General features: G+C 42.1%; 7 protein-coding genes across 9 annotated transcripts in view; 4 read left to right on the top strand and 3 right to left on the bottom strand.

Annotated features, from left to right (window-relative positions):
• The window catches only part of kcnq5a (potassium voltage-gated channel, KQT-like subfamily, member 5a), a 148813-nt gene extending 107202 nt beyond the window's left edge, over window positions 1-41611 (bottom strand). For all 3 annotated transcript variants that reach the window (XM_050070795.1, XM_050070796.1, XM_050070797.1), the window contains exon 1: window positions 41044-41611. In XM_050070795.1, the coding sequence (XP_049926752.1) occupies window positions 41044-41423 (380 nt within the window). In that variant the 5' untranslated portion in view covers window positions 41424-41611. The remainder of the gene's footprint in view (window positions 1-41043) is intronic.
• Window positions 41612-44599: 2988 nt separating this feature from the next.
• cnrip1b (cannabinoid receptor interacting protein 1b) lies at window positions 44600-52832 on the top strand. The gene is made up of 3 exons (XM_050070820.1): window positions 44600-44938; window positions 47884-48028; window positions 49851-52832. Exons 1-3 carry the CDS (start codon window positions 44760-44762, stop codon window positions 50013-50015), a joined length of 489 nt encoding a protein of 162 aa, XP_049926777.1. The 5' UTR covers window positions 44600-44759; the 3' UTR covers window positions 50016-52832.
• A 2769-nt stretch (window positions 52833-55601) lies between these two features.
• Window positions 55602-97358, top strand: ppp3r1a (protein phosphatase 3, regulatory subunit B, alpha a). The gene is made up of 6 exons (XM_050070819.1): window positions 55602-55905; window positions 72413-72452; window positions 87838-88014; window positions 89716-89775; window positions 90375-90559; window positions 95076-97358. The coding sequence occupies exons 1-6, from the start codon at window positions 55903-55905 to the stop codon at window positions 95121-95123; spliced, it is 513 nt and encodes a 170-aa protein (XP_049926776.1). The 5' UTR covers window positions 55602-55902; the 3' UTR covers window positions 95124-97358.
• Window positions 97359-99196: 1838 nt separating this feature from the next.
• pno1 (partner of NOB1 homolog) lies at window positions 99197-102611 on the bottom strand. The gene is made up of 7 exons (XM_050070813.1): window positions 102306-102611; window positions 100862-101008; window positions 100650-100733; window positions 100164-100224; window positions 99916-100033; window positions 99604-99674; window positions 99197-99509 (listed from the first exon to the last, which is right to left on the bottom strand). The coding sequence occupies exons 1-7, from the start codon at window positions 102501-102503 to the stop codon at window positions 99442-99444; spliced, it is 747 nt and encodes a 248-aa protein (XP_049926770.1). The 5' UTR covers window positions 102504-102611; the 3' UTR covers window positions 99197-99441.
• A 200-nt stretch (window positions 102612-102811) lies between these two features.
• On the top strand, window positions 102812-109720 carry dnaaf10 (dynein axonemal assembly factor 10). Its single transcript, XM_050070811.1, has 8 exons — window positions 102812-103117; window positions 104750-104850; window positions 105153-105283; window positions 105391-105492; window positions 105608-105723; window positions 106338-106472; window positions 108635-108732; window positions 108883-109720. The coding sequence occupies exons 1-8, from the start codon at window positions 102932-102934 to the stop codon at window positions 109088-109090; spliced, it is 1077 nt and encodes a 358-aa protein (XP_049926768.1). The 5' UTR covers window positions 102812-102931; the 3' UTR covers window positions 109091-109720.
• A 129-nt stretch (window positions 109721-109849) lies between these two features.
• LOC126406337 (uncharacterized) lies at window positions 109850-122753 on the bottom strand. Its single transcript, XM_050070544.1, has 18 exons — window positions 122709-122753; window positions 122284-122414; window positions 121722-121888; window positions 120698-120783; window positions 120221-120301; window positions 119227-119341; window positions 116548-116723; window positions 115814-116035; window positions 115286-115488; window positions 114645-114767; window positions 114123-114260; window positions 113663-113912; window positions 113305-113506; window positions 112870-113119; window positions 112365-112492; window positions 111957-112126; window positions 110526-110748; window positions 109850-110047 (listed from the first exon to the last, which is right to left on the bottom strand). The coding sequence occupies exons 1-18, from the start codon at window positions 122751-122753 to the stop codon at window positions 109908-109910; spliced, it is 2850 nt and encodes a 949-aa protein (XP_049926501.1). The 3' UTR covers window positions 109850-109907.
• Window positions 122754-123334: 581 nt separating this feature from the next.
• Window positions 123335-126959, top strand: c1d (C1D nuclear receptor corepressor). Its single transcript, XM_050070814.1, has 6 exons — window positions 123335-123373; window positions 124215-124306; window positions 124573-124714; window positions 124907-124973; window positions 125993-126048; window positions 126143-126959. Exons 1-6 carry the CDS (start codon window positions 123350-123352, stop codon window positions 126347-126349), a joined length of 588 nt encoding a protein of 195 aa, XP_049926771.1. The 5' UTR covers window positions 123335-123349; the 3' UTR covers window positions 126350-126959.
• The last annotated feature ends 17220 nt before the right edge of the window (window positions 126960-144179 follow it).

Here is a 144179-nt window from a genome sequence, read left to right as displayed (position 1 = left end):
AATTTCACAGTGTACATGAACTTGCACTGGTTTGTGAATGCAATTGTGCATTATTATTTCCTTGTAGCTGTTTGTAACTTTAAGTAAAAAAAAAAGATGCTTAAACATTTAACTAAAATGTCCTTCAAACATCTTCTTCTCCAAACCTCCAAAGCGGCGGGACTCTAGGTAGGCTATCTATGGATTCCAAATCCAAAAATCAGTTTATCAGTCTGCACCTGGTTTATCGTCCACAGAACGAGGCTGCACGCCGATATTTTCAGAACAAAATAAAACAGGCTGCAGTGACAGTCTCTCTCCATGGGATATTTAAAAACAGCGGGTTTGTGCATTTAGTCCTTCTCAGGCAAGCTCAGGGGTTTAGTGTTGCTGGAGCCCACAGGAACGACGCTCCACGACGCTTTATTTTCTCTGAGTGAGGATTAGAATATATTCTGTCACATGACCCGGTCGAATTTAATATATATAATGGTCAAAGTTGTCACATTGAAATTTAAGGTGTGCTGATGGATTCACGTCGTCAACTCATGCATTGACTAACATTACAAGTGAATGTTCCACCTTAAAAGTCGCCGGCAGTCGGCCCAGTGAATTATTTTTCTCAGACTCCAGCTGCTGTGAGAGGCAGCAAAACATCCTTTCATTTTATAGTTACAGTTTACTAATAAAACTCTCCACAGTATGAACAGTGGTTACATGAGCCTCAAAACCAGACACAACTCAGCCCTGAGCAGAGTGACCGTCCTCTACTGACCAATCAGACTGCAGTGTTCACAGCTCCACCTTTTTAGTACCAGATCTGTGTGCTAGGTACCCCAACAGAGGGGGGACCAAACATGGGGACGGTACGGAACGGTTCCATTGGTTCCATCCACAACTTGTCACAGTGGAAACGGAAGAAAAGCGTACTGAACTGAACCGTCCCGTACTGCTCGGTGGAAACAGGGCTAAATAGTGTGTGGACAGCTTAATTTGCTTTTACCGCCAGCTCTGCAAAGTTAAAGATCCAAATAATCATAAATTCTCCACTACAGAATGGCCACCCTGTGGTAAAACATTAATGGATGCTCATTTAGACCGGTAATATTGATTGGCTAATTTAGACTTAATAGTCTGTGCTACCCTCATTATAAGGCTAGAATATGATTTTTATGGCTCCAGGCAGATTTTGTTTTTATCATTTTTGGTCTCTTTGGATAGTAAAGGTTGCCGACCGCTACACTAATTGATTAATCGACTAATCTTTACAGCTGTGTGAGACCTGTGTGCATCTCTTGACAGATAAATAAAACAAATATTATTTATATTTGACCTTATTGACAGCTTTTCACCTTTGTGGCTCATAATTTTCTGTTTTTACCTATTTGAATAAAAAAAAAAAAAGAACCCTTTGACGATGACATGAAAATCACATATACATCCCAAAGCCAACACTTCCACCTCCACTAACTGTTCGTCAGTAAACAAGGTCTTCTTGCAGCAAGCAGCCCACAACATGCTTCCACAAATGAAAAATGCATGGGGAGAAAATGCAAATAATACGTGCCAATAAATGCTCTAACTACAAAGTGTTTGTGCTGCTAATTGTCTTCTCTATGGTACTACATTTTTATAAAAAGAAGAGAACTAAGATATTTTTCTGGTGATATGAAATGTCTCCCAGAGAAAGATAAAGACCGCACAGAAGCAGTGTGAGCCTTAACCTGCATGAGTCAGATATCGAAAAGAGCAGAGATCAAGGTGTCAAGGTAACAAAGCCTTTTTTTCCAGCTGAGGGCTTAGAGGAGGAAATTCAGTGTTATGAACTGAGAAATGACCAGCACACCTCAGTGGTTCGCCCTGCCTTTGGGGGCACACACTGATGGACACACACAAACACACACCTCAGGTCTATCAAGCAAGATTTTTTTTCCTAACTTCACCATCAGACCGAGAAGGCTGCAGATTAAATGACAAACTAGGTCAGAGGGAAAAGCGTGTGTATTTTTAACTATGACCATGATATTTCCTCTTAAATAGTTTGATGCCCAAACCTAATCACACATTGTCGACTTCATCCAAATTAGACAAAAAGCTCAAGATTATTTTCTTTTCACTTTTACAGCAGAGACAAAAAGTGTCAGAAAACTGAATTAAAACAAAAATGTAAATCACTGTAGTACTACAGGGCTTCCATAGTGTTTTGACTGACGGCGGAGGTGGAGTGAATATGGAATATATAGCATGGATCAAACTCTGTAGAAATTAATTTACCCACACCTGCAGGCTAAATCCCCTCTCCAATATAACGAAGATTTATCAGGTGAGCTTTGGCGAGTGTTTGGAAAAATACCACCACATAAATAACACAGAGCTGTGTGCTGGAGCGCCGTATGTGGGTGGTATCTGCCTTTTCATTTTCATTCATTAGAGACCCGACAAACACATTTATTAAAAGTGAACAGAATATAGGAGCTTGTTCACAGAATTTATAATATCACAGCTCAGCCTGTCATCTACTTTTGGAATAATAACTGTAATTTAAACAGACAGCTCACCCTAAAATCAAAATACATATTTTTCCTGTTACCTGTAGTGACTGTTTTGGTGTGAGTTGCTGTGTAAAGGCAATATTGGACATAGAAGGGAAGAGGAAGATATACTTTATTAATCCCTGAGGGAAAATTAAATTTTTTTACTCTGTTGTCATATACACACAGGCCCGAAATACACACACCTGCACAAGCAGGACCTACACATGCATTACACTGAGAGATGTCAGACCAAGAGGGCTGTGTTGGACAGGCGCCCTGAGCAGTTGGGGGTTCAGTGCCTTCCTCAGGGGTAGCTCAGCAGTGCCCAAGAGGTGAACTGGAACCTCTGTACCCGATCTATATGTGGACTTGAACCAACTACCCTCCGGTTCCCAAGCCAAGTCCCCATGGATAGAGTTACAGGCGCCCCAAGAGATGTCTGCCTTCTCTGCAGTATAATGGATCTATTTTCTGCGCAAGCCACGAGAAAATGTGTCAAGCCGGGCAGGAAATCAAACAAAGGAACAACAACAGCATCCGGTCAATTTTCAGAATAAAACAAATTTCAAAATAAAACACCCCGTTTGACAAATGCGATGTATATATATGTGTGTGTGTTTATATACATATTAGTCGGTGGTATCTAAACAGAGCGCGAGAGAGATGAACACACACACACAGAGACAGAGAGGGCCGGGACACACACACGCAAACAGAGAGCGGGGGATGTGACAGAGACAACAGCTGGGAGCAGAAGCGCCTGCCGACCGGCGTGGAGAAATGCGCGTCTGATGTGAACGGACTTGCGCGAGAATTTCGCTGCACTGTGCTTCGCAGCACTTCGTTGGCAGTGTGGCCCTGGCCACAGAGGCGAGACACTGCTGTTCCCCAATTCTGCGATTCAACCTTTTATACAAAACAACACAGCAGCATAACGACGTGAAATTCCCGCCTTGAAATGGCAGTGTAAAAGGGGGCTTTAGTCTTCTCAGTGCTAACTTCCTTTATATAGGTACCAGTATCATTTTGGCTGTGTTAGAGGGTGTGAAAACCCCATTTGAAGCCAGTAAGCCGACATGTCTTTGTGTAAAAGGCTACATGTAAGAAGAAATTCATATTGGCACCAGGATGAAGTACTGTGACTTACCTGAAAAGGTGTGATTATAAGGATCGGGCACTAACTATAACCCTAAAGATAAAATATTCAGTTTGTCTTCAATCTAAAACTGAGTGGGATGAAATATAATAATTTTAATATTTCTCTGTCCGCTGTTAATAAGCCTGCCTCTGCCTGAACACTGCCACAGAATTGCCTTTGTCTCGCCGCCGTTTCCTCCCATCAATCAAGCTGTTCACGGCCTGTGGTTGCATTTGGCCAGGCAGCTCAGCCGGGGCACAGATCAGCAGATTTCCAGTGAGAAATCATCTGCTCTCTGAAGTGATTTCATATCTAATTGCTTTTATTGACTTGGCAGCACTGGACTGGTGGCCACCCATATTGGCTTACCGAGCAAAAGCATCAGGCATAAAAGTGAAAAGGGGGGTAAAAAATAGAGATGGATTTGCTGGTGTCATCAGCTCTTGCTGGCAGGTTGGACTGTTTGATTATAGGGTTTCCGGATGTTATACATTTTAAAATGCTGATTGACTGTTTAAACCGCTGGCACCTCGGACCGCCCACTACCCTGAAAATACTAACGTCAAACCAGCTACAATGGATGCTGGTTTTGGAAATGCTCTTAGATCTTTAAAAGGTTTATTTATTAAATGTAAAGTAGTTGTCACAGCATAACTCTGAAGTTTTAGAGGCACAACATTACTAAGGGACTATATTAAATTACTACTATAATTCATTGAATTAACCACCAAATCAAATGGCTTTAGTATATTACAGAAACACTGAAGAATCAAGTAGTGCAGACCTTAATAAATGCCAAACATTATGAATGGGAAGGCTAATTGCAACTAACTAAATGACCTTAAAGGAGCACACAGAGAAGAGCCTGTGTTTCCTTATCGTCTTGTTCATTGATCTATTTGTTTGCTCTGTTTCCAAACACAAACATCACCCAGCAATCCAAATCATAATCAATTGAATCCCCCCTCTTTAATTAGGGCGAGGGTCTGTGTTTTCAAAGGAATGGGTGTTGCCACAGTAACGGCCAAGGCAACGGACACAGGGATGTTTCACGTTGGGAGTGAAAGAGAACAAGAGAGATGGGGGGCGTTGTTCATGTTTGAGCAGAAAGATGTAAGTAATGAGTGCTCCAGACACCCGACTGGGTCGTTTACAATAAACCTGTTCAGTTGCACAGTATCTAAGGAGAGCAGGTATTAGTTAACCCTGCGTGGCCGAGGTAATTAGCCACAGGAGCACTCATGTTGGAGGACCCCTCACTATCATTAGGAGAGATACTGCATGAAAACACAAAGAGCAAAGGACAGCAAGCTTATTATAGTGTTTGTGATTGCTTTGCTCTGTTTTGCTAACAATGTTTTATTGTGAAATGCAAACCTCACTGTGTTTTGGACTGAAAATTCCCTAAACTCCCTGTGGACTAAAATGCAATTTGTCAAATGGGGTGATTGATCATACAAAGAGTTTTATCCATACTTCAGAACACTGGATTTATTTTATCATTTGCTATTGTCATGATATATTGCTGTAGCCATCCAGGCCCACCATCACAGGAAGTCAAAGGGTACAGATGACCCAAGGCCAAGTGGGGGCCCATGAAAAGGTCTATGGTTGACCCTTAAATGGGATCAAGCATAACAATTTACTTACTGACTTAAATCACAGACAATACAAGTTTTGTGTATTTATTTATTTGACTTTACTCTTCCCTGATCATTCATCAGAGGGCATTATTCCCAGGACACATATGTGACTACCTCTGCTTTTCAAAATAAGAAAATAAGGTCTGAACAGTTGTGGATAGCAGGGGCAATTGCTCTGAGACAACAAGGGAGGCTGAACTTCCCTAAAATTTCATAGAAGAAATGGTCAAATATGCACTATTGAATTTACATTAAAATAAGACTTTACATTGCATTAAACGTGCGCTAGGGTGCGTTTCACATCGTGACTATGATGTTCAAACGTCAGCTGTTTATCACCAGTTTTCAAACGCGACCTCCCTGTCATACATTCTCGTGTCAGCACGGTGGACGCGGAGCCTCCAAGCATTCCTATGAGACAGCGCTGAGCAGGTTTTTTTCATGCAGCAAAGCGAGATGGTCATTGGATAAATGCGACAAAATCGTCACTTCCACGGAGGCTCAGCTTCCCTGGGACCTGATGGAGCAGTAGGTGGGAGAGGACGCTCGGTGTATGCATGATGATTGGAGCAATTGTCTAAAACCCTTTGTGATTGACAGGGCTTCGCATTTCGAGCTCAGTCCCATGCTGACATTTGTGAGTGGAGTCTTCTAAAAGAGTGCCATCTGGAGTTCCTTATTTCCATAAGCGATATAGCTCATTTTCACCGTTTGCACAGTACAGTTCAGGTGTTTAAACCCATCTGAAAATCTTTGAGGTGTGTTTTGCTGTGGTTCTATGGCATGAGTGTGGTTGAAAAACGGCTTCAATTAAATGTTCCTTTTAAAAGTTACTGCCTAGCTACAATATGATGTATGATTTATGATGTAGACTTAAAGTGAGCTTCCCCTGTTAGGATAGTAATCAGACACTCAGACTCACACACAAAAACACAGGAATAAAGAGCCCAGATTAAAAAATACTGAAGTTCCCCTTTAAATGGCATTGCCAAACGGATGGTCTTGGAAATGTAATTGCTGCCTATCTTACAGCCGCATTTTTTTAGAATCAAGGAAGTTGGGCAAAGTTAGTCGTTCAAGGCACAGGACACCAGACAGTGGGGCTCAAGTCCTGCAAAAGTCATGGTTTTGGTTCAATATTAAAAAGTAAATGCTTTTGTCTCATGCTTTGAGTCAACATTGGCCCAAAACAATTTAGCCAAGACCACAAAATTTTTCTAACCAAGTTCTTTGAGTTTGTTTTATGTCATTCATATTTTATCTGCCAGGAGCACATATTATATATTCATTTTCCATAACCACTTATCCTGTTGGTGGGTCACGGGGGGGCTGGAGCCTATCCCAGCTGACAATGGGCGAGAGGCAGGGTTCACCCTGGACAGGTCACCAGACTATCACAGGGCTGACACATAGAGACAGACAACCATTCACACTCACATTCACACCTACGGACAATTTAGAGTCACCAATTAACCTGCATGTCTTTGGACTGTGGGAGGAAGCTGGAGCACCTGGAGGAAACCTACGCTTGACAGGGCCACCACATATTGTATAAAACTAATTAAATCTATACACTGACAGTGACAGGTTGCAAATGAGTTCAGTGTAAAACTTGGACAGTATTACGATCTGTACAAACTGTTTTTACTGATGCAAATTAGTTGTATATTAGTGTAATTGTAAGCACACACAGGGCTTGACATGGGCGTGTCAAGAAAAGTGGGATGCATTTACAACAAACCACCTAAAACCCCCAAACTCCCCCCTCTCAGACTTCACTCCATCAGTGCAGATGTTTTGATCTCCTCCACTCATCTACTTCCAATTAGAGGATGGGATTATGGGCCAGCTGTATTACTGAACGGGGTGTTTTTGTTTTGCTTTGTAGTATTAGGCTCACTGCTTTTCTTAATTATGAATAATAAAAGTGATTCATAATGGAAAAAGCATTACAACTTCACACGCACATAGAAACTGACTCAATCACACATACAGTGGCTGCCAGAGACGCCGAGTTAAAAGGACATTTCTTGGCCGGCAAGTGTTGTTTTTCTGCAATTATTTTGAGATCGATGGGATAAAAATGTTTTTCTTCTTTCTGTTAATGCTTCCCAACACTTTTGTCATTGTTCTGCTCCTCAGCCTCTGTGACACGAGGACACTGAGAAACCCATTATGAAAAAGACACACGAGCACACCACCTCCCACTGTGTCACAAACACACACACACACAGAGTTTGTCTAAGGCTGCACTGAGCCTTGTCATTGCATAGGGGAACATCTGTGTCACTGTTGTGGTAACAGTTATGGTGAGGCTTCCATCCTTTTCCATATTTTTCCAATGAGCTCTCATAAATAAAATGAGCACGAACTCTGAAACGCAGATTGCATGTTGTCAGCATGAATTATGTGAACATTGTGTTCCTCCACCACAAACCGGAATATGTGACAATCCCATGAACGGGACTTTCTATTTTCTTTTGTTCATCACATGTAGTAAAGGTTAGCTTTGTTTAGCTTTGATTGAGGTTAAGCAACTGAGATGACTTGGCTATGGTTAGGCTTAAACATGAGCTGAAGAACTTTATTCAGGGTGGAAATCTTTTCGGTAAAGGTTGGAAAACTGGAGCGGGGACAACCAGATCTTTCCCCATCCTGACCACAGCGCCCTACTTTACATTTTGTTATCTCTATGTCAGAGAACTAAACGCGACCGTGACCGAGATGTGCTCTTCAAACTTATTTAGAAAGTACTTAAATGTTGCATGAATGCTCATGGATCAACGGTTTAGAAGTGGATTATGCTGCAGGACTGGTTTGCAACATTCGTATAGATGTTTCAAAGCATTGTGAGGTTTTTTTTTTCTCTGTGTCTCTGGGTAGACTTTTGAATCCATTATACCCTCTGTGAAGCTGACTAAGGCCTTCATCCTCTGCAAACACTGCAAACTTCTGAAAGCCACCCTTTAAGCATGCAGAGACTATTTGGAGGCAGATTCCTCCTTTAAATTTCTGGCATCCATGACAACTTTTGAAGATTTTGCAAATCTGTTTGAGTAATCTGTCATCTCTCCAAATGTACAAGCATGTATGTGCTAGACTTACTGCTCTCTGGTCTCACAGAAATAGAGTGACCGCAACCTCTCAAATAAGTATTTCACCACTGGAAAGATGGTCTTTTCATAAAACTGGACTGTGTATGGTGTAGAAAAGCGCAAATACTTTTTAAATTGGTACCACATGACAGAGGAAAAGGACAGCGGCATTCGCTTTTGCTCAAGAGGTAGAAAACCTTCAACTAGCAGAACGTCCTGAGCCGCACCGGACCAATAAACGCTCCTGCTGGTAGGTGACTTAATGTGAACATGTATTTTTGACATAATGGCAGCTGACTGGTGACAAATGATCTCGTATAACAGTTAAACGGTAAACTAGGACATGTTTCTGAAAATATCTGAGGTGAGAAGTAATGCGGTGATCACCATTTCATCTCAGTTTTTTCAGCCTCCATTTTTGCTATGCAGGAAACAGTATGGTGCCCACTTCCTGTTCACAAACTCACTATTACAGCTAAACCAGGCACTAAATATGTTTCTAAAGAACATTTTAAGCGAGAAATAGGCAATACAGTAAGGGAGTCTTGGTTTATTTGGTCAGCACAGACTTGTTTTACCGTTTGATCGGAGATTGGTCGGAGTTTGAGAGACAGAAATAGGGGCTAATTTGTCTCATGATCCACTTTTATATTCTGCGGCATAAGTGTTGAGGAAAAGCAAAAATGCAGATGCACAGCTTGTAGTTCAAGCAACGGTCTGCAAGCCAGCGAAACTTCACCGGATGATGCAAAACATGTCATCCAGAGGAGTTTCATTGGGAGGGGAGCAGGGAGAAAGGCATTGGTTTGATAGAGGGAAGTTTACCACGGTTAATTTATACATACTACCCATATGGTTGTGATTAAGAAAAAAAACAAAAAACGGCAAAGTATCCCTTTAACACCGCATTATATGGTGGTGGCACATACAGTGTTGAAATCACTGAAACAGTGCCAATGGAAAGTCAATAGGACACTTTGTTGTGGTGGACACACAAAGTCCCTATTTCAACAACGTCACACAGTGCTCGGTGGTTAATGTTACGAGTCCATACGTAGTTTAAAGAGCAAAAAAGTCCACGCAGGGACAAGGACGGGGTGCTGGATGGGTCAAACAAACACTGGACTTTCACCCAGAAGGCAGCTTTTAATGTCCTGTGTGAAACTTAGGATGCTTTCACACCTGCCCTGTTTGGTTTGGTTCAATCGAACTCATGTTCGATTACCCCCTGAGTGCGGGTCATTTGGGCAGGTGTGAACACAGCGCACCAAAACAACCAGAGAGACCTTCTTGAAGAGGTGGTCTCGGTCCGGTTACAAATGAATGAATGAATTCGTTTGTGGTGAGAACGTGTTCCGACCTGGATGTGAACCAACTGCAGTCACATGACACATTGTTTGGGTTAAACATGAGCATGTTACAGTCCTGGAGGATTATTAATGTGCACCTCCTCCTGTACTGCCTTAATATGCACATTCAGCACATCCAATGCATCAAAACATTGTTTTCTAGTTGGAGCCGCGCCTCGTTTTCAAACTGTATGGTTTGACTAAAATGAACAATGACAGCAATATAGTCCACGATGAGCAGCGCTAAAATCAACCTGCGTAGTTGTCCCTCCATTGTGACATTAGAAAGTGTCACACTTATCTTGCAAGTGTACTCTTCTTCAACGTTTGCTTTACTTCCTGGATTTTTCCCACATGGAAATTCTGACCAATCAAGAGCAGCTTTCTCACACAAGGCATTTGATCTGGTCCTCTTGTAAATGCTGCTGTGAGAACACAAACCAACTCTAGGCAATTATACAACTTTGTGACAAAATTAGTCCCTGATTCAGACCTAAGGAAGACAACTCTAGGTCTGAAAGCACCCTAAAAGTCAATGTTGACTTCTTTTGACTGAATGGAACAACGTCCTTTATATAGTTCCATGTACTTATGTCACTTTACAAGATGTTTGCGTCCCGTACACAACAAACGTAGTTCATTTAAACAAAAACACAATCTTTGTCTAGACGTGACCGAGTAGTTTTGGGGCCTAAACCCAACCATGCTGCCTCCATGTGATTTCATCACAACACATACCACTACCACTACATAATGCGGTCTTCAGAGGTCATGGTCATTTCACAAATTTCTGTGAGATCACATTGACTTACTGACAAAAACAATCCACCTCAAAGGGGCATGACATCATTATTTTTCATGTTTACTACTTTTACCCACATCATGTAACTTTACATTGACGCAACTGGGACTTTCACAGTGATGTGTTGACCATATTTGGCCTTCTGTATGTAAATGACCCTGTGCAGGAATGAGCAGACTGATGTATAACGAGATTCATCACTGGTCACTGCATAAATGTGTGCGTGCATTGTTTGATAAATTCCAATTTTCTTACAGACAGTTCCTACACACACATTGTTCTACAAATGCTTTGATAAACGAGGGCCCAGAAGTGATGACTTGGACTGTCCGTATCTCCCCTGCTTGGAGTGCGGCCAGGTCTGGAGCAGGTCTTGTGTCTGTCCTAATATCTCTAATGTGGCTGAGTCTGCTCTCAATGCACCATTTACCTCAGAAACCCCAGCCGTAATTTATCCGCCGGGCCCTCCGAAACATGTCGTCCTCCCCTCCTCCACTCCTCCTTTCTTTACTTAACAAGGTCAGGAGACAGAGGGGGGAGAAGATGTTTGTCACTTGGCTGTCGTGGTGGAGAAGCTGCAGCCTCTGTCACGGTTCGCATGTATTTGTATTTGTGTGTATGCGTGGGTTTCTCAGTCTGCAAGTATGGAAAATCTATTGTGGTTGGGAGCTAAAGATGAGCTCATCCGGGGCCAGGAATCTTTGTGTGTCTTCTAGTGTGTGTGTGTGTGTGTGTGTGAGTAGTTCAGTGTGTGTGCAATGATGTGTGAAGCGTGATCACCTGTTGGTATTCGGCTTTGCATGTATGTGCTCTTGTATTATATGTATTCAGCTGAGTTTCAAGGTGAGTGACCTGTGTGGGTCTCCAAGCTAATGTTTTATTGCTCTAACATCCCTGAAGGTCAATGGCAGCCTTACTGCATTAGATATGAGGATCCTCTGGCTGTTAAGAGTGGCTGGATAAACTGTCTATACAAAATTGCACCATGAGAGATGCTCTCATTTTCCAAAGAGGGCCTGACAATGGAGGGTTTTACATCCGCAATGAAAGGCCAGGAACACTAAGTCTTCTTCAAAAATCAGAGCTGAGCCCAAATGACATAAATTATCTGAGTATATTAGCCCAGTTTCCACAGCTCTGTCCCTCTGCTGCTGCTTGCTGTTATTTGGTTATGCAGCATTGGTAGTCAAGGGATCTATTGGTTTTGGTTAAATGTTCCTAACTGTTTAGTTTAGTTTTATTCAACGCAAGGCTTCGAAATTATCTTTTTTCAGAGGGCATATTTTGTCTCCTGGCTCTGATCTTTTGGGACATTTGGGCCTTTTTGGGAAACCTTTTTTGAAATCGCTATTGTGTATTGGAAAGTAAACACTCGATTTTCTACCACCAAATGTGTTTTAACTTCTTTCCCACAGTCGGAAACTGGCAGCAGGCCTCACACAAGAGGATGGAGCCATTTTCCTTTCACTGTCGCCGACCAGTCCATCCTTTACTCCTCTACTGTATCACATATTGTTAAGGCAGCAGTTGGTGTGCGCAGAGCTTTTTCCTCCCCCGCTGTCTGTGTGGTGTTTCATACTGTTTCAGGCTCCATATTTTCATCTGTGCAAAAAAGTTTCTCACTCAAAACCTAGCTCACAGCCCCTTTTCCATAAGACAAAAAACCCACAAACACCCGCTATCATCTGGCTTTTGTATTCAATGGGAAAGATTACAGTTGACCCTTTGCTAAACCCCGCCCCAGCTGTCAGTGTTAGCATGGGCATCATACTGTCACTAACTGTACTCACTGAAGAAATATATAGATAGCTAGCTATCTCTACACTGTTGAGGGTTTGATTGTTGTTTTGAAACCTCTCCAGTTAACGAATATTATTTCTACACATGTCCCAGGCACAACATTTAGCTGCAAAACCACAAAACCAGCCTCAGGAAATCTGAAACGACTGCATTAGAGTCAATGGAGCACAGCTGTGTTGTACCAAAGATACTGGATTACTACAAGATGGCCCACCTACAATATACTCCCATTGTATGAAATGGTATCTCCTAAGTAGGCGTTGTCCCCTGTACCCCAATCAAAGACGATGGAGAACCGCCAATCAAAGACAAGTATCCCCAACCTCGCTTCTATCAACATGTGTGTACCCTTACTGGCCGTAAGCTAAATAAATAAACGGTCCGTGAAAAAAATACTTTTTCCAGCGGATGTCTTAGTTACAACATGATTGAGCTAACTTGAGTAGTTTCATGTTGTATCCAACAACGAGAGGCTTTTAACAGATGGTGTCCTGATGTTAGCTTTGCTGCTGTTAGCTGTCCCTGTCAGCTGCAGCCACTGATGCTCTCTAGACATCGTGATTTCCCCAAAACTGAATAAATACCACGCATAGCAACACAAAACTGCTTTGCTAGCTCAATCATGTTGTAACTAAGATATCCGCTGGAAAAAATATTTTTTTAATCCAGTATCTTTGGTGAAACATTGAATTTCTCCTCAGGGGGATTAATAAAGCAAATAAACTTAAACTTAACTTAAACTGAAACTGCACTGATTTCAGCACCTGAGAGGAGATATCTGTTGCCTGATCTCGCGAGAGTGTGTTGTTGAGACAGAGACAGGTCTTGAACAAAGTAAATTTTCTCCTGATTTGTCCGTCTGAAATTTGCCATTTTGGTGTCGGAATGTTCTAAAGATATGTGGCTTGTGATAAATGGGTCCAATATCTGCTTCCGTGACTATGGGGCGAAAGAATCGGCCATAATCTGTAATCACGTTCATTTCTCCCACTGAAGTCAATGGACTCAGGATCTGCTGTCAGTCTCCTAAAGGGGCGTGGTGGTCGCGAAGCCCACGTGACACTGATACAGGACTGACTCGCAGTGGACCATCTTGGTTTATCCACCGTCTTTGGTTGTACCCTTGTTGGAGCTAGCCAATGCTACGCTATGATTAGCCAGTCTGCATTTGAGGGCAGGACTTAGCGAAGGATCAATTGACATTCAATCCTGGGACAAAAGACTCTGCAGTAGTCAGGGGTATTTATCCGCCCCAGTTCCGATCGGCTCCAGTCAGCAGTGATGGAAATGCAAAACAAGAGGCTAATTGAGATACATTGAAATTCTGCCACAAAATAGCATCCGTCTCCACCAGGTGACATCCAAGCAGGGCTTGAACATTGTTTTAAAGTAGTCAGCAGCAAGTTGAGAGACAGACTAAATAAGTAGGGGATATAAAAAAGACATAACCACCATTTTCAGTGGCCTTCATGCACTTCCTACTGTTTACTAACATTTTTTCAAAGCCTGACCATGACATCGAACATAACACAAACACAAAAACAGAAAGACATACTCATCTATCACCTATTTTTACATCATCATTCACATGCTAATATTGGTGGAGAGACAGTATGAATTTACTTTTAAATAGTCTGTAGCAGTGGTTCCGGTCGCGGTCCAAAAGTGCAGGTGACTCATAAACATGTCAAATTTGTAAACAAAAATACACATTATGTTTACATACAGTGAATTTCCACCACAGAGCTTTTATTTTGAAGTGCTGTAGAGTGAGTGACGAAGGGATAGCTACTTGACAGAGACAGCAAACTAGCTCGACAACATGGCCAAACGCAAGAATGATGGTGAATATATTAAACTGTGTGGACCTAGAACTGATGACTAAGGAGAAATCTGGACCCCATGGCTGGACTAGTTGGGAACTACTGGTCTATAACCCCTTTCCCATTGGACAAAAATCCCATTAAAATCTGGCTTTTGTCTTCAGTGGGAAAGGATACAATCGGCATTAATTCCCGTCACAAACGTCTCTGCAGTAGATGGGTATTAAAGGGCTCCAGGTCTGATCGGCAGTGATGGAAACATGACACCCAGGTGGACGCCAAATTTTTGCCTCTTTTCTGGCGTGACTGTCTTAAACTTCTGCCATTCCTGTCATCTCAGCCACAAATTCCATCTGTCTTCATGCATGCAGCACTTGAACATCGAGTAAGAAAGAGAGACTGAATAAGTAACAGGAAGTGATCACCGTAACATTTTCCCTGGACACCATTCTGCTTCCTACCTTTTAGTAACACTGTTTCCAGCGTGTGACACCAAATGTGACACACCATTAAAAAAACAGAAAGGCATACTGATCTGCTGGCAATGGAAAGGGAGTTTATCTTCTATTTTTAGTGGTGCTCCCGTGTTTAAATAACATATATGTGCTAATTTTGGTAGAAAGATGGTGTGTCAGAGCTCTGTTGGGTTCAGATTCAAACACAAATGCAACACTCGCTCAACAGCTGATACGCATTAGCAGCTCTTATGGTGAGTAACAGGAAACACCTGCACAGACAAATGCAGGATAATTGCTCGACGCCTTTGTAATGATGGCATTTGCTTCCTAACCTGCGCAGACTGAGAACACAAAGGTCTGCATTTCCTGCCAAAAAAGGGGAAGTGTCTAATGGATCATTAAAACCGGCAAATGCATTTATGAATCCATTAGTTTCCAACCCCCGTGTCTGTTCATATCTGACAAACCACCAGTATCACACACAGCACATTCTGCTGTCGGAAACTGTTTCTGCTGTAATGTCTTTTTAATTTCCACTTGCATCGAGCAGGGCTGGTGGTGTTGTGCACCGCGGTGGTGATTTATAGGAAGTGGAGTCATGTTCTGAACAATGCAGAATAGTCTGTTGTGAGACAGAGCAAAGGAAGCAGAGGAAGAGATTTACATATATTTCAGCTGTGACATGAAGCCCATCATCTTTAGCCTTTGGTCTCCTTATAAACAGCCTCATGCAAAATTGGATGGAGTTGACATTTAGCAAGTGTACAACACAGGCTCACAAATATCCCCCATCTCTGCTCTCATATACTCCCCCTCTCTCGCACTGTGTCTCTTTCCAACTGGACGTGTGCCTCAATGAGTTTATGTGCACTTTTTGCTTTGAATGTGTTCAATATTTTTTGTTGATGCAAGAAAACAGGCATTTTGATTATTTTCCTGTTGTTTGTCTCCTTCTCCATCAATGAATTGATCTGGTGGCACCTGCAGCTCCCGGTGGTATCAGCAAGTGCCGTTTAACGCCACAGCAAACACTCCTCGAGCAGCTTTTTCTGTCAGAAGTACAACAGAAGAGCAGCTGGTCTGTCTGTTTACAGCACAGCCAAACAAATCCACGTTGTTTTAATAAAGAAGTCAGTCAATAGCCGGCCTTTTTTCCATCGTGCCATGAGCAACTGTGCTCTGATTTTATGCTGAACAAAGCGTGAATATTTTTCCACACAACAGCAGAGCACGCAGCTCAGTGTTGATACCCCTTCTTATTCTGCTACGCCATGCAATATTTAAAACCGATCCGCGTGTGATGAAAACGCCCCAGATCACGCTGTGTTGTCTTGTCAATGCATTTTTGATGACAATCTCAGTCAGCGCAAACCCTGCTGACATATATTGCTTTTCCTGTGCTTGCTTTACAACAAAAGCCACGCTGTGTTTTACCAGTTGAATATTTTTCATGTAAAGTAGCAGCAGTGGGAAATGTTGGGTTTACATTAACAGCAACTTTAAACAGCTCTGACATGATGTAGGAGAAATAGTAGTAACAATAGTAGTGTAACACTCTGTAACATTTTACAACCAGCTGGATGAAGTGTTGCGTGAGCGTACATCGTTTTGCCCTATGGATATTATGTTGAATTCTGCTGACAGTGATATCTCCAGCTGCACTAATACAACCCCTATAGTGACTAGTGAGCAGCTAACAAGAGTGGGGACGCAATGCCTATTCGTGGGGCGCTTTGTCCCTTTTGCCCTGGACAGAAGTGATCAGCTGGAGATGCATGATAGACACAGGTGTGAACAGCGATGTGTCTCTGCTGTGTTCAGATCATTGAAACACATGTTAATATCAGGCTTGAGATAAAATTAATCCTTTGTGCATGTGCAGACATTTTTAATGCAGAGCAGGAATTACTGCAAATTTAGCCAATCCTTTTGAATTCTGCTCGAGCTTGCAGCTTTGTTCAATCACCACAACTGTACTGCAAATTTGACTATTGGAAAGAGGTAAATCTTATTTCACTGTAAAGCTGTGCGCAGCGTATTGATTCACTCCTCCCTTTCTCTCGCTCTCACACAGAGTCACACACAACAACAGGGCTAACTGTTAGCATCACAAAGCTAACATTACCCAACAGCAGTAACAGCTGATTGGCAGTGATTGGCTGTTGCTGTCCCCAAACCCCTTACCATTACGAATAGATTTTAATTATGTGAGAAATCAGGAATGCTCAAAATAATACGCTCAGAGTGCGAGACAGCATCACGACTAATTTTGAAATTCTTAGGCTACTTGTCCTCGCAATTTCACGCTATAAAACACCTATAAACATCGCAACATTCATTGAGAATTTTTTAGAAAAGCTGCCATGACATCAGACACTTCAGGCCGCAAACGATCCCAAGAACAGCCCACGAAATCCTGGAGGGAATGACAGGTGGGCAACCTCGATCACTTAGACTAAAACCGAAATACCCTCTTATCTCTCACACTCTCTCTGTCACACATATTGTCACACGCATTCACACACACACACTACTCACATCAGGGCTAGAACTGGATGTATTTTAGTTTAATCGAATAATAAAAGTCTCTCTTTCTGTTTCACATAGACACACACACATGCACACACAGTGAGAAGGTGTGATGTTATCCAAACAGCCAGCTGTCTTGTTGTGTCAGGCTGGTTGCTCTGCTGGCTGCAGGCCTGAGAGAAGGCTTACTTAGAGAAAACAGACATTCACTCTACATTAGACTGACTCCCGTCAATGGACTGGGCCCAACGCCTGCACACACACACACACACACACACACACACACACACACTTTCTCCCGCACTCTCTACAGGGCAGAGAACGTTTCACACACACAAGCCTTCACAGGGACATTCTCTCCCCTCTTGCCTCATTCCCTCTCACACCCCTGCACACACACACACACACACAGACTTTGCATGCAGCGTAACATGAGTCGCTCAGTTCTTGTCCAAGCTCTGGTTGCTAGGGGCAACGAGTACTTTGGGGGCAAACTTATGTTATTGCGGAGTCATGCGGTAGCAATGTCACACACAAACACACATTTTAGAGTACATATACATACACAAACAAATTCCGAAGCACGCAGAGCCGAACAGTTTTTATAAATTGTTGAATATTTGCAGAGGAAATCATAAACAGGAGCGACATCTGATCAGTCATGTTGTTACAGAAACATTGTCTACTTGGCAGTTACACACACACACACACACGAACCTGAAGCCTGCTCATCTTCCTCTTTGACAAATTAATCTCATCTTTCAGCTTCACTACGTCATCGTCTCTGTCACAATCGCTCCACAGAAACTCCCACGAGACTCCATCTGCTGAAGTCAGAAAACTGGTCTGTCTGTGACCTCAATCAACCTCTACTGGTGCCCAGCAGGAACTGCATTAACTATCAAAGAAGCTCTGATTTCCTCTCACTAAAGTCTCCTATCTCCTTTGTGCAACATCAAATATCATGATAAAAGAAATTACAATAAAAGGAATACAATAAGAAAATAAGGTGTAATCATAAACTCAAAGCCTAAAAGTGAGTCGGGGAAAGTAAACTATAAAGACCTTTAATGTGCCTCTGTATATGAGAGGAGCTTAATAAATAAACTTGCTTTTACCTTCACTTAATAATCTGACTGACTGAGTGAAACAGATATTTGAAACGTTGGACAGCTGAGCAGAGACATCAGTATAAAAATGTACATGTGGACCATGCAACAGTGCAGGCTTGCAGGAGCGTTTGTACTACTAAGTGTCAACACAAATCTATATCAACCACAAATGAGCGCTCTACAGGAAGAGGGAGACACATTATGGCAGGATAACTGTGTGTCTAGTGGTCATATTATACTTTTGGCAGAGTAGACTCAAAAGTAAACACTGTGGCAGCTCACTTGATGCACCCTTTTTGGGGCCATTTAGTGTCCCCTTGAAGCAATACTTCATCCCCCAAATGGCCAATGGCAATCAGATGATTTGAGAGGCAGGCCTTCTGTGGTGGTCACGACAACAAGTTTACAGTTGGTAAACAATGGAGGAGAAACTGGTGGTAGCGGTTGCTGGATACCCAGAGCTATATGGCCCGACGATAGACAGCAGGTTGTCAAACTGCCCCAGAGTCATCCTAAAACATGCCTGGAGACAGCCATCATGGAGGAGAAGCTCTTCCCGTGATCCACCCTCTTTTTTAGGGTCTCATGTACCCACACAGATCTCTGTTACCCTGTGCCCAACAAACTATTTACTGACAGCCTCTCACCCGCAACCAGAGCTACAGCAAGTACCCTCTGCCTCAACATTTTAGGAACTAGATACTAATTAATGTTAGATATAATAATAAAATAATCGGTAAATTGATTACACGGGAAGGTTATGACGCTCATGAAGCTTTTGGTGGGAATGCACAGTAAGGGATGCCTCTGCGTGTCAGTGTCTGAAGCTGAAGGCCACTGATCGAGCGTTGCTATTTGACGATTTGGGAGTGACTGGGTTGGCCTCGGGTAAATGAAAAATACAAAAACTGAGAAAAGTCTTGATAAATTACAGTCATGGGTCCATGTTTAACAACAGCAAAACTATATGAAAAACGCATCTATGCTCTGTTAATAGCCAGACTCCATTGACAAAAACAGAAATTTTACCTCACTGAACACAGCAGCTGCTGCTCTACCGCTCCCTTGATTAATTTTGTTTGTTTTATGTTATTCTGTGACTTTGGCGTTTTAAAGAGTTTGTTTGGATTCAGCTAAGTCACACAGTAACACAAACAAAGTGCCAATCAAGACAGCATAGACCAGCAACTCCCATGTTCAGCAAGGTAAAATTACTGTTTTTGTCAACGGAGTCTGGCTTTGAAGAGACCATAGATAGGGTTCACTTTTAGTTCAGTTCCCTGTCAGAAAGATCTGTCTGTCAGGGAAGTACTGAGCATACGACTGGATAAATGAGACTTGGATTATACTGCACGAGTTGTGTTGTTGTTAAATTTGGACCCCTATGACTTCAACTCATCAAGACTTTTCTCAGTTTTTGGAATCTTCTTCACCATGGGACATGTGAGAAAACTAATTTCCCTTCATAATAATAACCATAAGACAGGGTACTGTGATGGTCTTTGGGGCGTGAAGTATTCCTTTAAGGATGTAACACGTCATTTTCTAAAGTTTAATCAAAATTCAACAGTCCAAGAAACAAATGAGAGACCTCTTGATCTCGCAGCAGGGGATGGCAAAGATTCCCCACTCGGTAAACAAAAAGGAACAGATGATGGACAGCGCTCCTGCTCCTCAGGAAAACACTATCCAAGAAGGCTCCTGAGAGCTTTCAATAAAAGATGAAACAAACATAGCACTCCTCAGTCAGTTTCATTAAACTCTCACACATATGCCCACGATTCTTCACTCGGAGCACTTCAAAGGGAGGCAACAATCTGACGCCTCCACAACACAACAGCCATATTTAAAGGGCAATAAAGGAGCACTGATTCACAACAGATTCGGCAACATAGAGCAAAGACGAGGAGGAGATTTTAATCTTTAAATCAAACTGAAGTCAAAATGTTCTGAGAACACTGACAGTTTTTGCTGCTTTAAAAGCATCTCCTCTACACATCAAGTGTCCAATACAGCGCCAAAATAAACATTCAGTACAGACGGATTCATGTACGAGACGACGACTGGTAAGAGCTGACAGATTGTTCAAGTCTGACTTGTGCCTTCAGAGGGAAGCTCTTGCTGTTTCTACCTCTATCAGAGGAATTGTAATGAGTTCACACTGTAAGCAAAGCCAGCTCACACGCCTACCCACGTTAGCGCCATATTAATGTGACACAGACATGAAAGGAAATGGAAAAATGAAGAATACAGTGTACGAACATCATCTTGTAATAATTTCACTTCTGTCCTGTTGCATGCTTCCTTTCCTCTCAACCCCGTCTCTCCATCATTCATCTCTTCTCTGCTGTGTCAGGCAGGTGATGTGAAAGCTGAGCCGGGTACTTTATAGTCCAGGAAAGATAGGCCAGGAGCACATTAACTTGGTCCGATTTGCATAAAAGCCGCAGTATGTACGTCTTTGATGCCTGAGGCGTCGTCAAGGATGGCTGTACTTTTCTGAGATGTAGGGTCATAAATATTAAAGTACCTCGTAGTTCCCCGCTGTGTAACACAAAGTGATGAAAACATCGCATCACATTTTTCACAGCCTTTTGTGATCAGTTTATCGGATGCGGAGAAAAAAGGGCACTAGTCGGTCTGAACAATGAGATCATTAATTATCATTTCAATTAATTATTCATAGCCATTTTACCTCAATGAATAGAAGAGGCTGTGGCAGCAGAGTGATAGTTCAGTAGCTGCATTTTTCTTGTCAGCACTTATACACAAAATCGGTCTTAACAAGCGGACAAGACCATCCTACTCTAGAGGTTTCTCCAAATGTGGCCTTCGTCAGCACAAATTTTGGGGGAGAAAGCTGGCGTCCTTTCCTGCCTTCAATATTCAGCAGTCTCTGTACATTAGGGAAATATTTTGAGATTATGGTGTGTTTACCTGCAGCTGGTCATCAGTCAGTTATTTCATATGAACTACACCAATTATAAAGCGACTGCTGGGTATGAATAATGAAAGTCTAGTCGTAAACTCCTGCGTATTTTTGACACAGTTACGAAAAGGTTTTCCATTTGTCCATGATATGTTCAAGCTAGAGCAAAAATTCATATCTGTATTTACAGGCTGAATGGTGACACGTTATATATCCTGGTATTTTCTATAAAGTCCCCTGTTATTTTTGCTACATGTGTTTTTCCACAGCAGGGCAGGTAAAAGAAGTTTACCTGTTGGAGGTGAGCTGTTTGCAGAGGTGCAGTAAGAGCCTGTTGTCTGCAGCTCTTCATCAACATCTCACTGTGGCTGTTTCTGCTTTTACTCCTCCTCCATTAGACGTGTCTTAATTGAAGAAAAGCCGCTAACAGATACAGTAAAACATATTTCATTTCCTATAGATTCTTCACAATAAAAGTCCCTTGTTATTTTGTTAAGTAAAAGCTTTTATTGTGAAGCAGCAAAATAAGGAAATGTTGAGTTTTTGAGCAGCAACTTGACACAACTTCTAATACGGCTGATAGCGAACATGAAACAGTAAAATAAAGCAGATATGTAAAGTAAAAACAGGACGCAGGAGAGAAACTAAACTCCAAACCACAGAGATTCAGTTAGAAGCTACAGACGTACTGAGAGCTGAACACACAGAGACTTTATGAAACACCTTTCTCTCTGGTCTCCTGCAGACAGAGGTGAGGAGAGTCACGCAACACATGGCTTGTTCCAGAAGCGGGGTCACAGGGGGTTCACTGCGGTCAGCGAGACATCACCATTACCCGCTTGAGGGCAGACGGCCCAGCTTTTGGACCTACTCCGGAGAAGGTCCATCCCTACCACAGCTTGGTGTGGCAGGGCGCGTCTTAACTGATAATGGAAATGCAAATCGGCGTAGCCTAAAGTGAGAGTGGAAAATTAAGCACCTATGGGACGTTATGTATCGTGCATCCAACACCACCAAGTGCCGCCACAGACTGTCCAGGAGCTCAGCGATGCCCTGATCCAGATCTGGAAGGAGATCCCCCAGGACACCATCCGCTGACTCATCAGGAGCATGCCCAGACATTGTCAGGAGCGCAAGCACGCAGGGGCCAAATGCACTACTGAGTCATATTATGAGTTACCGAGATAGAATTCATGCAAATTGGATCAGCCTGTGATTTTGAATCCAGACCTCAGTGGGTTGTGGTTTTGGTTTCCACTGATTGTTGTTACATCATTTTGTTCTCAAGAAATTATACATTGTACCTCAGTAAAGGTTTTCTACTTGAATAATTTATTAATCAAGATCTGGTGTCCCACAGGGTCCATACATGAGCTCTCACATGCTCATGCACGGGTCTCCAGTATGGAGCTTGTTTGGATCCATGAAACGCATCAAAATTAAAGTCAGAAATTATCGCATGTTTCAAATCGCAGCTTACATGTTGCAAATATGGTGAAACAAGCCGCTGTGTTGTATCTCGCAGTACATGAGTGTGGACTGGATGAAGCAGAGACTGGACATTTTAATGTGTCACCCTGGCTCTGATAGCTGCAGTGTGCGTTCACTTGGCAGCACACCACCATCTGCAACTGGTCAGTAATGTCACATAATCTGTTGTTTTATGTCTGCATGTTTCTGGTTTATGTCCTCAGTTTACCTCGTGTTTTTCTTCACCGCCATTCACTTCTGTGTTCATTCAGTGCTTCTGGGACGTGCTTCATGAGTCTGAGTGGATGTAGGTCTTCAGTTAAAGCTCGAATACAACGGTCAACAAAGTGGGAGTCACATAATGTAACTCACTTCCTTGTGCTCATGCAACTACAATTATTTTCATTATCTATTACTTGTTAAATGAATCAACCATTTAGTTTAGAAAATATCAATATGTCATGAAAAATAGCTATTTAAAGTTCCCAAAGCCAATGGCAGTGTCTTTAAAATGCTAGTTTTGTTCGACCGACCAAAACCCAAAGATAGCAGTGACAGTTTGATAAATGTCCTGAAGAAAAAATCATTTATCACATTGTTTGTAGTTAATTTTCTTTCAATTACAGGTGTCAGTGTGTGTTGTCCCTCACAGCATCGAGTGTGTGTGTGAGTGTATTAGGGAGAGTAAATTTAAAGCAATTAACCCTGATGGCAGACTGCCAGGTATCTTCCAGCAGTGCAGTGTGTCACTACTTGGAAAGCACATACACTTCTCTCTGTAATCTCATTTCACTCTCCCTCTCTCCTCCTTTCTCATCCAACCTCTCTCTCAGTGCTGCCATCACCTGCAACTCTCAGCATTTCTCTGATTCCAATTATTCGACCGATATGACAGATGACGTTCCCCGATCCTTCCATGCCAAACAAATAAAGCAAACACCTGTTCATACAGTATTGTGTCGCACCTGTCAGTGTGGGTGAGCTGCTGCTGTTCTGCCCGAATCAGTGCTTCACCTGGGGAAAATGTGTCTGACTAACCAAGATAAATTATTCATAATATGTGCCGGTCTGAGCTGGCCTGTGTGTTTTTGCTATGATATGTACGTGTGTGTGCATGTGTGTGTGTGTGTGTTCATAAAGACTGCCTGCCTGACACACACATACACACACACGCGCAAAAACCTACTGAAATATTCACACTCTCACACCAGGTGGTTGAGCTACAGCGCTATGTACAGCTCATAATTCTTGCTATATCTGTATCTGATTTCTCAGGGGCTTTAAGAGTGACTCAAAGGAATGCATGGAGAGCTCTGTGTGTGCGTGTGTGTGTGTGTGTGTGTGTGTGTGTACACGGTGGGGAAAGTGAACAGCAGGAAATGTGCGGGGTAAAAGAACAGCAAAGTGTGTACACAGCAGTTGTGTTAAGTAACCAACTTCATTTACTCAACTACTTTCATTAAGCACAATTCCGCAGTATTTTTAATTAACTTAAAGGGATAGTTCAGATTTTTTTTTAAGTGGGGCTGTATGACATACTTATCCATTGTCTATTACAGTAGATGGCAGTCAGCACACTCCAAGTTTGGAGAAGCACATGGGAGTACTGCCACGGAAGCTAAGCAATCCATGCTGCGGATGGGGGTTAGCAGCAAAACGCAAAAAGGCCTGGCTAAAATAATCAATCTCAGCCTGAGTGGATGCTATATTGATATTTTTTTCAACACTTTACCTTGCTGTCAGACAGCTACTTTCTTTTGGCACCACATTTTCTCAACAGTAGAACTTCCACATAGCTACACATCAGCAAAACTGCGCCATGCACTGTATTTTGCTGTAGGGCGGAGTCCTGCACGGGTCAGGTACCTGCCAACACATTCTCTATTCGACCTCGTCACATATTGACATTTGGTCATGGACTTTCCATGTCCACATACAACGTGCAAGGTACCCTGGGTGCGTTGGTTGTTGACGTTCTGGGACGCCGTGTCAATTTCTGCCTGTTACATGCATTGTCTTCTTTCAAAATACACTTCTGTTTTCACAGGAAATTTACCGTTTACATACAGTCTCTTTCAAAATAAACGATTTACGTCAGTACAACAACATAAATGGACTTTTTTTTTCCTCCAACAACAAAAGCACTCGGTTAGCTTTAGGCAACACAAACACATGGTTTGAACAGGGTTTGCCATTATAATCTTACGGGGCGAGAACGCTTCCCTTTCGGATGAAAGTCTGTGTTTGTTGGATCCATTCACTGCCCCTCCCGCCTGCCTTAGCTTCTGTTCTTGTCCGGCTACGTTTCCCCCTCAGCATGATACACGGCTCAGCGCCATTAAACTAGAACGGCAACCAGCCGACGTTAAAGGACGCCTTTTTTTCATCTGTGTCTGACGCCGCAAGTCATTGCCCAAGTGCTGGATTTTGACAACTTCGGAGTGAGACCTGGTTGTACCTACGGGTAACACGCAAAAAGTTATGGGTAAGAAAAATAAATAAATGAATTAACGGATACAAATTAACGACGTGGGCGGGCAGCAAGTGAGAACAAAAATTTTTGTGTTTTTTTTCAGAATAAAACAAATGCGCAGTATATGTGTAATATTTTGACATCTAAATCTGTATTATCAAGCAGAAATTCCTTTTATTTCCAAAGTCAATGACACAAGTCAAACCTTTGACCCCGTCATCACATTCGTCACAGACGTGGAGGACACCAGAGATTAAACTATGCAGCCGGAGCATGAGGTGGCAGCCTGCATCGAGTTCAAGATACCCAAGGAGAATCCTTTTGAGGCTTTATGGTGATGGATGGAGCATGCTAAAATGTTTCCTAACCTGGCAGTGATTGAATGTTGTCGCCATCCCCGCATCGAACGCAGCCAGTGAAAGAGACTTCTCTGCTGGATTTATAATTTAAGAACGGATAACCGTAGCCGAACTGTAGCCTGTGTGAGTTTAATCATGGGTGCAGATTGGGGGACTTTTATTAACAGGTGTGGGTGGCATTGAACATAATGACAGGTAACAGGTTGCTTCTAGTACTGAGCTTTGCAGGTATGGGCAGGTGCAGGTTTAAAAAAATCCAAAACTACCCCCTTAAGTATTTCCATTTTATTAAACTCAATATCTATATATCACAACATTTAAGAGGGAAATACTGTACTTTCTACATATTACATTAAGTAAACTGTGAGAGTTAGACGGGAAGGTCGATACCACTAAGAGACATACGGCACTAAATTAAGGAGGCAATTAGCTTAGCTTATCATAAAGACAGGAAGCAGGGGGAAACAGTTAGCCTGGCTTTCAATTCTAATTCACATGAAATCATATGTCCCTTCAATATGAGCACTCAAAACAGTGTAACAATTATAAATGTGTTTGGGGGGTGTGACTGCAGGGGAAAGGGGTCACAGTCAGGGTCTTTGTTTAGGATCCTTGTGGCCTGAGGGTAGAAGCTCCTTCTGAGCCTCTCAGTGTTTGCCTGGTATAACCGGTGCATTCTTCCTGAGCTCAGCAGGAAGAAAATGCTGTCATCTGGGTGGTCGGGATTTTTAATGATTCTCCTGGCCTTATTTTTGCAGCGCCTGGTGTAAACAGCCTTTCAGCAGGGTAAAGCAGCACCTACAGTGTGCTACATATATATTTTGAGGCTTGGGAGGAAGCCTCAGGCGTCGTTATAATGACACTGTGGGCAGCTTTTGTGCATACTGTGTTATATCTTGACACAGGGGGTCAATGGTTAGGTTAAAGTTACACAACTACCAGGTTAGGGTCAGGAAAAGGTCATGGTTGATGTCAGTCAGCTGTTCATGACGTGAGTCGACTGACATGACAATGTTGATTTAAGTTTCACACATGACACAGCCAGTCTCCTGGGTTAAAGTCCTGTGCTTGTTGGACCCATCTGCTTAAAATCCTCCCACCCGCCCCAAATGGACCTTCTCACAATTTATACCACATCCATTGCTCTAAATGTCTAATAATGAAGCAGATGGGTTTACAGCAGAGTTGGTTGAAAGCCTGGTGCACCTCATACTGATGCTAAAGTCCATATTGACGCCAAGGGCAACTGCTCAAGCAGCATTTTTTTGGCGCCCTGATAAAAGACCAGACTGCTTTCTTTAAAAGTTAAAACATCCACCGACCAACACCTCTAAAGCTCACAAATGAACTGTTCCTCTCACACTGTGGATCTTAAATCAGAGGTTTAAAAAGGGTTACCATTACTGGGTAGACGTGGTTACAGAGATCAGATCAATGATGAGTTTAGAGCTGGATTGCGCCAACAAAGCAGGACAGATATTTATCAAATACTACTAGCAGGTTATAAAAAAGCAACTACCAGGAAATGGTTGAGTAAAGAATCTCCAACAACCTCTGAACGGACAGAAATGGTTAAAAGGAAATTTATGTTATGGAACAAGTGACCTTTACCCTGAGACATGCCACTAGAAAAATGGAAATCTTATTTGACTTCGAAGTGGTCTTTTGTTTCAGAGTCAAGGACCATAAGGACCTTTGTGATCTTAAAGGATGATCACAGACTTAAAGGGCAAATTATCTGTGGTACCACAGTGTAACCTTGCCTCTTCTTATTTTCTGTTTTGCTGGATGTCGGGCATTTCATCTTCACCTATGATGTCCCGCCTGTTGTTGTTGGTTTTGTCTGCTTTTTTCTTTTCGTAAAAACTACAAAGAATTAACAATAAAAGAAAAGGATTACCACAGCGATGCGGCCAAGCATTCATAGCCTTTCATGGTTCACCACTTTGTAACTCTTCAATGTAGCTCTTCCCCATTACTGAGATATATCTGTATGATTTTCTCACGTGACGTAAATATGCACAGGCCGTGAAACCAAATGTCCCTCTAGGAATATCTATTATTGTGAAACAGAGTTTCCCAAGCGTTCCCAAGCTACTCCCCCCAACCATGTTTAAAGACGAAAGGAAGAAAAGCTGATCGGCGTGATCAACGACTTCCCAACTTTCTATGACATAATTTTAAAAAGCAACCAAGAAGAAAATAACACATGAACTACAACAAAGAGAATGCAATGTGTGTGAACCAGGCACACTGAGTACACTGTGCTGATGATACTACAGATGCATCCTGAGTGAAGCTGTGTATATGTGTGTGTAAAGTAAGTGCAAATGTGTGTCTTAATATGTGTGGGTGTCCATACGGGATAGTACGTGCTTTTGAGTTACACTCTCCATCACAGAGCTGACAGGGTAACGTCTGAGGTGTATGCGGCGGAGCAGGGGAAGCTGGTGTGTCGCGGATCCGACAGCGGTGCGCTCTGTGTGGGCAGCAGGACAGACGAGCTCAGCCTGTCTCCATCCATCAGCGCTGGAATCTGCTCAACAAACTGGCACCTCCGCTGATGTACGAGAGGGCTGCCGGATGACTAACGAGCAGACACACACACTGATGCTGACACACACTCGCATGGAGCAACAGATACACTGTGTAACCCTGTATATAGTCATACACTGGGAGGAAAGCCTGTGCAACAGTCATTGTGCGTGTGTTGTGTTATAACTGAACTGAACACACACACACACACGCTCAAACACTTGCATTCTTTCTTTCTCTCTCATACACACACTCATCGATGCAAGAATGCACCGTAAAAGAAACACAATCCTTTTTGCTTTCTCTCTCAAACCCTTCGACACACACGGACCTACAACCTACACACTTCCTGTGTGACCTGCTCAGATGTCACAGCATATTTGTCACCGCGGTCCTTTCCGATCTCGCACCTTCTCACCACGGAGCTCTGACTGACGTAGGCGAGCGGCTCTCTGATGAAACCACCAAGCTCATCTGATCGTTCATCAAATCTCTGCACTCTGAGTCAGGCTGATTGGGTCATTTCGTCTTACACAATTGAAAGTGTGCTTAGTGCAGGAATGTCGAGGAGAATATGTCGTGGGTGTAATGATACAGGGCCTCGTGGGGATCTTTGTGTTCTAAGCATTCCCAGTGAGAGCAAACGAAGGTTGAAACTGCAGATGAATACAGTGATTTGTTTTGTTTTTGTGTGTTGGGAGTGATGCACTGATTCATGCATTAATCATCAGTTCGAATGATAAACGAGACACCCTCCTCCCAAAATGTTCTCTTAGCTCCATGCTGATGTGTTGAGCTTCAAACATAACTGGGAGAAATCTGGGGATCGGAGAATGATTTGGGTGCTACTGAGATACCAGGAGGTACCATTAACTATTCAACTTTTAACCATGTTGTTGGAAAATTGTCCTTTGAAAGTTTTTATGTTTGGCAGCTGAATCTAAAATACTGAATATTGGATTGTCCTTGAATGCAACCTTCTCTCAAAACAGTCCCTGCTTTCAGCCTCACCACATAACACTACTAAAGGTCCGCTCAGATTGATTACCTGTCACATAAAAATGTAAGTTTCTGAAAGTTGATTTAAAGTGGCTGCCTGAAAAGTATAAAATCAGCATGAAAGCTTATTTTATGCTTTGCAAAATTGTTGGCTTAGCGCACAGTACAGAACACATGATTTGTAAAGCAACCATTAAGGGTGCTTTCAGACCTAGAGTTCACTTTCTTTGGTCTGAATCCGGGAATAATTTTGTTGCTCAGTTGTTTAGTTGCCTAGAGTTGCTTCATGTTCTCACAACAGATGAAATGCCTTGTGCGACAAAAGTGCTCTTGATTGGTCAGAATTTCCATGTGGGAAAAATCCAGGAAGTAAACAAACATTGAAGAAGGGTACACTTGCAAGATAAATGTGACACTTTCTAATGTCACAATGGAGGGACAACTACGCAGGTTGATTTTAGCGCTGCTCATCGTGGACTATATTGCTGTCATTGTTCATTTTAGTCAATCCATACAGTTTGAAAACGAGGCGCGGCTCCAACGAGAAAACAATGTTTTGATGCATTGGATGTGCTGAATATGCATATTAAGGCAGTACAGGAGGAGGTGCACATTAATAATCCTCCAGGACTGGAACATGTTCATGTTTAACCCAAACAATGTGTCATGTGACTGCAGTTGGTTCAGATCGAGGTCGGAACACGTTCTCACCACAAACAAACCGCACCAGAGTGTGTTTGTAACCAGAGCGAGACCACCTCTTCAAGAAGGTCTCTTGGTCTATACCGTCAAGAAGGTATAGACCAATAACTGAATATAAAGATGGACAATGCATCTCCACTTCCTCCCACTGTATAAAGATGAAGCCAAATATCCTGGATACGGCTGCTGCCATCTTTTGCAGAGGACATCATTTGTTACCAGAGTCTGTATAGTAGCTATTTATGTAATACCAAGTTTCTGCCACCCAACCAATCCTGAGCAGTGCCACTGATTGTGAGCACTCGATTGGCAGGCACAGCTGTCAATCACGATGTCAAACTTCCTTTTTATAGCATCAAATACCGAATGAGAACCAAGCTCTTCATGAAAATGAACACTTGAACATACAGCAGTGTGATAAGACCTACCTAAAATGACTTGACATGTTAAATTCAAAGTACATGTCCCAACCTAACATGGATGGGGCGGGCTTAATCAGGTGCCAGTCGAGGTATTGCGGCTTCAATTTTGGGGAGCTGTCATGTTTTCCATCTTTATTATCTAGTCTATGGTATAGACATGATTGATACTTAGCAGTGGCAGCTACATGTAACAGTCTTTGTAGCCTGCATGTTGAATTTGTACAGCCTTCAATCTGGGATGAGTCTAGTTCCAGCTGTATTTGTACATTTTCATATGTTTCGAGTGCAAAATCTTAAGAAGACTTGCTTGAGACTTGAAGGTTATGACTTGCACATGTGTGACTTACTCCCACTTCTGCCACGCTGTATTGTAGAAGCAGAAATGTAAAAAAGGATGCCAGTAGAAAATAAGAATTTCGCCAACAGCTGCTTCGGGGTCTGACTCCGAAATATGTGCTTTGATTTTCATTCTGAGGAAGAGAAAAATGTTTAATATGCAAACACCCTGGTGTTGACGTGATCTTGCATTTCTCACACATCTGTCGTTGCCTGTTTGCATATCTTGCATACGGAACAAAATACTTCTGTCTGGATATGACGACTACAAGTGCCTTTTTCCTCGTTTCAGAACAGTGTAGACAAGCAGATGTTGCCTTTCATCCAGAGCACATGGAATAAACAGACTTTCAGATTCTGCCTCTGTGTGTTGCTGCACAGAGAAATTTTAATCCAACCGTTCTCATCTTCCTCTCCCCTTCCACTGCAGCCGTCTGTTCTGCCCTGGATGACATTGTGCCAACTTGTGACCTGAACATCCACGCTGTGTCTGTGCTGTGTTACACTCCAGTGAAGACATAAAATAAAACACGCATTACCTTTAATAGGGTACCCGCTTTGTACCTTTTCATGCAAACACCGGAACACATCATGACAGTATTTATACACATATACACACACACACACATCCCTCTTTCTATTCATCCTATCTAATAGGTCCTTAGCATTTTCCAGCATTTTCCATTGGGTGCTGGCCAACATCCTCCTCCCTACCTGGAAGTAACTCCGAACCTAAACACAGAGACTCTTTTATGTGCTCAGGTGTCTCAAATGTCACCATGTTCTCAGGAAACAAAGTACAGTCTCTTCAGGACGCCTTTGATGTTCCTCAGGTCTGAGTGCGGGGGTCAGTGCACCTGCAGTTTGAATAATCTCTCAGTCTAACAGCCTTTTCTAGTGTTTCATGTTTGTATAAAGCACAAGTACTGTGCTGGGTGCAAAAAATGCATAACAAATACAAGTTCTCAGGAGCTGAAAACTTGTTTTAACTCTTTTTAACTGGACTACTGTGCATTTCCATTTATCTAACATGATGTGAAAGGGCTTTAAAAACCCAATCAATGTAGTCAAAGCAGAAACATTGCTGACCAATTAACCTATGGCTGGTTTGAATGGGTAGAGCAGCAGTACCAAGAGGAAAATAAACAAATAATCAAAAAAAATCAAGGCCATAAGATGACCACTGATTCACAAAACAAACCATGTGGATACTGAACAGTCAAAGCAGAGTGAGGTCTGTCAGTTCCAAGAACTGTAACAACATGTGGTTTGATCTTCCTGGCCGTAAGACGTCCAACAAACCAAACACATCAATGAAAACCTGTTGTGGAACAAAAAAAATGAATTTTCTGTAACTGTCACAAAGCCAGATAAAGAATCAACTCTGTCAATGCTGCCTTTAAAAGACTCAACATCCTCCACACTCACACATCTCTTCTTCTGTATTTAACATGTGTAGAAGTAGAGATCAAAAGGTCGTAGTTTAACAAGTGGCCAGACTACTGTTTTGAGGTATTAAGCTTTTGACCATCAGCAGCTAGCTTGACGTTAACCCTGATGACTGCACAAAGCACTCCACTAGTCCTGTCCTTACAGTGAAGGTTAACACCCTCAAACTCTGACCTGAACCACAGATGTTTAAAGAGAACTGGGTACAGTGTTGGAGGCATTCTTACGAATGTTGCTCAGTGCACATGAAGCCAAAAAAGCTAAATTGCCATGGTATGAAATGACCCAAATCTCCCACATTATGTCGGTGAAGATTCTCAGTCATCCAGGTCATGGTAATCGTAAGTGCTATATCTTAGGTAACTGGTCTTCAAGAAACTCAAGCAATTCCAGTTGCCTATGATAGAGCACTTATGACTTCCACATTATGGTGCCCATAGGTGCCCGTAGGGTGGCTGGGCTCAGCCTTAGAGATAGGGTTAGAGGCACAGACATCCAGAGGCAGCTCGGAGTAGGGCCGCTGCTCCTTCACACTGAAAGGGGTCAGTTGAGGTGGTTCAGGCACCAAGGATGCCTCCTGGGTGCCTCCTGTTAGAGGTGTTCCAACCATGTCCCACTGGTAGGAGGCCCCGGGGCAGACCCAGAACATGCTTACATACGGGATTCCATATCTTGATTGTCTAGGCTGGGAACACCTTGGGGTCCCCCAAGACTAGCTGGAAAGGATCGCTGGGGAGAGGGACATCTGGGGTGCTTTGCTTGGCCTGCTGCCCCTGCAACCCAGCCCTGGATAAGCGGATGAAAATGGACAGATGGTTGGATGGATGGTGCCCATAGAGCAAGCACACACCAGCAGAGCAGCAACTTCTGGTTTAGCCCTCTGCTAACTTGAATAGGGATAAAAATGATTAAATCATGTGGCTCTTCTAGACTTTAAAAAATTTATCGGACCAATAGGATCAAATCCCAACAGTAAAACACGTCATTTCGCGGGGGTTTTGACACTCCTTGGCATTATGTCCTTGGCAATAGGGCCCAGTAACATTATGTGAAAGACCCGCAAGCTGTAATTCAAAAATTGGCTTCAAAGATTGGCACTGTTCCTGAGGGCTTGACCTAAACCAGATCATTCCTGAGCAGTGGCTAACGATAACAAGCTAGCTAAGAAGACATCACTTAAATAAGCAAACTTCAGAGTTACTAGAAGGCACATTTTGTTGGAAACAAGTCACCTTCCACTCCGTGTTTCAAGCTAACACGTCCTGGACCAGTCTGTCCACTGAACCCAAAAACACCCTGATATCCAGTGTGGACAACTTAAAAACTTTCTTGCCAGATACAGTGACTTTTAAGAACCATTTAGGGACTCTTTCTGGCGACAAATGTAGCAGCTTTTTGGGCAGACCTTAAATCCTCTCCCTTGAAGAGAGTCGCCAGTATTTCTCAGTGAATGTACTCTCATGTGATTTTGTCTCTCCAGACTGACTGTGGACAGTGAGTGGAGGACAGCAGCATGCTCCGTCGACCAATCATCAGCCAGGCTGACACATGAACAAGCTGAGAATGTGTGTACCTAACAACCACATTCTGATCCCCGCTGTTTGTCCAGGGAACCACTCCTTCAGTTTTGTTCCAAAGGATTCAACTTGACTATTTAGGTAGATTTGCTTTCTCAAAATACACAGTTTGCAAGAGTTTGTTTATTCCAGTGTCTGAATTGTGCCTCTATTCAATTCCACAGTTTGTGTTTATGGTGAAGAAAAGACTTCAGCATTTGCAGGACACAAACTGCAACCTCCAGTACTGAAGTCAGACACTTTGTACATTCAATCATTCATCCCAACCCTCTGCCCTGAGAGCTTTGTGGTGCTGCCAGGCTACTTCCACCACTGCAGCCAAGAGCGAACAGTTATTATTTATTTGCACAACCACAAGAGGCCACTTGTCAGGGAAACATGGTTGTTTAATAAGGACAGTCTCTCCTGTAATACCCAATCCTCGTCAGTGTGAATGCTACGTGGCTGTCAGTGTCTTTAAGGGGCCAACTGAAGCTGACAGTAATGCATCACAGACGCTGAACAAATCTGTGCGGTTAAAGGATAAAACTGGACTGAGGCTGATCATTAGAACAAAGTGTGTATCTGCCTCGTTGCAAATCGTCAGGCTGGGTTGATGTGCTACCTGTCGATGGACCAGAACGACCCTGGGATCAATGAGACACACCGAAACCCTGTGACTGAATCAATCTCAATCAGTCTCACACACACATTTCTGTTACTCATTCCGAGACACAAAAGCAGACATGTGGATACATAAACTCATGCTGAAAGCAAAATGTGTGTTGAATACAAACTCACTTTCACCAAACAGAAACATCACACACATCAAGGCTGGGACAAGTGTCATCTATCATCTTCATATTTGCACAAAACACACACAAAAGTTGAGCTTGAGATTAAAAATCAGGTGAATCATTACTCTCATCCACACAAACACAGACAGGAATCATCTTCTGAGTATCGCACATAATGCGGACCGTGGCTGGAACCCATTTCAGCAAATGTGATTAGGCCAACACACGCCATCTCATTAAGAGATTGAATCTTAATGCCAGCAGAGTTTCAGTGTGGGAGCACTATTTGGCAAGAGGCGAGCCCAGATGCTTATCAGTGTCTCGATTCATACTGCAGCCCATCAGCAGCACATCAGATTCCTATACAGGGTGAGGCACGTACATCGATTTCAAATATGCACGCACAGTAACACATATGCACTTTAAATGTTTTGACACATTTGTACAGCATGGATCCACACACACACCCACACACACACACACACACACACACACAGCAGCATCTGTTTTATGACCGCTTACTAATTAAATGATCAAAGGAAACTTTTGTTTTATAAATCATGTTCTTTCTTTTGTTTGTGATTGTTGATCTCCTACCACGTGTGAATGTTTTTGTAGCATGTGTGTGTGTGTATGTGTGTGTGGCCATATCTACATTTGTACACTGTATTTGTTAATACATTTACATACATCTACATTTGTCAGTGCGTCTACTGCACTAACAGGTGTCTTATAGATTTGTTTTTGTGTCTTTGTGCATGTTTGAGATTTACCTCAGCCTTCTGCGTGCATGTACTGTGTACCTATATGTGCAAGTGTGTAAGCAACTGTACAGGCATGTGTGTATATGTGTGTTAACCACTTCCTGCCACCTTGCATTAGCACACACTGAAGTGAGTGAAGGGGAGTGACCACTAAAGAAATCCATTCACTTACATGTCACATGACACATTGAAATAACTGTATATTAAAATGACGTTAGCTGTAGCACGTACAGCTAATACAGCTGCCAACCATAACGTTACATTATAGAGCCTGGGTCTTTAAAAAGGGGGTCCGTCATGCCTCAGAGTTACTGCAGCGGAGCCGCAATATTACCTCTTACCCCTGCTAGCATCCCTACTTTGGTTAACTATCAAATACGGGATTGATTTTAAGCATCTTGTATTCGTTTTTAAAGCCATAAATGGGCTGGCACCCCAGTACAATGCTGAACTTCTCTGCCCCACTCCAACTCTCGACCTTAGATCTTCAGAAAATTGTCTTTTAACTGTCTGTTCTATCTGTTACCCATGAGTCCTTGTGCAATTATGTGAGCTAGCTAACGCTAAATCACTGTGCGGTGGCTTTTTTTTCGACATATTGTTTAATTAGTACTGGTATGTCAAGTGTGCAGACATTCTTATGAGCCATAGTGAATCATTTTGCAACTTTTCAACCCGGTCTCACTCTGAAGTCATCGAAATCCGGTGCTTGGGGAGTGAATTGCGGCGTCAGACACTGACGATAACAGCCCTGCTTTAACGTTAGCATGATACGCTGCCACTCACCGTTCTACTTTATTGGCGCTTGGAGACGTCAGGGGGAAACGCAGCAGGAGGAGAACTAAAGTTAAGGTGGTAAAAGTCCAAGTAGGGTGGGAGAGGTGGTGGGTGGATCCAACAAACACTAACTTTCACCCAGTAGAGCGGTGTTCGCGTCCCCTAAGATTATAAAGCCAAACCCTGTTCTTTTTTCCTAAACCTAACCACGTGCGTTAGTTGTTGGAGAAAAAAAACACGTCAATTCGCGTTGTTGTACTGATGTAGTACATTTATTTTGAAAGAGACTGTATGTAAACGCTCAATTTCCTGTGAAAACTGTAGTATTTTTTGAAAGAAGACAATGCATGTAACAGGCAAAAGTTGACACGGCGTCCCAGAACGTCAGCATCCAACGCACGCAGAGTACCTTTCACATCGTATCTGGACATGGAAGGTCCATGACCAAACTTGTGAGAATGTCTTGCACTTTTTCGAGCCAAACACTCTGATACTGTCCACCTCAGAAACCACCAGCCAGAATGCAGAGGGTGAGGCTAACGTCACGTCACGGCTGAAATGAAACTCAGGTTTATACAACATCTCTCTTTAAGCAAAGGGGTCCTTGGCCTGAAAAACCTTGAAGACCCCTGTTACAGAGTTTATTCACTGTGGAGACATTAGAGTGGGATGCAGCTTCTCTGCTTTCATCTGGATGGATCAAAAAATATCCACATTAAAAGTTCTGGCATAAGATATGTGACTCACTTTATCCCAATTAAATCTAAACTTCAAAGTTCTACTTCAGCTTGACATGGAAATAATAAATTAATTCAGCTAAATCGATGGAGATCAGACTTTAGTAACATATATGAGCTGCCAAAAGGTCTCAAAGGTTCCAACAACAAACAGCAACAAATTAAAGACTTCAGACAAACTCTACAAATGACCAAAAATCTAAACGCTCACACCAGAAATGACCGTGGCAATTAAAGGATCAACAGAAACTCAACTGCTAAATGAACGCATCAAAAACCAAATATGAACCACTCATTTACACATTAACACTGAACTAATGTTTCCCTTTGACGCTAAATGTTTCTTAGCACTGTTGTTCCCACTGAGGATCAACACTCCAGATCTTTGCAGCAGTCAAATGATTGCAGTTCATCATTTCGTTACGGTTCAAACAGTTATCAAAACCATCCATAAAAAGCTGTTGCTCCCAGCACATGACCTCACACGAGCAGATCTGACACTTGTGTCCAGTGCAAAATGGCACAAGAGCGAAGATAATGAATGACTGATGAAAGAGAGCGTAACAAGCCGAGCAGACCTATAGGTTTTTCGACTTTTTAGATTCGATGGAGACGCCAGAGCGGCTCTGCTTCCGCTGGATGTGGACAAAAGAAATTGTTTGCTTGCACATAAGCTATTCATTTTATTGGCTGAATGTATAGGAGAGAGTGGTTCTGTTGCAGGCAGTTTGTTTTGGAGTCTTTCTGCTGTAAATGATCAAAAACCACTCGATAAACTTTGCTCTCAAAACAAAGTGCTCCCATTGTTTTGAATTGAAGTCAATTATCCTTCTACGAGCTAAAAATAAACATGATCACAAATGCAGAGTACTTAGACACCATTACAGCAGCCCACTTATAGTTCTTTAGCCAAATGGTGTTTGTGGTCTTTTTATGCAGATTGTTTTTGGCGTAACGACATATGAGATGTCATGGCCTTAACACATAAGCAACTCACGCAAAAATGTGAAGTGTCAGAGCAATTGAAAAATCACTTGAAAGTATGCAAATGTAAGTGAAATATACTCCTCTGTAATCACTTGTGTAATCTGCACTTATATAAACGTACCTCCATTATCTGTAAATCACCGGGTCGCAGATCTCAGGCTCACCCCTTTCAATGCACAGGAGCAGCGGCTCTACCCCGAGCTCCCTCCGGATGTCTGAGCTCCTTACCCTATCTCTAAGGGCCGTTTCATAGTCGACGCACGCAACGCAAGAAAGCGAAGCCACTTCCTTTCATAGTCAACACATTGAATGCAAGCGACGCAGGTGACACTAGAAATGCAATACATTGCTCGTGCAATAGGGGATAGCAGAGTCACCGGTACATTCTGGCTAGCTCGTACTGCTGTAGCTAGCTAGTACTGTTATCTTATTAGAGTGCAGGGCGCTAGAACTGTCATATAAATGGGGGTGTGCCCGTACGAGTTCGCAAAGTTTTTCCTTCTCGTCCGCCATATTTCATACCTGCTTCTTCTGTGAATAACATAAAGTGGTTAATTTCAAGTACGTCGCTTGCATTATCACCCCCGCTGGCAACACATGGTATTACACACGTCGCTGCGTTGCGTATCAAAAAAAATGGACAACACATTTTGAGACGCAAGCACGCATCATGGCAGCCAATGCATCTCGATGCGTCCCAATGCGTTCGCGTGTGCATGCCTTTGCGTCGACTATGAAATGGCCCTAAGGCTGAGCCCAGCCACCCCACGGAGGAAACTCATTTGGGCCGCTGGTGTCCACAATCTCATTCTTTTGGTCACTACCCAGAGCTCATGACCATAGGTGACAGTTCGGACGGAAATGGACCAGTAAATTGAAAGCTTCGCCTTCTGGCTCTGCTCCCTCTTCACCACGACAGTCTAGCGCTCTATTCCATTCTAGTCCATTCTACCCTCACACGTGAACAAGACCCCGAGATACTTGAACTCCCTCACTTCGAGTTGGTTTTTGTGTAATTAAGTGATGTCTGCAGTCACGTCTTGCTGCCTCTTGGAGCCATCAACGTATATAAAAAGCCGATATGGTTAAAATGAGTGATTGTTCTGATATGGTGAAGTCCAGCCTAAACAAGAAACCCAGGTTAGTTAGCTAATAGAATAATTCAAAAGACAAAAAAGTAATAATGACAATAAATAAACCTCTCCAGGATCCTCATCTGGGATATCGAAATGATTACCATGAAAATAGGAAACAACCCAACTAGTATAAAGTCAAGATAATTCAACAACATAAATGCTAAGCTAAGACAGCTTATTAAGTACTCTGTGAATGCACAGGGTGCCACAGGACGCTGTTTGCATCATGGTATAAATTATGTACATGAAACTGCAGTGTACAGTAGAAACACGCATATCAATGATTTCTTTCAGAATCCTTCACATTTCTTTTTCTGCAACAAACCAAATAAAAACTGACTCATGCTTTCTGTCAATTTGCCCTCAAAGTGAGATGATCTTCCTAATCTCACTGAGGTTTCTTTATCTCACTTAAACAGTTTATTTAAGGCTGTGGTTGTGAGCAGATGTAACGACTTAACCCCTGCGACCTCAGCTGTCCCGCCTGAGCAAATAAAACGTCAACATCCGGCTCCGCGGCCCCTCCTCTGACAGCTTCACTTCCTCCTTCTCAGAGCAGCTCCTCTTCCAGCGGGGCTGTTGGGAGGGGAAGGGATGTGGTGTTTCATCACTCCAACCATGCTGTGGTTGGTGGACGTGCTGGTGTTTCATCACTCCAACCATGCTGTGGTTGGTGGACGTGCTCGTGTATGTGTGTGACAGAGATACAGACGGATATGTGCATACGTAGATGATGTATATATATATATAATGCAATTTGCAGACAGTGTGTATTCTGTTGGAACAACCAGCTGTGTCAATGCAGAGCCTGGTTTTCGATGAAACACCAACTCTCTGCTCATATAAATTAATGTACTCATTAAAACAAAAGACACTAAACACTCCAAATCTGATAGCTTTTTTTCAACTGCCTCCACCGCTGAGCAGACACAGAAAAGAGCGCCACTTACGAAAACCCAAACTTAATCAAGTGACAGCGACGCCTACAGGTGATCTCTTGGACGTGTAGACAGCAAAAAGTGCAGGACAGAAATCTTGCCGATCACCAGCATGAACCAACAACCAAGCCACTATCTCTTCAGATGTGACCACAACCAAGATAACAACTGTTGTGGATTAATCCAGTTTACAGTAAGCGTGTGTGTCATGTTCACAAGCACCCTCGGGACACAAACAGTATCAGGCACAAGAACAACAAATCCTATTCATTCAGACAAACACAACGCAGCAAAGCTCAGACCAAATGTTAGCAATAATCTGCAAATTGGTTAATTGAAACTGCATGAAGAAAAGAGGAAACTGGATATTGGAGTATTTTGTTTTTTCCAAACGAGAATTAAAATCAGAAATTTTGGCCATGTGAAGCGATTTCACACCAGAGGAACCGGGCCATGGTCAGCTGAAGGCTGTTTTAGATTTAAGAACTGAAACATGTCAGTTTTCACAAGTGTCCCTTCAGGACTTTTCCCAGACCTGCGCTCTCTGTCCAAATCTGTGATGAAAGACTCAAAATCACTGCACGGGAGCAGCAGTTAATACTACATTCACCCTTTTCAGTTGACAGCGTGCTGACCTTCTCTGAGAGCTCCAAAGCTGCTGGAGCTTCCAGTGTTACGTAAAGATTAGGGTGAGATTGGGCCTAATATACTGTAGTGCTCTGACCACTGACTGGGTGCAGTTTTTCAATTATTTTAGCAACGTCCCATGAGTGTACTTTGTAAATGTCAAAGTACCCTCACACAGCAGCACACACACCTGTAGTCCAAGTCATTAAACTGTTTCAGGGTGTGTTTCTGCACACTGACTGAAGCAACAGGTGACCACATAACATACAGTGATGCAGCACCACATCCACCAACATTTGAATGAAATCAGGTCAATAAATGTCACAGCCGGGACATTTTTAACCAACAACGTGCATGTTTGTGTTCATGTGTGTGCACAGGGGTGGATGGAGATGGATGTGCATGGAGGAGAGAATGGAAAACAGTGTAAATGGGTGAATGTTTGCACAGAAATATAATTTTTTTTTTTTTTGGAAATTACATCTGCATGCAACTTGAAACAGTTCAAAACCACGATGTGTGTGTGCACCATGACCCCAGCTGGTCAATATAATCAGGTGAACAACATGCAAACAACTAAAATCTGATATACTGTCACAAAGCAGTAGCAAGTTTTCACTTTATTGCTGCTTTAAGAAAATATTCATTGTTTTAGTGCTTGATTTTATTTAAATTCAGCCTTCAAATGTGGGGAAACTGTTATTCAATTAAAAATAAAGACCAGGGATATATTTAAGTGGCTTGTTCTGTGTAGATTACTAATATATAAATGACTAAAAAGTACTCACACAAAAGCGTGGTAGACGAAAGCCCATTCCCTCGGTCTCTCCAACACGTTGTAGAGGTAATTCTGGAGCCGCCGATACCGCGCGTTCCTGCGGCCGCTCTGCGCGCTGTAGGTCAGCGGCTTCCCCAGCAGGCTGAGCCGGGCACCCTGCTTCCTCTCCGACCCCACCGCACCTGCCGTGGCGGGAGACAGGAGACCGTCCCCGACCCGCACCGCGTTATTCATCGTCCTCCGCCCAGACTCCACATCTTTCAGCGCGTAGTCCTGCACCCGGCGTCCTGTCGAGGTCTTAAGCCAGAGCCCGGTGCCGCTGCTCTCGTCGCCGGTGTGACTTCGTGGCATGGCATCACCAGCGCAGTGCGCTGGGAGACCGGCAGACATTCACATGTAGCCAAGTGCTCCTGCGCTGGGTGTTTCACTACTTTGACTTTCACTGTTACACTCAGTAAAACAAAGCAGAGGGTGAAGAGTTAAATGACTAATCTGCTCTCATGTTGTCATCCTGTGGCCGCGTGTGAGCACATTCACAGTCCGGTTTGGACACTTTGGCCATCTGCGCAAAGCTGGAGAAGAGTGGGGTTATGAAGGAGTGGATCCATCGAGACATTTGGCGGGGGGAGGGCTCTCCCACCCTCCCACACTCTCTTTCTTCCCCAACTCACTCTCACTCGCCGTCTTGCTTCCTTCTGTCAAAGTGTGTGGAGCCTGCCGGTGCTGCCCCGAACCAGAGGTCTCTTTTACGCACCAGAGACAGGCGCAGCACGGCCAGCACCACCAGAACCACTGGGTTAGCAGGTGATCTGGACAGCGAGAGCTGCGGATGTATCTGTGGTTTTCAATTTGAATTATACATGTTAATTAAAGAAACGTCAAAAGACAGGGAGCACCGATGACGCATGTTTTACGCAAGCGCGGAAATTGCCCGGGAATCGCCCAAAACAACCCGCGTGATCATTTTAATTCGTTTATCATAAAATATCAAGTCCACTTCATCTGCAATTCAAACAATGCTGCTTTGAAACACTTCTACACAGAAATAAAGTCATTTCTTTTGCATGGAGGGAGCTGACATGAAGTTACTGGTATAATTAAAGATATTATGAGACGGTTTTTACGCGGTAAAACTGCATCACATAATTGGCTTCAGACAGAACACCACCTCGACATTAGTTCATATTGAGAGAACCAAACTTTACAATGAATCTGTTGCGGCTTCAGCAGCAAAAGAGACGGTGAGGGTTGGTTTGGTGCCAAAGAGCCAGAACCGCGCACGCTTTCTGATTAGACTGTGAGCAGCTGCGTCACTGTCCCCTGATGACCGACCATGTGACCCGAGAAGAGCAATGACTACTTTTTCTTTACTTTTGTTTCTTGTCTGTGTCTTTCCAACCTGTTACTATTAAATAACAAAAATATTCTGCTGTCCAAGTTACATATAAACGCACCCATGTCCATTCACGCACAGGGGTTTTGGCACAATTTAAATTTAAAAGTGTGGTGGAAGGTTATGCCTTGAGACAAACCCACTGCCATTCTCTATGTCCGTGCTCAACTTTTTACACATAAGTTATTTCGGATTTGAACTTTATCCAGCCAAAGCTCTTGATGACGCCAGCAATATGACGCCATCACGTGCTGTTCCCCCTATTTTTAAATGTGAGCACGTAACGTTTCTTTAACATTTTTTTAAACCAAGACGAGTGATGAGTTTTTCCTGTTGCGATCAAAGCCTGACCTCTAGTGGTCAAACTTTGGTATTACAGGAGCAGCCCACATGAGAAGACAAAGCTAAAATCAAGATAATAAATGGGAAATAACATCAGTAAGATATCGATAAAATAGACAGACAGCTCAGATAAAGTCAGGATATGCTCTCTGATAGAGGCATGTTTTTAGGAGAGACTTATACAGACAGCCTTATATCCTCAGGCAGGCTGTTCCAGAGCCTCAGGGCCCTGGGGGCTAAAGCCCTGTCCTCTCTGGCCTTCACTCTGGACTCTGCGATAAGCAGAAGACCTCTGCCCGAGGATCTCAAACTATGCAGAGGTTCATAAGGGACTAACAGGTCTGAAATCAATGTGGGTCGGAATGGATGTTGTCTCATTATCATCCTGTATTCCCTCAAAAGACCTCATCATTGTATCAGGTCCATATTATTATACGACTTTATAGGACTTGTCTAAAGTTTTCAGACAACATCCATTTCCATCCATATTGATTGTTTCTTTCCTATATAACTAGAGCTTCAGCTTTATACTGAGGATAACAAGAAGTTTTATCAAAAAATGAAGACGCCCTTTTGTCATGTACCAGTTTCTGACTTTTTATTTACCTATTGTTGCATTAGTAGTACAAATAATAACAGCCTAAAATAGTTCATAGCATAGGCCCATTTGGTATTAACAAGTAAATGGTCGCTTTCTGAAGCTGATATTCTTGTCACCTTCAAAACCGTAATCCAGGGTACTGCTCGAGACTGGTGGGAGATTGTCCAATCAAAAGTAAACACCTGGAGTGAACTTGAAAGGTCCCCAGACTATCACAGGGCTGACACATAGAGACAGACAACCATTCACACTCACATTCACACCTACGGACAATTTAGAGTCACCAGTTAACCTGCATGTCTTTGGACTGTGGGAGGAAGCTGGAGTACCTGGAGGAAACCCACTCTGACACAGGGAGAGCATGCAAACTCCACACTCCTGGGTTCGAACCAGGAACCCTCTTGCTGTGAGGCATTAATGCTAACCACTGCATCACTGTGCCACCATAACCTACCATTTTATTTGAAGCCTAATTTTCATGCAAGTAATATTCATACTGGTTCAAATAAACAATTTGATCATATTTTCTCATCTTTGCTGAGCAACAGTTTGGTGTTAATGGGATTAAAGGCCTGTTCCAAATATAGACCTGTTGAGTTCAGTGAGGTAAGCAAATAATAGCCTGAGCTATTATTTGTTTACCTCATCTTGTTTTTTTACATGGATAAGTGTATTGTGCTCTCACTGCCACTGGATGGCACAAAAAAGTGTCCACGAACGAGGACAACAGGTCTGAGTTAAGCAGAATGAAGTTTAAGGTCAAGTAAACCCAAAATGTGATGTCCTAACTTGTCATGGTTCCTTGTAAAACCACAAAGCCTTTTGAAGAACTATTTCTTCTAAGTAAAAAAGTAGCTCATCTGGTGGACCCTGAACTAAACACTGTGTGTATATATTATATGCACATTTTCCCATGTAATAATTAACCACATTTTTCACCCTGCTGTCTGTTTGTTGTGGGCTAATTATGGGCTGATTTGGGTTCATTATCTGTTTTGTTTATCTCACTCCCAGCCTCAGTCCTTCCAGGATCAATTAAAGTAATCCTCAGAGTTTTAATTGGCAGAACTTCAGCACACTGAACAGATTGAAATTCAACCACAGAGCCGACAGAACACTTTGTAATTACACTAATTGGGGAGTAAAGAGGAAGACAGTGAGGAGGGAGGGTGGGTGTGGGAGAGAGGGATTTTCAGAGAGAGGAGGAGAGAGCATTGGTTGGGATTAAGCCCGGGTTGCAGGTTAGACGGGATTACGGAGCGCAGCGCGGCGCACTTCACTCCGCTGTGCGCTCTGCTATGGATTTCTCCGCACGGCATTTGTGAACCACATTTAAGACCTGTCACTAACATCCCTCGATCCTGGTGATAGACCAGATATCTATGGAAACATGGCCGACGTCCCTCAGCTCGTCAAAATTGGGATTTCACTGAAGATGCTTCCCAACAACACCGCGGTGCACTTCAAGTCCGACGGCGCCAGGTTCGGACAGACCCGGACCATCAAGCTGCTGACCGGGTCTAAGTACAAAATCGAGGTGGTCGTTAAACCAGGAGCGGTCGAGGCCACGTAGGTAGCCCTTCTATTTATTTGTTTGTTTGTTTAAGGCGTGGGTTGTGCTTTGGTAATATTGATCCTGGAAAACAAATACAGCGACCTGACTGTTATATTCGTACAATTTCCGACTGAAAAATACCACAAAGATAATTTAATTCTCTGATGAGCGCTACAAACACGTTTAACGTCACTAGGGCGGTTATTTATGTAAACATATATTTCACATATGGGAGGAAAGGGACACACACGGAGCCTCCCAAATAATGGAGATTGTGTTTTCTGAATGAAGCAGCGCTCATAACCATTCACGGTCCCTCAGATTTCCCCTAGAGAATTATGATGACGTTATTATATGGGATATTTTTGATTGGTTAATGCCAATGTTTGCTTCATCTGCACAAGTTATTTTTGTAAAACACGTTTCCTTCACAGAATGAAATACACTGGGATTTTGACTGCTTCACTGGACTGTAGGGCTTCCCAGTATTTGGCTTTTAATGACAAATAGAGTATAGGCCTATAAATATAAAGCGTCGGCTAATTAAAGATCCAAGGAAGAGGCTCACACCTCGCATGCAATGATAGTGACCTTAACAAAAGGCAAGTGCAGATTTTAATGCCGCATTCAGGGACAGTAGGATTATAAAGATGATACCGCACATGAAGTGGAAGAAAAGTGAAGCTTCTCGTCATTTCCAAGCTGCAACCAAAACACAAAATCACTTTAAAATGTTTCTTATACGCCTTGGTATATAAGTATCGCACTAAAATATACATCTGATAAAAAAAATCCTGCATTTTAGCACTCAACAAGTCCCCTTTTCCAAGTGAAGTACTCCAAAGTACGATTTTACGAGGTGCAAGTGAATGCAACATAAACCCCAATTGGCTGCACATCAAATCCAGCACAGATTAGGACTCCAGGGTTTGGGGTTTTGTGTTAGTGCCCTCCTGTGATTTGCCTGCAGTAAATGATTATGTAATGACTGTTGTTGTTCGTCCATGTCCAAATAAGGATTAGTGTTGAACATGTAAATATCAGAGAGGGAAACGCCTCAGCAGCACTCTGGTGTAAAAATAGGTCACACAGGCGATGATGCATTGGAGATGTTGCACTGAATTTGGGGCATGCTCATGAGACACAGCTGTGGACTGATTCCACTACTTGTCAACAAGAAATCCTGTCTGCATATAAATACAAATACATTCAAATTAATATATAAAAAATGGATCGGAGGGATTGAAGCTCACAGTGGCAGTTTATCTATTTTAGCACTTTATTAGAGATACAACTTTTGAATTTATAATCTTTGACTTTGTGCTTTAAAATGGCATGTGTGATCTGAAATATATCCAGTCAATCAAATATTCTTGGATACTTCTCGTCTATGTGTCACTTTATGATGAGTCTGTCCCAGTCTGGCGTGAGAAAGGTAGGCTATTGTCTCATTTAAGGATATGTACATTACTTTCATTCGTTCAGCTGAGAGCTAAACTTGATATTCCAAGGACACATTATTTTAGATATTTGCAGGTTCAAGATTGGGCTCGTAAACATACAGGTTCATTTCCATCAATCCCTGAACAGCAGCCTCTAGATATTCAATTTCCAACAGCTCCATCTCTCAAAAGCACATTATCTGTTATGTATTTTAAACTTTCATCTTTACAGACAAAATCTCTTGATGCACTGAAAGAGGCGTGGCAGGTGGATCTGAACTTACCATTTACAGATGCTGAGTGGTTAGATATACTCGAGAATACACACCTCATCAATATCCTCCTGAGACCCTGTGTCCTCATGTGAGGACGTCACATTTTGGGTTTACTTGACCTTATACTTCATTCTACCTAACCCAGACCTGTTGTCCTCGTGCGTGGACACGTTTTTGTGCCATCTAGTGGTAGTAAGAACACAATGCACTAATCCATGTAAAAACAAGATGGCAGCCATCTCTGCCAAGTCAGTCTGCAGCCAGTCACAACACAAAAGTGGACAAAAGCTGATCACGTGTTATGGTTGACACTTGTTTATTTATGATTAATAATGTGTGTAGACTGATAGCAACAATAACAAGCTAAGACGCTGTTAATTAGGATGTACTCGTTTGAAGACATCAGGACTTTATTATCATTGACAGTGTTTGGTTTTTAATACTTATTGGGTTCTACTGATCTCAAATATCTGGGAGAAATTAAAAATGTGAACCAAACATAAGTTCGGGGTCTCAGGAGGTTATGTGCCAGGCATGGCCTGATTCAATTTGAGGTGGTACACAGACTTCATCTATCTAAAATCAAAATCTCAAAGATGATGATTCTTGTAATAGATGTAAAAGCTCCCCCGCAACACTAGCTCATACATTCTGGTGTTGCCCGGGTCTCTCAGTTTGCTTGTTTTTTTTAAGCTCTTTCTAAAACGCTTGGAAGAATCCAAAACCTCTTACAGCAATTTTTGATTTGATTGATTTTCATTTGGGTCATGCACACTTACATGTGCCCGACCCTCATGGGTTTACAAGACACCATTACAATGACGTTACAGTAACAATCAAAAGTACATGTTAAACTCAAATTTTTCATGATCATCCAGCCAAAAGAAATCAACACAGATAGAGGTCATCTTACTGAAAAGTACATTCCTTATGTCTTCATATACAGGACAGTAAACCAGGAAGTGAACCTCATTCTCTGCGTCACCTAAATCACACAACAAACAAATTCTATCCTCCTCTGGGGTGGCATTAAACCATCCAGTCTCTAAGGCTAATGATAACGTTCCTGAGCACAACTGTGCACACAGGCCTTTATCATTTGTTTAGATTATACTTCACATAAGGTTCCACACTGTCTGACTATCACAGAGTAACCTGTTCTGGAAAATAAATGACAAGTTGTTCAAATAAAATAAAGAAATGCGTACTGATTGATGTCTTGTGTTGCGTACCTGTCTGCAGGTCGATGAGTGTGGGCGGGGTGACCTTCCCCCTGGAGCAGCAGTCCAAAGACCCGCAGTCAGTGGTCTACAGTGGGCAGTACGACACAGAAGGGGTGGCACACACCAAGAGTGGAGAGAGGCAACCAGTTCAAATCAGCATACAGGTATGGACAGGAGAGTAACTTTAATCTGGAGGCAGAGGCAAGAAGTTAGGCAGTTATGTTATTCTAAGCGTGGCACTTGTGTCAGGTGGAACAAGGAATGTTGAGGCACTTATTCTCGAATGCGTCGTTCATACTTAATGTCACCTTGGACAAAAGGAATAAGTATAAAGACCCAAAGTATTATCTGTGAAGCCAATTCCAAACATAGCTTATTCCTCTGTGCCGTGAGGGTATGCCAGAAAGTTTAGAGAAATGAGCGAACCATAGAGTGTATAAATATAATGGACGCAGCCATTATGACATCACCCATTGGTTTGTGGATTGTGGACTACTGTTTTGAAGCCTCAAGTTTGACATGTTGGCCGTCGCCATCTTGGATTTTTTGAAGCCACATATGACCATATGTGGACAAGAGAGTAGAGCGATTGAGGAGCAAGAGGTGGATGACTCACGACTGTAGCGACGCCTTGACAGAAAGCCTGTCACTCAAAGTGGTCACGCCCTTAACTGCGCATAACTTTAAGCCTCAACAAAATTTAAGCCATACAGTTGTCATGAATGAGGAAATTAATTTTACAGACCAAAACCATTTGTGTACCAGGAAGTAAACATGTTTATTTCTGCTGTAAAGCTGAGCATTTTAACATGGGAGTCTTTGGGGATTGACTCACTTCTGGAGCCATCCCCAAGTGGCCATTAGAGGAACTGCAGTTTTTGACACTAATGCATCAGTGTTGCAGTGATAGTTGATGAGGTGGGTGTACGACTAGGTAGATGGGTAGGTTACAGAGGAGGAAGTGGGTATACTCTCCTTTATATTCCGATGGCTTTTTGGCTGATAAGCGTATACCTTTGGTCTTCTCATGGGATTTGTTGACAAAACTAAAAATAAGATCATCTGCAGCTTCATCCTTTAATCACAGAGTGATCACTTTAGTTTACAACTGCTTCACGTCTTCCACGACTGTCTCAGCGTGTTCCTGTTACCCTAAAGGTGCTAAATGCCTTACTAGATGTCTTTATGTTGCTCAGCTTATGGTTTAGCTGAAATCAATGCCAGCTACCAACACCTTCAATCATAATTACAGTTTTTCTTCAGTGATAGCCACAGGTGTTTCCATGGTTACAGTTTAGGTAGAGTAATCATGGATGTATTCATGAATGGATCTTGCAGGTGTTGAAGCTGACATAATTAAGGCTGCAGCTAAGGATTATTTCCTTTATCAATGCATCTACTGCGTGTTTTCTCATTTAACTGTTTGGTGTATAAAATGTCAGCATATTTAAAAGTCACATTTTGCTAGAGCACATGGTGATGTCATCAAGTGTCTTGTTTTGTGGGACCAATGCTTCAAAACCCAAAGGATTTAATTTACTACCATAGAGCAGAATTTTGCCTCCTTTTTGGCTCAAAAATCGAGTTAAAGGATCAATCACTTACCAAAATTCTCAACTCTAATCTTCACGTATATGAATTTATTTTAATAGATTTTGTCATTAACCTTGTAACAAGGCGGATAGTTGACAGCAGAACTACAGGTTCAAACATTCTTACAAATAACATTTTATTTGGTTTGACATGTTTGTGTGTGTCCTGCCCATATGTCCAGTTCACACCCTGGGGCCTCTGGGATGATATGGGGTGTGTGTGTGTGTGTGTGTGTGTGTGTGTATCCATCTGTCAGATGAGTACGCCTCCTCTTCATTTCACCTTCACATGATTTTACACATAGTGTGAGTGTCTATGTGGGCTTCTTGTGAGTGTGTGTGTGTTCCCATCTGTCCACTCACACACTCATCTGTTCATGTTTTCTTCCTTCAGTTCACAGAGGCGGGAATGTTTGAAACGGTGTGGCAGGTGAAGTACTACAACTACAACAAGAGGGACCACTGCCAGTGGGGAAACAGCTTCAACAGCATCGAGTACGAGTGCAAACCCAACGACACGCGCACGCTCATGTGGGTCAACAAAGAGATGTTTGTGTGAAGGAGATATTCAGTGTTTACTCTGCAAAAACACGAGGTGTGACGTTTCTGAGCATCAGCATGTCATGATAAATTAATTTTCTTTAATCCACAGCAGATACACACTCAATATTTGACTTTATTTTAATTTAAATTGATTTTTTGTGTGTGTGTGTGTGTGTTTGAAAAGAAAATGCAACCTTTCCCTCTTTTGTACTGTAAAAAAGCACATCAGATTAACAGCCAAATCAGATCCTACAGCAGAACATATAATATAAAATGCATGTTGTCAGTCTTCTCGCAAGGTGCATTTTATCAAGGTTAAAATGAAACATGTTGCACTTCTCAACAACCTGCAGTTTGAATTATGCATTGAACAATTAAATGGCGTTTTGAGATAAATATTTTAATGTACCGTTCGGTTGTGGCGTGTGGTAATGTGTATGTGCAGTAGGCTACTGTGTGCGTGTGAGTGTGTCTGTGTTTAGTTACAGTATGTGTGTGTGTGTTTTACAAACGGTGCTTGTACAGATATGTTTATACATGTGAAGAGTTTCATTCCAAAATGACTTAACAGCATGTCCAGAAATTCATGTTAACATTTACCAAAATGTTGATGAGAACATTTCCCCTCTTGACCACGTCCTGTGTCCCTGCATTAGGGACATTTTGATGTCACTGGCCCTCAAGCTGAATTTTTCCCATCTGTACTCAGATGGGAGCTTGCCATGACATCTGCAGCCTCTAATTTTAAAAATGTGGGGTGTGTTTTCAAAGTATGCAACAGAGGAAGGTGACATGGCAGATGACATATCTTAATACAGGTTTGAGAGGATTTTTTCTAGCTTTAAGAAATACATGACATCTCTGAACCAATGAGAAAAGCATAGGGGAGCACTTTTCAGTTTAGAGGGATCAAACAGTGAAAGCTGTGACCGTGTGGGCTGTATTTAGTGCGATAGTGCAGGATTCCTTCAAACTTAAACCAGAAATTGCACAGACTTGGTTGGGGTTCAATTGGATTTCAAATATCTCACGAAAAGCTCTAAAAATACTTCTGCAGAAGGTGGAGAGGTTTGGACATAACCACAACATATGCATTAAGCCTGCTGGCTGGCCTCTACATCGAGGGCATAACGGCGCAACATTCAAATACATCTTTTCCGGTCTAGCATTAATAAGATGAGAAAATTATCAGCTACTTTAATAAGCAGTAACCTGGAGAACAGGCATGTCCAAAGTGTGGCCCGGTCGCCAACTGGGGCCTGCGGACAGATTTTAAACAGCCTGTGATGTGTCTTTCAAAACATACCATATATGGCCTGCTACATAATATAGTTCACTCTGCATTTTTTGCGTTTACCTCACCATGGCAGGACTATCATACACAGTCGGAACAGCAGCTGATCTGCTAGGTAACATCAATGGCCACAGCAAAAAAGTGTGAAGTCGACAGCAAGGGTAGTGTAGCGCTACTTTCAGGAGCGGTGGGAAGTTGAAGATTTTTTCACTGAAAGATGAAACAGTTACATTTGTCTCGTGACATTTCTGCAGTGATGCAGGCGCTGTGCCAGCCCATCGTGGTGAGGAGAGAGCTGAGCCGGAAGATTTACTGGTCTGTCTACGTCCCAACCCTCACCTATGGTCAGAGCTGTGGGTAGTGACCAAAAGAATGAGATTGCGGACACAAACCAAATCCTCAAATCCAAAATGAGTTTCCTCCTTGGGGTGGCTGGGCTCAGCCTTAGAGATAAGGTAAGGAGCTTGGACATCCGGAGGGAGCTCGGAGTAGAGCTGCTGCTCCTTCACATCTAAAGGGGTCAGTTGAGGTGGTTCAGGCACCAAGGATGCCTCCTGGGTGCCTCCTGTTAGAGGTGTTCCAGGCACGTCCCACTGGTAGGAGGCCCCGGGGCAGACCCAGAACACGCTGGAGGGATTACATATCTCACCTGGCCTGGGAACGCCTTGGGATCCCCAAGGAGGAGCTGGAAAGTGTTGCTGGGGAGAATACACATTCTGGCTGCCACAACTAAACTAAATTTCAGCCTGTGTTGCTGATACTTTCAGAGACCTTGAAGTCGGTCTGTCTGAATCACTGGAGAGATACTACTTTCTCTGAAAGAGTTACAGGATCATGCAGTTGCCCACACAGAACCGACCCCGGTCTCTTGATGCAATCGTTCACAGGCTCTTGAAAGCACACAGGTCAGCTCCCCTGCGAGTCTCCAGAGTTACTGTTAACCAAAAAAGAATATCTTCTCAAAAGCATGCTTCAGCCCGTATCCTTTTACGATGACACCGCAGCGCGCCTCCTCTGCATCAACACCTCTGAACCACAAAATCATTGGTGTTTTGGAATGAAACTCTCCGTCTAGCTGTGTGTGTGTTGTGGTGCCAGTGTGTGTTCAGTGTAATGCAGTACTGGATGTAGGAGTTTTGTATTTGGGTGAAGTCGTACCCCTATTTACAGCGTGTTTGTCTTCTCTACCTCTTCCGAATGACTTAGCCATGAATATGAATTGTGTTTATTAAAGAGAAACAATGTATTTGGGATATTCAGAACACAAATTATCAATGAAATCTTTTTTCTATTTCTGGTGGTAAGTTATATTTTGAAAAAATAGTATTTTTGTACAGTGAACCATTTGAAATGTTTTCATATTATTGTGTGTATATTGGTAGAAATGTTTCCTTTGAAATATTGAATTGACCTATGCAACAAAAATCAGAGCAACAGAACAATGATGAAATTGTGCAATGCAGTTGTGAGATTTACATATCATTCTGACCTTTTTGTGAAAATGTTGTTTGATTATAACTATTAATAGTAAACTCTGAAACCTTCTGTGTGACAAATGTTTTCATTTTACGCACCTAATCAGAACCCTACTGTGACATATTAACTACATGAGGCTCATTTATAAACACAAGTGTTGACAACTCGTTCAATTAGTGCTGTAAATATCTATGGTAAACTACATGAGTGAATCATATAAAGGAAGCTTTCAGAGCTCCGACAATCACAACAGAGGGCAAACAATAGTTCTTAGTAATGGTACAAACTATAAACTACAACACAAATGACAATAACTATCATAAACCATCATGTTCTGAAAAGACACACCCTAGACCTCAACAGTAAACTACAAACAAATCAGTCCAGCGTAATGGGAAACAAGGGTGTCGCTCCAATATTAAATGTAAAATAATAATAATAATAACTTTATTTGTATAGCACTTTTCAATATAAATAACAAAGTGCTTCACAGCATAAAATATCAGCACACACTCAATATCAACACAAAATACACACAAATTAAACATTACATCAACTTAAACATTACTTCATAAAAGCCTTCCTGTAAAAGTGTGTCTTGAGGAGCGATGTAAAACGAGGAATAGACTCTGAAAACCTAATTTCCTCAGGCAAATCGTTCCAGAGTCTAGGGGTCCTGATTGCAAAGGCTTTGTCGCCTTTTGTTTTCAGCCTAGACCTTGGAACAGCTAGCAGGGCCTTATCAGCGGATCTCAGACTGCAAGCTGGTTTGTGTGAGGATAAAAGGTCTGAAATATAGGCAGGGGCCCAAGTCTGGGCTTCAAAACAAATAAAAGAATTTTAAAATCAGTCCTAAAATGAACAGGCAGCCAGTGCAGGGATGCTAAAACAGGGGTGATGTGGTCACAATTTTTTAGACCTACTTAAAAGCCGAGCTGCAGCATTTTGAACTAACTGTAGATGGTGAAGTGATTTCTGGCTGAGACACATATATAAGCTATTACAATAGTTGAGGCATGAAGAAATAAAAGTATGGATGAGTTTCTCCAAATCTGTGGCTGAGATAAAAGACCTGACTCTGGCTATGTTTCTCAAATGATAAAAACATGTCTGGACCACTTTTTTTTTTTTACATGAAGTTCAAAGTTCAAGTCCTGGTCAAAAATGACGCCGAGGTTTCTGGCTGAGGGTTTTACAAGAGGTGTTAAATCGCTAAGGCTTTCCAAAATTAGTTTTCTTGTTGTGGATGGACCTTGACTGATTGAGTTGGAGAAAATTGTCTGACATCCAGTATTTTATTTCTGTGATACAGTTGTGGAGGGCTACTATATTAGACTAATCACCGGGCTTGATTGGGATGTACAGCTGTGTGTTGTCTGCATAACAATGAAAATGGACGTTGTATTTACAGATGATGTCACCTAGAGGGAGCATGTAAATGGAAAAGATAATAGGGCCCAGGATCGACCCCTGGGGGACACCATAGGAGACATTAGTGGGGGAAGAAACAGAGCCAGCTATAGATAAAAGTGTCATTTAGAGGCATATTGACTCATCCATGGTATTATCGCTCACCATTAAGCCAGACTTAAAACTTTAAAAACAATATAGTGCTATATGGCACCTCTAATGGCTCTATACAAGCACTATTTGATAAAGGCATTGTACAGCATCTTTGGAAGATGGGTGCCACATAGCACCAAAAAAGGTTCACCTATGATTACGAGACAAAAAAAAGCATTTGGGTACTGTTTATGAAACCCAGTTGTAAGGGGAACTACACCCATTTCCATTATTCATACTTTTTATTCCTGTGGTCTAAGACAGTCCAATAATTTTAAAATAGATGAACAACTCTGTTCCAAATCCCAAAACTAGCATGCCCAAACTCAAACTTGTGATGTCATAGGGTATTAAGTGCAGAACTTCTCCACGGACAATGGATTTTCTGTTATAAATGACACTGAGAGCAGCCAGGGGAATGTTATTGGTACAGTAGTACATGGGTACATTTGCTGTGTCATAATTAAGAACACTACAATAGAATAAAGCTAATTTTGGAATATAAAAGAAAACAAACATTTTGTGGGCCCATAAAATGAGGCACCTATTTGTTGTCTATGAAGCAGCTCCAGACTTTCTACTTCTGGGCACCCCAACTGACTTCTCTGGTTTGTGGCTTTGAGAGAGCATAGCTCATGTTCACAAATATTAATTGAACTTTCCTCAGCCATGGAAATAACATAATGGAGTTTTTAACTTGGGTGCTACTCCCTTTTAACCTGATCCTTTCCATGCTTTAAACATGCAGCATTACAGCGCATTCCTTACTTCATGACACACTGACTGCTACTGCTGCAGTGATAAAAGATAACTCTTTCTTATACCACATATACTGCATTCACTTAACACTATAATTGCAACTACAAGTGCTTACAACTGGCCTACTCACTGCTACTAGTGGTAATACACAGTTTATGACTGTGCTATTAGCAGTGTCTGCACCAGTTGTTCAGCTTTACTGGTCCTCTGAAGCCACTTAAAGTCTCACTGTGGTTATCACAAGGCTTTGTATGGGTTTAGTGGTAGTGCCATAGGGATCACATAAAATGAAATCCATCTGCCACCTGTGTAAAGTAAGGTTGAGGGTACATAAGGCCTGAGTGGCGACTGTCTGCAGTACAGCCATACCACCAGCAGGGGGAGCCTGAGCACAAACCTAATCAGGAGGTCAAAATATAAACTAACTAAATAAATAAATAAATAAAGGCTGTGGTTCCCGGATGTACAGTACTGCTGCACCTCCCCCCTTCACCTCCTCTCTCCTCCCCTCCGCCACCGCCTGCTTGTCAAACCGAGCCTCCTCCTCCGCTTACTGTCCCCTCCCAGCGGGTCTCCCTCCCTTCGCCACTGCAGTGAAAGCCTCGGAACGGGAGAGACGGCCAGACGGAGAAGAGGAGCCTGAAGCTGGGTATAAAGCCAGGACGATACCTCACAGAGAACCACAACTACCATATTGTTTTTCTGTCCCGCTCCTCGCCACAGCTCGGCGGCTCTACCGACTCCCCCCCCCTCCCCCGGTTGGACCTCTTTTCCGCTCACATCGCCTGGATTTCATCATCCGACCTGCAAGATGGTAAGCGAGCCACGGCTCCTCGTTTCAGCCTGGTAAACACACCAGTTGGCAGATTAGTGTGGCGCTTTGACAGGTTGTTTTTCACAAGTTAGCAGTCGACAGCGCGGAGAGGAGGAGGAAACGCGTTTCTCACCCACTTCTGGCTCCCTGTCGCGCCTCTGTGTGCAACACCCCGGGGCTCACAGCAGCCTACAGCCTGTGGCCCAGATATTTCTTATCCCCTCTCCGTGTAGCCTGCACTCTTATTAGCAAACCAGGCCTGTGCAAATTAGTTTTGGTGACAGAAATACACGCTTATCAGGCCTCTGAGTGTGGCACGTTTTGCACAGCAGGCAGGAAAATGCAACTCTGCATGAGCAAAATGTATCTGAATGTTTCCAGGTAGCATGGCGCTGTGTTGATACTTGCAACAGTGTCTCATCTGAGCACTGAAGCTTTAATACACACTCAGAGGCTACATTTGTATCTTTGCAGCAGTGCTACAGGAGGCTGCCATGGCAGGCCACACTGCTGTCCTCATTAACTGCTCAGTCGCCTATACATGTACATCCAATACACTATATGAGGGCTGGTTGCCTAATAACCGTGAGGCGTTCACGTACTGACCAGTAGGAGCGGATCTGACTGTGCAGCAGCGTCCAGGCCTGGATCCACTCTCCAAGCTGACTTGTTGTCAGTGCTTGCAGGGACGTGTCCAGGAATTGTGGGTCCTGAGCACAGAATTTAAAGCCACCTCTCCTCCCCCTCCGCTGTCCTCATATACCCATAATTCCTTCGCATCCAGTCCAGGTTAAACACCTCCACACATCAATTTACTAATCAGTTATAAATGTCTTAAGACAGAGGAGGCAACCTGCGACTCCAGAGCTGTATGTGGCTCTTTAGCCCCTCTCTAGTGGCTCCCTGTTAAAATTTTAATTTTCATTACGCTCCAGCCCTCCTGCGACCCCTTACAGGATAAGTGGTTATGGAAAAAGATAATAGGCGGTACACTGGTGGAATGGTTAGCATTGAAGGTTCCTGGTTTGAACCCAGGGTGGGGGAGCCCTTCTGTTTGCATGTTCTCCCCGTGTCAGCGTGGGTTTTCTCCAGGTACTCCAGCTTCCTCCCACAGTCCAAAGACATGCAGGTTAACTGGTGACTCTAAATTGCCCGTAGGTGTGAATGTTAGTATGAATGGTTGTCTGTCTCTATGTGTCAGCCCTGTGATAGTCTGGTGACCTGTCCAGCCCCCACGTGACCCCTAACAGGAGAAGCAGTTACAGAAAATGATGAAGTAATTGTTGTAGGCCTAAAATGATTGTTGCATTCTTCAGCTATAAAAATGTGTAGCCTATAGGCCGATTTAAAAAAACATGTTTTAACATTTTGTCAATTAAAATGTGCATCATACATCTGTGGCCTGGCGCCTTTTACTCTAACAACATCACTAGCAATGGTGACAGTAGCCTAAAGTCTCCCTAGCGAGGCTAACTGGATTCAAAATCCAAGAAGGGAAAAGTCAAATAGAGAATGTAACAGTGCGTGGACAAAAGTGTTTGCGTTCATTGGCAATGCTGCAAAGTTAAAGTACCAAAGAATCAAAAAGAGCCCAACTTCAGAGTAGCCACAAATAATGGACGCTCAGTTACACCTGTTAGTGATGCTGATAGGCTAAATTCAACTAAACTTGAATATGTTTTGCGGCTCATGACTAATTTTTTTGTGGCCAAAAATGGGTCTTTTGACAGTAAAGATTGCCGACCCCTGTCCTAACAGCACGGACGTGGTAGCCATTTGTTCACTGGCAATCCCATGTTTGTCAAGGGAGGGTTGTCTTACTATTCTGTTGTGTCTGGGGTCTCATTCATAAACACTGCATACACACACAACAAGGCCTGAAAAAGGTGTACGCCCCCTCCCACGGAAAAGTTGTGATCTATAAATATAAAACAGATTTGATGGGAGAAACTTTGACCCATCTTTACGAACGTTTTGGAGTTGGGAAATTGGCAATGCATGCAACAGATTTGGGTTGCTTTAAGGGGTGGGGGAAAAATTATACAGCATAGTATGGTGGTAATTTGTCTGGCAGTATTGTAACAATACACAGATGCCAAGTATTGTTTTGTTAAGTTACATTAATCATTAATATTATAAATACAAATCAGACTTTTGGTAGCCGACTAGACTAATAAAATCAGTGCAATAGATACACATTGCTGCAATAATTATGATTAAAGTGAGAAAAACGTCATCTTATTAGATAAAACAGATGTTGGCAACACCAGGTTTTATAATTAGCAGTTGAAAAAAAGGTAATAAATGACAATATGTTATTACAACAGTCTGCGTATCACAAAACACATAATAATATTGTATCATGTGGCCTCTGGTGATCCTCAGCCCCAGTTGCTCAGACCTGTTGTTTACCAGTAGATTCAAATGTCTTTAAATATCGAAACGAGCCAGTGTGGTGTCACAGGGTCTGCAAAATAGAGCTTGACCAATAAATCAGTCTGCCACATATTAGGTTGATGTTTTTGTAGATGTATCGGTGTCAAGAAACAAGACAGGCATGTCAGAGATATTTGTTTGAGGTAATTTAAAATCAGTGTCATCACCAGTAGATAGTTTGTCCACCAGAGGACAGAGACAAGTTTATTTTGTGTCTGTCAAATGCAATACATTCAATATTGTAGAAGTCAATTATATTTCCAGAAAAAAAATCTCTTAAAAAAGCTGTTGTTTACATTCATAATGATTCAGCTTGGGCCTTGATTTAATACCAGTGAATGCAGCGATGTGTACTTTAAATTTGCATCGTTAAGATTGACACCAGCTAACAGTGTGTGATCTCACCTGGGGCCTGTTCTCAGAACCAGGTTTAGTGAGATGTCTGCATACATTTTCAGAGCAAAACCTCAAATCTGGAGCACTGACTGATGTTAAAAGAGCAGTCCTGCAAACCTGATAACAGTAAACTGGCATCTTGGTTGGATAACTGCTGTGTAGCCGTCAGGAGCTCATGCATTGTGATTCAAGGTTACCGTCCCTCAGGTATTATTCTGCAAATCATGGTGCAAATACAAAGCAGGATATAAACCACGCACATGGACTGAGACCTCAGAGCATGTTTGGTCCGTGACACAGCATTAAAATGCCCTTAAATTCCTATAACACATACATTAACTAGAGACAGGTGAGCTGAAAATGCGAAGGACACCTTGTTAGATTTGCCCTGCAGCAGTCTCAACTCTCTGCCAGAGGGTAGAAACTCAGGGCGTGCATGTCGCTCAGATAGTGTGCCAACTTGTGTCCTGTCAAAATGCATTCTTCTCAGCTGCGGGGGGAGGCTGGGGGCAGGGACGCACAGTTGCTTAAGCATGTAGTGGAATGATCTGATGCTAAGGGGACCATATGCTGCCTAGCAATCAAGCGCCACCCACATAAGGATCGAGCTGGAGCTAATGTAAAAGAGATAAAAGCCACAGCGAACCACCAGCAGGAGTGATGATCAACACTACGTGATCCACACTTCCAACCAGCCCACTCAATCTGGATTTATTCTCCTCACTGGCCGTTGCAGCGCTGCGGTGCTTGGCCTGCACCGGAGCCAGCAAGCAGTCACAAACTTTTGTCAGTAAACATCTATTTGTCTGGTGCGCCAGCGTCAGGGCACAGAGGATAGAAAAGTTTAAAGTAACACTTAAATGGCATGCTGCGGGTGGCCTGCCTCTGTAATCGCTGGCTGGAACAGGATGTTTAGAGGATATAATGCATGAGAGACTGCTCAGTAGTGCTCAAAAGTTGAAAAGGTCAGAATGGATATATACACTGATACTGACACTGATGTAGGAGGAGGTGAAGAGGTTTCAAAAGCTGCTTTGAGTTTTTTGTTTTGTGCACCGACTAAGATTTGGTATCAGGATATATATATATATATATATATATATATATGTATATATATATATATATATATATATATATATATATATATATATATCACCTGTTGTCCAGAAGCGGAATTAATAGCAGATTAATGTTTTTTGGGCTCATTTAAATCACTGAAATAAATGTCCGTCTGCCTCATCAGCATTCAAGGCATCAAATATGCTGCAAAGAAATAACCTCTGAAAAGCATTTTGCACACTATTACTGGAATCACTGGAACAATATCAGGCATGCTTACACAGCCTGAAGCAATTCACCTGCAGTAATAGTAGTATAGAGTGTTAATTTATATTTCTATATAGAGATATGATGGAAAAAATAACAGTTGACAATCGTTTTATATTGTTGTTATTAGAGCTGCCCTGACGAAGAATTTTCCTAGTCAACCAATAGTCGTCATTTAGGGCCATTAGTCGACTAGTCGCCTGCATGTTTACGATATTAATTTAATTATTAAATGATATATTTTGGTGGTTTGAGTTGAAGGTGTGAGAAAGAATAGTATCAGTAACATTGTTAACACTGTGCTACATTACAGAGAAATACAAAACCGTACTAATGAACCTTCATTAATATAGGCCTATATTTTATCTACAAGTGCACGTCACACACTGAGCGAGCCGCCTGTTAATGACGCTGTGGGCTAACGTTTGGTTGACTGTGCAGATATCTGTCCATAGAGATTAGCCAAAATGGCCGGTGTATGGAAGAGGAAGACTTGGCCCAGATTGACGCTAGCTACATCAGATCAGCTCAAAATATTGGCCCTCGACGTCAGAGGCTCGTCAGCCGATAGCCAGTGGGTTCCAAGATTGCCATGACTATAATAGATGAACATTGAACTTATACTTAAAGAACTGAAGATACCAAGTGCATGGCCGGTCTTTCTCCTGCCTGCTAGCTGGTGTAGGATATAACACAGTGAACCAAAAGGAAATTAAAGTTTAGACAAAGCGAATCTGAGCACGTAGTAATTTAAATGAATGTTATTAAGGCTGCTCTTTTAACACAGTCTCCTACAGCTGTAACCTTTCGCATGGATCCATATACTGCAGCAACAGTGTTGTTGTGTTGGTTTCTGTAGAAATTTAAGTGCTGGAACAAGAAGTCAGTCAATCATTTAGTTGTTAGAAATTAGAGTTTTAAATTAACCAGTCATTTTGAGTCATTCATCCAGTAAAAATGTGAAATATAAGTTAGACTTTGTTGCCTTTATTCGTAAGTTGAGTCATTGTTAACTGAATATCTTTGGGGGTTTGACCATTTTTGACAAATAAGCATCCTCAAGACATCATTTTCAGTGCTTGGAGTGTCCAGTGGGCTTTTGTTGTATTTCTCGCCATTTAATACGAACACAAATAAAGAACGAACGTTGGTTGCAGATTCATACCATCCACTAATTGTTGCCTGACCTGTGCTTTCCCTCAGCGTCGTCATCATTGTGCTCTCTCTGCCGGGACCTCCTTGTGTCACTGCATTGGTCGTTATGTCCCTGCACCAGTTACACCAAGATCAAGTCAATCTTGTATTAAGCCGAGAACTGAGTTTCCTTATGTTCTCAGCACTTGGTGATTCCAGTATAGCTTCATCAACACTAGGTTAATGCATAAGAAGATTTAGGCGTTGTTAGTTTACACAGCATTATGAGGCCTCCACAACCCTTTATAGGTTAGCACAAGTCGGGGATAGAAATGGCTGAGAGGATTAGCTCTGCCAGAGTTCCTTCAGGCAGCTGAGATTTTGGTAATTATTTTCATATTTGCACTTGACTCCTAAATCTGGCACAGATCCTCGACACACATGCATTCACACAGAAGTGCACACACATCAACATAGAAGCAGGGATACATGCAAACACACCTACCCAGGCAATATTACAAAATAATAATGACCGAGACCGATGACTGTCAACTTGTAGCAGCTCATTTTGATTCTTGCACATATCCTCCATGGCTCCTCGTCTGTGTAACAGAGTAGTTTACTGCGTCAGCTGGTTATTGGCTTGGGTTTTGCGTGCTGCACAAAGTTGGGCTGAAAAATGGAGGGGTGAACTTTATTTAAAGACCAATCCTGAACGCCCAGCTCAGCTCTGCTCTCTGCCGTGACTCTGGAGGGTTGAGCATGTTTATCATAAAGCTCAGCCGTATGGCAAGCTCGATGCTTGCAGACACATTTGTGTGGAGGAGGGAGTCTGGTGATCCCTGAACTAATCAAGCAAGCAAGTAAGGGAACGGAGGGAGAAACGGCACACACACACACACAACACAGGAATAATGCGTCAATAACATGCATTGTGTGGAAAAGTAGCTGAAACATGCCAAGCGAGACACACAGATGTTGTTTTAATTGATTCCCCATGTGCACACACACACACACACACACACATAGCAGAGTTCTTTGCTTTTTGGATGGCCTTTGAGTTTATGGTGAACAGTCATTTTTGCCCCTCTCAAGTTCCCTCAATGGCCAAGTGAACGCCTGCGGCAGCTTTTTGAACATTATTTTCTTTCCACTCAAAGTATCAATACAGGGGGCAGCATTACAACACAGACATACTGGAAACAAACAGTGCTACAGCACATCTAAATACACACATACACATTGAAGTCTGATGCAGATTTTCAGGGCCGATGCTGATGTTTGTCCTCATCATGAAATCAAGGTTGGGAGTATGGAGCAGTCCAGTGTGTCCGTCCATCCATCCATTGTGCACAGTAGCTCAGGCTCCACAGATGGGATTCAGGGACTGATGCGTGCCTCTGCTCTGTTCTTGCATTTCCTACATTATGCTAATTGGCCCGGTGCAGACACTGCAGCGCTTATTAATTTGTAGGATTTATGCAAGTCATCGCTCCTTTCCAGCATGTTCTAGGTTGCAGTGGCTGCACTCAGAGGGCAACACAGTGTTTAAATGCCGACGTGATGTGCAGTGTCTGGAGTACTGCATCGATACTTTGGAGTGAGGCCAGACAATATATGGATATTATATCGTTCTAGTGATGTGAGGCGAGATCATGTTGTCTTTGCCTGGTTTTAAAGGCTGCTTTCTGAACTCACCAGACTGTTATAGCTTTGCCCTCTTAGTCATTACATCCACATTACTGATGATTACTTATCTCACTATTGAAATATTTTGGATAGCACCATGAGTCATTCCTAAAACACTGTGGCGATATTGATGTCAAGGTATTTAAATATCGTGATATCTGATCTTCTCCTCATCGTCCAGCCCTGCTTCTGAGTAACACGTTATATCAGATTTCTTTTGGGCTTAGCCACAGTGGGAAATTTTAAACCTCAAATTTTTCATGTCATCATCATAGTAATATTTACCTGTAACATGAGCGTGAAGGACGTAAATGCGCAGTCATCAAAGCAGGCTTTTCATCAAAAGGCTGCTTGTCCGATCGACACATTTGGCCAGGGAAGTGAGTAGCTCTGGCTGCTGCCTCATGCTGCTGCTGTGCCCTTGACTAAAGCACTAAACCCCCAAACTGCAGATAAGGCAGCCTGCAGGTGTGAATGTGTGCAAGTGTGTGAGCGAGTAGACGGAAAGGAGCATTCGTGCTCAGCAAATCTGCCTTGGAAAAATAAGAAATCTCTCTTTTACAGACAATTTTTGATTGTGTTTAAGAAGTTAAGGTGGACAGACTGTATAATGAGTTGGATGTGACTTTCAGACATTTACAGAAATGTAATAAGAACAGGAAATATAAAGAGGTGAGGATTTTACCTTTCTACTCCAGCACAGTGAGCTAGTTATGATGAAAGTGTCACTTACGACACACCAGATAAGAATTTGCCGTCATCTGATTTTGCTGTAGTGTGCGAGCAGAGTACATTCTTATGTCCTGCCAAAGATGCCTCAGAAAAGCCCTTCACGTCTTCAGCCCCATGCACTGTACTCCCCAGTCTTTCATGTTATGACTGGGTCTATAATTAGCCGTGTTTTTGGGTCGGCCGTAGTGTTGCTGCTGAACCAGCGACGATGCCAGACTCTTCATTATGCAAAATGTGTTTTGTGTGCTAAGGCCTAATTGATTCTGAATGAAGCATGCATTATTGATGAGCCAACACGAGTCTCCTTCTCTTTCTCTTCCTGCTCTCCATCCCCCCTCTGTGTATGCAAGATGCTGTTTCACTTTGTTCACCTCCTTTCCTGCGTTTTTATGATCATCCTATCTCACATCCTCCATTAGCATCCATGTAAAGGGGGAGCTCAGCGAGAACAAGGCGAAGTGGTTTGTCAAAGAAGACATGACAGGAGTTACTCCTGACACAACGTTAACCACACCAGCGACCTAAGGCAGGCCTTAGCTAGTAAACCTGTAATCCTCAACGCCAAATCTGCTTTGCTGTAAGTCTCTTTACCTCCAGAGGCCCTGCAGCTAGCACTTAAACCACATCATGGACGTAGCTGACAGTGCACACACACCCAACTCTCATTTACCCACCCTTTATTAAGGTGTTTTTCTTTTTATTATTCACCTTTGTGAACTTAGATAAACTTAGAATAAGATTATTGGGTATCAGTGTGTTACTACTGAAAGCAAACATTTTAAATGATTGTTTGAACAGTGACTCAGAAGGGCAAGTTAAGTAATCCATTCACAAGGATACACAGAGATTCTTTCACTTCTTCTTTTATTGTATTCTATTTTGATTTATCTTTTGGATATTGGATGCTGTCACTTGTGTCTGAAATCCATTTTTAAGCAGGAAATATTGAAGGCAGTGTTGCCTCTGAGGCTTCCCCAACATTCACAGTTTACATAAATTTGAATCTGTTAATCACTCGTTGTGCATTTGGCTTAAAGGGACAGATCATCCCAATATCAAAAGTAGTGTGAGTTGCGGAAAGCAAAGTATTGTCTGTAGAGATGTCTGCTAGCTAACACTACAGCTCAGCTGAGGAGGACGCCATTAATGTTTACATCTCATGAGCCTCTTGTCCATGAGTAGATGCACGCTTCCTTCTGCATAGTGATATGGTTGGGGGGTGTAGTTTGATAGAAGGAAAACAGTTCCTGCATGACACTGCTCACAACAAGGTCTGTGGATTATCTTGAGTAACCGGGCCATGATGTCAGGAAAGAGACATTGCTGTTGAGTTTTTCAGATGTATTTTTTGGCGCTTTGAGCACCACAAGCTGAGTGCCATCTTGTTTCATATTCAAGAGAGGACAGACATCTCTACAGACGATATCTCCAACACCAAAACAATCTAGATTGCTAAATAGCACTACAGGTAAGAGGCAAAATATGTATTTGTGATTCGGGGGTGACCTATCCCTTTAAAAAAAAACAGCATTTTCCTGGATTGTGTCACACTGGTTGTATTATTTCTGTGAAGCCTGGTCTTTGGAGAAAATCCATTTTCATGACAGTTTGTTCTTCGTCTTTCATACTTGTTGGTTACTGCGACTGGTTTATTTTAGTCTTACTTGACTCACCACATGATTAGCTTATGTTGAGTTTTGCCAATAGTGACAAATGGATTCGTCCTTCAGACCACCCACTGACTTGTCAACTACAGAAAAAAAGCCAATGTCCACTCTTACAGGAGCTTACAAAGCTCTGAAGACACCGACTGTTTGGCCACTTGAATCTGTTTCATCTGGTCTGACAGCTTCATAACTATTTTCTGCTTTTTGTTACACATGTTGATTTCACACACACACCTTAAGGTGCAACCTAGACATATCATCAGTGATGCAACCCGGGGTCATCGGGTGTTTTGGGTCTTTCAGCATCATACACCCTCGCCCAGGCAACCCAGCTAGAGTTGATCAGAATCCCCGGCTTGTGTGGTTCACGGATCACCCCGTGATTGTCTTGATGGCTCTCTTGCTGTGCAGTCCTCAGATCCCCAGCAACTTGAGGGCCCTGTAGAGCAACTGGCAGCCAACTGGGGTAGCATCAGGTCTTCCACCCCCTGCTTGGGCATATGCCTGCGAGCTCCTCATACTTGGCCTTCTTCCTCTCAAACGCCTCTCCCGTCCAGTCTTCTCAGGGCACAGTCAATTCCAGCAGGACCACCTGCCTTGATGATATGATTCTGACACGAGAACCATGTCAGGCCTGAGTGTGGTCACAAGCAAGAGCTGCATACATGTTTTGTATCAGTTGCCATACAGTGGCACTGAAACCTCAATAACAAGCAGTGTTTGATGAACTCTGGTGTACAGTACTTGTTGTTTACCCCTTGTTTTGTTGTGAAAACACTTCCATATGAATTATCTGAGATCTTTTTGGATAACTGCACCAAATCCGTGGCCTCGGGTCTACCTCAAGGTGATTTCTGAAGCACTTAAGTTGTAGTTTGTTTAGGCACGTGGCACTAGAAGTGAAATCAGATAGATTTTCTTCCAGTTTGTCTGTTCATCAAGGCAACTGCAGGACTCTTATTGTTCTTTTCTCCATTTCTAGATGTGACATATTTTATGATAGCTGAAGTTGTGGTGCAGTCTGGACTTATGTCATCGCCTACTATTTCTGCACGATCTCTGAAAAGTCACTGTGGCCCTGTATTGGTAATGCAGTAAAAGGCAACAATAAATCATTTTTCTTAAGTGCTGACCAAGAGCACCAAAATAAAGGTGTGAACAACAACCTAAGTCTCACATAGCATGGCGAGGGCGCACTGAGAGTCTGCCCTTGAAGCTGAGGACGCTGGTTCAAGGCCTTTAATCCAAGACCCTGGTGTAGCGTCCTTTAGCAAATCACTGTGCTCTGTAGCGTGGTGAGCTCCGTGTAGTGGAACAAACAAAAGGACTTTTCCCTTCAGGGATCAATAAAGTATCACATTGGCACTATTACCCTTTGAGCCACACAGGCAATGGGACACCCAACCCCAGTAATGCTTTAGTCATGCGCCACGCACTGAGCTGCACCGGAATCCGAGCCGTTAAACTGGCAGTGCCCAGCCACAGTCGACTTGTCGTTCCACAGAGGGAAACCATGTATATGTCAACATGTGATCACCGCACCAGCGGCTGACTCTGCTCTCCTGATAGGGTGTCAAATGCTAAGTCGCTCTCCTGGCTAATCCTGTGTCACCTCTTTCTCCTCGCTGCTCTTAAAATACCACAACCTCTCTGAGGTAAGTCTGCTGTTGTGAGGCAGCACAGTCATAAGCCAGCAGATGACATAACTGGCACCAGCTTTTTTCCAACCAGTTCAGTGTGTATAGTGTATCTGTGTGTCACTGCAAGGAACAGACAAGAGGAGCACTTCTTATGTGTCATAATTCCTTTGGTGCGATTACATGAGCAGTTTTCTTTGGTCTTAACCTCAGAGTTGTTTTTGTTGCACTCACACTGGCAAACCAGTCAGAAGCCAATTAACTTTTTGCATAATTTACTTTCTCTGGTTTTCGTGTTGTGTACAGATTTGCAAAGGAAGATTGCAATATGACAGTCCTTTCGGGCTGCTTGCTGTCAAATCCATTTTTTCCAGGAAATCTGACATTTTAGGGTTCTCTGTAGGGCTGGGCGATATGGCCCTAAAATAATATCACGATATTTTAGGGTATTTTTGCGATAACAATATTTTTGACAACATGACAAATTAGAAAAAAAATGAATAATTATTAATATAAGAAAATAGAATTGCAACAAAATAAGTGATATAGTTTTATAGTGTGCCTTCAAATATTCGGTAAACAAAACAAAAATCTCTAATTTCTTTATTTTGTGAACAACAACAGTAACTCAGATTTAGATTCTGTTACAATATTAATAGTTCAACTAAATAAAATCTACCACACATTACACATTTAAACAGCTCCCAAATACCAAAATGTCCCCTGGGATCTATATATATATATAAATCAACAGGTGATTTCCTTCTTTTAGTAAAATCCTAAATGATTGAGTTGTTTTTTTCCACCTGGACCTTTATGCTCTGCCATTTCTCCTCTAACCATCACGCTGTAACCTGTGACAGGCTGTTATGATACCACAACTATCACACATTCACATAAACATAGGTTTACATTCAGGGTATGAAATTAACAAAATATTTTGGGGGCAATTTTGGCCCCCACGGTCTAAAAAATGGGGGCATTTTCAAAATGTTTGGGGGCCATCAAAAAATTGTAATTATGTTCTAACAATAAGCACATGAAAAGCAAAACCAACTAAGATAGTGTCTTCACTCTTCAGTAGAAACCACTATAAATGAAATAAATAATGGGTTACATAAAGTTATGGTTGCAAAATATCACTCAGATTTCCTATAATTCAACCAGTTTAAATGTGATGATTTAACCATTAATCTACTGATAGCAGTACTAATGTTTCACCACATTACAGTTACTTTTACTGTTAAAAAGGCCAAATTACTATAAATTCCTTAGATGCAATCCTGGAAGTAAGTTAATTTAAAATTTAACATTCATTCTACCTTAATTTTTCATTAATTTGTCATTGTGTAGACACAGATCACCCAAGAAATGGTTAATTTATACTTATGGTACAGCAAAGCCCCCTCCCCTTCTCTGTCAGATTACTCTCACGTAATCAGTGCAATCTCGTTGATTATGTCTGGAAAATGAGTTGTAGACGTGACGGTAAATTAATTTAATGAAAATAAAATTATACTTTAATGTCAGATTGTAATACTGTTAAAAATATAAATACATATAGTTGTTTCGAAAACCTGGGGGCAATTTTGGCCCCCGGAACATGGCTTTTGGGGGCATTCTTGGATAAATTGCGGGCCAAATGGCCCGTGGCCCTTGCTAATTTCTGACACTGTTTACATTACAAAATCACCTGACAACACTGACTCCCATGTGCGCACAGCAAGAGAGGAGAGGGAGAGACGCTGTGCTGCTGCCAGAGGAGCCGCTGACTGAGTTCCCTCTGAGCTGTAACTCACTATAAGAGTCTGAGAAGTCCAGGGCTGTTCATAAAACATTCAGGACGCCACAGTTTATTCCACACTACTGAAGCTGCTCCTCTTTTTAGAACCACCATGGTGTCGGTAATAATTTTGCTTTCAGCCATGCTTGTTGTTGCCGTGGGTAACAGTATGACGTCAATATGTCAACAAGTTGAAATATCGTGGGTATCACGATATGAATTTTTCATATGATAGTATACCGGTATTATTGTGAACGAGATGATATGGCACACATCTAGTTAGCTGTAGTTTGCTAAGGTTGCATTATGAACATTTTCAATGTGGATATTTTGTGCAGTGGAAGTCTAAATGCTTTAGACTAAGCTTTAAGCATTCCCTGGATGAATGCAACTTTTGTGGTTGTGGATGGGCTATGCCATATCCTGGTATCCTGGACACTACACGTAGTCCATCTCTGGACTTGGCTTCTGGATGCTTAAACTGGGCTGCATGTCCATTCTCAGTTTGGTGTTCCTCGATGGGGCTGCAGGACAGTTCCGGTCGATGGCTTTCTGGCCCAGAGCATCTCTCTCTCTCCCTCTCTCTCTCTCTGAGCTGTAGGACCCACATCCCGTCCTTTCCACCTCTCTGCAACAGGGACTCCTCACTGATCGTTCAGCCTCACTCTGCCAGCAATCAGACTCAGGCTCAGTGGACACTGCAGTGTTGGATGGGATGGGATGCGGATGTGACTGCTGAATATGAGCCAACGCCACACATATACACACACACACACCACCATGCAGCATCTCTTTTTTTATGGTTCATTTAAAGAGCCTTTGCGTTATGCTGGGGGATTTGATGCTGTGCATTGCATGATGCACAATTTGAAATAGGCTGCACATGAAAATGGGAAACTGCCTCAAGGGGTTTGAGTGAAACATTACTTTGAAATAGTCACAGAAACTGATCTGAGTGGCTTGAATTTATCAGAGTGCGTGCAATCTACTGTTACCTCCTCGTCTACACAAAGATTTCACCCCAACCTCAGTAAACATCAGGACTTATCATCCCTCAACTAAAACAACTTAAAACACAAGTTAGAATCATACCAATTGATGAGTCTGTAGGGTTGCAAATGTATGAGATTTTCACAGTACGATAGCCATCTCAGAAAATATTGCAGTTTCATGGCATCATGGTATTACAGAATTTAAAATTTGTTTGTGGAAGTGTATGTAAAAAGTCTGCCCTTTGAATATAACAAAAAAAGGGGAGATTATCTGTCCAGGTCCATTTTTTCTAATATTGCAGATAAGCAAATGTACACGGAATGACAACCGTCAACTTTTATATCACTGCATACCATGAAATCTGTATATCATTGCAACCCTACCTACAGGCTTAGCACATGGGAGAAGTTTCAGTTGGTTGCAAGCTGCAGTGTCACTGCCAGATGCCACTAAATCCTACGCACTGGACCTTTAAAGCAGCGGTTCCCAACTGGTGGGTCGCAGGTCCATTTTGAATGGACCGCAAGTGACTACCGAACATGAAACAAGCTTTACTTTGAAGTACAGTGAATTTCCAGCACATTGCTTATATTTTGAAGTGCCGTTTGCTGCTGTAGCGAGGTGGGTGAGTTGTTGCCTCCGCTGCAGTAGCTGAAGGACACGTTTGCACGCAGACTATCTGAGCAATTGACATCCACGGTTTCTTGACAATGAAAGTGTTTACTTTGAAAAGCAGGGAAGCATCACACTGAAAGATTTTTGCGTTTGATAAAAGCCCTCACACACGGTCTCAGAGTGTCTGAAATGCATGACTCAGCTTAAGTGGTTTTGTTTTTATAATGCAGACACAACACTGCTGCATCTGTGCACGTTCCCGTCACACCAGCATACCGGAAGAGCTTGATTTCATGCAGGAATGCACGGTACCATAATTCAACATCACCACACATAGTACACTATATCAGCTGAAGTTACAATCCATCACTTTGACTGAACAGTATAGACTCCAAGGTCCAGAGTCTAAGCCTTTACATTTGCAGTCGATTAACAGGATGTACTGTAACCTCCCTCTTTGTATCAGGAGGTTTTATAACACCAGCAGCCTGTCTCTACAAACAACATCACATCTCTAAATGTTCAACTGCAGGACACAGCTGAATGCTCTCTATTGTCTGCATTATTCCTGTTGTTGAAAAAAACCTGTTGTATGAAAATGAAACCAGTGCTGACCACAGATCACCAGGCTCTACTATCTGTTTGCTTTCCTAGTAGGTGCTATTGTTTGTTCAGCGAACAAGGAAACAACTGTTCTGTAGAAAATAGTCTAAAAATACTTGTTGGTACTGTAGCAATTTTTGATTCTTATCAAGGTATTGAAAAGGTTTGTCGTGCTATATTGATACTGTAAGAGGCAACTCAGGGGTTCTGAGCTTTAACTAGTAAAAGACTTGGTATGTGAATTGCATAGAATATAATTTACATGGTGGACTGAGGTCTCATTTGGGACCTCAGAATTGCATCTCTGCTTTTGCAGATGATGTGGTTCTGTTTGCTTCATCACACCGTGACCTCCAGCATGCACTGGAGTGGTTTGCAGCTGAGTGGGAAGAGGGCGGGATGAGAGTCAGCACCTCCAAATCAGATGCCATGGTTCTCTGCTGGAAACCATTCATTGTTCCCTCTAGGTTGGGAGAGTTACTGCTCCAAGCGAGGGAGTTCAAGTATCTCAGAGTCTTGTTCACGAGTGAGGATAGAATGGAGCTCGAGATGGATCGGCGGTTTGGCACAGCATCAGCAGTGATGGGGGCACTGTGCCGGACTGCATGATGAAGAGGGAGCTGAGTCAGAAGGCAAAGCTTTCGATTTACTGGTCCATCTGCGTCCCAACCCTCATCTATGGTCATGAGCTCTGGGTACTGACCGAAAGAATGAGATCGTGGATACAAGCAGCAGAAATGAATTTCCTCTGTAGGATGGCTGGGCTCAGCCTTAGAGATAGGGTAAGGTGCTTGGAAATTCGGAGGGAGCTCGGAGTAGAGCCGCTGCTCCTTCGCATCGAAGTGGAGGTGATTCGGGCAGCTGATCAGGATGCCTCCTGGGCGCCTCCCGTTAGAGGTGTGCTGGGCATGTCCCACTGGTAGGAGGTCCCGGGGCAGACCCAGAACACGCTGGAGGGATTACATATCTCATCTGGTCTGGGAACACCTTGGGGTCCTCCAGGAGGAGCTGGAAAGCGCTGCTGGGGAGAGGGACGTCTGGAATACTTTCTCAGCCTGCTGCCCCTGCGACCTGGCTTCGGATATGATGTTGAAAATGGATGGATGGATGGATGATTCACATGGTGCTATGAAAGCACTTTCATGAGAATGTTAGTCGTGTTGTTTGTGGGTTATTCACACTGACAAAACCAACATGTTGCTGATTGTATTTGGCAAGAAAAGTTTCATGAATACAGAAAATTCAACATGAAAAACAGCTGAGATATTAATTTGATGACATGCACTCAAGCGCAAAAAGGAGCCATTTTATATCATGTCAGGGTCATATCCTTTCGGCAAATATCAATCACTGCCATCTTAAAAAAACTCAACAGATGGAATGGATCTCTGCTGAACCTCTGAATACATTGCACATAATTTGAGGTTGTTCCTGTACTTTTTGCCATGTCTTTAGTTAGAACATTAACTGACACCTCTGTTTCTTTCTTTCTTCAGGGAAATGAAGCCAGTTACCCCCTGGAGATGTGCTCGCATTGTAAGTATTTTGAATCTGCTTGCTCTAGTTCTACAGGGCTCTATTTTGTTCACAGAAGAACTTCTAAATCTCCTCCTAGAAATTTGACAGCTTCTTTGAGTACATGGCATTTTGCTGTGTGAAGTGGTGCCTCTACCAAAAACCATTCTGATTGTTTTGTTTGTACTCTTACGGGTTATTTTATGAGGTCTTTTGTTTGTGTTTGTGAAATTGTATCTTTGAATCAAACTGTTCATGTTCATGGTCATGGTCATGTTTACATGACGTATGCCTGGTAGAGATCTGTGAGCCCCTCAGGAGGGGGAGGAGGAGGTTAACTGAGGATATGACTCACATTTCTTTTTTGTCCGCCTCCCTCACCTTCCCTACCTGATGACACATCAGCACATCTCAGCCTCCCGTTGTTGTTAAGCCCTCAGGGATGCAGATTTCTCACTGCTCGCTTTGGTGTGAACGGCACGTTTCACACCCTCAGGTTGTTAAGAACCAGGCTAAAATGGGTCCGCTGCTGCTCGGGTTTAATGAGCACTGAGACAGCGATGGGTCCCTCTGTAGTGTAGGTGTACTTCAGGGACCATGTCGCTGTTTGGACTGACCTCATCATGTTAGAATCAGAGCCACATGTGAATTATTATTTCAACACCAGGACAGGAGGTTAGTTGTTGATATTTTTGGTGTCACAGTTAAAAATGTGTTGTGAGAGGGAGTGAAATATTCTCCAAAACGTGAGGCTAATTATGAGCTGTAATCTGGATCAAACAGTGCAGCAGGTAAAATGAGACGAGTGTGGGAGGGACAGAAGTTCTGCAACGATTTAAAATGACACCAGAGTCTTAACAGCTACAGTTGTTTTTTGTTTTTCTGCAATTTAGAGCATTTTATAGAAAAAACAGCATCGCTCTAAAAACACGTACTTACATTGTAGCTCAGAGTGACTGTGAACAACAGAGGACTTAATTGTCACATACTCACCGTCTTTTAAGCATAATGTGTCAGTGTTTTGCAAAGTAACCCAACGAAGACACAAAAGCAAACTCAAACATATTCAAAATGCCACTCCTTGTTAGAGTGGGCAGAGCTGTGGGCACATTGTGGCTTTTCCATACTTAGCTTGTACTACTGTAACATCACGGGAGACAGGACCTTGGCCTGCCAGGCCTTCCAGGCATTCCTCCCCCAGGATTATGCCACCATGGTGAAGGGAGCTGGATTTGGACGATGCATGACCCTGAACTGAACCCATCGACTGCCTCTGCTTTCGGTCTGATATTTACAGCGTATCTGTGTCTCTCCCTTTTCGCCACTGTCTATACTGCTTTGTTTCTTGTTTTAAAGACGCTATATAGGCACAAAATTTGGGGTTCTTATCCATATGTTACATATAGTGGATGTCATTCAGCACACCCCCAGTTCGGAGAAGCAGGCTGGAGTCTGACACAAGCTGAGCAGTCTACTGCTGTGGAGAGGTCAGCAACAAAATGTATTCTAGCCCCCCAAAAATCAATATCAGAGTGTACGCTACATTTAGATTATTTTCACTGCTTTACCTTAATGTCAGACACCAGTTTCCAATGGGAAAATGAAGCCGTTATGTTGCTTTCTTCAAAGCCAGACTCCATTGAGAAAAACAGCGATTTAACATTGCTGGAAACAGCAGCCTCTGGTCTACCACTGCCTCAATCACTTTGTTTGTTTGTGTTATTGTGTGACTTTGGCTTTTAAAAGGGTTAGTTGGGATTCACCAAAGTCACACAGTAACACAAACTGATTGAGGCAGTGGTAGACCAGCAGCTCCTGTGTTGAGTGAGCTAAAATTGCTGTTTTTCTCAATGGAGTCTGGCGGCTTTGACGAGAGTGTAGATGGAGAGCTGAAGCTGTTAAAGCCATTCCTGTCCCTGAAAATACTCTCTCTACGTTTTATTGCTGCCCCCAACTAAAAGAGAATTGTCAATAATATCTTACTAATCTGTCACTAAATCAGTGGTCAGATTTATGAGAAATGAATAGATACATATCGAATGCATGTATATTAGCATTTAGACACTTAACTGCAAGGATTACTTTCCTTTAGGATTACTCCTAGATCACACAGGGCAATTTCAGTTTTGAAAATGTTTCTAATTGCAATCAAACATTCTCTTTTTGCCCTCGTCGGTCTCTTAGTTCCTCTTTCTTTGATTTTCTTCCCCTCCGTCTCTCTCTCTGTCTGTCTTTGGCTTCACCCTCTGTCTGTCTCACCCTCCGCCGACCGAGCAGCTGTTCAGCTCATCAAGTGCTTGGACAGGCCGGCACTGGCTGCGAAGAAATTAGCTCTGGCCTGCGTGTCAGATAGATTAACCCTGCTGCAACCTTACTGCCCTCAATGAGACGTGAACGAACAAAGGTCTGACACCCACTCACCTGTACCTGCCATCAGGACAGCTCCTAGCTCTGTTAGTCGATGTCCGTGAGATCAACAGGAGGAGTTTGTCTCTAAGGATGGCCTTGATAAGATGGATTGTGAAAGGGCCATTATTCAATGCTGTAGGCCTGTGTCGTTGTCACTGCAGCGTCTCACTGCTGCTGGCTTAGCCGAGCTTAGATCAGGCAAAATTTAATGGCCTACTTGTGGGAGCGTGCATAATTAGACACACAAACCACAAAGACACACACCTCCTCACACACACACAGTTGTATGCACTACACATATTGCTGAAGTGAGTGCAGGCACCCACTCTCCTCACCCCACACACACACACACACACACACACACACAGATACACAACCCCCACAACGCATCATGCTCTCACAGAGAAAGGCAGCAGCGAGCCTGAAACCATTGCAGGCCTGTCTGCAGCCGCCCAAAATAAACGGCGGGCAGCTTGCTGGAGTTCCTTGTTGCTAGGGGTTTCCCTGAGAGCGGGAGCCACAGCCTCTGTTGGTGGTGGTGGCGGTGGTGGTGGGGTGAGTTGGGGGTTTTCTGATGACGGCACGGCTATAAATATACACCATCAGCGCGCTGCCCTGTTTTGTCCTCAGTTCGGTCCATGCCGGCGAGCTGTACATTATCAGAACGGCCAGAGCAATCAGACTAATGCATCGAGTGCTGGAGCTCTCTCGGTCATACACACACTCGGCTGTATGGCCTCCTGTTACCAGCAGCCTAAATGAGAACAGACTGAGGGAGTGAGAGACAGGGAGGGAGCGGGTGTTTGTACCAGAAATTAACATATTCTTCTAGACTCACAGTTTAACCAGAGATCAAGATCAACTTTAACTGGCTGCTCTGTTTGAACTGTGGTGCTGCATTTTGGTAACCTATGTGCCAGTTTGTGTAGAGTTCAGAGATAATGCTGTTTTCAGACATCTCCCCAGCTGCTGATCAAGGGAAATGTAGCACTGCGCTTCTAAAACACTTGGGGACATATGAGAGAAAGATTTTAACCAACATGGTCCAAATGGAAGCAACAGAGGCTGAGATATCCTTAAAGGGTTTGGGTGCTATTTTTCCATTTAAATTGTTTTGGTGAGTTGCCAAGTGTTGGAGATATCGGTCCGAGGGATGTCTAGCTTTTCTCAAATACAATGGAACTAGATGGCACTTGGCTTGTGGTGCTCAAAGCGCCAAATAAAATCCATTTTAAAAACTCAACAGCAATGTCTCTTAACAGAATTCATGATCCAGTTACTCAAGATAATCCGAAGACCTCGTTGTGAGCAGTTTCATGCAGGATCTGTTTTTTTCCTACCAAACTACACCCACAAACCGTATCACCACTAGCTCACCTAGCACCACCAGGCTAGCTAATGCTACAGCTCAGCTGAGGATGACACCATTCATGTTGACATCTCAAGCTGTCAGGAGCACAAACCTTTTGTCCATAAGCAGAGGCATGCTTCATTTGGTGCAGTTGTGGTACATTCATTCATTTTTTGTAACCCCTTACTCTGTTGGGGGTCGCAGGGGGCTGGAGCCTATCCCAGCTGACACTGGGTGAGAGGCAGGGTACACCCTGGACAGGTCACCAGACTATCACAGGGCTGACACAGAGACAGACAACCATTCACACTCACATTCACACCTACGGCCAATTTAGAGTCACCAGTTAACCTGCATGTCTTTGCACTGTGGGAGGAAGCTGGAGCACCTGGAGGAAACCCACGCTGACACGGGGAGAACATGCAAACTCCACACAGAGGGGCTCCCCCACCCTGGGTTCAAACCAGGAACCCTCTTGCTGTGAGACGACAATGCTAACCGCTGTGGAAAGAAAATAGTTCCTACATGAAACTGCTCACAACAAGGTTGGATCCTACATTTCCCACAATGCAACTTCACTGCATCTCTTCATTAGATCCCATGTGATTATACTTCCTACTTCAGACTCCCTGCTCCCACTTTGTAACTGTGAAGTAATTTTCTTGACTCAATGCCCAAGCTGAAATTACTTTTTTGGCATCGTCAGGGTTATTGTGTTTGACCTCTCCAGAGCCACAAGCAGCTCTTCTCATGACTACTAATTAATGTGCTCCTCTTTTATAACTACAACCCGTGGCTTTTTCATTATCTTATATCTGTGACACACTGTTGTCTTCTGATACGTTCCCCAGACGACGCTCCACCATCCTTGGCTGAGCACAACCCCATTATGCTTATTTGCATGGTGTCATGTGTCACACTCGTGTAATTACAGAGCTGTGCATGTCACCCTCTCATGTTTACCCGCCCTCACACTGTATCCTGTGTGTTTGGGGAGCAGCGTATATGCAGCTGTAATTATCAGGAGCATGCCAGCTGAATTTTGCTCTGTTTATCACTATCTCTCTCCCGCTCGTCTCAGTCCAGGCTCACCGTGTTAATGCAGTCACATGTCTCCATTACTGTGCAGGGTGAACCGTTTGAGGGCTGAGCGTGCTTAAGAGGACAAATTCATTAATGACATTTTGGGAACATTGTGTTTTATAATTAAACACAAATGGGGAGGAAAAGCCAGTTGCACTTAGCAGATTTTCTGTTCACACAGCTGTGCTGCTGTTTAGTGGTTAGCTTGAGCTAGCAGTTGACCGTGGTGCCGGTAATGTTGCAGGGTTAAGCGGGACGTTTAGTGTGCCGGCAGAGATGCTGCCCAAAGATGAGGTTGTGGACCGCTTGAACCAATTACAAAAACACGGGTATTGAAGATGCTGTTGAACTTGCTGATTCCTGTCTATATTTTAATGATCCATACTGTACACCTGACTTTGGCATTATAGGTTACATATTGTATTTGTTTTGGATTTGCATCTTACTGGAATAGTATTGCTTTTGTTGGGGCTGTACTGTCATGAATCAGTTTAGGGACGACCCAAATGCAGAGTCAAAGGCAGGTTGAAGTATTAACAAAAAGCGAGCTTTAATACAGCCAATAAAAAACTGAAAGTCCAAATGAAAGCACAACCGAAACTAAACTGGGCAAAATACAAAAAACTTAATAAACAATGTAACTCAGGGAATGACACCAAGAACACGGAGATAAACGCAGGGATGAACGCAGGACAAACTGACAAAGCACAAAGGGGAACACACAGGTATATATACACTGAAAACCAATCACAAGAACGGGACACAGCTGGAGGAGGAGGACACGGGCAAAAGGAGGGAAATGGAGATTGGCTAACAACAAGGGTGTGGAGGGGAACACTAGGGTGGAGCAGACAAGACTAATACAGAACAGGTGTGAAAGGAAGACTCTGGGAACAGGGAGGGACTAACGAGACAGGTGTGACAGAAAACAGGCGGGAAAACACACAAAGACAGGAAGTAAAACCAGGTATGACACATGAGGAGAGAATCTACAGAGTAAAACAGGAAGCAGATTGAACATGACTGAATAACATGAAACAGAAAACTTAGTTAGTCTTTCCTTTTTTAACCAAATTATCTTTCTTTAATAAACAAATGTAATTAATGGTGCTTCTAGTCCGCCCTGTTAATACATGTGCATGCCTCCTTTTGTGCACAGCAGGCGAGAGAGCAGTGGAAAATGCTGTTTTTGAAAGGCGAATAAAGACTGAAGCAGAATATTTCTCTAGATAAAAACATGTTGAGAATTTTGAAAATGATCACATCTATCTTTTTTTTTTTTTTTTTTTTCAATAAACTTTGACTTCTTGACTTTACTCTGAAGTTATTGGAAATGATTGGATCACATGAGTCAGAAACAATCCTACGCATGCAGCCACCACTGGAATCTAATTCTACAAATGGAGTAAACACTACTAATATTAGTGTAGCCTAATTTTTATCTGCAGCTGTGAGGAAACACCGACCTTAGTGAATGAACAGACATGCAAAAAAAAAACAAAAAACCTCTGATTTAGAAACTATTCAGTGCAGCCCTAGTTATCTTTATCTATCTATTTGCACTCTTCCCACTTTGTGTTGCAGCTGCTGCACCGCAAATTCCCTTTATAATAGAATAAATAGTTTTACCCTATAGTATTTGCTTTGCTGTGCAGTTGATGTAACAATGAAACAACCTGTCTCGATGACATTGTTGCAAACATATATAAAACTTCCATTTCCACACAGCTTACGACTGAAGTTCAGGATTTAACACTCACATATGACTCTAAGCACAGCGCAGACACTACAGGTGAACATGCAAGACAAGCTACGGACCAGCAGGAGGCTGTTTGGCCGAACACCGCACTGTTTATTTATGTTAATTGATGCTTATGTATGTGACAGACATAGTGTGAGCCTCCTGTGTGCACCCAAAACCTGATGACATCTACATATGCATGTGTTTTCATGGCGTACACCTCATGAGCAGTTGTTAGAATGTTCCTCCTCCTTTCATCTGTGTGTGTGTGTGTGTGTGTGTGTGTGTGGGCTACTTTGGGGGCTAACGGGTTCTTGTTGCCTAGTAACACAGTTGAGGGTACATACAGCGCTTATGAAAGTGTGCGTGCGTGTGTGTTGTATGTGTGGTCTGTGGTGGAGTATATGAGATTATCATAATCATCTCACAGTTACATTGGGTCTCCCTCAGAGCCGCTCATTAGCATAGCAGTGTGAGGAGCCTCTGTGACTGAGCAGCAGCCCTCTAAGACAACCGCTTATTTCACAGGAGAACATTTTGGGATGTTATTTCCTTGGTTGTTCCATTAAATGCATCATTTAGTGTGATATTTCGCTGTTTTGTACCAAATGAATGTATGTAAATCAAAACTCCATCCTTTTCTCCTCCTTTAATGTTTGATAGTTTTATTTTCTGAATCATCTTGCACGCACGGGCGTCCTGTATATATTAAGATCTATCGTGCAAAATGTGATCATAGGTTTCAGGGATCTGCAGCCAGCTCCGCCATCATGCAAAACCTGCAGCTCTACTGTACCGTCATCCATAATCTAACCAGCCACACGGGACAGAGGTGCACATTTGAGTGTCAGTTTGCAGCATCGCCCACATCATCGCATCTGTCTCTGCTGCCAGCAGGCTTAAACACGCAGGCTATAGCCCAATGCTGGGGTTAAAAACAAGACTGTCTCCTCCTCCTCTGCAAGTGGAGGTCATGGAGGAGGCTAGCAATCAGCAGGAGCAGGGTTCATTTTGAAGGTTTATGCCACCTATTTTATTTCACATGAAATCCCTCGACAACATCCTGTTTTTATGTAGCAACAAGGAAGATGGCATTTTAAATATTTCATTAGATCTCAATCACTTTGTCTGCAGCAGTAATTCTCCCTGCTGTCTGTAATCGTATGTACAGGTGTTGTTGGGATAAAATAAAAAATAAGAACATCTCATACCTCTCCTCCCTGGCTCTCATATTTGTGCCCACAGCTGTGACACTTTGTTCCAGTTTTTTTTTTACTCTGTCCTTCCTCCTGTAAGCAAACCAAGGCTCGCTAGTAGCTTATTTGTTGGACAGTTTTTCGATACCTGTCATTGCACCACGTTTTGAGATTTTTGGCTGCGGTGAGGGAGGATGGCAGTCGGTGCTTGGAAAGCTGGTGATCTAGGAAATTTATTTTACTGCACTCACTGGAAAGAGTTTGCATAAAAGCGTGAGATAATGAAAGTTAAATCAGAGAGCCTCATTAGTTTATTGGTTTTCTGTGGCGCCATAAACGTCCAGCTGTGATACGATGCAGACGGGTCTCTCTACCTCTCACCTGTAACAGATTTCACAACGTGTCATATGTCGGATAACTCGGTTAAACTAACTGCTGTAGTTAAAGTCCTGCATCATCATCTTAATCATGAGTTTTATTTGAATCAGCCGGGAGCCGCGTCTGTCTGTGATGCTGGCAGACGCAGGACTTGTTGGGTCGAGACCGGGAAGGGGACTCAGACTGTGAGAAAGCTGTTGTCCTTGCTTGCATGAATAATAAATGTACCTACTCACTTGGCAGCTCCAGACAGCAGGAAAGGATCTGGACACAGTGTTCAGATGTTCTCCGCTCAGCGACAGCACCAAAACTTTGTTATGTGTTGTAAATGTCAGAGCGATTTTTCATCTGTGCTCCAGTTTATCCCACTGACCTGCCTTTGTAGCAACAAAAGGAGCTTAAACTGTGACAAGGAGCCGTTTTGAAAGGTTAGCATTAACATCTGCTGTTGGAGGACAGTTGGTTTACAGAAGTATGAGTGCACACACATTTTTAGGACTGCATGTCATGGTTTTTATTTTTTCATTATTGATTAACCTTACAATTATTTGATAAATCACGCAGTGCAAAAAATACTGGAAAATACCCATCACAATTTCCCAGAGCCCCTTGGGACGTCTTTAAGTGTCTTGCTTTGTCTGACCAATAGTCAATAGTAAATAGATAATTTACATTTTAGAAACTTGTATCTTGTAAATTTTGGCATTTTAGCTTAAAAATGTCAGATGTCAAATAACAGTGTGTAGGATTTAGTGGCAAATAGAGGTGATGATTGCAGATTGTAACCAGCTAAAACTCACCGGGAGCCATTTATCCGAAGAGGTATTTTCCTCTCCGAAACAAACAGACCAGGTGATTAAAACCAGTAAAAAATGAATAAAGCAGCTTTATTTTAAAAAATCAGTGGTTCTCCACCTGCTAATGTGAGCTCACCTTTTTCTCTGATAACTTAAAAACCAGACGTTCAGGAGGTTTTCACTGGGAACTGAATTGACCTTTCGCTAAGCCCTGCCTCGTTGCGATGGTCCAACAAGCTGTCAGAGTAAGCATGGAGCCCACACTGTAACTAACTGCATATCTTTTTCCAACCTCTCCAGGTAACGAGTATCACTAAGACACATTTAGCTCCAAACCCACAAAACCAGCCTGGAAATGAAAGAAATCTCAAACGGCTGCATTAGAGTCAATGGAGCACAGCTGTGTTGTTGTCGGACCCTGGTCTGAGCCGGCCCATTGCCACATTATGATTGGCCAGTCTGCGTCTGTGGGCGGGACTTAGCAAAGGGTCAGTTATCCACAGAGGTCTCCTCCTCTCGAAAACAAACGGACTAGGTTATTAAAACTAGTAAAAACACTGAATAAAGCAGCTTCACATAAAAAAAGTGTTTTCCAACGCTGCTCGTCACAGAGGGGCTGCTAACTACGGTGTCTGGTTTGTCCATTCTGGGCTACTGTAGAAACATGGTTGTGCAACATGGCCACCTTTATGGATGAGGACCCGCTCCCTGTGTAGATGTGAACAGCTCAATGAAATCACAATGATTCTTATTTTCAGGTGATTATACACTAAAGAAAACATGCTTATTAAATCATATTCCATTTCTGCCAATATATAAATCCTACACACTGGACCTTTAAATGATTAATTGATCATTTCATTCCACACACTGGCCAACGATGGCCAGTGTGTGGAATGAAACCCCAAAACCCTGGTAGTGTTTTCTGTTGGACGATGTAGGAATTCATCTGTGGTATTCTCTTTCCATTTTCACCTGTACAGAACCTCCGAGAGGTTCAAGTTCAAGTTGAACTCTCCACACTCAAGTACCTGAGTTATCCCCTCCATCCTCATTAGCCATCCCTGAAAATGGCATCCTATTATTTGTTGACAAGTGCTCTTTAATTATAAAGTTATTGTCAGACAAAAAGCGAGAGCTGCTCTCTCACTTGCTGTGCGGCGTTGGTTTTCACACCCACATGCAGAATGCAGCGTGTGTGTGCAAGGAAGAGGCTGAACCCTAAATCATAAATGCATTCATAACCACACTTAAACTAAATAAAGACGTGTTTCCGTGCCACCGGCTCTCTTGATTTAATAATGCCTTTGATTTAGGTCCAGTGGTATGGCGATTATCTGTGGCATCAATGCCCCTCACACAGGCTCGACGGCTACGAGCCAAGCTGGTGTCATCTGCTGTGAACAGGAAACAGGAGGCCGCTGATAAGGAAGTGTTTTGTGTCAGGGGACAGCCGTGTGCACGGCTCTGATAACTCACACCTAGTGGACACAGAAACCTTGTGGCATATATCAGATTTTGTACGTGCAGAATCCCCATGTATCAGGAGTTGTCAGGAACATAAAACCAAAGCAGTAAACCAGCGACGCCTCGTTCAGAATAAACCCTCTTTATGTGAGCAAAGATCATGGAAATGAACGCAGTACAACAATCACCCATTGTATACTGACGACTGTTTCCTACAGACGCATAGGGCAAAAACATTGTTTATTAATCAACAGGCTGCGGTGGCTTTTGCATCACAAATTCAGTTTACCACAGCACAGCACACAGACACGGTTTAACAGAGGCTGATGTTAATGCAGGACGAGAATAAGAGGAAATGAATTTGTTATACTTTAGGTTCTCACTCAGACATCAGCATGCTGCGGTCACACAAGTGGACATATTAGATCTTAATTTGTCCCTTTTAATGTCATAGTTTTTAGTCAGCTTAGTCTGTCGCACTCTTTCAATATACTATACCAGGTTTGTTAAACCAGGACTGCAACTAACAGTCACTTTCATTATTGATTAATCTGCCTATTATTTTTACAGTTAATAATCTGGTTTAAAAAGAAATGTCAGAAAACAACTGACAAATGCCCATCACAATATCTGACAGCCTAAGGGGGCGTCTTCATTTTTCTTGTTATTGTTCAAACAACCACACACAATGCAAATATATTCAGTTTGCCATCACAGAAGACTAAGGCCCTGATCACACAGAAAGTGTTTTAGCAGCTAGAGGCGTCTTTTTGTAACTGTTTTAATAAAAATGAAGCTTTTTGCTCGCAGTTTTTGCCAGAGTGCTCTGAACTCCTCAAGTTGAAAAAACTTCAATTCATAGCAGAAAAGCGCCCCACGTCATCTCTTTTTTTGTGGTCTTTTTTCCTATTGTCCAGTTGGATGATTCAAGAGGCGGGCCTTCTGTGGTGGTCACAACAATAAGTTTACAGCTGGTAAACAATGGAGGAGAAACTGGTGGTAGCAGTTGCTGGATACCCAGAGCTATACGGCCCGACGTTAGACAGCAGGTTGTCAAACTGCCCCTGAGTCATCCTTAAATATGACTGGAAACAGCCATCATGGAGGAGAAGCTCTTGGCCAGCTGGTGGTACTCCCCATGATCCAGCCTCTTTTTTAGGGTCTCATGTACCCACACAGATCTCTGTCTACCAGGGGTAGGCAACCAGCGGCTCCAGAGCCACATACAGCTCTTTCGCTCCTCTCCAGTGGCTCCCTGAGGCTTTGACAAAAAAAAAAAAGTAAATGAATAACAGTTGTTTTTTATTTTAATTTTAATTTATCATCGTCGTAAACCTTAAGAAGTTCTTACATTCTCCAACTGTAAAAATGTGTAGCCTATACACCAAATAAGAAAACAGTTTTAACATTTCGTCAACTAAATTATGTGTCATACATCTATGACCTTTTCCTCTATATTTTGCCAAACCTCAATCGCAATAGCTCGTCTTGAGTCTTCCTACCAAGGCTAGCTATGGATTCCAAATCCAAAAAAAGGGAAAAGTCTTGAAGGAAAATAAAATATTTAATAGAGTGTGGAGAGGGTTGTTTGCTTTTACCGCCAATGCATGCAAAGTTAAATAATCATAAAGAGCCCTCTGCAGAGGAGCCACCTTGTGGTAAAACATATTAATGAATGCTTGTTTAGACCTATTAATACCGTTGATAGGTTGATTTAGACTTAGTAGGCTGTGCTACCTTCATATCAAGCTCTAATATGTAAAGGTTGCAGACCCCTCACTTGGGAAATCAGCAAATGTTCAAATTTGAAAACATACAACAAGTGAATTTCTGCTTTAAAATGCTTTAAACTGCTCACCATATGACAAGTACACCATATTTTTGTGGGACTGTCTTTATTGTGAGTTTTCCTATGTGTTTTTTCTGGGAAATATGACATGTGGCTTCATATTTCCCAGAACAGGTGAACTGACATAATCTTTATCCTACTGTTCTCCACCTCCATTGTTTGCTTGCAGCTGCTTGAAGAAGGGTGCTGAGTTTGAAACCAGAAGTTGAAATATTTACTGCACATAATGTCACTACTGTTTGTTTATGTGCTCTCGATGCCCTTCAAGGATTTTTATAGCACCTTTGAGCAAATAAAACTCTTTGCTGTCATGTGACTTTCTTTGTCAGCTTTACTGTTTGACACTGACAGAACAAAGAAGCCCCACAAACTATCCAGAAGAGAAGCATTGCGTCATAACTGTTCTACTGTATGTGTCAGATGTAGAGGAGTGTTGGAGTTGACACATGTTGACTCAACGCGGTATACACTGATAATGTGCGTGCTGCAGGGACTAGTGTGCAGCTTAGTTGTACAGTGATACTGCTCTTTATTTAAAGGTTCCTCAGTTGTAACCAACACAAGAGTCGACTGCTGCGGTTGTGTCCATCCCAACTTCTCGATATCTGTCACTCTCTCTTATTCCTCCCTACTCCTCCACCACACTCACACTCTGATTAGTCATCGAGCTGATGTAGCACAGCGTGTCCGAATGTTGAAACCCAAAACACAACCCACACCTCTCTCTCACTTTCTGTCTTTCTCTCGATCTTGAATGCATATGAGGTGCATACATTATCTTTAAGTACTGTGCACTGTAGATACAGAAGGTCTCAAGTGTCTGAACTCTGCAGGAGGAATGAACACGATCCTCCAAAATATTTTTCTTCATTTGGTGTTTTGATGATGATGGTGGTGGAGAGCGCCGTCGAACACATGGATAGGTGTTCAACTAGGTGAAGATCTGAGGACTTTGAAGGTCATGGCACAAGATTGGCATCATCTTACGACACCATTCAGTGACCTTTGTACCCTGTATGGACGCATATACATTTATGGAGGGTTTTCTTTTGATGTGTCACCTCTGACTGTGTTTATGATGGAGTTTATTGCTGCCTGTGTTAAGGCATATCAGAGCCTGCATACTTTATTTTACACTAAATGTGACAATCTAAAGAAAGAGGTATCTGGTATGATACGAACCTTACAATGAAGTTAACTATCTGACATAACTTTAAAGGTCCAGTACGTAGGATTTAGCGGGATGTATTGGCACAAATTATATGTATTATAATAAGTATGTTTTCCTTAGTGCATAATCACCTTAAAAAATTAACTGTTGTGTTTTCATTACCTTAGAATGAGTCACATATATCTACATAGAGAGCTGGACCTCATCCACAGAGTCCGCCATGTTGCACTGCTATGTTTCTACAGTAGCCCAGAATGAACAAACCAAAAACTGGCTCTAGATAGGACAATTTGCTATTTCACATATGCCTCAGTAGTCCCTCTGGGATGATGACATCTTAAGATGAGCACACGTTAGCAGGTGTTGGGCTAGCAGCCTATCTCTGATGAGCCAAATAGCGTCTGAGAAACACAGATTTGTAACGTGAAGCTGCTTTATTCAGTGTTTTTACTGGTTTTAATGATCTGGTTCATTTATTTTGGAGAGGAAGAGACCTCTGTGGATAATTCGGCTCCCGGTAAAAACCTCCTGAATGTTTGGATCTTAAGTTATCAGAGACAAAAGTTGAGCACACATTAGCAGGTGCTGGGCTAGCAGCCTATCTCCGACAAGTCAAACAGCATCTGAGAAACACTGATTTGCAACATGAAACTGCTTTATTCAGTGTTTTTACTGGTTTTAATCATTTTGTTCGTTTGTTTTGGAGAGAAGAGACCTCTGCGGATAATTCAGCTCCTGGTAAAAACCTCCTGAACAATGTACACTAAAGGAATCCTAACCAGGAGTTCACACATGGTACACAGGAGAAGTTTCAGCTGGTTGCACTCTGTAATCCTCACCTCTAGATGCAACTAAATCCTATACACTGTTCCATTTCCAATTTCGGCTGTTGTGCCATTAGAGTTAACATCATAATAAGTCAGCCTTTCAGTGTTATCTTTTCCTGTCGCTCACCTGATCCGGCTGTCCTCATGGAGGTCACTCAACCTGGAATGAACTCAATTCCTCACCTCATAGATCTGGCACACACACCCTCCGCTCCTTCCCTCTGCTAGCTACGTATTAAGATTAATAGATAGCCCGTGTCATTTAGGACCCCAGATTAAAGCGAGCGAAGTAGTAGTTTGTGGTTGGCCAGTGGGATCATGTGACTATGTGTGAATGAGCTTATATAGTAATTGACAACTGGCTTTGTTATTGCTTCTGGATTACTCCTTGCCATTGTTCAGTATACCGGCCGGGGAGTCGGGGCTGCTTCTGATGGCAGGGACACAAAAGATTCAGACCCCCTCTTATAAAAAAGCACCAGTAGACTACAAAGGCTGTAAGTTTGCAAAAGTTATATCTGTGTATTTGTCTCTCTGTCTTCTGATTCCTCAGTCACTCCTTCTCCTCTGCTCTTATTTCTCCACCTTTCCCTTGTTCTCTATCAGCTTCATGTGACGTTTGCGATCCAGCAGTCGGAGCTTTTTCAACAGTTGCACCCATTTGAGGTCTCTGTGGAGAGAAGCAGAACAAAATGTACTGTGGTTATTGTGGGTATGCAGCTTGGAGCGGTTAGTGCAGGCCGGAAGTGGTGTCCTTGACCTAGTTACAAGTGTTGGCTACTAAAATTTATGACTACTGTTCATGCAGGTGTTAGCAGGGATCTTTATGGTTTGCACAAACATCCACTGGCTTTGTATATGTCATTTTGTTTTATCCATCTCAGGAGAATATTGCTGCAGGTGAACAGTGCACCGTGGCTCACTTTTAACTCTTTCCTGTTCTCTTCTTGTAGTATTACCCCCCTACATGGCTGCTGTGACATAATGGGGCTGTCGGAGCACCATGCATCTGACCCCTGTGTACCCTATGATGTGCTTTCTTACAGTTCTGATCATCTAAGAGAACGCCACCTGAATGTGTGCAAAGAAAATGTCTCATCCGGATCTCTCTCTTTTTTTTTCTTTGTCTTTGTTCAGTCGATGCTGATGAGATTAAGAGGCTAGGGAAGAGGTTTAAGAAACTCGACCTAGATAACTCCGGCTCGCTCAGCGTGGAGGAGTTCATGTCGCTGCCGGAGCTGCAACAGAATCCGCTGGTGCAAAGGGTTATCGACATATTTGACACAGACGGGAACGGAGAGGTGGACTTTAAAGGTAAGCAATAAACTCTGTTGATTTTACAGCTTTATTCTGGTCTGTGTCAGTCTGTGAGAAGGTACCACAACACTGCTGATGGTATTGGCACAGGTTCTTCATCATATTTCAGAAGGGTTTTCTCAAAGTGCAGTGCTGCTTTCACAGTTGTTTTGTGACTTTAGCACACTCACAATGTGAATAGTGTTTTGAATTGGTATTTGACATCTAGGCTTTAATCCTGTCCCGCATTGAAAGCATACACCGAGCTCAGAACCAGATAGTTGAATCAAATACAGAGGCTGCTATGTATTTTTGAGCTGAACAAGAAGTGAGTGGAGGACGTGTGATTGTACTACCAAACATTTATATCTGACAGAATTAGTGCTGTGAATCTGTACTCAATACTTTCAAGGCATCACTGTGTATTTGACTGAATTGGCAGCATGTCGAGATGCCACCAAAATGTTTAAAAGTACAGCGGTGTTTCATGCACATGAGGAGTACCAAATGAAGTTGAAAAAATAAATGTATCACATGAAAAACTCATCGGTGTCGGTATTACTTTCAGCGCACTCGTATTGTTGGTATCGTAACATTTTAAACGATGCCCAGCCCTGGACAGAAGTCATGTTTAGTTTTTCTATCAAGCCAGTATCACAGAGGTATTTTTATTTGAAAGGACAGTGTGCAAGTCAAAAGTCATGTTTAACCCCTAGGGCAAAAAAAAGAAAAGGTGTTACCTGCTACCACAGCTGTGGTTTGCAGTGACACAATAGAAACCCCTCAAAGAATGGCATCAGCTAGGAGAAATATGCTGTAAAACCAGCTTTGTCAATTTCAGCGTTTGTATTTCACCACAGTGCATAAAAGCACACGAGCCAAAGAACCACCAAAACAAAACAAGAACTTAATCCACCTTGATGTTTTCTGTAACAAAGCAAATTAAAGGACAGTTCACCTCAAAATCAACATGTTTTTCTGCACCCAGCAACCATATCACCATGCAGAAGGAAGCGTGCATCTACTCATAGACGAGAGGCCTGTGCCAGTGACAGCTTGACATGTAAACACGCCTGAGCTGTGATGTTAGCTCGCTCAGTGGTGCTAGGTGAGCTAGCAGTAGATGCACGCTTCCCTCTGTGCGATGATACAGTTGGCAGGTGTGGTCTGGTAGAAAGAAAATAGTTCCTGCATGAAACTGCTCAGAACAAGGTCTGTGGATTATCTTGAGTAACCAGGTCATGATTTCTGGAAAGTGACATCGCTGTTGAGTTTTTTAAATGTATTTTTCGGCACCTGAGCGCCACAAGCTGAGTGACATCTAGTTGGAATATAATCAGCAGCATTGGATTGGTAAAGAAAATCCACTTTCTGAATCTGAACTGAATATATGACGGGGAATAATCCATCACCCTTACGTAAAGATAAGTGTTAAAAAACATCCATTGTTCTCCAAATTTAAGAAGACACAGTTATCTTATCTTATCTTCCATTATTAAATATAATCTTCTATAATCTATAATTAAATATCATTTTTGATTTCTATGATTGAAATAAGGAAATGGAGCAGGGAATCTGTAAGTGTAGATCTAAAGCCTCGGAAATCAATAAAAAAAAAAAATACTGTCAGAACGTTTAGTAAGAACTGTAAAATGTTTGTGAATGCTCTGTCAGTGGAGACCGTAGAGCACAGCACTGATTGTTGTTCTCCTCTCCCAGAGTTCATCGAGGGAGTCTCACAGTTCAGCGTCAAGGGGGACAAAGAACAGAAGCTCCGGTGTAAGTAAAGCTGCTTCTTCATTACAACAATATGGTGCTGGTTCGAGGTCTCGTCTCCGAATACATCTGCTTGTTTTGCTGCGTTGGGACTTAGACCAGGCAGGGCTGAGTCTCCTGTGTCTCCCCCGCTCTGTTTGTCTCACCTTGCTCCACTGGGACAACTAAAACCCCCGTGAGGAAAGATGTAAATGTTGAGCAGTGTGCAAAATTCTATCCAGTTATTATTTTTGAAGCCAGGTTTCTAGCAGTGCTCAGCGCAGGTGTGCGTGTAGGATCAGGCTCAAAGCGAGTCCGACCACTCTCATAACAAAGAGGCTGGAGAAAGCTGAGATGCGGCTGCTTGTAGTGGAGTCGGTGTAACTGGAGGCCAAACAAGAGCATGTCTGATAAGGGCTTATTGTTTTGGTTTGCTCAAGAGTTTACCGTGGGGGACAAAGTTTAAGAACAGGTGAAGACTTTATGTAACTGAGACGAATGTTCCTCTAGCAGATGAACTCAGAGATTAATTCTCCTCATGTGGAGCTCTGTAACTGATGTAGACTCTGTTCTAACTCTATGTCTGCTCCTTCCCTCTCTCATCTCTCACCCTGCCCTCACAGTCGCCTTTAGGATCTACGACATGGACAAGGACGGCTACATCTCCAACGGCGAGCTCTTCCAGGTGCTGAAGATGATGGTAGGCAACAACCTGAAGGACACGCAGCTCCAGCAGATCGTGGACAAAACTATTATCAACGCAGACAAGGACGGAGATGGCAGGATATCCTTTGAAGAGTTCTGTGCAGTAAGTATTTGGGGGGGTGCAGTGACATTTCTGCTGATGCAGCCGGTTTTGGTGAAGGCAAATGTCAAAGGGGCAAAAAAAAACTTTAGAGGAACAAACACCTTTTCGCTCAGGCTTCACAGCATTGGGTTTCAGGCTCATGCTTGCTGTTGTCAAGGGCTATAAACATAGTGTATAATGTGGCACTAAAACACGCTGACTGTGATACTACAGGAGTGTTGGACCAAGCAACAAATAAAAGGTCACATTTATTCTACATTGAAACCATCCAGCTAAGATTATCTAACAGTATTAATGAGTACAACTGTGAAATAAGCTTATATTTATAGTGAGAAGGCAATAATGAGGAGTGCATGATTCTTATATAAGGAGAGAAGAAGCTCAGAGTTAGAGGTTTGTTTCTTTAAAATAATCAGTGAGGAGGGTGGAGGGTTACTAAATGTCTTTGGAAATATGAGTCTTTAGTGACAAATAGGGAGTGACTGCTGTAGGGAGAGGGTTATTGCAACACTGGGTGAGGGAAACCTTCACAGTCAACATGGTACTTCTGTTGGAAAGTTCTCCTTTGTTGAATTGGACATACCATAAAACGTCAGTTAGTAGCCCGGGCTATTATTTGCTCAAATCACTGAACTCAACAGGTCTATATTTGGGACAGGCCTTTAATTCCTTTCACACAAAACTGTTGCTCAGGAAATACGATCAAACAGTTTATTAAAACCAGTATAAATATTACTTCTATAAAAATGAGGCTTCAGATAATATATCAGTTATGAATCATTTATGTGATCTAGCTCCTACAGACAGCACATCACAGAGAGAATTACAGCACCCGCCATACCAACGCATCACTTTCTCCTGTTAAAACAGCACTCACAACTTGGATTAATTTTTATTAGAAACCCCTTTGATCTGAGGACCCTTATAGACTTACGGAATATAAATAACTTAAAGGGTAATCGGTATCGGGAAGGAAAAAGTGGTATCGGTACATCTCTAGGTCCCCCTCCACAGAGTTCACTATGTTGTTCTAAAGTAGCCCAGAACAGACAGAGAAGACTTTCACGTTTTCACATCAGCTACCGCACCGCTAAATGCCACTAAATGTTTTACACTGGACCCTTTAAAAAGTAAAGATTTCAGTTTTTTTAATCAGCTTCATATCATAACATTGTGGGTAGTATGTGTAAATGAACTACAGTAAATGTCCTCCATCTTTCTAACACCCAGATCTCCCTGCTCTTCTCCCAGCTTAAGTCTTTCGCTGGCTGTACGTCCACATTTTTGTATGCCCGCCACCACAGACAAAGAGTATAGAGGCAGATCAAAAGAAAGACGCCCCCTCTGTCTCTTCCTCCATCAAACACAGACCAAACTCCAATCACAGGTCAAACTAGACACTGCTGATCAAATATAAACTGAGATTCTGTCACTGTGTTGCCTACTTCTCACTTGAAATGTCTTCAGAAACATATTTTAGTGCACTGTTTGGCTGTAATATGATCATTTGTGATCAGGAAGTGGGCACCATACTGAAACCAAGAAGCCAAGATTCTGTGTCTCGCCTCAGATGTTTTCTGAAACTTATTTTTAGCTCAACATTTAACAGTTGCTAGCCAGCTGTTACATTGTTTCCTGTGTCGAAACGTCGAAGCTCGCATTACGACACCCTTCAGCGGGAGCTTTTATTGGCCCAGTGCAGCACAGTGCATTCTGGTAGTTGTAGGTTTTCTACCTCGAGCAAAAGCAAATGCCACAGCCCTTTTTCTCTGTTCTCTCTAGTAATGTAGCCCCTTTTTTAAAAAGTATTTGCGTCTTCCTCATGCACAGACAGCTCAGGTTTATGAAAAGAGCATCTCTCCAGCAGTGAAATGCTGCTTTAAGTAAGAGTTATTTATACATTTCTTTAACCACGAGACACTCATACAAACCTGCTCCACAAGGTTAAGAGAAACACTTGTAATTAACCTACAAGAAGTGACCATAAAAGACTATTCAGAGCTTTGTAAGAGAAAATGTTAAAGGGAGGAAAGTGATCTGCAGCTGATGAGGATGCAGAGGATGGAAGGAGCGGGGTGATGCAGTCCTGCTGAAAGCCAGGCCGCTGATTTCTGGATTAATAGCTGATGGATGATTTGATGTAGATCAGTTAAGACATGGCTGCTCTGTCTCAGCAAACAATAAATATGTGTCCATCCTGGAGATAGTTTGCTAATCTGTGACTGCTGTGAAACAGATTTTAAAACCAATTCAGATCAGAAGCACATGTCCTTAATTATCTAATTCAAGATCAAAGAGGCGAGCAAAGTCTCAGCCACACACAACTCATCTCGCATTGGACCCCGGTGGAGCCGGCGTTGCTCGGAGACATTTTCTGAACAGAAAGGCAGTAACTCTGACAGACACAAGGCCCACATTCAACGGCTGCATCTCCGGAGCCTTGAACTGAAAAGAGCTCTCGTCCTTGTGGGAGTGTATTTTCAGGATGGCGCAGGAGAGTATTAGATCCCATTTGTAACAAAAGCGGCGCGGCTCAAACACTTGAAGGTTCAGGGAAGAGACGGCGTGACATGATTTCAGTCTGGCTCATAGTACAACTTAACACGTAACGGTAACAAAGAGGGTGTAAAAATAGGACGACGGATATAAAAATAGATTTTTGTCACAAGGTTGTTCGTAGTAAAGGAAAGTGTGTTTACACCTCCAGTGCTGCTGCAAGATCTCAGCAGTATAACAACACATAGGAGTGTTAAAACATAACTGTTGTGTAGCGCTCGAGTAAAGGGGCAGTCCGCTGATTTCACACACAGAGTTCGGGTGTTATTTGATGTTTAACAGAGGCTGGGTGATATAGTAGTTGCATTTTGGGACATATAGGATCCTTTTTTTTGGCGTTTGACCACAACTAGAGACTTTTCCTGATCAGCTGCTTCAGTTTTGAGCAGTCCTTAATAGATATGTCACGTGTCCTCCAACTTTACGAAAGTGTGACACTAAATGACACAGCTGTTACATTTAATGGACAGTTTTGATCATCTCTTCAAAGTTATAGGATATAGCATATATACGTCCCTAAAACTATATCATGATATTTTTAGGCAATATCTCTTTGCTCTTTGCAATAAGATTTTTTAACTTGGTGTTTTGCCTCGATTTATTTCTGCGCTGCATCCACAACCTATGTTGCATCCTCTTGAAAGTGTGCTGCACCTGTCTGGTCGCTGCCCAAAGTACCTTCACACTGAGATATAATTTAATCTTAATATCTTAAGTACTAGTGTCAACATTGTTCATAATGCAGTTTTTATTTCTATGTTATTGTATTTATTTACATATTTAGATTTCACACGCCTGTTCTTACCTCTTATAATTCTCTACTCTTTACATCGGAGCGACTATAAGGAATCACAGTTTCCCCTCAGGGCTGGGGGCCACAGCCCACGAACATCCCATCCACAGCACAATAAGAAAACACTGGCAGAGGGCAGAGTCTCTGCAGATAAACAAACACCACACACTTGTAGTTGGTCATAAGTGATGATCTAGAGGGATTACTTTTCTATGAATTTACACATTATAATGCGGCTTCCAAATAAGTTCAATAACAGACGCAATAACAGAGATATGATGAAGTCACTGTCTTTGGTTTGGTTTTACTCACTGTTTGATGACCCAGGTGCTTCAGCTGGTTCAGAGTTGACTGATTTGCAGGATGTGTGGAGAGATGCAGGATGACACCGTGAACTGATTGTCTTGACTGTTGAGTTCAAAAAATGAAAACAAAACTCCCCAAATAAACAGACCTTCCCAAAAACAAAGTTCAGATCAATGCTGTGTTAAACAACTTCATCATACAGTTAAAACTAAGACTAACCGTGGCCTCTTCCACGCTGCACACTCACCTCAGCACACCTGGCTTCAATCAAAGGTTCCTGAGATGCCAGGTCAGGTGGTGCATTAGAGTGACTCAAAAAATTATAGGAAAACTAAGTCTTGCTAGAAATGGCTCTGACACATTGATTTTTAGGAAAATCCTGCAGAGTATACATTTTAAAGTCTTTTATCCAGGAACAAAGCACCAACGTTCACTGTTTCCAGCTTCTTAAAATTAAAGATTTGCTGCTTTTCTCTGTTTCATATCACTTGAAACTGAATTGTTTGGGGTATTTTTCACAGACTTTTCAGTGTTTTCCCACATTTTCAAACATCCGAACCTTAGATAGTGGAATACGTACAGTTTTTTGGTGGGAGACGTGTTTTTTCATAGCAGACATTTTGATTTGTCACAGTAGGAAAGGCAGAGATGTAGTCAATAACTGCGTTCCATTTCAATCAGCAGTTTCATGGCTGTGCAGATGTGCATGCTGGTTCACGGTCACGGCTTACTGGGACACTTAATGGAACTGAGCTTTTGTTAATGTCATTTGTAACACTTGTGTTTTTTCTTTCACTGCGTCTAACAGCGCTGGATTAATGAGTGTGTTTACCTCTGTTTCCCTCTCCCTCTCTCCTCCAGGTGGTCGGAGGTCTCGATATACACAAAAAGATGGTGGTGGACGTGTGAGCGCTCCTCCGCTTGCTGACTCCCCCCCTTCCTCCTCGACACTCGCTTTCTCCACCATCTCTGAAGATCTGCTCAAGACGTCCGGCAAAGCGCTCTCTGTGTAACTCAATGGAAGTATTCTCTCTCTCTTACTCTTCTTCTTTCTTTCTTTCTTTCTCTCTGTGAAGCCACTTTTTCTTTCAAAAAGAACCACGGGCCTCGTGAAGCCAACTTTGAAGTGTTATTGAACTGTAAATCCTCTCAATAACCCGGTCGTAGCACTTTAAGAGACTGAAGGACATCTATTTGTCACTCGCAAGAGCAACTCCAATTTTGGATGAGGGGGGAGAGGCTGGTTGGCTTGTTCATATTTCATCCTTTCTTTTTTCTTTTTTTGTTAATTGTTATTTTTGATATTTATTTTTTGTTCTTGTCTTTTATAAAGAAGAAAAAATACAAGTATATCTACGGTTGTCTCGTGAGGGGAAAGTGTATAGCATATTAACACTTGACTTACAGTACAACTAGAAAGTAGGGTATGAAGTGCCAACCAGAACATATCCAGAAACCAGTCCAAGTTATTACCTGTCATCACCGCTGTCGCTCACACCGACACTTCCGACTGCACGACCTCGAGTCATATTACATGCAAGACTAAATTTCTGACTTTCTGTCCTCACTTTTAGCTCACACACACACACACACACACACACACACACACAAAGCTGTTTGGATTAGACCAGTGAAGCTTCCAGACACTCAGCAAAGCAGTTCATGTTTCTCCTTTACTTGTGATAAGATTTATAGTTTTATTCATACTTAAGAATGTGTTTATCCTCGTTTCCTGTCATGAAATCATAGGTAGATCAAATTAATGCCAAGAAAATGTCTTTCCAAAATATTGTGGCTGCAAACTGATACATGGTTTACTCTCGACGAAGCATTTTGCATTTACCAGTGTGCATCCACGAGACAATCTCCAAAGCAAAACACAGCTCTGCGCTCACACTGACGAAATGAACTGTAGTGGAAAGATTAGATTTATATTTAACGTTCAGAACAGAGGCTGATGGCAAAGAACTGAGAGTGAGTAGAGAATGGAGTACATAACGATTTAAGAGACTTATCTGCAGGCAGCGTTTTTTAACCAATATGTGTATATTAGGTAATCAATGTGCGCTCGAGGAGACGGCTTTGCCTCTGCTTCACATGAGCCCTTCTGAATACTTACCTTTCTCGGTACAGAGCAGGACGGGTCCGTTTTCTTTAACGCAACACGAACACTTAAAATCTTAACACGTTGGCATGATCAGTGTGCAATGGGATAGAGTGTATATTGTAGTTTATTTTGTTTAGTTTTTATTTTTGGGAACGTGTACATTTCAAAAGTTGGCTTCCTCTCCCACTTCTTTTTTCTGTCACGATCACCTGATTTTCTCCCCCTCCCACCCACTAACACGCAAACAGGGAGAACAACTGAAATTCAACCAAATGTTTATTTCTAAGGGAAAATGCTTCCTACTATAAACGGCATCGGGATGGCTTTTTTATTTTTGCTTTGGAGGCCGACTGCAGGTGTGAACAGGAGTTTTCAGTCAGAGATGTGAATCAGGAGCGCTCCGTTGTCCCTCATCCCAAAGCTCTGCACGGCTTGGGCCTCCCTGTGCTTGCATGACATGGAAATATATTTTTTGTTGTGCATGTAGATGCATTTTTTGAAATAATCCTCTTGTTTACACATGGATGGTGATGTTAATATATTTAAGAATTTAATGGTATACAATATGGATGTTGCCAAACTTTGGTAAATGTACACATATTATGAGAGGTAATCCAAATGAACTGAACTACATGTAACTTTTTGTATTTTACCCGGGTCAGCCAGATGCTTCTATTCCAGTAAAAGTTGCATATCTGATCCTGTCTCAAACTGCCACACACTGTACTCAGCTTAAAGGGGAAATTTTGATGTTTTTTTTTTCCTTTCTTTTGTATATAAGTATTTGTTAAATGCAGTTCTGGCTCTCTGTTCTCTGTATAGTTCAGACCGCGCTTTAGTTTGTAAGTGCTATTTTTTCTCAGAGGGACTTGGGTTCTTTTTAGTTTGTGTGGGGGATATCTGAAAAGATTTAAGTTTGAGAACCTTTTTTTTTTCCTTTTTCTGCATGCTGCATCTTATGCTGTGGGACTGTTGGAAACTTGATACTGTATGAAAATTAAATAAAATTTAAATAAACTTTGAAATGTTGAAAGTAATCCATGTTTTGGGTCATTTTTCATTACCCCTCCCTCAGGATGTTACTGACTGGACTGTATGCAGGGGGTCCACAGGTGTCAGACAGCTTTTTAAGACCTGTTCAAGACACATTTCAGGACTGATTTTGGACAAATCAATTTACTTATTTAAATATCGCAGGTAAGCAGTGCAGGCACGTACTATATATGTGGTCTTGAGCAGTGTCTACTAGTGTCAATCTACATTTTGGCAACAGATAAGTGCAAGTATGAAGTAAAATGACGTAACACTAGAGATGTGGACTTCAGCAGAACTCAAGCGGAGGAAAAATAAATATCTGCTAAGAATATTATTGTGGCATGTAAGAAATCTTTAACCAAGAAATTGCCATAAAAAGAAATACCAAGTATTGATGAATGGATTGACTTGGTTCATAATATCTATGTAATGGAGAGACTGACTCTCAGTTTGAGAACCCAGGAGATTTTTATTGACAACTGGATAAAATGGTTTATATGTCTCAAACATTAGACCTGACTTTGTCTAAACAAGTATTAGAAACACTGATGTGACTTGTAGCCCCCCACTGTCTCTGTATGTATGTCTTGTTTCAACATTCTTGATTTAGTTATAATTTACTCTCATGATTTTTATTTATGTTAGAACTTGTAAAAGTATTATTGTACTTATTTATTTACCCCCTTTTTTTGCTTATGGTCTTTATGTTCATCTGGTTCTGGATTTCATTTACATATGTTCATACTGCTTCTATAAACCAATAAAAAGAGAATTACAAAAAAATTGTTGATGTTTGCAGTAGCTACGACCTCACAAATTGAAATCTAAGGCTATTTAATGACTTTTAAGGCCTTATGTTGTAACACTGAATTTAAGACATCTGAAGATTTTCTAAGGACCTGTAGACACCCTGGTACAGCCATGATCACACTTGATTTGTCAGACAGCAGCAGACAGTAGGACTATCAGTGTTAATGAAGTAGGTTCTGATCAAAAACCTGACACCTTATAAACTTCAGTAGTTGGGTTGCCGTCTAAATGTAGCACGAATTTTAGCCAAATTTTCAGACAGTTGGGAAAAGAAAATGCAAATGTATGCGATTTTCTGTCAATGTGAATATTGGGAGTTAATTCTCTGGTCAGGAGCTACTGCAGAAGAGGAGGGCGCAATAAGTTGATGTAAATAAAAAAGCGCCAGTCAAATCTTAAACTAAGGAACACAATGGATGTGTGATAACAAAAACCACACTGGTCAATGGAAATACAGAGTTTTAAACCAGTGGTTCCCAACTGGTGGGTCCTGGGTCCATTGTGAATGGACCATGAATAACTCGTGAACGTGTTAAGTCTGTAAAAAGTACAGTGAATTTCCCGCACAGAGCTTTTACTTTGAAGTGCGGTTCTCTGCTGTAGAGTGAGTGACTAACGGACAGCTACATGACAGAGATACGAACTAGCTCAATGACATGGCCAAATGCAAGTATGATGCTGAACACACTGAGCTGTGTGGACCTGGAACAATGACTAAAGAGAAATCAGGACCCTGTGGCTGGACCAGTTGGGAACCACTGTTTTAAACAACTAATATCACAGCTGCGTGCTCTTGGAAGAGTTCTGCTAACATCCCTGTGTGCAGAAGCATGTTAAGAGATGACAGACAGCATGCAGTGGCCTGTGCAAAGACAATACAATGTGACTATAGGTTACATTATTTATTTGCTGGATGTGTTTGTATTGCAAAGTAGTGGCATAAACCTTTTATTGATTCACCCGCTTTTTGTCTTTTCCACTCTACATAAAAATATGTAGATAAAAATTATCTAGTGACAAATTAAACTCATTTGTTCGTCGGGATTGAAATTATTTATTTACACAAACGTATGCTCACAGATAATCGCACTCTGTTAATGCATGTATCATTATTTAGCCTCATGTTTGGGGTCAACTGATCCAAAGTGTGTCAGCTTTGTGCATGAGGCCATGACAGAGGAACCTGAGGTGTCAGTCCAAACAGTCACAGATCAATGTAGGGTTCCATCAGGCAATGGGAGGGGAGGATAAATACACACTGCAGCCAATCAGGTTTCAGAATCTCTCAGCAGTCCGGCTGGCCACCACCCTGATGTTGCCGTAGACCTTTGAAGGTGGACTTCCTGTAGAGGCAAAAGGGGGTTTAAAGGTCAGTTTTGAGCACCACATGTGCTTTCAAAGAGTTCCAGATGTGACATAAACGAATATCTTTCTTACCTAAGATTAAGTTACATATCGCTGTCCGGGCCATCTTGATATTCTGGAAAGATCCTAATAAGTGAACTTTTCTGTTGAGAGACAGATGAGGGAGAGTTAAAAGCTTCAGTTAAGAGAAACAAAAGAGGAGGCATTTCTCTGTGGTCTGTAAGTCATCATCATCACCATCATCATCATCATCATCATTCCCCCGAGGGAGGACTTCACAACTGCCAGTAAGTAATTCTATCAGTGATAAAATGCTGATGAATAATTATGTTGCTAAAATAGTATCAGCATAATCTAGTAATGGTGGAAGGAAAGATGACTCACGTGTCTGCAAGCACAATGCGAGTCTTTGTGACGTTCTCAATGGTGAATTTGGTCTTCCCTCCCTTTCCTGCTATTCTTCCGATGGCTCTGGATAAGTGGTCTCCCTTCAGAGGTTTCACTGCCAAGACAAACGTCATGAGATGACATAGAAAACAATTAAATACACATCAAGAGGACGGTGAGTTCACTCTGCAGCAGTGGACGAAAAGGGTGTAAAAAAATATCATGTGGGTACAGTGCCAGCTTACCGTCTGTGACATCGAAGCTTTCTAGGAAAAGCTCATCTAATCTGATCAGAGCTAAAGCATCCTGGAAAGAGAAAGTGTGAGCGTTAACGTCGTATAACCACAGCAGTCTATTAAAGGTGACAGTAATTAAAGAATAAGAATGGGCTTTTAAATTTAGGAATATCTGACAAAATTATTTGCAACATTTGGACGATACAATCTACAAAATTCTCTGCAGGTTTTACAGACTGTTTGACTGTGGCTTTATCTTTTCAGCAGTGCGGAACACTGACTTGTTGATGTCAAATACTTTGACAGTTCAGTATCAGCACACCAAAAATTAAATCCAAGTCCTAATCCTGAATCTCTACCACTGTCCCCACACTTAACAGTGTCTAAAATACACATTCTGTACAAAAACAGACTGAAAAACCTGATAAAAATAATCATGCAGTCATGAAATGAAAACATGCAGAGCTCACCAAACCCTTTCATCAGTGTACTTACTTCAACCTGGAATCCCAGAATAAATGCTCTAACAAAATCTGTTGCTTTAGTGAGTGAGGCAATGTCCTCTGTTTCTTTGCATGTCTGAAAAAAGAAAAGTATATCACACAAACTATAGGTGCCAGAGAAAAACAGTGCAGGTGGTATTATTGTTAAAAAAAAAAAAAAGCTCAGTCAGGTCAACATGGCTACAATAGGATGGGGAAACTTACTTTAATTTCAACATTCCTAGTTTTGAGGTTGAATCTAACTTGAAGCTGCAGGTTCTCTACAATGGGGGTGAAAATCTTCAGCCAGTTTTCTTTCAGCGGGGTGTACCTGTGAGCTGGGACGGGGATTTTGCGCATCTCAGTTGGTCCCTGAAAACACACACAAAACAATTACTTCACTGCGTAACTGTGTTCTGTGGCACTAAAGTGGGATTCATTTGAATACCACTAAAGTTACAATATCCAACAACGCCTTAAAAGCAAAAACACACGATTAAAAGTCAAAGTCGTGCAGAACACAGCGCCTTAAGAGTGAGTAGAAGTCTTAGCAGCACAATGTGCTAAAGCACACTCGTCACTGTGACTGATTGTCCTTTTCAGCTTTTAATTACTGATGCATTAATTTGCATTCTTAATTTTAAAGTTGTGGGTGGCCTCACTAATCCTTATAATGCTGGGTAGGTATTAGGTATGAATATTTTAAAAACTTATTCTACAAAGTAGCTGGTGACTGCAGCCATTACACAAGCGTACTGTTGCATGCAGTGAAATAAAAGTCTCAAAAATCAGTATAATGCAAAAAAGAACCACACAACTGCGGTTAATTATTAAAGTTTTGGCTTCCAGTGGTAGCCTGTAACAAAGCATATTTATCTAAGTATTGTGCTCCAATACTTTACTTGAGTATATCCAGGTAAATATTGTACTTTCTACTCCATTAAATTTGTCTGACAGCTTTAGTTGATTTGTCATACCCTTCCTGTAAGTCAAAATCATTGGTGATATTGAATTTGTATTTTCCTGGTAAACTACATGATGTGTGTTCAGAGAATAATCCTACTTCTTAAGCTTAAAAACTATTTAAAAACCCTCATGGGTCCACTGGAATATGAATAGTCACAAAGCTGAAAACAAGACTGTTTTTTCTGACACCATGACAAGCTGACAGCGAGGCTATAGTTTAATCTATGGGGCTAAAACAAGTGCAACCATAAACATCTACAGCCGTAAAATGCAACATACACACTAATGCAGCAGCCATTTTAATCCAAAATTATCTATAATAGATAGTGACACGGAACATTCAACTGCACAATGACTACTTATACTTGTCACACATTAACGTGATAATACTTAAATACTTTTACTTAAGTAACATATTTAATGCAGGACTTTTACTTTACACCGAATATTTTTACAGTGTTGTATTATAAGTTGTACTAAGGATCTCAATACTTCTTCCACTATTGTTGATCCTCCCTGAGTCACTTGTACAACATACTTGCAGTAGCTTTATTTAGTGCAGTCACAAGACAACAGTGCGCATGCGCAAAAATAGTTTCTAGTTCTAGACGGAGACAAATAACATTGAATAAACAAGTGTTTGTATTTATATTTGGTACCACTGACAGACCACACAGAGCACATGTACACAGTCAGTAGTTACCCTTAATTTGTCGCTTGATATCGGTGGAAACTGCGGCCGCTTGCTCGCCACGGGCCCCTCAGTGTCCATGTCCGCTCCATCTTGTTCACGTTTTCGCTTCTGACTCTTTTTAGACTTCACCTTTGTGAAGGACTCCGTGTCGTCTTTACTCTCCATGGCGGCGCCAGCCTCTGGGGTTGTAGTTTTATCGGTGTCCATCCTTGAAACTAGTTTTAAATCAGATTAAACGGTCAAAACTGAGGCTGATGTGGGATACACAGGCATGAGGGTGTCCTCGTGCGACGAAAAGGACCTCAACCGCCACATCGTCGACGCCTGTAGACAGAAAATAATTATTATTCGAGTTGTAATTAGCAAATATGTCTCATTTAGGGACTAAAATTGAGTTTAAAGTAATAATATATCTGAATACATTGTCTATGTATCTAAAATACGTCAAATGCTTAACTTAAATGAATGATTTTCTTCAGGCATCTCTTCGGGCAGCCCGCACGCTCAGCTGTAGCCTATGGCTGTAGCAGGAGCTCAACGTCATTTGTTTTGGCAGCTAGCTGTATCGCATGGCAGTCTTGTAACTTTAACTAGAAAAAAGAACCGTTTTACACTTTATCTTATAAACAGTAAAGATGTCATCGCCGCTAGCAAAGCCTCAGATTATCGCGCATTTCCAGAAGAGTTTGAACTACACGGTGTTTGACAGTAAATGGATCCCCTGCAGCGCGAAGTTTGTCTGTCTCGGGAACTTTCCAAGAGGAACCGGAGTAATGCAAATATATGAAGTGCAGCACGGAGAAGCTCAGCTCGTCAAGGAGGTCGGTAACACTGAAATATTTTACTCCTGTTTGGCCTTGTCCCTTTTATTCCTCATAAATACATCACGTAAACAGCGTATCTTTGGGGCTAGCTAACTAGAAACTAAGGTCTTGTCAGTTGAGTGTCTCCATAGCAACAAGCAACATGAAGACGACGTCTAACAGTATTTGAACACCCCATTATATTAATACAAATGGTGTCAAAATTGGCGTTAACAGACAGTATACAACCCAAACCATTGTACCTGCCCAGTGCACCTGTCCTTAATATAACACTAATTAACAGCACTACATGGACATGAGAGGTTACTAACAGTTAATAGGTTCTTCACACACACAGTCAGGTCTATGGTGGAACAGGCTAACAGGTCACTTGAGGCAAATAGTTAAAATGCTTTAAGTGTCTTTGCCTTCCTGACTGATTCTTCTCTAGTTTGGTCTTCCGCTAGTGTCCTTGTCACCACTGGTAGCATGAGGCGGCACCTGCAGCCCAATCAGGTTGCACATAGTCCAGCTCCTTCAGGATGGAACATACATATGTGCTGTCAGAAGAGTGTCAGCTGTGTGTCCCAGCACAGTCTCAAAAGCATGGAGGAGATACCAGGAGTCCGGGCGAGAGCAGGACAGGGCCATAGAAGGGCATCAACCCAGCTGGCCAGTATCTGCTCCTTTGTGTGATGAGCAGGAGGAGCACTGCCAGAGCCTTACAACATGACCTCCAGCAGGCTACTGGCATGTTTCTGACCACACTGTCAGAAACAGACTCCATGAGGGTGGCATGAGGTCCATAAGTCCTCTAGTGGGACCTGTGCTCACAGCCCAGCACCGTGCAGCTTGATTGGCATTCGCTAGAGAACACTAGAATTGGCAGGTCCGCCTTTGGCACCACATTCTCTTCATAGATCAGAGCAGGTTCACACTGAGCACATGTGACAGGCGTGAAAGAGTCTGGAGACGCCATGGTGAACGTTATGCTGCCTGTAACATCATCCAGAATGACTGGTTTGGTGGTGGGTCAGTGATGGTCTGGGGAGGCATATCCATGGAGGGTCGCACAGACCTCCATGTCATAGCCAACAGTACCTTGACTGCTGTTAGGAACCAGGATGAAATCCTCAGAGCGATTGTCAGATCTTACGCTGGTGCAGCGGGCCCTGGGTTCCTCCTGGTGCAGCGGGCCCTGGGTTCCTCCTGGTGCAGCGGGCCCTGGGTTCCTCCTGCTGCAGGACAAGGCCCAGCCTCATGTGGCCAGAGTGTGTAGGCAGTTCCTGGATGACGAAGGCATTGATGCCATCGACTGGCCCTCTCATTCTCTGGACCTAAATCCAACCAAGCACCTATGGGACATTATGTATCGGTGTACCTGACACCGCCAAGTGCCGCACAACAATTCGTTTACTGTGTAACATTACAAAACTGGGTTCTGTGGCACTAGGGATTTATTTGAATACCACTTTAGTTACTTAAAGTTGCAAAATCCAACAATGCCTTAAAAGAAACACACACAGGATTAACACATTGCGTTAATTGCTCGAGGTTGAACCAAAAATAAATGTATGGTGTTCATCCCTTTTTCACCACTTGTTGCATTGCCTCATTTTGGTGCTAAAAAACCTTCCTTATATGTTTCAGGTGGAGAAACCCAAAGCCATAAAGTGTGGGACATTTGGGGCCACCTCTCTTCAGCAAAGACACATAGCAACTGGGGATTTCGATGGAAATCTCAATATATGGTATTTTATCCACATCCATTCTTGTCACACCATCTGTGTATTGCCATGAAATTAAATGAAGGAAATGTTATAAAAGCTGAACCTTAATTCATTTATTTTTTAACACAAACCACTTCAGGTACTTACTGCTGAGCCTAAATTCAAAGCTGTTTTAATTTTTACGGCTCAATTATAATTGGCCTCTTCATGAAAAAATGTTTTAATGATTACCTGCTGTCTGACTGAATTGAAAGCGAGGCCACCTTGACCCTGTTTTGAAGTCTACTTGTTCGTTCAAAAGCAGATGCTTTTGTTGTCCGCAGGAATCTGGAGATGCCTGAAGTGCCGGTGTACACTGTGAAGGCCCACAAAGAGATAGTGAATAGCATTGATGGTGTTGGCGGCCTGGGGATTGGCGATGGTGCGCCTGAGATAGTCACTGGAAGCAGAGACGGTAAGAACATTAAAGTTTAAAGCACTTTACATTTAAAACCTTTTGAAAGGAATAACATAAAGAATAGAAAGATGTTAGCAAAAATCAAATTCCCTTGGGTGTTACAGGGACAGTAAAGGTGTGGGATCCCAGACAGAAGGATTCACCTGTTGCCAACATGGAGCCCATTGAAGGAGAAACAAAGAGGGACTGCTGGACTGTTGCGTTTGGTGTGTGAAGTAAAAGTTTTCAGCTTTTGAAAGCACCTACATCTATAAGGTTTGTATATGAATATATGAATCAAAAACACTGTTCATTCATTTTCCTTTGACCCCATCACTACAGGTCACGCCTTCAACGATCAGGACCGCTGTGTGTGCGCTGGCTACGACAACGGGGACATCAAACTCTTTGACCTGCGGAACATGTCTCTGCGGTGGGAAACCAATATTAAAAATGGGGTGAGGTGAACACTTGTGTTGAAATGTTAAAACATAAAAAACAGATGCTAATATGTGGCGTGACAGCCCACATGGCATGTTAGTTTCCTTTTGAAGTTGTTGAACATTCAGGAGATTTCCCTCTTGATTTCTTTAGTCAGACAGTGCGGCACCACAGCAAGAAAATATGTTTCCATTTCTGAAGAAAATGGAAACATATTCAGCCTGAAACACAAAGACTAGTCCTCATATTGAGACCTGATGTTTTTATTAGGATAATCTGTCCAAACATACATTATTTCTTTTACATTGCAACCTGCAGTTGAATCAGAAAGTAGACACAAACAGGGACAGACGTGGAGACAGAGCTGAAAATGACTTCCCAGTAAGACTACATAAAACCACAAGGGAAGTCTGATGTGAATGCGTGTTCCCTTCACACGCCATGTAAAGCACTGCACTGATTTTATTACACAGCTATCTCTCTTATTCATCACCTCCTGAATGTAGGTGAACCTGCCAGGCGTCATTACGTCCGTTTCAACACTGCTGCATGGACAGTAGTTTTTGGCGGAGCCAGGCCGTGTGATAAATGTCCAGGAAGTGACTGTTATTTTTTCTTACATCACGGCCAGGTATGCTGCGTGGAGTTCGACAGGAAAGACATCAACATGAACAAGCTGGTCGCCACCTCACTGGAGGGAAAATTCCATGTCTTTGACATGAGGACCCAACACCCCACCAAGGGCTTCGCCTCTGTTTCCGAAAAGGTAATTGACCCGGGTGGAGAGAGCCAGACGGATGTTTGGCTCCCACGTACGGGAAAAATGTCAAAAGGTTATTATCGTTATTATTGTTTTTACATTTGTCTGGTACGGAGGGAAATGGGGGCGCACGTCGCTCTGCCCGCTTTCACAGCTGGAAGTGTTTGGGCTTGTGTTTGTCTAATATTCTCTGTGGCTTTGTGACATTGGCCAAAAATGACAGTGGGCCGGCGAGGAGAGAGAAGTGTGGCCTTTTTGTGGGAACATGCTAGAAAAACACACTTAAACTAGCGTTAGTGCGCAGCGCAGCTCTCAAAGTGTTTGCAAGGTCTGAGAGATCAGAGGCCTCAGCTTTCTAAATATTTGTCCAGTTCTTCAGAGCGATCAACAGTTGGCACATCAATGTCTCCAGCTATGAATCATAAGGTTCCACCACCAGGAATTTTCGTCTAGAATAAGATCAGTGCAGCTCTACAAAGCCTAAACACAAAGCTTTGGATTTTTGTTTCGTTACATTAATTTAAATATAATTATGATAAGCATCTCAGAACAGTGGATGAAAGTGGAGAGTGGATTCTGAGAGCATTATTTGCTATGGTTTTGTTAAACAGTCTTAAAAGGCATTGGATTCATTCATCTAAAAATAAGGCCTTAATTAGTATTAAAATGTCTTGACTTAATTTTTCAGAAGTCTTAAAATACTAATACATCTGAAGCTGCATTTTATGAATCATGTTTTTCTGTCGTTGCATTGTAAAATCTCAAATTTGTGTTTTAAAAATAATGTACAGAATGCTCACATAACTGGACAACATGGAGAAATTGCCTGTTTAACCACGATTCTGTGTAATGGCTGAAACAGATACAAAGCAATGCGTACGAGGCTCGGTGTATTTTGTGCAAAAAAAAAAATCAAACTCAGCACAGTAGAAATCAAGGCAGTTGAATCTCACACACAGTGAGAAAATTGTTCTGTCCTACCCTTGTCCCCGCAACTCAGCATTTGGGCAAAATCTTCCTTAATCCAAAGTAACTGATGTCAGTTCACATTTGTTGTTCTACAGTTTTGGTTACTGTAAAGTTGGTGTTCAAATTTCACTCAGATTGGCATTAAAAGGTCTTAAAAAGTCCTAAATCTAACTTGCCTTAAACCAGTGTTTCTCAAATGGTGTGCCATGATGCCACTACAGGTGTGCCGTGGGATTTTGTGATAACCACACATTATTATTGCAGTATTCAGCTGGGCCTATACAAATGTTATGAATTGATTTTTGATTGACTGTATCAGTATGGTGTGTGCACCCGTTTCCTAATAAAGAGGCAAACTAGCTGAAAAATGTAATTTAATATAATTTAATTTAACTTAATTAAAAAAAACTTGACTGGGAACCTATTTGTTGCTGTACTCATGGGAGTTAAAAGTGTGTGACACATCAGAAGCCCTGATTGGTAGCCAGTGTGAGAAAGCCATGGGTAGGACAATGGTTGCATTATTGTACGGAGCAAATTACATTAAAGCACCAGCGAAGACGACCCACCAACAAACTGTCAGTAGACAGTATCATGAAAGCTACCCGTCTTATTTTTTCACCTGTCTTATATTTTATTGTCTAATGTCGTGATAAGAGTGATAACACACATTATGGAAGCTATTGTGCACAGATATAAATACAGACGCACCCTTTGGTGTGACTTCGGCACATAAGTTTTGAAAACCACTGCCTTAAACTGAATCCTGTCAATCACTGCTCGTGAACTGTGGTCAAACTGCTAAACTAGGCATCGCTGATCAAATCTGCAGTTTGTCAGACTTTTCAGCTCCAACTGTTTTCCGTGAGCCCTGGTAGATTCTAGCACATGCCACGAGAAGCAAAAGGAGTGGGAGGAGGATAACACTGAGGATAAGAACTAATGCATCAATGACATCCCTTTAAACAGACTTAAGAATTTAACGTCATACTAAAGGGAGAGTCAGAAGTGTTTAAGTGACAATATTGTTGACAAAAGTGACACATGTGCAAGGCCGCATTATTTGACCCTCAGCAGATGCACGTGGTTATGTGGTTTTCGACACAGGTTTACAGTGTCTAGGTGCTCAGGAAGGTTTTAAGAATGAATTTCTAAAGTAATTGTTTTGGGAATTAAATGATCCCTCTGCTTTATTTCAGGCTCATAAGTCGACCATCTGGCAGGTGAAGCATTTGCCTCAAAACAGAGACATCTTCATAACTGCAGGAGGAGCAGGCAACTTACATCTCTGGAAATAGTAAGTAATCCAGCCTTAACTCCAACAGTCTTTGTTCCATTTCAGGATGCGTAATCAGCCATCATGATTGTTGTTTATAAGAATCACATTTCCTGCTTTACTGTAAACTGATCTATAAAATATTTATTTGTGCATCGATTTTATTTCCAGTGAGTATCCCGCTCAGAGAAGCAAAAAGGGGTCAGATGACATGGATGTGGGCGTAGCTGGCTCTGTTAACCTCCTACAGAACGCTACCCTGTCTACTCAGCCGATCGCCAGCCTGGACTGGAGCCCCGACAAGCAGGGCCTGTGTGTGTGCGCGAGCTTTGACCAGTCAGTCCGCGTGCTCATTGTCACCAAACTCAACTCGGTGTGAAACAGTAGACCAGAACAAAAACTGACGGTCAGGATGTGTGCAGCCTGATATGAGATGAGACATAATGTCAGAGACACCAACAGTGTGTAAATCACTGCCGTTCTGTCAGGCTGAATAGTCTTTTATTAGAAGACAACAATTTCCTCCTGCGTGTCTTGGCTGCTGTCTTTCTAGATTTTGTACAGTCGATACTCATCCTCAGAAATGTCTTGCCAGGAAACCGTTTAACTCAAATGAACTTGGAAATCCTTGGTTGGTGTTATGCTGTGTGGTCTCTGTTAAATGCTAGCCTTGAAAAATGTGTAGTGCTTGGCTGAGCCCTGCAGGCAGTGTTAACCTGGAGTGCAGAGAAATCCAATGATACCTTTCTTGTATTATCAAAAGAGCCTCTAATGGGATGAAGGAATGAGTCATTTGGCCTCTGGCTTGGAAAAACAGTTTGGGGATCAAGATTTAATGTTTTTTATCTGGTTTCATTTTTGTAGGATGTTCACTGAAACACGTCTTTTGTTGCACTATTGGTGAATGTGTTGTTCTCCAGTTTTGTCTGTTGTTGCTGTTGTCACTTTTGATATTCCATTTTTATTGAGAGCTCTGTTTTTTCAAATTAAATGTGCTTTTGGAGAAAAAGATGAACATTTTCTCAGTGTCCTTGGTCTAATACCAGTAGCTTAGCTGAAGCCAAGAGGATTTCTATACCACTAAACACAAAGAGTGCCTTATCAACTCAAGACAAAGGACGGTATACAGTAGCTGTGACTCACCTAAAGATTCAGAAAGATGAATACATGTATTTGTTAAAGGGTTACACGCATGATTATATCCAGCATTTGAACTTAAAGAAGTCCTGTAGCTCCTGATCGTCCTCCTGTCTGTCATGGATCCTCGCGTAGACGCTACGCAGCAGCGTGGTCATGGACTTCCCATCCAAGATGTCGATGTATTTCTCTATACAACCTACAAACACAGCCAGAGATTAGTACATTGATATCACTGCAGTCACATTGACACAAATGCTTTAATATTCAAAAATGTCTGTCAGTGTTTAAATTTTTTAAAGAGGTTTAATTTTATTTGCAAGTCAAACATCTCGTATGAGGCTTAAAGCAACAATAATATATTGAATATCTTAAGATAATTTAGTGATCCCAACCTGACCTGCTCTGTGCACAGTTTTTAATCTGACATCATGCTGCATGTATGTGCTCTATGTAACGGGGCATGTGGCCGGCGCACCAGCTGTGATTTGATACATCTCTATAAAAAGCATGTCATGGCATGTCACATGGGCCTGTCTGCATGATTTCAATACAACACTGTATTTAATAACACATTTGTTAAATATAGTGACCGCATAGCAACGTAACTTTAATAACAGTAACAGTCTAATATTACTATGTCTCCAGTATTTCTAATAATAGGAAAAAGTAATCACTTAGGCCCATGACTTTGCCGTATGCTACGAGGCTGGGGCCCAGCTGCGGGTGGTCATACTGCTCCAGAGTCATCAGCAAGCGGACAATCTCTCCGGTGATGAAGGCGTCATCGAAGCTCTGCTCGGATACGGGCTTCAGAGGGAACCTGCAGTACACCTCCACTGCAGCCTGAGGGTCTGATGGCTCCAGCAGTTGCACAAGCTCAATGTAGGCATCATGGACCTAGAGACAGTTAAATCATCTTATCTGGATTACATCAATAGAGGGAAATCAATACCAGACATCTGCCGACTGCTTGTACATCTACTTTACTTAAAATTTCTGAAAGTTGCAGAAGACATTAAGAAGACTTTCCCATAGAAATTTAACTTATGACATTTCTTTTCATTTTCTTTTAATCCCATAAGGATGTGACATCACGTGAAAACTATGAATTTGAATATAACTGCACTGTCTGTCAGCTAAATGTGAGCCATCATGATAAAATATGAGAGCCTGAAAACTTATCAACAGTTACACGCCGTTGTGAGCATTTATACTTGTGCGGTGGTGTGTCTGTGTCATTCTGCAGTTACACCTCCAAAACACTAGTCGGCGGCAGATGTTTCTGTGAAGTGCTGTTAAATTTAGTTGATTCAAAACACACATTAAACATGGCTTAATAGAGACCATTTCAAACACAAGTACACAAATCAGCTTCACTATAACTTGCAGCATTCACAGACAAACACTTGTCTTTATCTGGACACATTTTCCCCACAAATACAACATGCTAACGTTATTAGCACAAGCCTATGGCATTTTACATTGTATGAATTAGCCTAGCAATCTTTTCCTCTTCTCATATAAAACCAGGGACAGCAACATTTAACAAAGGTAACGGCACACAATTTGGCTCCATTACAACTCACAAGGTTCACTGACAAAACAACTGTCTTACACTATACACGTTTTCCAAACAAATACAACATGCTAACGTTATTAGCACAAGCCTATGGCATTTTACACTGTATAAATTAGCCTAGCGACGAGCGGAGATTTCCTCTGCTCATATGAAACCTGGATAAATCCAGAAGTATAAATCCCTGAAGGATAAAACACACACAAGACTCTACGTCTACGTTGACGTGGAGCCTACGCCGTAGCTACAGCCTCGATTCAATGCAGAAGTATAAATTCCCCCCAATTTATAGAACTTAATATAACCATGAGACATAATTCCTGAGGTATTATTTTCAGGGATATATTCTGCTATTTAAACATTAGGATTTGTAAAGGTTTTACAAAAAAACAAATGTGTAGCTTTCTAATCCAACAGTGGTTCATGTGATCATTCCACTGGACCTGATCACCACGACTGGAATCACACAGTTGGATGGGCATGAAATGTAACCATTGTAGGAAATGCCTTAATGTAACAGATAACTGACCCCTGGTGCCATGCAGATGACCTCCTGGTAGAGCTGCTTTGCCTGCTCCTGGGTGTCTGCAGAGCGGGAGAGGGCGCGGGCCAGACCCAGCCTTGAGATATGAGACCTGCGGTTCACGGGACTCGCTGTGCTCGCTCTGCCCGCCACAGCAGGCTCTGAAACAACAATAACTACACACATACAGTCTAAATACCACCTTTGAGAAACCCAGGAGGAAAAAAAACTAAAAGATTTCTGTTGCTGTTATTTCATGCCTCATATATGAGATTTAACAATGATACTATTGTTCAGTATACCGTATATCACTATATATAACATAAGCTTCCTCTAAATCATAAAAATGTAAGTCTTTTGGGAGGAAATGTTTTCACAGGTCTCTGTATGCCACTCTCAACTGTCATGCCTTACCCTCTGCTGTCTCCACAGTAGCGGGGCAACACTCCTGTTTAGACTTGTTGGAGGTGAGCTGGGGTCTAGTTGCATTGTTGGAAGGTTTAGCTGATCTGTCTGGCTTAGCTGTTGCTCCAGCTCTCCCCCTACAGGAGAGGAAATATAACACAATGCTCCAAAAAAGGATTACAGAATTAAAGACACTCAGATCTAAGTTTTGATAATGATTCTGTTGCATATGATAATACACAACAATGTACAGTCAGGACTTTAAAAACTTTTCAAGATGCTTCTTTTTCATGCAGCTTCTATGAGGAAACAACCCAAAAACTTGCTCCAGTGCAGCTACCCAGGCTGACACACAGTAAAAGATTGTACTTGACATGAATATGAAGTAGCATGGAAGTGAGAAAAGTAAGCATCCACAGGAAATCATCCATGAATAAATAAATGCGGACAAACATCCAGACAACCACATAACAGGTCGGCCAAATGCCTGACTCAGGCTGCCAGCGTGACTCACCTGGCTGCAGGGGTTTTGGCTGGAGGCTGTGCAGCTTTTCCTCCCCTGCTGGGGGCTGGATGGGCAGGAGCAGGAGCTTTGGTTACAGCTGCTGCCAGCCGCCCTTGACCAGGTCCTCCCTTGCCCCGCTTAGCTCCTCTCTTGGCCACGCTGGTGTCAGAGGGCCCCTTCACTCCTGCTGGCTGAGTGATGGACTGCTTGGCAGCTTTCTCGTTTTCAGCCTCCTGCCGGTCCTGCCACCACTTTTGTTCTGAGCAAACGGGATGGTTAATGTGGCTGTGGAGTTCATGTCCAAAAAGCTATCATAACTGCTCATTGTAAAGTGTTTGCTAAACAACGAAGCACATCTATTAATTGGAAGTTGCTCAGGTTACTATATCATATATAGCCGATTGTCATGAATCCAAAGACAGTAAGTACACTATGCAGACTCACTGCTCAGCTGTTCAAGAGGCTCTCCGCTCTGAGTCTTGTGTTCCAGCTCGATGCTAGCCTGGAGGCTGAGGCAGGCATCACTTATGGCTTCCTTTGAGCTGTCTGAATTTGGGTTGTTGTCATATTGAGCCAGCTGTGCCAGACCCAGGAGACACAGGGCGTGGCTGTCCCACGGTGTGGTCACCACTGCTAGCTGGCATACCTGTTCACAGCAGCAGTGAAGGAGCAGAAGGTATGAGTCAGATTTCTCTTTCCCTTGCAAACATAACAGTGAATATATGGACTTGCTCTGGTGCGTCAATGTACATCATCTTGTCAACAAAATACAACTCTCAAAATACAAATAACATACTCTTACCCTCTCCTGCATGTCCAGCAGCTCCTGACAGGGGGCGATAGAGGTGAGCCGTATGAGAGCTGTGAGGGCCTGGCATCTCTTTGCCACCAGGGACTGCCTCTCAGTGCCAGGCTTGGCGTGGCACTCACCCTGTTGGATCACCCTCTGCAGCAGAGCAAAGTGAGCATCCAGAAGCACCCACTCCAGCTGCCCCCTCACCTCGCCACGACACACACACTGACTCACACTCTGGGCTGTCAGCGCCGCTACACTGAAGCATTCCAGCACAGAGACAAGCAGACACAGGGTTTTTTATGCAGCGCTCAAACACTTATTAAACTGGGTCATACTGGTGTGAATGTTGAGACTTTTCCTTGAGTCACAATGGAGATGAGTGAGAGAACGAGTATGAGCTGAGATCCACCACAAACACTGGGTAAAAAAGGGAATATCTGTCTTTTTTTTTAACTTGAAAACTTACATGTGAAAGACCTGCTCTGCACTCATGGCCTTTCCAGACAGTAAGTTTCTCTGCTGCAGCTGGCCCAGAGTGAGGAGGCCTCGCAGGAACTGTGTGCTGAGGCCGGACAGAGGGTCTGATGGATCCTGCTCCACCCAGCTGTTAAGACAATCATGACAAAAGAATGGCAGCACAGAAAGAAACAGCTGTAATGACCATGATGAGCAGACACATTCATGGTAATGACAGAGGCTACTTCATTATAAATCCCAAAATATTTGGACTTTCTGGCTCCAGTAACTGATAAAGATGGGGGTTAGTGGAAAACACAAATCTAGACTCTGAAGCCTGTGTATGGGTGACACTACAGATGGTATTTTTATGTGTCTCTACAGACTATGACAGTCTGTTTCTCTATCCTATTCTCCCTCCTGCAGGCTTAAACAGAACATCCTGGTACATTACTGATACTGTCATGCCCTCACACTCTCTCCCTGAATGCATCCACCTCCACCACACACACACATACACACACATGCAAACCTCTTGCTGCAGCACTGGCTGACAAAGTGCTCCAGTCCCTGTTGTAAGAACAGAGCAGCCTCCTTCTCTGTGTCCTCAGAGGCTTTGTGCTCCTGCTGCAGCAGAGCCAGCCCTGTGAAGAATCTGACAACATGAAGGCAACACAGGAGAGATGTTGACGAGCTCTGACTCTGTAGTTTCACATGTTAATCCAGACCACATCTAACCTGTTGAACTGTCGGGACTTGTCTCATGTGTGACTGACTACACAGTGTCCCAACAACTGCATGATCAGTGATGTCTTGTTTGAGTTATTGGGTAGTGAACATGTGAAGAGCAGGTTGAGAGGTTGGTCAAAGCTGCTCTTATGTAACAGTGACACTGAAAAGGATATGCATGCTTTCACCTACTTATACTCTATTCCTGCTTCAGCAACAAGTCGATACCTGAGCTCCAGTTAAAATAAAAAGCTGCTTTCAGGGTTTTAACAGGAGCTGAAATACAAAGTCGTATTTATCTTTTAATTGGCTGCCTGTTAGTTTTAGTATTTCAAGATTGATCGCTGATATTTTTCAATGAATGACGGGCATTATTACACTATGGCAGCTACAGACACAATAAAAGTTCTGCATCTACTACCAGCAACACTTCTATGACCTGACCTGAGTGCAGGATGTAGCGGGCGCAGTGCCAGGCCACTCTGGAGGTGCTGCAGGGCTTCCCTGCTCCTCCCCTGCAGCAGCAGAAGCCTTCCAACATGGAGGCTGTACTCCCAGCTGTCAGGACTCAGAGACCAGGCATCCAGGTACTTCATTAGGGCCCGGTGGACACAGCTCTCTTCATTCTGCACAGCTGCACTGCTGTCCTGCAGCAAGAGAGGAAGGAGTTTAGTCTGCCATAGATTGATGAGTAATTATTTAGTGGGTGCTTTTAAGTATGTGTCATGGCAGTCTCTTACATTACACAACCAGCTACATAAAAATCCATAATTTGTCTATAACCTGTGACAGTTTCTAGCGTTTCCTTTACTACATCTAGCCATGGAAAATGCCAAGATAGTCTGCTTTTAAAAAATCCACTGATAAAAAGTGACTAATGTGTTTTGGTTGGCTTGACAGAAGGATTAGTATTACTGTGCTTCTTATTAGAGGAAGTGAAGTAAAATTGGAAGCAACTTATGGCACAGTTACCTTGCAATATTTCTTGGAGAGCCAGATGTAGAGTGTCTGAACGTAGTCTGCCTTACTGGACTGTCCCTGCTCTTTGAGCTGCTGATACTCTTTATCCAAGGCCTGCAGCTGGTTTTCCACCGTGGGTGTGCCAAGGAAACCGTGGAGCTTGCACACAGCCAGGATGTCATCCTGACGTGCTGTCGATTTGGCATCGCTTAGTTCATCTCTGTCTCTATCAGCCTGAAGATGAACGGATTAAAAGGTGAGAGGTTCAGCTGTAAGAAACATTTCACCAGTAATATGACTGATTATCAAAGATGTGGTGTTAAACTGTTGGGTTGAAAGGGCCTGTGCACACTGTATTTGCAAACCAGTACTATTCTGATATTTCCATAAAGCTTTGTCAGACCTGTGTTTGCTTCACATTACAAAGGTTCAGGACATTTCATGTGTATTTGCGTTGGTAGGGAAAATGTGGGTGGGAAAGCCCTTGAGCTCGGTGCATTACCACCATTTCAGTCAAGATCTTTGAAGGCCATCTTTAGATGACATTTTGTACTGAGCTATTACCTTGTGTGAATTTGTATAACAGTGTTGGTGCTTAAGAGAATTTTAACACAGAAAAATGTCCTCTAAAGAGATGTAAAGACACTACATTTTCAGTCATAAAGGTTTGGCTTCAGCTCGTCATCTGTGCAAACCTCACAATCAATTAGTCACTTGTCTTTCCCCAGATCACTTCCTGACACTACCTTCCTCTGGAGGCCGTATATCTCTGTAGCGTAGTGCTGCTCCTCCAGAACGAGACCCAGAAGGAAGTGGAGTCTGGCCTCTCTGGAGCTGAGTCTGATAGCTGATGCATAGTGGACGGCAGCCTGCTCCAGGCTGTGCAGAGGAGACTGGCCGTCTTCAAACTGCAACACATCCCCTGAGGAAATGTGGTAAACAAACCACTGTGGTATATGGTATGTACACATCAGACAACAGGAGCAGAGAGTATTTGCATATATGTGTGAGATCATTTGCATTGATATAGAGCTGAAAAACATTTTACAGTGTCTGTATTACCTGGTTTATATTACAAGTAAGACCAGGTTTAACGTTTAATTTACTTTAAATAATGAAACCCTTTGTATAGTTTATCATGCAGGTCATGGCATTAAGAAAAAGAGCCCATTGTGACACAAGAGATGAGTTAGCCGTTGTGTAACAGTTACACTACTTTCTTATTTGCTTTACTGGTTTGAGAATGAGGTTTATTAAACCTCGTGGATCCAATTTTCTAATTATGAGGAACACTGGCTGCTCGCTCGCAGCACTGACATCCATCAATGAACAGCTGTAACACAAGCCGGACAAGGAGGTTTTGTTCTAAAAACTACAGGCTGGAAAACCGGCAACAAACTAATTACTGAGTGCTTCGTATTGATAAATTGATCCTTTTACATTAGAAACCTTTAATTTTTTATTACCGCACTTTTAGCTGCATAAAATTTGAGAAAACAAACAGTGTGTCTGCTGCAGAAAGCTCAGAGTCATTAGGATACAAAGATTTAATTACAAAAGAATTAAATTAGGATACAGGAACCAAGTGACAGATGCTGTGGATGAAAAGGTGCTTTCATTTCAGACTGCAGTGACCGTCAGAACAGACAGACACTCCAACAATTTGGTTGCTTTCTTGTGCTTACTTTCATGACAAACTTCACTCTGAAATTAAATTCTGCCACGCCTCCTTGATACTGTGTTTCTGTTTCATTCAAGCACAAACACTTCACAGTACACTGAGTAATGAGGGATAAAAGGATCTCCCATTTGGCCGCCTTCTCTCTTTCGCTTACGAATGATTGCATGCATCCTTTGCATGAAATATTCAGAGAGTGCAGCTTCTCTTGGCAAGAGCACCCTTTATCTGTCAGACTGCACTTATGTCACAGCTTTTATATTGCAGGGGATATGTGGGCCAAATGCACCAAATGTTAATATATTATATGCAGTGTGTCACCTTTTATTATTAAGATTTAAATACGTTTCCAGTCTTGATATCTACAAGTGATACAACATGATCTCAACACAAGAGGTCAGCCTGAACAACGCTTCATCATGCTCCGTGCAGCTTGTTTATATTTTAAGAGGTGAAGATTAGCCGTCTCTCTCGCTCCCTATCTTATACCAACTCTTCCTCTCTCCCCGTCTCTGTCTCTGGTGTTACTCCTCAGTTCGGTTCCAGTGACTTTCATTCAGTCCTCTGGGATCGGTCTCGAATGTCACTTCTCAGAGTCATCAAACAATTAGCAAGGCACAAGTAGCTGAGAAAAGATGAGCAGTAACTTGAGTGCCTGGCACGTCAGATAGAGGAGGAAGCACCAGAGGGCATCTGCTAACTAGACCGTTTTCATGTATTTTTCAATGGCTGAAGCTGAGCTGCTGTGCCAAGGCAGGGCGAGGAAGATCACGCTGCTGTCCACCAGCCAGAAGCCCCTGTCAGACTGTTTTGTTATTTTACTACAATACAAAAGAAACTCCTTGTTAAAATGGGCTGAAATTCAGACAGACTGACCTGCATTTTATAAGTTAGTTAGTGCAGATATGATAAAATGGAGTAAGATGTCTACAGAGAATTCATATTAACACATACATATTGATCTTTTTCTGGCTCACACCCACTAAAAATTAAAAAACAAAACAAAAAAGGCTGGAGTTGTGTGGTTGTGTATGACGGAGGATTTTTGTTTTTGCCACTTGTTGTCAGTCAGGAGAGGAATAAACGGAGATTGCCTCCAAAGATCTCCACAGTCTGGGCCTCTTTATACCTACACAAGCAGACGACACTAGAGTCCACCGATTACATATATACATGTTCTGCTCCCTCGTGTATACAAGGCTTCATTGTACCTGAAGTAAACTGTGTCCTTGGAGAGTTTGTGTATGAGGAGCTTGCTTTGTAGCTGTTCTCATGACAGTTACCAGTTAACTGGAGGCCTCGCTTTGCCTCGCTAAGTTTTAATTATATTATGTGACTGAATCTGTGACTCTTTGTCAGACCTACACTCCAGATGTCAAAGCTCTGACCTTTCAGCTGACGTAGATTGACTCTGCTATAAGTCTCATTATTCTATCACTTTAATAAATAACACAAAAGACATCTTGATCGTTTCACTCTTCATTTGTTCACTTCAGGTGTCAGAGGACGGGTGTATCAGATATATTTAGTGGGAGGAAATAAGGTCTATCACTGCTGCAACTGTTGCTAGCTGCCAATGGAGTTTGATAGATTACTTGACTGCCCTTTAATTTTTGATCCAACACTCTGGTAGGGCTTTTCCATCAGTACTTTTGGCATCGCTGATTCAAACCAAGCTGCAATGATTTGCGTTTCCATTACCAGTTTAAACTAGCTGAGTTTTGGAAGTTTGGAAAGTATTAGACACCTGGCTTTGGCAAGCTTTGCCGGTAGAGTTTCAGATGATCCTGGGCCAAGGCACACAGATTATCCACGTTGTCTTCTCCTGCTTTCATCTGTAGTCTTTTCTCCCAGTTACGCACCTGCAGTAGAGACAGAGAGAGCAATCATCCATCTATGTGCAGCAGGCCAAGCAGTAAAGCAAAATATTATCACTTGTTATGAAGTGGTTTTAAACTTAAGTAATATAAGGATGGGAACTTTCAGGGGAGAGGAATGTTTTCTAAAGAATTTTAATTTCATTAGTAACTGAAGCTGTAGTCCGCCCACTTTTATTTAGCACAAACTGTTTTTTCCATGCTGTGTGTCAATATGGAGCATGATCAAAGATGTGAGTTTAAACAGGATTAGAAAGCAAATTCCTGATTTTCCATGACGATGATTACAGTGATTTTGACTCTACAAATTACCCTGAATTTGATCTCTACTCTGCAAGATGAGAATTAACTTAGGTTCGGGAGCAGACCTATGCCTCAACCACGCCTCTAATTACCCGCCAAGCCTACTTATACCTGGTCGACTCATCCTGCTCTGTTTGTCTCAGATTTCTCCACCCACCCTCCCTTCCTTTCATCCATCATCCTCCCTACCTCATCCCAACCAACATTACTTCATCCTCACTTCCCTTCCTCCCTCATCTTTTCTTATTCAATCTGGTGCATACCTCTCCCATGTCTCAACGCCAATCTCCCTCTGCCCAATGTCCTACATCTACATCCTCCTAGATCAGCCTATCAGAAGACATCCCTCCTCCACCTTCACCCCTCACTTACATCCATTTACCAGTCCTCAACAACTAACACCTCCTGAATTACAATTAAACATTGTATCAGATAAAATAAAGCTGAATAACTCTGTTAAATGAATGCTGAGCCTACCTATGGGGTCTAAGGTAGTGTGTCTAATGCAGTTTAATTTAAAATCTGTCAACTAATAATGCAAAGTAAAACAGATTTTATTACCTCCACACTGTGCTCTGTCTCTATCTCCAAACAACTGGATGATGCAAAGTGCTTCTTATACCAATCAGTCTCTGTGACATCCTGAAAGTGAACATGACCACAAGTGAGATGCGTTTTACAGATTCAATCAATAACAGATCAAAGCTTTCAACTGGACTGGCCTGGTGAATCTATTCAATACAAAGAGCTGTGGTTCTTTAAAGTTAGTCAGGTATTATAACGATGAATTAAATGTGAAAACACTGACACACCTCTGCATCCTGTCCTCAAAAAACTTCTCACCTGCACTGCACACAAATGTTTTATCCACTCTCACAATCAGACACACAAACACACACGATACTTTTCCCGGGGAAGTCAAACCAGCACTTAGTCACTGTGAAGGTAGCGCTGACTTGTAAATAAAGGATGAGCAGAGTCAAGGTCGATAGCAGTGATTCTGGCGACACAGAGCGCTGTTTAATCTTTCATTCTGACCTTTGCATCCAGGTCCCCCGTGGGCTTGTGTGGACAGTCCAGAGAGTGTGACCCCAGCTCCGATAGCTTCATCACACTGTCACATCCTTTGTTTTAAAAGAAACACATCAAAGACACAATACATCACACAACAGAAGGGGACAGTAGTGTTGTGTTCCACTACTAGCACAAGTAAATGACACATTTGTGACCACTGTAATCAAGTGAGTGCGTCTTTTTTCCAGAATAAGTTCGACTATCTGTTTAATTAACAACTCTGCAGAGCTGCTTTTCAGTTCATTCAAATTGAACTACTGTTGTCAACAAATCTATTTCATGTTGTTCTGGTGCCACTTTCTGCACTGTATAATTGTCCAGAACTAACCTCTGCAAGTTCACAAGAAAAATCAATTAGAAAGAGGACTTGGATGTCCAGAAATCAATCGCTCATTTGACTAAGCAGGGGGGAAGTCTGATGCAAAATTCAGCCTTCAGCCTCCAAAAGCCAGATACACAAGGTCTTAGTTAAGTAATAATATCCCCCTCATTACAGTAACACAATAGTTGTCCACAGTCATGTTACACGATAGGACAGGGAGTGTAATCAGGACTGTTGAGAGGTAAGTTAGGGTGTACCTGGCACATTAACCATGTAGTTATACAAGTATTTCTTAGAGGTAGAGCTGCTCTCGAGGCAAAATTAATTCACCTGATGTAGAAAAATCTCAGTGTTGGAGCCAAAGAATCAGTTTCTCTGAGTGTAATTTAACTCTGTAACAGTAATGGCAAGAAAGGAAGAGGTCTGAGAGGAAGCATGTGATGGCAATATCTTCTTTTTCCCTCTTTGATCAATGTGCGCTTCATTGTCTTGGGAGGTCAGCGAGCAATTACCTTCCTCCTCTCCCGACCACTTCCTTTTGTGCAGAAATAAAAGTGGCTCTATTACTCTACCCACTGACCTCTAACTCAACCAATAAGAGCTTTGCCTCCACAGCAGCTCTGCTTTAGACAAATCTCTTCGAGGAGCTGAGACTCTGAGCTTCACCTCTGTAAGTGAAGAAACACTTGACCAGAAAGGCCGACATCTTCCTGTCAAGGTCCAGTTCAACAACCTTCCAGCCGTCTCCCAGAGGACAATCGCTAAGTGGGTCGACTTTTGATCTGTGGGCCAGCATCTCGATATACGGCCTTGAGAAGATGTGTTTTGGGTCACTGCAAATCAACAGGAGAGCCAGTTGTTGAACCAAGAAGGTAATACGTGCATAGTCTATGCTACAAACAGCAAATTCTTTTCATATTTCAAATAATATAAAATGACAAAATGATAAAATTCAATGGCTATGATTAATCAAAGTGAAACAAAATAACAGTTCCCAAATTAGGATATTAGAAAAGGTCTTTTGCATTTGGCAAACTGAGATTGTGCATCCAATACTTGTTGCTGGTTTAATATATTTTTACTTGAATTAATTATACTTTTCTTGCTGTAAAGCACTTGTTTTAGCCATCTGACTAATTATTTAATTAAAATTAACCTAAAATGAGCTGGAATATGACAAAGGAGGAAACATTTTCCCATGTTGAGTGACTTCCTATTCAAGTCCTACCTGTGGTCAATAGATACAGGTCTATAAAAAGCAGTCAGAGATACTGGACATTCATAGTCCAGCTGCTGCTTCCCATCAGTGAAGGTCACAGCCATGGGAATTTGCTCTCGAGTCACCAACACTGTGTACACCTGACAGAGTCAGAAGGCGGCAGGTTTAGTGCCTTTGAAATGTGCAGCATTATAAAACTTAAATGACCTAAACAAACTCTACTCTTGAAAGGTGACTATTATTTAGGAACATGAAGCAACTAATAGTGGGTGTGAGGCTTTAAATGTAAGACTACTATAGGTTACCAGGTAGGTTATTGGGTAAGGATGAGGTAGGTTGCTGAGCTATGAGGGCACATATGTTTTGAAATATGTCAACAATTTGGTGTGATAAAACACGCTTACAATCTGTCGTCCTGTCTCGTCTCAGCCTACCTGTGAATTACTGCCATCTGCTGAGCAGACTGAGATCTCCACCATAGTGTCTCCAACACTCAGAGGGACTGGCTGTGAGTTGTCTCCCTGATTCACTGTAATTTTTATGTTTTTATCTGGCACCGTGGGAAGCAGGGTCACAGCATTACAATGAAAGGGAACAACAGCTGCAGAAAAAGAGTGACAGAGATCAAAAACACCAACAAATAACAAATGTAACTAAGGAAATTTTTCCAACTGATACTCCTAACACAGAAAATACACTGTATATACCCTTGTAACATGGTAAACATATCTATTGTGATATTTAATATTTATATTTCTGCAAATAAAATACATTAATTAATATATTCACATAAATTTTGCTGCACATTTTTAGAATCAGAATCAGAAATAATTTGTTGATGCCCGAGGCGAAATTGTGATTCCTTACAGTTGCTCTGATTTAAAGAATAGAGAATTATAAGAAGACAGAATAAGAGTATGAAATAGAGGTATGTAAATATAAAGCACTGTGTCATAGTGTCACATGAAGTCTGTACTCACTATTGTATTCATAGATTTTGCTTGAAAATGCAGGATGAAGAGGAACCTCCAAAACCAGATTACTGAGCTCTGCAATCTTCGCAGACAGCCTGGTGATGTCCACACAGTATTTCTTTAAGGTGCCATCCTCAGCCACCACCTCTATTTCCACTCTGTTTAACCCATCATTCAGTGTAATGGTGCTGGAGCCATCACCAAAGAGCTGGAATATGATATACATGTAAAAATGATGTTATTGCTTTATGTTTAGTTTCACTGGATGAAGTAACAGTTTGCAGGACAGTACTCACAATAGTGTATGACGCCCCACAGTCACTGGTGATCAGGTCCAGTGTGACTCTGTGGACGTTGCTCTCCACTGTCACTGTGTAGTCTGTGACTTCCGGGGTGAATCCTGGATGGAGCTCCCCACCGGAGACTGACAGCTTCTCCAAATCACAGTTGTCCATGTCTCGAGCCTCTTTCACGGCTGGTTTACTCCGACAAAGTGTCCCGTCTAAGTCCTAAACGCACTTAAGGTGCTGTCTGACATGCCAGCACACTCAGCTTCATTTACCGCACTGACGCCCCGGGTTACCATGGTAACGAGCACACCTGCAGATATTAAGTTACTATTGCTGATGCTAGGTAGCTAGTTAGCATGAATGATTTAAATGCGTTATCTCAGACGGAAAAAGCGCCGCCATGACGCTTAACAACTAATACAAGACAGTTCATAACAGTGTATGCGGTTAAGTGTTAGATGTTAGCGCTGTTAGCGTTAAAATGTGTTTAAAGCGCGGTTATCCGTCAAAAAGTAATTTAACGTAGATAGCAAAACACCGGTAAACAGCCATGGTCGTCGAACAATATATGTTTCCGTAGATACAGCTGTTATAAAGCGATAGAAAATACGCAGTTTTAAGTAAAAATGTTATAAATAGATAGCCTAACTACTTCATTTGCACTTCCAAACGGCAGACGGCAGTATACCAGAAAAGAAGAAGACGAAGAAGAAGACAAGTTGTTTTACGTCACTTCCTGTCGGCGAAAGCGTGCTGCGTGCTAACAAGGTAAAACAGATTTATCTAACGCTAACTGTCGTCAAAATTCTGTTTCCAGTGAGCTTGTATTGCTGTTAAACCGGTTATAAGAGTTGTTTAATAAATAATATATAGTCGTCACTTTATTTCTGCTCACGTAAAGCTTCGTATGTTATCATGTTAGCAGCATGTGCTAGCTGTCTTGCTAGCTACCTAGCTAACATCGTAGATTTGAATGGGAGCTATTTGCTGCTGTCAGAGCTTTATAACGGTGTATGACTTAAATTGTTTTACAGGAAAATGGCAGCGAACAGCAGAGCAGAGGACTACCCCCATGAGATAAGCGAGCAGCTCACCGGCTTTGACTCCTCAGTTTCTTCTGTCAAAACCATGATAGAGAAGTTGATGTCGATGCCCAGGAATGACCTGCTGGAAAAGGTAAGTTTTAGACCTTTTTAACCACGGAACTGTAACCTCATGTTTTGTTTTTGTTTGTTTATTTTCTTTCAAGTGTACGTCATTTTTACTTCTGTTTTGCCAGTTATTTACTAATGACATTTTTGCGTGTTAAGGATTTAGGTGCTTTGTATACAGCTGGTGCTAATGAAATTAAATCTGGTTTATTGACAGCTGGACCCTTTGGACCAAGCCAAGCTGGATCTGATGTCTGCTTACACCCTTAATTCATTATTCTGGAGTAAGTTTTTCTGGAGTTACAGAGATTTATTCTGTGTATTTAAGGAATACAGTACCATACACAACTGATTATACAGTGTCTCGGAGCTCAGTCTGTTACTTCAGGTACTGAGATGTTTAACTCAGCCTGACCTTGCTGATGTACTTGCCTATGTTGATGCCACAGCTTCCTTGGTTGTGTTTAGAAAATGAACCGCAGGCTCCAGTTGCAAAGCCGTCATTGTATTTATTCATACCAGCATCTTTTAGGTTGAATAACTGTCCATTTCTTCATCTTTCATCCAAAACTGAACACACAACTTTCAGCATGTCAAACACTGATCCGCACCACAGCAGTCAAAAACCCTTTGCCCTTCCGGGGTCAAACACCTGACACAATCAATGTCCTTCCCACTTTTATACACTAAGCTCAAAATGCTAATACAGCGCCACACGTTGTAAACACGTGGCGTATACAAGTAACGTCTGCTGTGTTAAAGTACATATTTGGCTCTTAGAGTGTTATTGAACATGACCCTGAGTTTGCTAGTGAACATACTCTGTTATGTCAGTTATGTAGACTTGATACCTGGGGGTTTCTATCCAACAGACACCTTATATATGTAATTTCTGTATGAATGTAAACCTTAAAGCCAATGTACTGCTTCTTTGTGGTCACAAACGTGTTACTTTGCTTGTGCATATACACTAAATTCTATTTTATTTAGAGTATGTTGCCAGCCAAAGGATTTGTAAAAACACAGTAAATAAGATGCATGTCATTATGGCCTTCTACGACTCTCTGTTCTTGTGCCATTACTAAGTTATCAACATAAATATTCACACAATAATGGAAAAACACGGCTGAGATTCAGTAACTGCATGTATAGTTTCTAAAGCAAAGACAGACATACAAGCAGTTTTATTTTCAGGCTATGTATCCCAAAGAGCTGTGTGTATAATTAGAATTGAATCAAAGTATATTGGTAGTCTTTCTGACATAATTTGAACAAGTTGTCTTACTTTCACTCTTGTTTACAGTGTACTTAGTTACACAAGGAGTAAATCCCAGAGAACATGGAATCAAACAGGAATTGGTATGTATGGTTCCTCTGTGATTCTTTGACACATCACGCTTTCTCTATGTATTTGCATTGTCTGATTCCTCTGAAACCATTCTCTGTTCCTCAGGAGCGAATAAGGACGTACATGAACAAAGTGAAAGAGATTACAGACAGGAAGAAAGCTGCTCGTTTGAATAAGGGGGCTGCTGCTCGCTTTGTCAGGAATGCTCTCTATAATCCAGACGAGAAAGATTCTGGGAAAAAAGCAGCATCCAAGAAAGCAGCGGACACACAATCTGACGCCCCGGAGACAAAGCGTGCGAAGCAGAGCTGAAGTAAAGGAGCTTTACAGACTGGTCCCATGGTATTTTGTACCACTTTTGGGGGCAATGAACACTTTTGCTCTCAAGGCAACGAAGCTACGACTAAGGTTGTGCTACGGGCATCGTACAAGACATTCAACAAAATATACATCAATGTTTATCTTGGTTTCAATCAGTCAAATAGCCTGTCAGATTGTAGCAGTCAGCATTGGGAAAAGACTACTTTCTATCTGCGATGCATTATTTCAGCTTTTGCTGAATCTATTTTTGCTCCAGAATTTAAGGCTGTAATATTTTTGTAATGTTACTCCATCAAGTTGCTGTGTAAATCTTCTTCAGGGTTCCATAACCATGAAAAAAAATACAGCTTCATTTAGAAAAGTGAGTAAAAAATGATCGGGTCCATCTGGGTATTGAAATATGTTATTTGAGATTGTTTACGTTCTCTTTTAGATAAATGAGAAATGTTAATTTCTCTTTAATGAAAGTGATTCTATGAATCAAAAGTTGTTTTTTAAGATGTTTTTACACATGTGCAATGTGTCAAACATGTACTGATAAAACCTTTTTGGTGATGTATTGCTTTAAGATTGACTTCTGTATAAAAATACTCTCCAAACATGATGCTTGATGTATTCCTTTTTTTGTTGTTGCTGTTATACAGTATATTGCACCTGAAACAAATCTGTAATCGACTGTTTTTCCCAACAGACATTTTGACATGTCATAGTATGAAAAGCACAGGTGTTACTAGTAATGCTAACGATGGCTCTTTTTCTATTCAAGTGTTCAGTGAGTGTGACAGTGAGCCAGCATGCACAATGGCAGGACGCTAAAATAAAGCAATAACTCACTTGATTATTTACACCAGTGTTTCTTTTTACTGTAACAAGTTAAAATGTTCTCTCACTTCCAACTTTCCCCACTAGGCTCCAGTAGACCTTGTTCACATGTTGAGATGCTACAGATGTAAATGATCAAATTAATGATGGCTCAATTCCATTTAGCTGATAATGTGCATGCAATTCAACTCACGTTGACCAAATCATCCGCTCTATGAAAGGAATTAGACGCCAGAGACGCATAAATGAGAGGCAGCATAACTGTCAGGTACACAGCTCACACATTCAGAGAGACAACACACAGGCACACATCAGGGGGACTCAAACACTGATGAATAAAAGTGGATTTTGTGCCTGGACTTAAAGAGTCAGTGGAGGGGCAGACCTGAGTGGGAGGGGGATGCTGTTCCACAGTTTGTAGGCAGACACAGCAAAGGCGCCATCTCCCCTGAGCTAAAGTCTGGAGCATGGGACAGCCAGGTGCCCCAGGACAGAGAGGGCTGACTAATACCGGTGTACAGAGAGTAACAGTGGTCCAAACAGGAGGAGATGAGAGCATGGGTGACTATCTCCAGGTCTGAGACACAGAGTTGTGATTCATTAAGTCACTGATAAGTCTTGGTTGCACTCTGGCCAGTGCTTTTGTACTGATTGCTATTAAAAGGGGAACACTGCCTAAATGAAGAATTCCAATATGTTATTTCCAAGGCCTGGGACAGTTCAGTCAGTATTTGTGAACATGAGTTACTCTCTCTCAAAGCCAGAAACCAGAGAAGTCAGTCTCAGGCTTGTGATGTCATTAGTATAAAGTCTGGAGCTGCTCCATAGACAGTGGACGAGAGCCTGATTTCATGGAGCCACAGAATGGTTTTCTTTTTTTGGGCCCAAATGAGCTTTATTTTCTTGTAGTGTTGTCAGCTCTGAAATACAAAATGTACCCATATACTCGGAACATCCCCCAGCCTGCTGTCAGTGTCAGCTCCAGACTTTATATGACATCGTAAATTTGAGTTTTAGCACTCTAGTTTTGGGATTTGGGAGAGAGTTGCTCATGTTTACTTGTGTTTATAGACTGTCGAAGACCATAGGAATAATGTAGGAATTCTGAAAATGGGTGTAGTTCCCCTTAACACGTGTGTTCCCGGATGACATCTATCTTTAAAATTTCCACACATAATAAACATGAAGATATATTCTGTAGTATCCTGTAGGGTCCTGAGCTATGAGACATATAGAAGAAGTTCCCTAGGAGAGAGCTCCCCTTTATAAACTAGTTAAAATTGTCCCACTAAACACAAATCAAGCAGAACATTACTTAATTCATGGCAGCGATTTAGACCGGCCCTTGTGTGGGTCAAACCTGTGACCTCTTGATTACAAAATGGCCTCAGTAACCATTACAAACATCGCTGTGGCTGCATGGCTGCACTGAAAGAGAAGCGTAGGCCATAATGAGACTTCCTTTTATAAGAACCACCGTCACATTTGATAAAGACACCCATATTGCTTCCTTTTTGTAATTCCCTCTGGACAGCCGAGATCTTAATCTTAATGTACCCGCAACTCGCTGCAGCCCTCTAATCAAGCCCAGGAAACAGCGAGGCAGTGAGTTAGATTCTCAGGAATGTATCTTTTCATTCTTTTCATCATCTTTCCTTTTCTCATCCTCCCTGCAGCAAGCGTCCAAAAATGACATTTGTTTAGCCAAACCGCCCCACTCCATCCTTTTACTTTTTCCACCAAGTTGTTGTTTCTAACTGTTCAAAGACATGTGTCAAACTTTGCCTGATGAACAGCCCCGTCTGCATATTGGAAAAATATGGATTTTTCCACTTTCTCCCCCCCCCCCCCCCCCCTCTCTGTAACGTTCGCCTTCCTATGCCCTCTTCCCCACATGTGCTCGGTATAAAGGAGTTAGGTCACTGTGCGAGCAAATTTGAACAAACAAACTCTCATGTTGAAATTGTGCACCCTAACAAGCTTCAAACCCGGGTTTGTCCCGCGGATGTTTATTTATGCTGTTTATGAGCAGCTTGTGGTGAGGAAGTTTATATTATGTGGAGTGAAAGGCATCAGACCAAATGACCTCCTCAGGCAAGATGAACGCAGGAGCAGCCTTCGTTTTCAGACTTCTCTATCTCCTGAAAGCATCAAGTGTGCTGCCAACAGACTGCATTAACCTGCTCCAAGTATTAAATGGGTTCAGCACATCGGGGCAAATCACATTATTTGAGGTAAACTGGCAGTAAGTAGAGGCTGTAAACAGGCGTGAGCTGAGCTGATGATTAAAATACATTACATTTAAACAGCACTTTAAATACTTTGAATGCTGTATTCACAATGAATACATATCAGTGAGACAATAAACCAAACATGTATCTCTCAGTCTGCCTCTCTCTTTGAATTTGGTGCTTTTCAGCCCTTTTGTACCTGAGACAAAAATGCTGATCTGTTCAGAAAAGAAAATTTTCTGTCACATTAGTGTTTCAGTTTAGAAATGGAAAGTCTGTAACAGTGTGGGCACAAACATTTTAGATTGTGATGTTGTAGGATGCAGACAAGGTTAGGCTGACATGTTATTGATCATTTTTATTTATTTTATTAATTTATCATTACTTTGCTCTTATTAGCTGGGAGGGGATTGTTGGGGGTGAAAGGGTTAATATTTCTGTTTAAAAAGAAACTCATGACACTGTACTACTGTATCATCATATATGCAAACTGCTGAATAAAATTTGGTTACAAAAAACGAAATGGAGATTCAGAGTTTATTCTTACCATCGGAAACAGCAGTTGACAAAATAATCTGTAATCTTAAAAAGATTTCCCTGAGCTTTCAGTCACCTTACATGGTCTTTATCAGCAGACAGAGTTGTAAGAGTGTGTTAAAAAGGACACCTCGGCCATGTTGGCTTGGATGCATTGGTGTAAGGTAGTTGTGACGAGCCCCAGTGCACGCTATCATGTACATATCCTCTTATCATATGATCAGAGACTTGACATAGGATACCATCAACAGACATATTACCCAACAATCATCATTACATATCTGTATGTGCCAAGACATTACTCATTTAATTTAACAATTTTAATAGTTTGTTATAGTTTATTTGGAGAAAACAAAACATCTTGTTATAGATGCTGCTGACTGTTATACGGAGAAAAAAAAACTGCACAGCACTGTTTTCACTTTAATGAGAGTTCTTCTTTGAACACAGGCATATTTCCAAGTTGGCAACCACTCATAAGGTCCTATTCTCCACCCAACACAGTGTCAGGGTGTCTACACGTCCTTAAAATGTCTTATCATGTTACAACAATAAGGCCTTAAAGTCATTAAATTGTCTTAAATTTGAATTTATTTTTGTGAAAATGAGTGAAGCCTTTCTATGTAGAAGTCCACATTTCTAATGTTACAAATCTTTAAAAAACCATAATACTGTCATTTTGCTTCATATTTGGACTTACCTGTAGGCAAAATGTAGATTGACTTAACTCACACTAATATCCATATTCCTACATAACACTTACCTCTGCACAAGACCACATATACTACTTACCTGCGAAGCTTAGCTGCAATGCGTAAATAAGTAAAACATGATTTCTGTCTATAACAGGTCTTCAAAAGCATTAAATGTAACAGTCTCATACCTGTAGACACCCTGATTGTTGGAGGGCCCACTCTCTTTATGGGGCCCCCCCACCTCACGGGCCACATGGGTCTTTATTTACGCCCTTGCTTGCATGTTGAGATAAAAGGTTGAGTTATGATTTTACACAGGTGCAGAACAACAAAATATCAACAAAGGAAAAAGGAGAAGCTGTTAGACGGCGGTGAAGCAGCCTGGCAGGGTTTCAAAAACAAAAAATGTTTTGGCTTGATGAAGAACGTACAGGTCCAAATGCTGCATTAATAAGAAAAAGTTGGGAGGTTCCACATTTCCTTTTTTCTTTTTGCATAACACCTGTGAAATGCTGTATACAAAGTAGGAATGCAGATACAAAGAGGGCAATATGCAAGGACTAAAATAACATAGAAGAAAAATCAAATGTGTAGCAAATGTAAAACTAGCTGGCAGTAAGGTGCAATCCAATATATTGAATCTTTACAATGACAAAAACAGGTTACCAGTATGGATGATAAATTAAGTGTGGCTGCTTATTCGTGTAAGAAATTGATGTAAGAGTTCAGAGTGCATGGTCACTAATGTTCATGATTACGTCCATGGTATTTCCTTAATTTTACATCATTGCACAAAAGTGTATCATTTGCAAGGTCTGGTAGGGAGTGGCTCAGTTTGTGTCTCTCAGCTGCTTTCTGTCTGTTATGTCATTTTCCACTCACTTAATTCATCAAAGAAAATACAACATCTTATTTATGGCGGCTAATCCTGCGTCTGAGTGATGTTTTATGATTTACAGACCTCAAGTATACCACCCACTACAGACTTAAAAATACTGATTGCAGCGTACACTGCAGGGAAAGACGAGGTCTTACGAGGCCCGCTGGAAACGAGCTTTGCTTTGAATAAGTGGGTGAAACTGCGAGTGAGTGAAGGACAGACATTGCAGCTTTATTCTGTCTGACACATCAGGAATTCCATGCAGTCATTTGTGCCACTTTCTATTCACCTTGGCCCCGCTGACAGAGCCGCTGATTAATCATGATAACAATGTTTTCCTTTTATTTAGCCCTCACCTCCCAGCGCCGGGACAAATTACTTTCTGTGAGAGTCAGCAGGTGAGACTGAAGCTCGGACCACCGGGGTGTCCGACAGAAACTGGGGCTGGATTCTTTTCTTATTACCATTTTTAACTCTTAAGAGTCTGTTAATGCAGTTTTATTTGCTGTTTTGGAGTTATTGTGCCTGAGTTATCCATTATTAAAGGGATAGTTCAGATCTTTTGAAGTGGGGTTGTATGGAGTACTTATCCATAGACAGTATATCACATACAGTAAATGTCAGTTGGCACACTTTCAGGTCGGAGAAGCAGCCTGGAGTCCAACATGGAGTCTAAGTAATGTACTGCTGTGGTTGGGGGCCGCAACAAAACGCATTTTAGCCACCTAAAAAAAGTCCCATCTTCAAAAAAATTCAGTATAAGTTTAAGTGTACACTACTATTCAGATATTTTCACTGCTTTATCTTAATGTCAAACAGTGATTTCCAGCTGAAAAAAGGAAGTTATTATATTGCGCTAGTCACAGCCAGACTCCATTGAGAAAAACAGTGATTTAACATCACTGAACACAGGAGCTGCTGGTCTACTGCTGCTTCAAACAGTTAGTTCATTTGTGGTATAGTGTGACTTTGGCATTTCATAGGGTTAGTTTGGATTCACCAAATCCACACAATAACACAAATTAAGTATCTGATGGAGTGGTAGACCAGCAACTTCCATTTTCAGCGAGCTAAAATGACTGTTTTTTGTCAATGGAGTCTGGTGGCTTTGGCGAGAGCATAGCTTGGGGAACTGAAGTCATTAATGGCTTCCTCATTGGAGTGATGAAAATACTCTCTATAGTGGGACTTTTTTTTTTTAGGTGGTTAAGGGTGCTTTCACACCTGCCCTGCGAACTCAAGTTCATTTGCCCCCTAAGTGCAGTTCGTTTGTGCAGGTGTGAACACAGCAATCACACTCAGGTGCGCACCAAAACAACCAGACTGAGACCTTCTTGAAGAGGTGGTCTCAGTCTGGTTACAAACGAACTCTGGTGCGGTTCGTTTGTGGTGAGAACATGTTCCGATCTGGATGTGAACCAACTGCAGTCACATGACACATTGTTTGGGTTAAACATGAGCATGTTACAGTCCTGGAGGATTATTACTAAAATACATTAAGATTGTGTTTCTATAATCCATCTATGTTGAGTTTCTGCAGTGTGTTTCGTCTCAGTTCAGTTCAGTGACTCCTCAACAAGTGGTCAAAAAAAAAGGGAATACCTGAACATCTTTATCAGAAAGAAGAAGAAACTCTAATGCACCTTTCATAATTTGTTTCTCTTACTTCTCCTCTCCCCTTCTCTCCCCCACTCCTGAACATCCCAGTGGGGTTTGGCAGTATAAGAAAATGACGCCATGCTGAAAACATGCTGAGCACAGAGCGAGGCCTTGAACCCTCCTCGCTAAACACATCACATCATCATCACACTTTACTGAGTTTCCATCCTTTACATTACCTTACTGCTGCCAGTGTGTTTAATCTACAGAGGGACGGAGAAAACAGAAATACTCCTCACTGAATGAGTCGGAGTCGGCCTGCCATCTGTCAGGCTTCAATGAACTATTAGGATTGAAAACACAAAATCATTTTTCGAGATCCAAGCTCGGGCGTGGAGGGTTATAGGTTCAGATGTAGGGAGAAGTATGTGAGTAAATCCTTTCTGTTGGGGACTGTGTCGCTGCACCGAGGAGGTTCAAGGTAAATGCTTTCAATGACCTTGAATGGATACACAGTGTTTTGAAAATTAAACATCCATATTAAACAGGGATTATTCATCTTCTCTCTCCCATGTGCAGACCAGCTTTATGATGATGTCACTGCAACTCTGCGGCCATTTGAAGACCTCATCTATTACGGCGGCCCGGTGTTTACCTCTGCTGTGGACCTCACTTTAAGCAGTCCATATGGCTGCAATGTGAAATCAGGGCTTTTCCCCTTTAAACCGTGGGCTTCCGATGCATAAAGCCGCAGGATAACTGCTCAGCCATCAAAGAGCTGAACGCAAAACCATCTCTGAGTCCTCTACACACATGCACACACGCACACACACACAGAGGGAGTCAGGCAGCTGCAAGCGCACTGTGAAAGCAGGAAAGCGCTCACCGTTACACATGCTGAGGGGCGTACAAAGACACACAGAGAAAATGGCTTACACGTGCATCTATACACACTCGAGGGCTGACTGGAGGTGTGTAATGGATTGGATCCCCCTCATAATTCCTGGGACAGCGTTGTCTTCAAGGTCCGTACAGAGGCGGATGAGACCACAGCTGTTTGGACATAAATTTCCAGAGGAATGCCTTAAGTCTGAGCCCTCAGCATAAAGAGCATGACTGAAAATTCCTCTCCAGATGACAAATGATCACCCTGAGGACTTTTGTGTGTGTGATCGTGTGTGTTTGTGAGTATACGTGTGTGAAGACGGTTTCTCGTGCAGGCATGTACAAGGTCATCGGATGCATGTTTCTGTTCCTGTGTTCTGTGAGTGTGTATCTGTGTGTACGCATACCCTTGCAGGAGGAGGTGTGTGTATGAGAGGAGGATGGAATGGCGTGCAGACAGTCACAGGAGTGAGTCTCCTCTGTTGGATCAGGAGGACTCAGCAGCTGGGGAGGGAGATGAGGGCCGTTGGCCAGGTCTCATAAAAAATGTCTGAATCTCACATTTCTATCTGCACAGTAGCTAATGCTGGAGTCATGTTATCGTAGCAGTGTGCAGGTTTATAGGAATAGTTGGGGTAGATTAGGTTGCATGCAGTTTGTAGCACGTAAAACTGTTTTGCCAGCGAGGCCAGGTCTCAGTCTCATGTGTCATATGTCTTCATTTGCAGATGATGCAGGGCTACATGTGTGGGTGGATGAGACAGAGGGCCGCTGGGCACAGACATATACAGTAAAAGGCCCCACCACCTCTCCTACACAGGACTGGAAACACACATGCTGACTTTGTGGTTAATTTTCTTCTTTTATTTATTTTTGTTATAGCCATTTTATGTCGCTTCATAGTGTCACTTTTTGGTTCTTTTGCCCCTTTCTGTAATTATTTTGTGTCTCTTTAAGAGGTTTGTCTTTTTTAAAGGCAATTTTGTTTCTTTTTTTTGTCATTTTGAGTCTCCTTTTGGTAATTTGGACCCTTCTCATAGTTGTGATTCTAGTTTTCTGTCTCTTAGTTGTTTTGTGTCTCTTTAAGGTAATTGTTTTAAATAATTTTGTGTCTTTTTTGTCATTTTGTGTCTCTTTGTAGTCATTTTGTGTCTCCTTTTGGTTGTTTCGCCCTCTTCTGTAGTTATTTTTTGTCTCTTTTGGTCATTTTCTGTCTCTTTAAGGTAGCCATGTCTTTATTTAAGGTAATTTTGTTTCCCTTTTTTTTGTTTAGTCTCTTTGTGTCTTTATTTGTTATTATATTTCCCCTTTTTAAGTTTTTTTTTGTAACTTTGTGTCTCTTTGAGGTAATTTTGTGTTGTTGTTTTTTTGTGAATTTTTTGTCTTATTTTGGACATTTTGTGTCCTTTTGTTTTTCCTTTTGGTTGTTTTGCTCTTTTTTGTAATTATTTTGTGTCTCTTTGTAGTCATTTCATGTCTCTCTTCGTTGTTTTGTGTGTCCTTGTAGTCGTTTTGTGGTTCTTTGAGCTAATTCTGTGTTGTTTTTTGGTATTTTCTGGTCCTATGTGGATGTTTGTAGTCATTTTGTTTGTCTTTTTGGTTATTTTGCCTCTTTTTGTAATTATTTTGTGTCCTTTATAGTCATTTGGTGTCTCATTAAGGCAATTTTGTGTTTTTCTTTAGGTAATTTTGTCTTTTTTGGTCCTTCATGTATGTTTTGACCCTTTTGTGGTAATTTTCTGCATCTTTGTGGTTGTTTTGTGTCTCTTTGAGTTAGTTGTGTGTGTTTTTTCATTGGTAATCATGGGTCTATTTCAGTTGTTCTGTATCTCTTTTTGGTTGTTTTAGTCCCTTTTGTAGTTATTTTGTGTCTTTTTGAGGCCAGTTTGTATCTTTTGGGGCTTTTTTTACTCTTTGTAGTTATTTTGTGTCTCTTTCTTTTTGTTTTGCTCCTTTTGTAGTTATGTATGTGTCTCCTTGCAGTTCCTTTGCATCTCTTAGTTGCCTTTATGCGCAAGTTCAATGTGCATTTGTTCCTTTGCATCTCTTAGTTGCCTTTATGCGCAAGTTCAATGTGCATTTTGCAGGTGAAGGCCAGGAGCCCGGGGAGGGCGACTTTCTTAGTAATCCATCCAGGGCTACATGGATAATTGCTGCAGCTTTTACGTTGATATTTATGTAGTTTAATGTATTTACAGAGATTTAAGCATTTCAAGCCTCTATGATATGACTGTCCCCAAACAAGGCTTCTGTTGAACATCCAGCTTTCATGGATACACTCTCATCATGAACAGAGGGTTAGTGGCTGATCTGAAACAAACAGTATTTTCAGTCATCGGGGAAATATTCACATGCTCGTCCAAACTGCAAATTGAATTCTGTTCTTGTTGCAGTTTACGGGACTCCTGAGCAAACAAACAAAACAAGCTCCTGGACAACATCTCCTGTTTCTCCTCAGTTTTCCTCACAAGAGACACACCTGCTGGAAATGGACAGCTAGAGCGCCTCCTCCTCCCACTGCACACCTAGTTTCCTCTCTCCCCCGATAAAATAACGGGGTTTATAGCACATCAATAACCCCTCTCATCCCTCTTCCCTCTTACATTCAGAGCCGAGGTTTACAGCCAGTGTGGGGCGGAAGGCTGTAGGCCTTGATGTGAGAGCCCGGGGCTAACGGTAGCGCTGGGTACTGTAAAGTGATGAAGGGCCTCCGCTTTTACGATGATGTGAATGATGTAGCCTGAGAGAGTAAAAGAGCTTGTGAGAGCAGCAGTGTGTCCATATACTGTACATGACTGGACTGCAAGGGAAGTGGACAGATTATATGCCCTGCTACTAAATATTTACATCCCCTTTAAGAGTTTTTGCAGATGCTATAATCCCAAATGATGTACAGTAGGAACAATGTCAGCTGAACTTGTGAATCAGCAACACTGAAAGGAGCAAATAATAAGGAATCCAGCACTGGGCAACATGTTGCTTCATGTTCATATCACTTCCTGTTACCATAATGCATGCTCGTGCACCAAATGTGTATTAATCCACAGCTGTAAATAGCCCGTGCACCAAATGTGTATTAATCCACAGCTGTAAATAGCCCCCAAGAAATGCACTGTTTAGACTGTTTGAGTAATGTTTGCTGGCACCTGAATACATCAGTGATCTCCTCCTCCTCTTCAGAACAGGACCCACTGGCTGTCACCTGCTCCAGACTCAAAAAAAAAAGGTGATGGTGAACACTTTGGATCTCTCTTCCATCAAGTTTATGGTCTGCAGTCTTTTCAGAATTTTTAAAAAAACTGAAGACCTGTCTTTTCAAAATGACCCTTGTCCCACCCTAAATTGTCTCACGATTATTCCCTTGTATGTTTCTTTTATGGGGCCTCAGCAGTCTGTATTTGCTCTGTGTTTTACTTCCTTTTTGTTGCCTTGTTTTATTTGTTCATCATGTGTTCATCATCATCCTGCCCATGCTAAACTCTCCTACCCTGTAACATAATGACTACTAACATAGTATGCCACGTGATAACGACACCAAAGACACAATTTTACGTCTTTATGCTACACACCGGGCGAGGGCAACTGATGCAGTGTAAAGAGCGAGAAAGTTTGTGTGTTAAGTGGATGGGTCAAACAAAACTGGACTTAACATAATGTTACGTCACTTATGTGCCTATGTCCCATGTGAAACCAAAAGTCAGTGTTGTTTTAAGCAATTTACATGCGGTCATCACATACTGAAGTCACGCTACATGGCAAACAAAGTTATTTTAACCCCTTTTCTAAACCTCACCAAGTAGTTTTGCTGCTTAAACGTAACCGTGATCGTTTCACAACATTAACTGTGTGTTACGATGTGTTTCAGATGTGCGTCACATAGATAGGCTAAAGGTTGTCCTGTGCGTCACTATGACAAAGCGTCAGTATCTAAAGACCTGAGAATGAGAACAGGTTGGCTTCATGTGGGATGCGATCAAATAAAACCTTTGTTTTTTACTGATTGCAGGTTTCATTGTTTGATTGCTTGATTGTATTTTGTAAAACACTTTGTGAATTTCATTTCTTTGAAAGGTGCTATATCAAATGATTTATTATTATTCTATTATCATTGTTGGTGTTTTAATAGGATCTGATATACTAAAAATATATAGAATATCATAAAAACCTAACCCTAAAATAAAAAATCTGTGGCAGTAAATTAAAGCTGAATGTCTTATTAGAGCTGGAGATAATGTTAGCATAGAGGTGGGAAATATAAAGCAGTATCACTTTAATCATGTAAATCAATCTTACAGCATTTACAAAATTTGCTTGTCTATTTTTAGTCTTCTTTTGTGATTACCAAAGACTCAATAAGGTGAAGCACTCAGGGACAGTAGCTTTCTGCATTATTAAATTCAGTGCCCACTTCACAAAAGATAGTGTCCCTAATAATAATGATTAAATATACATTAAAGGTACATTTGTGTTAACAGGTGAAACCTTTAAATTTCAGGTTCTGCAGGACTTTAAAATCCTCCTGGGAGTCCCAGTCAGGCCTCTATAGTCAGCCCTGTTTGAGTTATGATGATCAGTTCCCCCAGGCAGCCACAGGGGGGCAGTCCAACACCACAGTACAGCCCCTTCTCTCTGGTCAGGCTTGAGTGGCAAGCTGAGGTTTGCTTTTCCTCCTACCACAGAGCAGATTGGAGAAGATTAGCCCTCGCTTGGCCGGTAATCACCCTTATCACACGAGAAAACGACAACAATACAGGGAGTTTAATGGTAGAAGTAATTGTTGTGGAAGTCCCATGTTATGCTGCGGTGGCGTGATGAATGACAACCACAATGCACCGCGCTGTGAGGAGATTTGCTGCATGCTTGTTATTTAAACTCATTTGTTATGGTTGCAAGTTTCCTCTGGGGTTGTTTAGCTGAGGGGAGTGACTTGATTTCAAAGAGGAGTGGGAAGAAAAGGTTTTTTTTTGTGAATGAAAAACAATAAGTTTTTATTGCTGATGAAAATTTGAGTGATGCTCTGAGGATGTGTGTGGAAGTAGGCCGCACATGTCCATGTGCTTTCCTGCTTTCTCTTTACAGATGGACAGATACTTAAAAAGTACATGTAGACTTTAAAAGATAAAATATTTAATTGAAACGTTGGACTTGAATCTTTAAAGTTATCCACACATTTTGGCCTTTGTATCCACTGACGACACTCTCCACTAATTATCCATTCATGACTGTAAATCTGCATGAAAAGCACAATCAAAATACACTGAGTAGAAACAGAAAACTTGATTGACAGTTGATATAAGACTTTCAATAAAGTTGCTGGTATTATAAACCACAAAATTTTCCCAGCAAAACTTGTAAAAAAAAAAAAAATCTGGATGTTCCACGTTCCGCTTGCTGCAGGCGGTACAGGCTAATCATGATCTAATACACAGCCACTGCATGCTTGGATTAACATCAATTGGCTGTTTTTTTGTGTGCATGTGGCTGTGTGCAGGAGTGTGTGTATCTGGACGGGTGTGTCTGAGTGTGTGCTCTTGGTGTTAACGTCCATGTGTGTGTGTGTGTGTGTGTGTGTGTGTGTGTGTATCTGTGTGTTTGAGGCAGAGATTACAGTGCTCTTCAGTGAAGGTTTGGAATGCTTCACACCGAGACAGCTGCAGTCTAGACTGTCATTCTCGCGTCACTTTATCGCTTTGGGCCGAAAAGACAAATAAGGAGGAGCACCCAGATATGCGGCCTCATCTGATAAGAGAGGTGGTAAGAGGATCTGCTGATTACTTCTTCAAACTAGCATGAAAAGGCAGCTCTGGTGTTGGATACAGTGAGCGCCGTCAAAGGGTTCTCGGGGGCCGGCGATGACTAAAGAGCATGAGCTGTCCAGCCTCTAGTGTATGAGTAACATGTGTAAACGTATATGTTGGTGTTGAGCAACAAAGCTCAGATGAGAGTATTTTTTGGCACACTGTAAACACGTCTTAATTTGCCTCATAAAAACTGACCCTGTATTGAAGCGCAACTGCGATAAACTGATTTATTTGATTCGACCGGTGAAAGCTGTGAGAAACTTTCCAATGCAGCCGCAGTAGGAAATGCCAGTCCTAATGTCAGAGGGGCTGCTCCGTCCTATTATGGAAAATCGAAGCAGAATGTGTCATTAGCTAATCGAGGGCTAGTCTCTCCTCCTTTCAAAACAGCAGACAGAGGGCAGCCTCTGTCCCCGGCAGCTCCAGCCTTCAAAGGCCCCCATTATACTTCAATGGAGGGTAAACAACGGCTCCCAAAAATGACGGTATCCAAAGTTTAAAGCAACATCGTTTATCACCCCTGCCAGCCACTGCAGGTGTGACCCCATTCCCACAGCCTCATCGACAGCCCAGGCCAGGGGCAAAGTATGCCTGTGTGTATTTGTGTGTGTGTGCGTTCATCGAGCACACCTACGACAGCAACATTATCCTCGAACAATACTTTGTCTCTTTTCTTGTGCAAAATAAGCACAAACTTTGAGATTGTGTTGAACATACTAACTCAAGTTTTTGTCAAATGCAGCTACGTGTTAGCTCTGATTAAGGGTAAGACAAGGTCTGGGATATAACATTCATTTTCACTGAATATTTTAACTTTGCAAATGGTTGAAAATGACTTTCCATGAAATATGCAGAATTTATACTTCTGTCTTGAATCAACGCCGTAGCCTGACGTGCACCTCCCCAGAACACGTTGCAGCGACGCAGAGCTGAAACCATTTCCCTCAGTGGAAACAAAGCTTTCATATACTTTTATTTCACAGATAAGAAACAATACATTGTGAAGACAGTAATGCCTCCACTAAAATAGCATTTTAAGTCTTGTGTGTGATTTATCCTGGCTTCAAATGAGCAGAGGAAATCTCTGCTCATCGCTAGGCTAATTTATACAATGTAAAATGCCATAGGCTTGTGCTAATAACGTTAGCATGTTAAATTCTAAATGTTGACACTGGGCGAGAGGCAGGGTACACCCTGGACAGGTGACCAGACTATCACAGGGCTGACACATGGAGACAGACAACCATTCACACTCACATTCACACCCAGACACCATTTGTATGTGGGGCCCATGTGGGTAGTAAATGAGCTGAAAATGGGCCCTATATAGGATTGTCCAAGGGTTTCATGATGTTCCCATGCTAATTGCCCACATGGGTGGTTTTACCCAAGTGGACCCAAGATAAGACACCCATTATGGGCCCATACCCACTTGGTACTCAGGTAGCCATAGCATAACCCATGTGGGGCCCACTTGGATAAACCTACCCATGTGGGCGATTGGCACGGGGCCATTATGAAACCCTCAGACAGTCCCATATAGGGCCCATTTTGTGACTCATTTACTAACCACATGGGGCCCACATACAAACAAATACTGTTCTGAATTCTTCACATTATAGACATTTTACTTTTGAAAGCTTAAGATGAAGTCTGTTGCAGTTATTAACCTGTTTGAATTAGCCTGATGTTGAGTTAACTGTAGCCTAGCTGGCTTGCCTGTATTAATATGATTGTAAATCTGCTGTGTATGTGTTTTCTCTATGATGTTAGAGTGAACGTGGTTACTGTCACAGTTATAGCTCACGTGATGCCTTAGTGGTTATTAGTAAATAACTCAGACATGAATTTTTGTATTTTTCTGTTTCATTTCAGAAACTGAGTGTTCATGCACTTCTATGCTGCACCCTGTAAAGCTTCTCATTCTGCCAGGGAAGAGCTTAAATCTACGTGATGACTGTGTGTTCTTTGACTGGAGCCCTGGTGAAACAAAGAACCACATAAATAAAACAAACATATTGCAAAGCTGTCGACGAGGAGGAGCGACAATTCAGGATCAGTTCTGAATCCTTTCAAATCTGACACTTCTCTCCATCTGTTGAATGAGCAACCAAGGTTGACTTGTGCTGTCCCATTCAGCTCTTTTTCGTTCTCTGGTCAATTCTTTTCTTTTTCTCATTGCTGATCCTGCCCAAATATCAGCCATCACCACAAAATGCAACCTCAAAAATAAAAGTCTCTAAAGAAAAATCTCATCTTGCCTCCTTTTAACTGGGTAAAATACCACTCACTGTGAAACTTGTCTGGGAAAATGTAAACTAAGGCTCTTCTGGTCTGCAGGCTGTAAATCGTTGAGTCAGATTTTGTGGGGATTTGGACCAGAGGACAGACATTAAAAATGACTCTATAGAAATTGCCTCTTGCTGATGGTCTCATTTGCTTATGTAGGTCATATAGAGGCATCAGTATTATTTTCTGAACCAGTTCAAACCTCTCTAGCTGCTGTAACATAATGATCGGGACATTTAGCTCACTAAGTGAGTAGAACTACAGGATCTGAGCTTTATTGTTGACCATTCAGTATTAATGCGGCTTCTGGATGCTCAACAACTATTAAATGTCAATGACGTTTGACATCGGTTTGCACGGAGGGTTTGGCAGACGTCTATGCCAAGTTAAGGAGGGAACCCAGATTCTTTGCCAGTGACCTCAGTTTCCACAGAATCCTACAGTACGTCTGTGCTTTCGCCTTTTGGTTGACATTTTAATTCAGCGTCCCGCGGTGCTGTGGGTGCATGGAGTTTTAGTTTGGATGGCTCAAGATAAAACAGGAACTTTCACTCAGTATTTTGGCAGTGAGCAGCGTCCAGGACTCAATGCATAGACAGCATTTTGCATCAGCATGTTTTCAGCAACCAGTTATATGTGTCCTGTTGAATAAAGGTTATAAAGTGAGCACTTGTTATGTGAGTGTGACTGAACACCTTTGCTGCATTTCTCAGAAGGGTTCAGAGTCAGCTAAAGTTGTCAGACACAAGGTTTTCTAAGGCCAGTGAGCGATAAATGATCACATGACTGTAAAGAATATCAGGATGTGACACAGAGACACCTTTTAGTGAGCAGCTGAGGAGGCTGACTCTGGGGACATCCAATAGAGTTGTTTTTAATCTGATGTTTCAGGCCCTGTCTACACATATAAAGTTATTTGTAAAAACAAATATTTTCCCCTTCCAGTAAAAAAAAAAATCGATCCACACAGCCTTTGTTAACAAAATATCTCCATTCACACTAGAGTGCAAAAAGGACTCCAAACACCTGCCAGAGTAAGATGAGAATCTCCCACATTCAGTAAAGTGTACAGGTTAACATTACCTTTTTCAGAACATTTACTGGAGATTCTATCAACGCTGATTCCCCTTCAATATAAGGACAAAGGAGCTCACTCAACACTTTCTCTTTCAAAACTGCACCATCATCTGCTGGTTCGACCGGTCCCAGTGATCCAAAGCTGTTGTTTCTGGCAGACTTAAAATGCACAATGAGGTGAACCAAATGACACTGGGTGCGGCAGACGCCTCTGTTCATCTGTGAAGTGTTGTAGCAGTACTAAGTTTAAGTGTAGAGTAGTCATTAGACCAAGCAGTGCTAACAAAACAGAAAAAACAGCAGTCAGCTGTTGTTGTTTCTGTTTCAGGCACATGCCAACACATTCTCACTCTGATCTCGTCACATATTGACATTTGGCCATGGACTTTGGACATGGAAGTTCTGCCTGTTACACAGTGTTGGGCAAGCTACTTGGAAAGTGTAGTGAGCTAAGCTACTATTACTCTAATATTAAATGAAGCTTCACTACATCAAAGCTATCACCCTCAGAAATGTAGCTAAGCTACAGCAAAATGAAAGTAACTAGTGCAACTACATCCAAGCTTTTTACTAAATTTAACCAACTTCGTGCCAAGTCAGTGTTATCTTACTGATCAATAAAACTGTCAGTCAAACAGATAGGCAGGTAAAAAAGTTAAGTTCAATTGTTTATTGAACAGTGAGCTGCACTAACTCCCAACACCACTCAAACCACAACAGCAAGAATGAAGACCTGCTTCAAACAGTCACAGCATGGTCAAAAACGTACATGCGTGTATGTATGTGTATGTACACTGCAAAAACTCAAAATCTTACCAAGAATATTTATTTCTAGTCAAAACAAATCTCATTACAATTGAAATCAGACTCATCACCTAAAAAGCAACTTGTTTTTATACAGTTTTCACTTGTTTCAGGAAAAGCAAGTTTTTTTTTCTTATTGCAAGCAAAAAAAAAAAACTTGCTCCATGGGCAGATTTTCATACTTATTTCAAGTGAAAATTT

This window comes from Epinephelus moara, chromosome 19, assembly GCF_006386435.1.
Source record: "Epinephelus moara isolate mb chromosome 19, YSFRI_EMoa_1.0, whole genome shotgun sequence".
NCBI classification, from domain to species: domain Eukaryota; kingdom Metazoa; phylum Chordata; class Actinopteri; order Perciformes; family Serranidae; genus Epinephelus; species Epinephelus moara.
The sequence above is the reverse complement of the archived record's forward strand: the minus strand, read 5'-3'. Positions and strand labels throughout refer to the sequence as shown.

What these genes read in the sequence shown, in the direction of transcription:
- pno1 (XM_050070813.1), bottom strand. Translation starts at nt 102,503, where the DNA reads ATGGACACCGATAAAACTACAACCCCAGAGGCTGGCGCCGCCATGGAG. An exon ending in CTAGGAATGTTGAAATTAAA is followed by an intron (nt 100,734 to 100,861) that starts GTAAGTTTCCCC and finishes TTCTTTTTTCAG; the next exon opens with ACATGCAAAGAAACAGAGGA. An exon ending in TTCTGGGATTCCAGGTTGAA is followed by an intron (nt 100,225 to 100,649) that starts GTAAGTACACTG and finishes TTCTCTTTCCAG; the next exon opens with GATGCTTTAGCTCTGATCAG.
- c1d (XM_050070814.1), top strand. Translation starts at nt 123,350, where the DNA reads ATGTCCACACAGTATTTCTTTAAG. An exon ending in CCACACAGTATTTCTTTAAG is followed by an intron (nt 123,374 to 124,214) that starts GTGCCATCCTCA and finishes TCCAAACGGCAG; the next exon opens with ACGGCAGTATACCAGAAAAG. An exon ending in GGAATGACCTGCTGGAAAAG is followed by an intron (nt 124,715 to 124,906) that starts GTAAGTTTTAGA and finishes GTTTATTGACAG; the next exon opens with CTGGACCCTTTGGACCAAGC.
- cnrip1b (XM_050070820.1), top strand. Translation starts at nt 44,760, where the DNA reads ATGGCCGACGTCCCTCAGCTCGTCAAAATTGGGATTTCACTGAAGATG. An exon ending in CCAGGAGCGGTCGAGGCCAC is followed by an intron (nt 44,939 to 47,883) that starts GTAGGTAGCCCT and finishes ACCTGTCTGCAG; the next exon opens with GTCGATGAGTGTGGGCGGGG. An exon ending in CAGTTCAAATCAGCATACAG is followed by an intron (nt 48,029 to 49,850) that starts GTATGGACAGGA and finishes TTCTTCCTTCAG; the next exon opens with TTCACAGAGGCGGGAATGTT.
- dnaaf10 (XM_050070811.1), top strand. Translation starts at nt 102,932, where the DNA reads ATGTCATCGCCGCTAGCAAAGCCTCAGATTATCGCGCATTTCCAGAAG. An exon ending in GATGGAAATCTCAATATATG is followed by an intron (nt 104,851 to 105,152) that starts GTATTTTATCCA and finishes TGTTGTCCGCAG; the next exon opens with GAATCTGGAGATGCCTGAAG. An exon ending in CTGCTGGACTGTTGCGTTTG is followed by an intron (nt 105,493 to 105,607) that starts GTGTGTGAAGTA and finishes CCATCACTACAG; the next exon opens with GTCACGCCTTCAACGATCAG.
- LOC126406337 (XM_050070544.1), bottom strand. Translation starts at nt 122,753, where the DNA reads ATGGTGGAGATCTCAGTCTGCTCAGCAGATGGCAGTAATTCACAG. An exon ending in GCAAAGCTTGCCAAAGCCAG is followed by an intron (nt 116,724 to 119,226) that starts GTGTCTAATACT and finishes ACATTTCCTCAG; the next exon opens with GGGATGTGTTGCAGTTTGAA. An exon ending in GCCTCTTGAACAGCTGAGCA is followed by an intron (nt 113,120 to 113,304) that starts GTGAGTCTGCAT and finishes CCGTTTGCTCAG; the next exon opens with AACAAAAGTGGTGGCAGGAC.
- ppp3r1a (XM_050070819.1), top strand. An exon ending in CCTGGAGATGTGCTCGCATT is followed by an intron (nt 72,453 to 87,837) that starts GTAAGTATTTTG and finishes GTCTTTGTTCAG; the next exon opens with TCGATGCTGATGAGATTAAG. An exon ending in CCTTTGAAGAGTTCTGTGCA is followed by an intron (nt 90,560 to 95,075) that starts GTAAGTATTTGG and finishes TCTCTCCTCCAG; the next exon opens with GTGGTCGGAGGTCTCGATAT.